The sequence below is a fragment of the Neovison vison genome, chromosome 12, assembly GCF_020171115.1.
Source record: "Neovison vison isolate M4711 chromosome 12, ASM_NN_V1, whole genome shotgun sequence".
Taxonomy (NCBI): domain Eukaryota; kingdom Metazoa; phylum Chordata; class Mammalia; order Carnivora; family Mustelidae; genus Neogale; species Neogale vison.
Window position 1 is genome coordinate 47,439,885 of NC_058102.1, and position 144,179 is coordinate 47,584,063.

The 144,179-nt window shown below is 42.5% G+C and overlaps 2 protein-coding genes across 3 annotated transcripts; both read right to left on the reverse strand.

The window, feature by feature from the left end:
• Nucleotides 1–15,905: 15,905 nt before the first annotated feature.
• On the reverse strand, nucleotides 15,906–90,292 carry MYRFL (myelin regulatory factor like). Of its 2 annotated transcripts, none has more exons than XM_044227684.1 (21): nucleotides 89,805–90,292; nucleotides 83,275–83,425; nucleotides 79,871–80,066; nucleotides 77,349–77,425; nucleotides 75,519–75,629; nucleotides 73,880–73,970; nucleotides 64,488–64,688; nucleotides 56,791–56,899; nucleotides 55,924–56,033; nucleotides 39,026–39,189; nucleotides 38,134–38,197; nucleotides 32,912–32,997; nucleotides 30,471–30,512; nucleotides 30,335–30,387; nucleotides 30,026–30,205; nucleotides 22,960–23,022; nucleotides 22,223–22,310; nucleotides 20,187–20,261; nucleotides 16,775–16,895; nucleotides 16,378–16,452; nucleotides 15,906–16,184 (listed from the first exon to the last, which is right to left on the reverse strand). In XM_044227684.1, coding segments are annotated over exons 1-21 (2,145 nt in total). In that variant the 5' UTR covers nucleotides 89,806–90,292; the 3' UTR covers nucleotides 15,906–16,097. The 2 variants fall into 2 exon arrangements, with proteins under 2 accessions (XP_044083619.1, XP_044083618.1); XM_044227683.1 differs by having other exon boundaries at nucleotides 30,471–30,545.
• Nucleotides 90,293–90,633: 341 nt separating this feature from the next.
• LOC122890886 (myelin regulatory factor-like protein) lies at nucleotides 90,634–107,865 on the reverse strand (the record flags this gene model as incomplete). The annotated part of the gene is made up of 3 exons (XM_044226336.1): nucleotides 90,634–91,032; nucleotides 91,127–91,194; nucleotides 107,768–107,865. Coding segments are annotated over 3 exons (435 nt in total), but the record flags the coding sequence as incomplete, so codon positions are not given.
• Nucleotides 107,866–144,179: the final 36,314 nt, after the last annotated feature.

Genomic DNA, 144,179 nt, shown 5'->3' on the forward strand with positions numbered 1-144,179 from the left:
TGAGACAAACATTTGCAATCATTTTTGGGAAAATACACCCCTTACATTGCCATTGATGAGCATAAATTTGCATTCTGAATGAAGAGGGGAACAAAGTAGTGAAATGTTAGGCACGTCTTGGTCTGTAAAGATGGGGACCAGCCCCGTGGGAGTTTGCACAATTCCTCTTGTGAAGTTATCTGTACTACTTCATTGTTTATTTGCACATATCTGGCTTCACCCAAGTAAGGAAAGGTTTTTATTTCTTCTGCTTATCCCTCAGTTAGACACCAGACGCCATTCCTGAAACTTGAAGACTGGGGCGAGGCTGCTCCAAACAAAAGTACCAAAGCTCAGAGCCAGAGAGTTCTCTGGACTCAGAGGCTTTGCAGTAGAGAACTGTGTGATGGAGCAGGAGAGTCAGCTGCAGACGGACGTCCCCGGCCCACAGCCCAGGCTAACCAGATTATTACCATCCTCGGTCATGGACCTGCGGACAGCACTCACTTCAGCCAGGTAAATGCTGGTTCTAAAGCCAACAGTCTCCGGTCTCCGGGTGGGGTTGGAAACGTGTGCCTGGGGAGAGCCATCCCACCCCAGGGACCGTGAGAGCACCCCTGACCTGCACGCCCGGGACCCCCGCCAGCCAGTTCTGAGGCACCTGCAGCTCAGCTCAAGAATTCCTTGCCTTCAGGCCACACGCTGGGGCCCTCCAGGCCAAGAAGACAAATGGAGGAAGAAAACAGTTTGGGGATTACTGCTGCCCCACCCACCCGTGGAACTGTTCCAGAATATCAAAAACCTGTTGAAAGACCTGAGTGGCAGAGAGTGTGTGTGGTGAGTAACATAGTAGGAGAGAAATCAGCGGATCTTTGTCCATCGACTAGTTCATGTCTGCTGCAGAGCCAAAGCTTCATCCTAGTTTGTTAATGAATGTTGAAATCACTGAAGACTTTTGGGCCTCTGTGGCTCTATATTAAAAATAAGGAGGTTGATATGTTGCATAATCATGAGGCTAACTGACATCTATTGAGCACTTACTACATGCCGGGCACAGTGGTGAGTTAAATATTTTAGTTGTCACAAAAGCCATAATCCCTCCTTTTAAGATACAAGAAAATCAAAGCACAGAGAGGTTGAGTAACTTACTCATTTGGTAGGAGGCAGAACGTGGATTCGAAACTCCAGGTCCTTGTGTTTCCCCGTCATGCTTTCACCAACTTCTCGTGTGTACTCTTGTTCTTGGTGTGTTGTTTCATCAAGAGGAAGATGCGCGCGCGCTCATTCCAATGCCATGTATCTGACATAGGTCAGTCCTCTGTGCACCCACCCATACTTGACCTCCAAGCATCACTGAAAAGCCTCGATTTATAATTCAGGTAGGAGAAGCCAGGAATTTTGTACCTACCTTGGCTAAAGCATGAAGTGGAGAGGGATAGTACGTCGGATGAAGAATCATCGGCCAGAACATACTAGCAAGCCTCATCAGGAGCAAATGGAACAAGATTCAAGGACGAAGAACACACAGCCATGTGCTGCAGTACCAGCTCTCTGAAAGGGAAAAGTCCTGGTACGTCCTTTCGTGACCCACGTCCTGGGTGGAGGGCTGGGGTGTGCAGGGGGGCCACAGTCACATGGGCAGAAACACAGGACTCGGATTCAGATGACTGGGAATCAGTCTTCCTGGTTGCACAGATAAGCCAAACAGGCAGATAAGCCCGTTTTCCTCATGGAACCTGCCTCTGCTTCTGGAAAATGGGAATGTGCCAAGCCCCTCATAGGTCTGTCCTAAGAAGTGAATGGGATGCAGAAAGGATGAATACTGACCATTTATACTGATGTGGTTGGAACTGGAGGGGATTATGCTATAAGTGAAATAAGTCAGTCGGAGAAAGCCAATTACCATATGGTTTCACTCATACTTGGGACATAAGCAATAGCACAGAGGATCATAGGGGAAGGGAGAGAAAGTTGAATGGGAAGAAATCAGAGAGGGAAACAAACCATGAGGGACTCTGGACTCCAGGAAACAAACTGAAGGTTTCAGAGGGAAGGGGGATGGGGAATGGGATAACTGGGGGTTGGGCATTAAGGAGGGCACATGTTGTGATGAGCACTGAGTGTTATATGCAACTAATGAATCATTGAACACCACATCAAAAACTGAGGTACTGGGGCACCTGGGTGCCTCAGTGGGTTAAAGCCTCTGCCTTCAGCTCGGGTTGTGGTCCCAGGGTCCTGGGATCAAGCCCCGCATCGGGCTCTCTGCTCAGTGGGGAACCTGCTTCCCCCTCTCTCTCTGCCTGCCTCTCTGCCTACTTATGATCTCTCTCTGTCAAATAAATAAACAAATAAAATTTTTTAAAAAACTGAGGTGCTATATGTTAGCTAATTTAAATTAAAAAAATAAAATTGAATGGGATGACACAGGAAAACACTTGGCAAACTGAAGACCTGCTCTTCGGAGAGCGTGTGCGGACCAACAGCATCAGCATCACGTAGGAGTTCATAGAAAGCCAAGTTCTCCGGCCCCACCCCAGACCTCCTGAATCGGAACCTGCAGTTCAGTGGGGGCCAGATCCCGAGGGCAGTGGTAGGCATGTGAAAGTCAGAGAAGTCCTGCTTTAGGGCACTAAAAACAGGTGCAGACTGGGGTTTGAGCTCTGTTTTCCTTCCATATCCTGCCAGGGACAGAGCACATGGCCAAATGCACAGGACTGGGCCTGTTTCTTAAAGTTTCTCCCTCTCCTTCCCTGGTGCTGCTGGACTGAGCAGGGCTGACAGGGGTTACTGCGGGCGAGCGGTTAGTTCTCTCTGCTCGGGAACCGACCACTGGAGAGAGGCTCTGCCTTATATAATCCTGGGCTATTTTTGAGGTGGGAGAACGGATAAAATGCAAACCCACATACACAAGACTGTCTCAGTCCTGGGAAAGTTTGTTAAATATGAGACTGAATGTAAGTAGCAGCCAAAGTGGGGTTGAAGTGGATCTTGATCCCTCCTGTTCCGAGTCCTTGAGAGTAACAGCTAAAGGAAGCAACTCAGAGCGGGCGGCCGCCTTTGAATGAATTTGTCTTTTTTAGATCCCTGTTGGGTGTGAGAGACACATTATAGGTACTTCACAAATCCTGTTAAATTGGGTTGAATACTCTACCAGCTTCCTGTTAAAGGCTCATAAATACAGTTTCGAACCTGCTCAGACACCATGGGTTAGACAGACAGAATATAAAGACCCCTTGATGTGTGGCTGGTGTGGGAGTTCAGGACATGTTACCCAAAATATGGAATCATGAATATTTTATTTTTTCCTCTTCTATTTTTCTTGAGGTGTAGTTTTTTTAATTTAAAAGATTTTATTTATTTATTAGAGAGAGAGAGAGCACTAGTGGGGGTGGGGAGGCAGAGGGAGAAGCAGACTCCCCACTGAGAGGGGAACCCAAATTGGGACTCGATCCCAGGACCCCAAGATCATGACCTGAGCTGAAGGCAGACACTTAACCAACTTAGCCACCCAAGGCGCCCCTTTACTGAGGTATAATTGACATATGTTATATTAGTAGCGGCTGTACAACATGATGACACAATGTTCATATATACTGAGCTATGCTCATCACAATAAATCTAGTGAACATCTGTCACCATATATAGTTACAGAATTTTTTTTCTTGCTATGAGATCTTTTAAGATCTACTCTCTTAGCCACTTCCAAATATGCAACACAGTATAATTAATCCATTCACCATGTGGTACGTTACATCTCTATGACTTATTTATTTCATACCTGGAAGTTTGTGTCTTTTGACTCCACCCATTTCACCGAACCTCCCCACCCCACCCCCGACTCTTGCAACCTCCATCTCCATGCTTTAGAAGAAACAGACACCTTTCCTAGGCTTGAAAGAGTGGCCACCCTAGGGGATATAGGCCTTATCACTCAAACTTGCCCTAGCTATTAGCGGTCTATAAACCTTTTGTGATTGCCCAAGCAGCCAATTTTATTTTATTTTATTTTTTTAAAGATTTTGTTTGTTTGTCAGAGAGAGAGATAGAGAGCACAAGCAGTGGGAGGGGTAGGCAGAGGGAAAAGCAGGCTCCCGGCTGAGCAGGGAGCCCCATGCAGGGTTCCATCCCAGGACCCTGGGATCATGACCTGAGCTAAAAGCAGACGCTTAACCGACCGAGCCACCCAGGTGTCCCAACCAATTTTATTTATTTATTTATTTATTTGACAGACAGAGATCACAAGTAGGCAGAGAGGCAGGCAGAGAGAGAGGAGGAAGCAGGCTCCCCGCTGAGCAGAGAGCCCGACGTGGGGCTCGATCCCAGAACCTTGGGATCATGACCTGAGCCAAAAGCAGAGGCTTTAACCCACCAAGCCACCCAGGTGCTCCCCAATTTTATTTTTATTAACTCCTGGGAGTGGAGGCTGTGCCAGGGCCAGTCAGTGTCACAAGGGAGAGAATCTCAACCAGCACCTTAGATTCAGGCTGATTGGAAGTCAGACCCTTTGGGCTCTTAAAGAATGCAAATATACACCTTCTGTGAGTGTCACCCTTGCTGGCCCTCAGAGCCGGGAGATCTGGAGGTGTCTGGTGTCCCCTTGGCAGCCGTCACAGAAACCCGGGCTCCAGACGTGCGTAAGCTCGTTTCTGAGATCTTCGTGGGCGGTAGCCCAGTGGAGGGAGAGCACAAAGATGATGTCCCTCTGCCTACCTTCCCTGAGAGCAGCTCTGGAGCCTCTGAACGTGTGCCGAACCTGAAACTTCCGAAAACTAAAGCTCCGGGACCAGCAAGTCGGTCTCTCCCAGAAAGGCTCAGTTCATTCATCAGCAAATAGGCCTCTTTGCAAAATGATGGAGCGCCTTGGTCGGCGGTGTCTTGCTGTGCCTCGGGGGCACGAGCTATGGCAAACTCTTTCTCTGTTGGCTACTGTCCGGTGCTGCCTGCAATTATAAGCCAACTGGCCACCAGAGCTGGCAACACGGAGATCGGGGTCCCCTGGCATCAGCCACCAAAATCACGGACCAGAGAAGGGTAGCAGCTCTTTTCTGCAACATACAGGGAGAGCTGGGGCAAGGCAGAGGGACAGCGCAAAGATTCTGCTCACCAGCCTCTGTTCCCCAAGAGCCTCTTTAATGCCTGTAAGTGTGCCAAACCAGAATCCTGCTCTTCAGGCCAAAGCTCCCAGAAAAGCAAGTATGCCTCTTTCTCAGACAGACAGGGGTGTGTTTTAGCCCGCTGTCTGCCTAGTGCACTAGGTGTGGGAGTCTGCCGAGAACTGTCTCTCCAATTGTTACAGTCCGTCGGGGCCCAGGGACACAAGGCCCCACCCCCACCTCCACCTCCAGATCCAGGCAATCAAAGGACGTCTCCTAAGTGGCAGCCACAAAAACCGGGTCACCAGACATAAAAACCAAGGCACCAGACCTGCACAGAAGCCCCCCTCTGTGAGACACTGGCACCTGAGTGTGGCAGGGGAGAGCATAAAGATGGCATCGACCGGTGGGAGTGAGGCAGAGAGGAAGTACAAAGATAGCAATCACTGAAAAAAAAAGGTTTTAAAAAAGGGGGAAAAAAAGGAAAATGTAAAGGGTGAAATTTTAAAGAAAAATGGTGATTGCCAGTGCTAGCAAGGAAGAGGGAGAGAACATGGAAGGCGGACCCCACTGGGAGGAGTATTGCAATGGCACCCAAGGGAAAGGTAAAAAGGAGGGCACCTGTTGGCTTTAACCAGGTGGAGGGAAAACAGGAAGATGGCATCCAGTAGTTTTTCTCCCTGGAGGGTATCCCTGCAGGCCCCTGCCTCCTTAGCCCAACGCTTCACAATTAGGAAATGAACTTCTTTCTCATAAAGTTTGGGACCTTTTCAGAGGGCTGTTTGCACTGGCCCTGGATTGGGTAAGTTGATACACAGTCCCTTTAAGAGACTCAGTCTGCCAGAGCCCCATGGCCTAATGGATAGGTGCCCTGATGGTCTTCGAAGCCAGATATTTTGGGGCTCGTCTCTCAGGTGCTGGTGCAAATGTGGGGTATGAACCCTTTGCTCCTTGGGGAGAAGCCCAGGTTTTGAGTTCCCATCCAATGGCGGGTTGCCGTCTTGAACCAGAATCCCTTACTGATGAAGCTGGAGGAGTTGGAGAAACAGCAAAAACGACCTCTTCCCTTCGCTCTTCTCTTCTGAAACAGGTCATAAAACCCCCATTTGAGAGACATCCTCCCTGTACCCGGAGGAAAGGGGTGTTGTTATCTCTGAAGAAAAAGTGACACCACCAAGAAGAACCTGAACAAACAGGCGGCCCTCGGTTCCCCCCAGTTTACTGCACTTCCCTCATACTTGTTGACCTGTCGTATTTTACATGACTGTCCACTTCCCAGCAAGTGTAGCATAAAAATGCTCAGGTTTATCTGTTTCTTCAGGTCTTCATTTCCTTATGAAGGGTCCCATGTCCTGTAGAATTTACACCGAATAAATTTGTGTGCTTCGTTCCTATTAATCTGCCTTTGTCAGTTTAATTTTGAGACCCAGCCAGTAGGCTGAGGAAAACATTTTACTACAGTCCTCTAGCTTGACTCCAGTTTATGTGCATAGACACACACACACACACACACACACCCCATTGTTCTGTCTTTTTACCACTCATATCATTTTCTCCATCTTCCAGTCCTCTGGTCAAAAATTAATCACACGAACACATAATTTTAATGACCTGTCAAACATCAGAATGGAAATGGAATGGTGTCATTTGTAAATCACTATTCTCAAAAAAAAAAAAAAAAATATTTGCATTTCAAAAGTGATTTAGATAGATGCCCTAAATTTGGTTTGTCTAAAAAACAGTCTGTTCCAGAAAGTCTGTGACTAAGACATGAATAAAAAAAAAAACCTAAAACACATGAAAGAAGTATTAGTATACAGACGTGAATAATTGGGCATTGTTCTGAAACTGTGAAGGTCAGAGATCTTTGAGGCAGGGGAGAGGAGATGTCTCAGCTGGGTTTATGTGCTTCTCAGGAGCAGTGCCATTCTCCATTTTTTGTTTCTTTGGTTTTGCTCTTGCCACAAAAGAAAGACAGAAGCCAGCGTCCTAGACAGAAGCCAGCCTACTGGAAGGGCCAGGAGACCCCCTCCCTGAGAAGTTAGCTGCCAAGCCCCACTTCTCCGGCATAAGGCGCACAGAGTTGCCTGAGAGGACTTTGTCGTTGAGATGGAGCTGAGGTGGAGCTCTGTGCGTCCTGGGATATATTTGTATCTCTAAAAAGGCTCGCTAGGAGTTGGTTGACTCTGCCTGGGGGGTAGGGTTGTACCAAACACTGTTGGAGATCAGTAGGAAGTCTGTCTGGAAAGTGCTCCTACATTCGCATGTATATATTCACATTTTTTTCTAAAATCTACCCACACTTAGGATTCAAGCCCGTCTGGTTATGGGCTGAGTCTCCAGGGTCTTTTAAATGACAGACCAAGGGAAGCAAGGATAGAGGTCCACATCTTAGAGGAAGCAAGCAGAGGTCCTCAAGTTTTAGGTTCTAGGACAACAGCCTCCTGGTGGCGGGGTGTGGGGAGCGGATATTTTTAGTATAGTAAAGTCCAACTTTCAGATCTTCCCCTGATCCGAGTGGCATGAATTCAATCAAGGCTGACTTCTCGGAAGAGGAGGCTGCCAAACAGAGCTGCCTTAGCACAGAGTCCATGGAGGACAAACGCTGGCATGCATCACTGGGCCCGGCACCTCCAGCGGCAGGGGTGGCAGGCAGTAGCCACAGCATCTTTCACAGCCACCTGTGGCATCTTTGGTCCTCATCAGTGGGCAAGCCACTAAATTTGGCAGTGGCAGTGACCAGAAACAACTCCCCAAAGAGCCACAAAAGAGCAAAGAGAATGGCACTTGTCCCATCACAACGGAGGACCAGGACTGCTGCTAGGCATGAATGACATTCCCTCAAGGACACTGAGGACTTGAGCAGGGGGGTGGTGGGGCAGGAGAGGTGAGTCCTGTGGGGCAGGTCACATCAGGGACAAAGAAGCACAATTTTGTGATTGTACTGATGAGCCTCCCACCCCCCCCACCCTGCCCCGTTGCCCCAAGACTGGGGGGGGGGCGGGGGGGGGGGCTGTGGGAAACGAAGGCCAGAACAGAAGAGTCAAAGGTGGTGGAAGCGTGAGCTATAAATCTGAGATTCAGCCGCCCGTGAGTAGCCACCAGAGGGGCGCTTCATAACAAGACACTGCTGCTGGGTTCATGGCACTCACTACTCAAACTTATAAATGAAGAATGAAATTCTCAGCTGCCTCTGCTTTTGCCTGAACCCCACAGGCACCCCAGGCACAGACCCCACCATTCTCTAGCTGCTGCCGCTCCTTCTGGAATGTTCCCTCACTTGTTCAGCACGGATGGCAGTGCATGGCCCGAGAGCTGTGGTTCAGCTTCTCTCCCTTGACCTGCTCTTTCTGGATCACCACTCATTGTTTCTTTAAGACATGGACATGGTGCTATTAAACCCTTGACCATGAAAACCAGATATAATTGTGATGCTCAAGAAAGGGAGAGCCGCTCACCCCACGGCGGACAGAAGTGTGCTGAGGAAGCGAGTTGGATCTGGAATGGGTCTCAGACGCCACGTGTGTCACCTACTTGCAGGGTCTCGGACTTAACCCTAAGTCCGCCATGAAATGGAAATAGGAATCGTGTCTGCGTCTCAGAAAAAGAGGGATCCAGGGAGATGAAGCAAGTATCCTGAAGATGCTTCCCTTCCCTTCCTCGTTGCCTGCTGACAGACGCTATCCACCCCCGCGCCTAGTCTGAGGGGGCTGCCCTGCACAGGCTCACACCTGGCCACAGCTGTCACAGCCCAGTGGGCCGCGGAGCAGGGCTTGACCAGTCAGGAATGTGTCTTTCTCGTGTCTCAGCTCCGTTCCCAGGCAACTGATCCGCCATGATGGTCGGTGGCCCCAGCTGCCGCGGGCTTCCTCCTGCCAGTGTAATGACTCCCTCAGGGACCACCTCTTTGCTTCTGGTTCCAGTCAAACGCCCAGGGATGGTTCTGATGAGCCCGAACCGGGTCATCGGGTTACCCCGAAACCAAGTGTTGTTGCCAAAGCAATGCAGCATTTTCTTCCCGTTGTGTCTCCCTGGCCTGAGGGAGGGCGTCGGCCTCTCCTGCTTCACAGAGATGGAGAACTGCAGCAGGAGGGTTGGCCAAGAGACAACCAGCGGCTACTGTTGCCAAAAGAAAGGGCAAGTCATGCGGGGAGGGAGGTGGGGAGGACTTTTAAGAGCCACTCCCAGCTCTTCCCACCACGAGCACCTGAGGTATAAAAATGAGAAGTACGTTTTCTTTAGGAAGGAAAAATCCTTTACTTTAAAATGGGCAGAGTGACCAAAAGCCTTGGAGGCAGATGCCACAGAAGCCGGCCCTGGCCCGCGGCCCAAATATGGATGACGCCCCGGCCACGGAGAGCCGGTACCTGTGGATGAGTCAGTCACCCTCCTGAGGCGCGGCCTCCCCACCCACAGCCCCGCAGCCAGTTCCCTGAGTCATCCCAGCCCCACCCAACGTGCTGTGCTTTTCCCACAGTTCCCTTGAGCCTCCTGGGACAGAGGCTGGCTCTCGGAGCTGAGGGAAAGAAGGGCTGTCTTTCAGAAACGGGAGTGCCTCTCCCGGGAGCAAAGCTAGCAGAAGGGCCCGCTCCGGCGGGTGGGGGCGGGAGGTATTCTCTTGGCAGCTCCTGGCGCACTCAAAATCAGATTCTTTCTTATCAGGAATTAATTCATATGCAACCTGCACCTCTTTTTACATTTCTGTTTGAAACAGAAGCAACAGCCTGAACCAAAAACCACGTCCCCTTCTTTCAGAGCCAGAGAGCTCACATGTCTCCTCCTGCTTGAAGCCGCCTCCTTTCTTCCAAGGTCTTCTCTCTCCAGGCCCGAGAGGCCAGAGTCTGGCACATGGAAGGTCCTCCCCAAATGTCTCAGTGAAAGAGGGAAAATGAGCCAACTGGTTGCAGCGCTCGGGGCCGAATGTGGAGAAGATAATCTACAGGCGGAGCGTCTTCTTCTCAGAGGTCAAGTGACCCCTCGTGCAGTTATGAAGCCTTTTGCTTCTTAACATAACCTCTACTGCAGGTAATTCAGGGACTGCCCTTGAGAGCCCGGAGTATCGGCACTGAAAGGAGAGGTTTTTCGGTAATCGTATAGGATGATAAGTCTGAGGTTTTAGGACTCACTTCAGGGGAAAACCACAGCAGCCTAATTGTGGTCGTAATGCTCCATGTTTGGTTCTAATATGAAACATTCGCTAAGGGCTTTATAATTAATATGCAATTAATTCCGATTCTTCTGCAGTTGTGCTTTATGAAAAACATTCAGCAGTATAAATATAGATGCTGAATAATGGGCGGTAGCTGACGATCAGGGTCTGAAATCCTCTAACACACCACAGGCTGTGTCATTTCCTCATTTCTATTAGAAGGCATTTACCCTTCCAATAGGCGTATAAGGTGCCATACACCCTGGAAAATATGAGGAAATTTTTTATTTACCCACCTTCGCTTCATAAATGTTAATTGAGCATCTACTGTGTGCTAGGCCACATGGTTTCTGCATGAAGAAGATGGAGAATGGAAAGGTTAAGTCTCTTCGCCTAAGCATCGTGGACTGAAGCTCATTAGAAGAAGTGAGGACTTCCAGCATCTTATTTACTTGTTCAAAATAATGTCTTCTCAAAGACCCTTCTTAAGGTGTCCTTCTGTGTTCATACAGCACCTCCCGCCTCACCAGACGTCTCACATCAATTTTGCATTCACCGTTCATAATGACTCTATGTGGCAGCATGATCCTGGGGCTGATTTTGTACCCGGGAGAGCGAAGTACCTGAGATGACACCACGGACCAGTTATGGAGCCACATCCCACACCAAGTTTCCTGGCTCTGACTCCGGTTCTTTTTCCAGTTCCTCCACAGTTAAATAGGAGGTCAGACTGGTACAGCTAAACAGGGCTTGAGAACTCAGCTCTGGCAAAGACGTGTTATCGTGTTCTGGGGAGTCTTTCTCAAATGTGATCTCATTTATTTATGTTCGGGCGGGGCCATAGGGACACTGAAGGATTGAGCCGGTGATCTCTGGCCCCCGCCCTTTCCTCCGGTTAAGACTTCCCCCATTCACGGAACCCAGCCAAGGAAAGATGGGGCTGGATGCGAGCACTGAGGGTAAATCGGGGGTCCCTGAAGCTGCAAGCTTCCGGCAACCACCGTGAAAAACGCACTAGATTCTGAATCCCTGGACGCTGCTTAAGAGCTCATCCGGTTCTTCAGAATCAGACAAAAATCAATGACACACGTCCTTGAAGAAATGAAAGCCAAAACGCATTTAGCTTTGCGGAGTGAAGGGTTTTCTGAAGTGTTCTTCGGCCTGTATTTAGCCTTCCCAAGTGAGCCCCTCAGCCCCAGCGCAATACCAACGGATGGACCTGAGCGGCCACCAGGGAAGCCCCTCCTCTCTGTCCCTCTGCCCTCTCTTGATTCTGGGGTCGGAAATCAGTGGCCTCAAATAAGTCCTCTCAGTTTGCAGACCTGGTGAGTGTAAACATCACTTACCAGAGCCATTGTCCTATTAATGCCATTTGGGTGGATCCATACCGGAGATGGTGATCTCTGGCAAACTCCAACAAGTTGTAGAGAAAGGAAAACATTTCGTGAGGGTGAGTGATGTAACGCTACCGACTGGGTCCTCCCCCTTTGAAATACCAATGTGGAAGCCCTAGTCTCCAGGTCTGTGGAGATGGGGACTTTGGGAGGTAATTAGGTTTAGATGAGGTCATGAGGAGAGAACCCTCGTGGTGGGATTAGTGCCCTTCAAAAAAGAAACACAGAAGAGCTTGATTCCTCTCTCTCATCCCCACCCTCTCCCTCACCACCTGCCTGCACAGAGACACAGCCGGAAGGCAACTGTATGGAACACAAAGATGGCGCCCTCTCCAGCCCCTGAACCTGCTGGATGTCCAGTCTCCAGCTCTGTGAGAAATATATCCCCAGTATAGGGGCCACCCAGGCTTCAGTCTTGTGTGGTGTCCGCACTGAAAAAGGTGGGTCATATAGGGGAGAGGGGTGAAATGTAGCACCAGAAAACCTGGCTCATCTCTTGTCCTTGCTTAACTTCTTTGTGCCTCAGTTTCTTAATCTGCAGAATGAGGGAATAAAAGTCCCCTCACTGCCAGCATCGCGAGGTCATTGTGAGAATCCAGCCAAAGGGAGTTTGGGAAGGGCTTTTAAATTGCCAATAGAATGGCTTTCCTGCTCTTCTGTTGGAGATCTTTAATAATGTGTTGCCAGGAATCTGCCACTACACTTGAAATCCCAAAACTGTTTCAGCAAAAGAAGTAAAATAAAAATGGGAAAAGAGATAGGTTAAGAGCTCTACTTTTTTTTTTCTTTCAAATGCTGCAGGGTTGAACTCATGCATGCAATTTTTTAAGTGAATTTTTATGATTTGGTTATCTAAAAATCTGATAAAACTTTCAAAATTTTGTTGAGTTTCCTTATTAGAACTCATAAAATTATCATAATTCTGCTTGTTTAGATTATGTGATTCCTTTATATTTTCTAGCGTTTATATTTTATATAGCATTTTCTATGATGTTAGGAGGCAGCTAACTAAATTGATAACGCAGAATCTGACAAATACTTGGCAAAGTAGTTACTGTATTTCAGATACTGTAACTAAGATATAAATGACCTGAGGTTAAATTGTACCTGTTTTTCAGGACTGTACTTATCCTATAATATTTTATCGCAAATGGCAGCTGGGGGCAGCATGTGATATTCAGCCCGGCTCCTAGGGACTTCTTTTCTGACTTTTAAAAAATATATGTTTTTTTAATTTTAGAGCAGATTTTGACTTATAGAAAAATTGTGTAGCTCATGCACGAATTCCCATAAACTCCACACCTCGTTCCCCAATCATTAACATCTGTCACAATACATAGCCAACACTGGTATATTTGTATTAATGACACTCCATACTTTATTGGAATGTCCTTGGTTTTTATCTGCTGCCCCTTTCTGGTACCAGGCTCCCATTCAGGCTACTGTGGTGCCTTCAGTTGCCATATCTCTTTAAGCTTCTCATGGCTTTGACAATTTCCCAGACTTTCCTTGTTTTTGATAACCTTGAGGATTTTAAGGAGTATTGGTCAGGTATTTTGTAGATGGTCACTCTGGATTTGTCTGATATGTTGCCCATGATTAGACTGCGAGTATGAGCTTTGGGGAGAAAGATTTATAGACATTACTTAAATTTGGGAATATTTCCATAGAGAGAATTCTCTGGTAAAAGGAAAAAAATGTTTTGACCTGAAGCAACATGGTCCACAACGGACATCTCACAACTGGAGGAGTCCTTCAAATAGGAGAATCTTCCAGCAAGTTTATTCTCCTAGTAGGTTTAACTTACCCCAAAATGCCACAGATTGCCACAGGTCTGTTTACTGTGTTAAATCCTTTGTTTCTGAAGACTTGCAGCAAAATCTCCCATGGCACACCCTTTTATTTTGTTTTGTTTGTTTTGTTGTGGTGGGAAAAAGACTTCCAGTTTTGTAATAGAATTTAATTTGAAAACAGGGTTTGTTTGAAAGAAATCCTCTTTGGGCAATGTTACTGAGCCTACATGAGGTGTCTGAAACCCCCATGCTTTTCGGAACATAAGCACGTGAAGGACAACATGGGGTCTGCAGGCTGGAAAGAACTCTGTAATCCCGCAGCTGACCAGCTTTCTTTCCTAGAGGAAGAGTCAGATTAATGGAGTCCCTCCCACACCAAGCACCTGGGATGCTATTGAAAAATGAAATGGAAAAATGAAGTCTCTAGACACAGGTCATGCTAGGACAGACTGATATGACAACTGAGGACAAGCAAGTCTGAATGTGAATCCAGGCAATCACAGAAATCCTGAAATCCTCCTCCCAAGAATTAACTACCTTATTTAATTTCCCACAAAGCCTATGCTGTTAGTGAAAGGGAAAACAATTTTCCAAATATAGAAAAAAATAGAAACATTATGTAACACACATGTATGCCCTATCTGCTGTTTGGTTTTGACAGATGACAAACATGCCTTGATGTACTGTGAGTGTTCAGTGACTCAGTCCCTTTATAATCCCATTGTAATCTTTGTAATGATTCTGTTACAGGCAGTGATAACAATAGTTTAGATTTACTTACAGCCTATCTGTGCTGGACGTTATTTTATCTCATTTAATCGTGTCTACTCACTCTCCTTTTCCTTAAAAGAGGAACTTGAGGCTTTGAGAAGTTAAGTATCCTGCCCAAGGGTACATAGATAAAATCCAAGTTCACAGATGAACTCAAAGCCTGGGTTGTTTGGATCCAAAGTCTCAGGTCTACAGGGTTAAACTACCTCTGTATCATTGAGTTCATTTCACAATGCCTTCTGGGAGAGCAAGGACCCCATCTCTTCTTTTCTTAATAGATGGGGTCTCACAATTAATTTCTATTCATGTGGCACAGGTTTAGTAATATTTGAAAATAAGGAAGAGGAGGATGTATTATTACTACTGGTCATCACTGTCAAAGTAAAAAAAAAAAAAAAAAAAAAATCAAATACTCTCATTTCCTAATTGACTCCCAAGGCCAACAGTAAGATAAGAGAAGGCCAGCTACTCAGCAGCCTTGTCACCAGGGACTAGAGCTAGAGGAGTTTGAACTTCCATGACATAAGATATAGTGTATTAATAGAAAATTTGAGGTATGAGATGGCCAATGATTGCCATTGAAAAGATAATTTGTTTCAGTTCCCAAGAGAAGGGGATATGCCACATTCGGGGGGAGGGGGGCACACGCTAGGAAGCACCAGCGTCAGTTGGGAGGCAGAGGAAAGGGGAAGAGGTATGGGCAAGGGCCTTTATTGTGGTTTCTATGGGCGGGAACAGGTGAGGCAGGGTGAGCAGGCTCTGGGATACAGGGGCTGTGCCCAGCTGGCCCGTACCAGGCCCTGATGTGGTTAGGGCAGGTGGAGTATGAGAGCTGATGCGGGAGGTGGGCTGCAGTATGGACTCAGGATTGGTTGGTTTGTATTTGAAAAGCACTCATGGGTCGGTGGCTTACTATCTCTAGGAACTGACTAACCCTAGGAGGTAGAGTCCCACTAAGGTCAGCCAGATGCCCAAAGGTCAAAACATCAGAATACCGAAAATAAAAGACATGGTTGATAGTCTCCAGCTAGAGGATTTCTGGCCATTCTAAGTTGGGGAAGGCATACAAATGTACCCATAAGCCAGTGAGAAGCTAATTTAGCTGTAAACAACGGAGAGGGGCACTATGGCCCTGTAAGAGATGCCCTCATATGTGGAGGGAAAACAAAACAAAATCCGAAAACCATTGACAACCGGGATTAAATGCAACTGTCTGGGCCTTGATTATCTGGGTTATCTTAAAAACTTGTCACAAGTTAATGCTTCACAAGAGAGCACAGAAAACTCAATGTCCGTCAAGCATTATAGGGTATAATAGCAACAGTTTCTCCTAAATCCAATTCATTAGCCAGCGCTGTTCTCTAGTCCAGTGTATGTAGTCCTCTCTCGCTCTCTCCCACCGTCCCTCCTCCCTACTCCTCCTCTCCCACAAACACATGGCAATAGTCTGCATAAATGTGAGCTCCGCTATCAGACACCACCCATCTGTCCCCCAATACACACCGTACCATACACTCTCAATGCACCGGGTCCACGCTGACATGGATGAAATGGGCCTTTTTATTTTTCTCCAAGCTATAGTAAGAAACACATCAGACGAACTGAAGTTAGACCTGCTTCTTGACCTCATAGATTCCTTAATGCCAGAAGCAGTATTTTCAAGCCCAACCACGCGGTTTCCTTCAAGAAATGTCTTCATAGTAAAATCAAAGACCACATTATCTCAAGTTGCAGCAAACCCTTTATTCTCCTCATTAATGGCTCAAAACTGTTCAAGCCAAAGCCTGAACAAGTCCTGTGGCAATAAATGTGAATGTTTTACAAAGAGAAGAAAGAAATTGCAGAGGCTCTGTTTCCGTTGACCGTACTTCTGAGCACTTTTCCTTGGCAAAGTCCTCAACCAAACTCGAATAAATTAGACGCAGTGCCGATAGAAGTAAAAGAAGTAATCTGTGAAGAATATCCCAGCAAAATAAGGATCCGTTGAACAGTCCGCTAAATCCTGTCAGAACAGAAGAAAAAAGGAATGATTAATGTAAGCGTTAGTTAAAGTTATTGACTGATGGATTGATTGATTTAATGGTCTGTTTCTTTCTCCCTCCCCGGAAAGAAAAAGGCAAAAATAAATAAATAAATAAGAGAGAGAGAGAGAGAAGAAAAGGAAAGAAAAAGAAAAGAAAAGTAAGCAAGCTTACCGGCGCAGCTACACGGAAATGGTACGTGCTGTCAAAGAACGGGGCTACAGGGAGGGTCCAAATGTGCTGATAGCCCTAAATAATGAATGAAAGAGATCTATTTCATAACCACATTCACCACTGGAAAGACTATCGCCTGAGAAAGCATTTCTTTGACTCCTCTAGGAAAGTTATCTGTGGCAACAGCTTTTGAGAGGAGTCACTGAAACACTCTGTAGGCTCTGAAGGACACAGGAAGACACAGCCGAACCTGGTGATGGGGGTCAGCCGGCAAGGAGAAACCCTGGCGGGCGGCCCATGGCATCCCACTCTCCGTCGGGAGCAGAGGCTCTGCCACAATTCTAGACACACTTCTTCGGGAACAGGGATAGAAGGCCCAGGGGCTGGAAAGCATTACCTGTGTCATCTCTTGGGAGACTTCTTGGCGGCTCTGTGTCCTCTTGGCTCCCCTTGTACCATGGAAACATATATTTCCAAGGGTGAACTTGCACTGGAAGACTATCAATGGCTCTGTTGTGCTTCGAGAGACAAAAGAGAGAAAGGGCAAAGGGAAAGCAGTTACTAGCTCCACTGGACTACACCTTGGTAAAAAAGAGGTATGAATGGGAACATAACTTGGACACCCACTCAGTTTCAGGTAGGCATTTTAGTACATTAAGCTTGTCAATGCCGATATGCCCGTTCACATCTCCTTATTACAGAAAGAAACTCAATCCCACATGATTACTGTGATAGACTTAATGTTCAGGTTCCCCTCCCCCAATGTTCAGGTTCCCCTCCCCCTTCATAGGCCTAAATCCCAGTCTCCATTGTGATGTGTTAGGAGGCAGAGCCTATGGGAAGTGATCAGGTCTCAAGTGTGGAGCCCTCATGAGTGGGATTACTGGTCTTCTAAAAGGTCCTCAGAGCGCTCTCTTGTTCCTTTGCCAGGTAGACACAGTGAGAAGATGGCCTTCTGTGAACCCTCCCCAGACACCAAGTCTGCCAGTGCCTCCGTATGGGACGTCCCAACCTTCACCATTCCACCAGAACGGTGGAAGGCAAATGTTTGTTAAGGCTCCCAGGCCATAGCGTATCTGTTATGTCAGTCTGAACCGATCAAAACCACCTGAGGGGGGCGCCTGGGTGGCTCAGTGGGTTAAGCCGCTACCTTCAGCTCAGGTCATGATCTCAGGGTCCTGGGATCGAGTCCCACATTGGGCTCTCTGCTCAGCAGGGAGCCTGCTTCCCTCTCTCTCTCTCTCTCTGCCTGCCTCTCCATCTACTTGTGATTTCTCTCTGTCAAAATAAATAAATAAAAAATCTTTAAAAAAAAAAAAAAACCACCTGAGGTAGCCTCTGACAGCTCTAAAACGTAATCTAGTGGTTGAAATCATTCCAGCAGCAGCAGTTCTTATCACTATAGATCTTAAAGTCATTTGGGGGGCACCTGGGTGGTTCAGTCAGTTAAGTGTCCAACTCTTGGTTTCGGCTCAGGTCATGTCTCAGGATGGTGAGATCAAGCCCCTCATTGGGCTCCACACTCAGCAAGGAGACTGCTTGAGATTCTCCCTCTCCCTTGGCCCCTCACCCTGCTAGTGCTCTCTCTAAATAAATAAATAATATCTTTTAAAATAAATAATTAACTAAATAAATCCATTTTGGAGCTATCCCTTCTCTTTTCACTGGCAGCTGAATTTGTGTCTACCTGAAGTTTCCAGGATTTCAGATTCTACAAACCCCTGATCTGAGTACATACTGTTTGCAGCAGCAAGGTAAACAAGCAGAAAGGGATGTGGGGCTGAGCCCCGTTAGAATGTACCTACTCTCATAGCTGTCAGAGTGGAAGGCCTGCCAGAAAGAATGATTCTCCTCTGGAGGTTAGCCCATTAATTACCATCAAGAGGATGAGCTCTGTCTGTCTTTGGAAATGATCTTTTTGCACAAGTGGGACAACCTACAATCTCAGTTGAGTCTGTGTGTTATTTTTAAATCATCCATATTAGAAAAATGGCTCTTAAACTAAAAAGTCTGACTTAGCGTCTCAAGATGGTCTTCTGCCACTTCAGGGGATACACCATGTCAGCTTATTTCCCTCTATTTCCCTAGGAATGAATGAGGAAAGGCTATTCCAGGCTACTCAGGGAGTGCTAGAAGACAGTACATTTAGCTCTTGCTCTGCATGAAATGTTGTGAGTTCTGAGTCACAAAATACTTGCTACTTGAAACAAACCTTTCCAATGCAAGCACTTGGGTCGAGTGTCATCAACTCATTGTAGAAGTGAAGTTGATGAGAGAAGGAGTATGAAGCCTGCATGAAACAGAGGAAGGGATAGAGCAGTGGGAAATGGATGGGGGAGGAAGGAGAGAGCTAGGGAAGCAGAGGGGGAGAGCAGAGGACAGAGGAAAGGGAAGGAGAGGGAGAAACGAAAGGGAGGAAGAGAGAAAATGTAGAGGGGGCAGAAAAGGAGAGACACAGAATAAAAACCATCTATCTTCCCGGTGAGGAGCTCACTGCGTAATTTGAGTGAAGTGGGTCTAAGTCTTAAAGTACTGTAATTATTTTAAATATTTGGGGGGAGTAGATAAATTAGAGCTTTGTGATTTTGAAGGAAAGGTAGTCATAATAAAAGCTACCATTTATGAAGCACCTACTATAAGCCAGGAAGGGGCAATGTTCTTACATCTCTCATTTCATCAGAAAAGTGATGGTTTAAAGGATGGGCTGTTTGAAACCCAGCTCCATGGCTCAAGTGTGTTCAACTCTCTCCAGACCTAAACATTCCCATCTGAAAATAAAAACTAGAAAAGAAAAACCCAACTCGGATGGTTATTGTGAGGATTATATGACCCACTACTAAAGTGGAGAGTGTGTGGTATATGCTCTGTGCTCAGCAAATAGTAGTTATTAATTTCACTATTTTTTAAAAGATTTAATTTATTTAAGGGCACCTGGGTGGCTCAATGGGTTAAAGCTTCTGCCTTCAGCTCAGGTCATGATCTCAGGGTCTTGGGATCAACTCCACATCAGGCTCTCTGCTCAGCAGGGAGCCTGCCCGCCCCTGCCCCCCGCCTGCCTCTCTGCCTACTTGTGATCTCTGTCTGTCAAATAAATAAATAGAATCTTTAAAAAAAAAAAAAACTTTTTAAAATTTATCTGACAGAGAGAGAGAGAGCACAAGTAGACAGAGCGGCTGGTAGAGGGAGAGGGATCATGACCCGAGCCAAAGGCCACTTAACCAACTGAGCCACCCAGGTGCCCCTAATTTCACTATTATTAACAGTGATTCCCAAAACAGCTCTATGTCTTATGGTATTATCTCAAACTGATTTTATAGATAAAAACAGCTCAGAGAGGATAAGTGGTTTCTCCAAAAGGTTATAGAATTAGTAAGTGGCAGAGACAAAATTTGAACCCTGGTCTGCCCAACTCCAAACTCTGACTCCTTGAACCCCCCTGGGGAGGGAGTGGGGTCTGCATTGGCGTTGCTACCAGGAGCTCCCCACCCAGGCGGTGTGCTATTCCCCTTGCTCCCACCCCAATTCAAAGGGGCACAGGGGTAGTCTGCAGCTTGTAAACACCAAATCCAAGATCACTCCCATTTTACAGTTGGGAGTGTGAAGCCTAGAGTCTTTCCATTCCACTGAGGGAGGCTGCTCCTTGAAGACTCCTCCTCCAAGCCGGCCCACCTCTCCACCCAACCAGCCTCTGTGGACACAGACTGCTAACGTCCCACCCTCCAATTTACTGATCAAATTGTGAAGGAACTTCAGACTTGCTATTCAAATAGTGACAGAAGCAGAATTGTTCTCTACAGTTACTCACTTACTTGATTTCCAGAGAGAATTTGACATTGGTAGGTGTGTGCTTATTAACAGGAATATTGTAATTGTAATTTCCAGCGCTGATTATGAAAAAAAATAAATAAAACCACAAATCAGAATACATAGGAAAGTCTTCAAAAGGCTTTCGTTACTCATTATATACTACATAAGTGGTGAAATAGTCTTTAACAGACCCAAAAAATCAAAGTTAGCATGGTAGAGCTTTATGTTTTTCAGAGACGCACTTGCCAAATTTCAGAGTGATCTCTTTCAGGTCTTCATATACAAACCATACCACAAAGATTGATGGTTTGTTAGAACACACAGACGAAGTGATGGAAAGCCAAATCCCAGGCTAAATATGTATAATTGAGTGCACAGGAAACGACTCTGGTCCCCGTTAAGGAGACACAGATTTCAGGAGACAAATGGGGCAAAGGCCTCAAACCAACCATCCCTCTGGGAAGGAGGACTGAAAATAATGAATACCAGCTTCCCTACTCTGAATCACTCCCTTTTAGGCAATATGAGTAGGAAATACCACATACTTTCAGAACGTGAATCAACTAACATGACAGTAGTCCTAATCGCAGTTCTGTGACTGAGAAAACTATGATATCCACAGACACTCCTGCCCTGCAGCCCCTGGAAGGGAGCTACTTGGGGCAAACGGGGGCTTCCTGGGATTCCTCCTATAATAAAAACTCTAGCAGAAAAGCATAGCATATCCAACACAAATTCTTATAATCTTCAAGGCCATACCTTATATGGAAAGACAACTTAAAACCAGATGCATTGGAAGAAGAGCTCATCATTTTAGATTCTCTTTAATAATCCTAAAGGAAGTTGTTAAAAATGAGAACGCAGAAATAAAAGGAATTGATCTGAATTGGGATCAGGAGAGCCTGCTTCTATGGGGAAAAAGCAGAGATAAATGGAATTCACTTCCTACCATGTGGCCCCGACGTCTGCCTACTTCGTGGCCACCCAACTCAGTAGCCTCACCTCCCAGAGGAGAAACGGACAATCAGGGGGGATAAACACCTTGTCGAAGTTCTGGAATTTGAAACCCAGTGATCCCACACTTCTTCATTATGTCACCCTAGCACAATAATTAATGTCTGTCTCTGACTTCTTTAAGCTCACTGAAGCTCAGGTTCCTTAATGGCAGAATGGGATCAACTAAACCAACCTCAGAGGGATTTGGGGAAGAATTCCACATCATAATGAATGTCAAAGCCATAAACAAGTCATAAAGCACCATACAGTTTATTTTTAAAGCTCAGGGTTATCAACTTGAAGTCTAAGTTACATCAGGTTGAAAAGAAATCAGGCTGAGAATCCCAAGGATTTGTGACACCAGTTCAAAGTACAGGGTCTTGTCTCTCACCTAGCAATCACGCCGTAAAAATTTATCAGAGAAGGAAAAATAAGTCCCCATTCTTAATGCCTTCAGCTTGCCTATCAGGTTAGCTTGAAGCTACTTGTGGTCTGTGCTTAGACTCTAAATGCATCATTACCTGACCACACACAATAGACACAGAGGTCAATGAGAACTTTTGTAATATCTGGATTTTTTTTTCACTCCTAACTGAAAAAGCCAAAATAAGCTTTATATTTAGCAATTAAAATAATGATATTCCTTGTTATTAAAATGTATAAACATCAGCTCATTCATTACTTGGAGCCATGAGTAACAATGTCTTTCCTGTTGATACAATTAACCGGCAGTCCTGTACAGCCTACTGTATGTGTCCTCAGAGAGTCGGCCACAGAGCTTCCCCCTAAGCTTTTTGCTTTGGACTCACCCATTAACATGGGAGGGTGGAATCATTGGAGCCGTGGTTTATTGACATTTGCTAATAGCAACCATTTTATGATGCCTTCATCTACCATGTAACAAATGTGTTTTCACTTAAGGAGCAACGTAAGCACACATTGATTTTTACCATGTAGTTTGGGCTCTCATTCCAGCCTCAGAAACCCAGAGCCCTGAGTAAGTTCCAGAAACAATCGGGGTACAATGGGGAGGCTTACCCACCTACACTGGAGGCCTCGGCCACAATACCGATGATCTATTACTTGCTGGATTTCCATGATCTGAATAGAACTGATGGTTGTATCAATCCCTGTATTGAGAAGAAACAGAAAGTAAACTCTTCTGCAGAGGAAAACTATCCTGCTTCTGCAATGTCTCCAAATTACCCAAAGTGAAAGAAGAGTTTCCTAGATTAAATGGGTTCCATTTGCATTCAAATGGAAAAAGAAGGGGAGGGAAGGGAAAGGGGAGAAGTCTTTTTGTTGTTGTTACAGTAAATTTTAAGAAAACTCATAAAAACCCACATTCTAATAGGTAGCCCCATAACATCCAAAAGAATTTCTGGACCCTGGAAATCCAACTAAATTGACATTTTTTGAAAATGGAGGGTGCAGTGTGAAATGAAATCTGGCCAAGAAAGAAAGCTTTAAAAAAAAAAAAAAAACTTAGAAAACAAATGAAAAGTTCAGTCAGAATTGAAGAAGAATGTAGGAGGTTCAAATAAATTATCAAAATCCATGGAGGTAACCTCCTCTACTCTAGCAGTGAACGCTAAGCTACTACTCTAAGCCTCCTTAGTGGTTAGATGCATTGATTATAAAAACCTAACCCTAACCCCCATGAGCGTTAGCGGCAGGGTGCAGCCTTTGTCCTCACTCCTGTATTGCTTTCACTGCCTGTTGCCACTCCCAGGGCCTCTACCCTGAAGCCAAAGGAAAGTCGCTCAGATGTAAACTTACAGTCACTCCCCCAGTCAGGGCTGGTTAGCGCATCTCTTGCCAGGAAGGACAAGCTTCTGTCTTCTGAAGAGGAAAAAAGTCTGTCAAACTTGAAGGCTTGGCCAGGATGAGAGGAAACCCAGTATGTGTGTCCCTTTTGTCAGTTGAATGTTTCTCTACCCGTTCTCACTCCTGCCTTTCCACCCATCCAATGCTACCTCATTTCTTATGGATCTAATATGTTCTCATCTTCCCCAAGAAGCCAACTGTTTTGGGCTGATCTGTGTTCCCCAAACTCTTGCATTGAAGCCCCAACCCCTCAGAACATGCCTCTGTTTGGAGATAGGGCCTCTCAAGAGGCAATCAAGTTAGAACGAAGCCGTTGTGCTGGGCTCTAATCCAATCTTGCTGGTGTCCCGTCCCCCCCCCCCATAAGAAGAGATTCGGACACTCAAGACACCAGGGTCAGGCAGAGAGGAAACCCTGCAAGGACACACAGCAAAGGTGGCCATCTGTGAGTCCAGGAGGGAGGTCTCAGAAGAAACCAGACCTGTTAACACCCTGATTTTGGACTTCTGGTCTTCAGAACTGTGAGAAAGTAAATTCTGTAGTTGGGAGTTGCCCAGTCTGTGGTCCTTTGTGATGGCAGCCATAGCAGGTCGGATCACTGTGGCTCAAGGCTCCTCCGCTCTGACGCCACTGCCTTACTACAGAACCACCCATGTGGTGATCAGTTAGTGGTCTGTTATCACATCAAAAGTATGTCATCACTGTTTTATTACTTGTAGGTACTTTTGCCCTTTCTTGAAAACCCCAGAATAGGGAACCTCTATTAAAATTCTCTGATTTCTCTCTAACTCCTAGCATAATGTGATCCACACAGGAAAAAAAGAGAGTTTAAAGCCCCAGGTGGGGACCATGGTGCCAAAGCAGCAAATCAGTGGTGTGGGGGGCTTGGAGCTGGCTTGTAGGGAAGGAAGGAAGTGGGGGAGTGGTTTTGCCCTGTCACAGCTGAAAAGGTACTTTACAAGCAGTTTGGGAAAGGTAACTATTCAGAGGATCGTTGTGAAGGCTTTGGGGGAAAAATATCTTAAAGTGAATGGTGAAAGCAATTATTTAGTGAGTTACTAAACAAGTCTTTAAATAGAATTTTGAAGGTTTTGCAGTCTTTTTTTTTTTAATTTGCTGATTTTTTTCTCAAGGCTATGTACTGTTCATTGTATTGCTTCCTTTGCATTAAATAATGTTTATATTTTCAACATAGTTTGGGGTAAAACACAAAAACAGTACCCTCATTTAACAAGAGACAGAAGTTAATATAAGGTGTGTTGCTTTTATAAGAAAGAGATGCAAGATCTAAAACAAGTTTCTATTCATGTTTCTGTGTGGAATTTCAGGATGGAAAGCAAATGCTAGAGCACACATTACTTGGGTGCCATCACTCCTAAGTAAATCTGCCATGGTTAGGACTTCCTAAACTAAGCACACAGGCTTGTTTACCTGTCCACAAAAATGACTGTGAGCTTCTAGAAGCCTACACTCATCTTATGCACCTGCCATTGCCCCAGGTAAGGTAATCGTGGGCTCTCTGCAGGTGCTCAGCAAAGTGGGAGGATGGAAAGAAGAGGGGAAGGGAAAGAAGAAGCAGAGTCCATCATATACCCTCTAGAAAAATGTTTCCTCTTACACACTCAAAGGGGAAATTGCCAGCAGATGAGTGCAGAGGGATGCTGGGAATGGACATGGGAACCTGAGCTCCTTCACCCTTTTGGCAAAGGGGAGGGAGAGAGAATTTGAAAGAGAGGCAGGTTTCCGGAGCATTTGCCTAATATGATCCTTTCCATTTTTTTTTTTAACATTTTATTTATTTATTTGACAGAAATCACAAGTAGGCAGAGAGGCAGGCAGGGTGGGGGGAAAAGCAGGCTCCCCACTGAGCATGAACCCGATGCAGGCCTTGATCCCAGGACTCTAGGATCATGACCTGATCATTAAAAAGAAATGGATCTTGGGTGCCTGGGTGGCTCAGTGGGTTAAAGCCTCTGCCTTCGGCTCAGGTCATGATCTCAGGGTCCTGGGATTGAGCCCCGCATCAGGCTCTCTGCTCAGTGGGGAGCCTGCTTCCTCCTCTCTCTCTGCCTGCCTCTCTGCCTACTTGTGATCTCTGTCAGGTAAATAAATTTTTAAATTCTTAAAAAAAAAAAATGGATCTTGACCCCTGAGAATTTTCTAGAAAATTGAATATATATTTCCCTTTGGGTATAAATATATGTGCTGTCCAAAAGGTCTCTAGATTTCTTGGATTCCAGCTGTTCTAATCTTTGTCAAGCATACGTCCTCTGCTATGAGTTTTGCTTATGATTGCTTCCATAGAAGGATGTGAATTTATATGGCAATTGAAACATAAAAAGAAGAGGAAACCAGAACTTCTCCATCCTGTCTGTTTCCATCCCTTACCTCTTTTTCTACTTTCCCACTGAATTTGCAGGAACAGGACTCATTATAAATTTTGGCAACAGAATTACAGAGTTGCCTCACTTCCAGAGAAGCACGTTTTCATGTTCCTGGAGGCACAGAATCCTGTGACAGGATTTAGTATCTGATGGATAACAATATTTTTAAAAACAGTAATAAAAAGGTAAAGTTAAGGAGAGATAATATTGCAGATTAGAATTATGAAAATAGCTTTTCAAATGCAGGATTGGAAATAAATTTTAAATCTCCTATAAAACATTTCCAGTTTGTCACTTCTCTGAGGCAAGACTATTCAATTCTGAAAGGCTGGTTATTAGAAAACCATAAATTCTCCTGTAGTCAAACAGGGGTGGTTCTCATTTTATAAATGTCTTCCAGTAATATTCACTATAAACTTAATATACACTTCCAGCAGTTTTCATTGTGAAGCTGGAGACAGATTTTGTAATCAGCGGAAAAGATCTCCTAATAAACTAAATTAGAAACTTCTGGAGAAGAAAGATTTAAGATGGTCTCCAACCAAAGCATATCCTGTTGTGGTAGAGTGTGTATATAGCATTACTTATAAAATTGTGCTGCATGGCTGAGTTCCAAAACAGCGTCTTGGATACCTTTTTCTTTCCTGATTGAACCAGACTCATGCCAAGAAAAAGTCAATGAGCCCAACCGATTGATGACTGTGTCCTTTAACACAGGGAGTCAGTTTCTTTCTGCCATTTGTTCTTCCCAGAGTTCTGGTCTCCAAAACAAAATAAGCATGAATTCCCATGCCTTTTAGTTTCATGAGATTTTTTTTTTTTAAGTCCTCACCAAAATTCTTAACATCTGTAGAATTCCATAGATTTTTCTCCTCATAAGCTCTTCACTTTTTCCTATCTAACTCTGGCTATTTAGGTCTTTATTGTTTCCATAGATTAAAATCTAATCCATCGCACTCAGTTGGCTCCTCAGAGTAGAAACTCAGTATTCCAAAATACCCACTCTCCACCTCTTGGTTAGTCTAACCCAAATCTTCTATACTAAGGGGGGAGGGGGGATAACCTTTCTGAGAGACATTTTATATAATCAGCGTGGGCCCAAAAGAAGAAAAATGGCTTGCACTCAGCCTATCATAAAAATGCTAATTTCCCTTCCCTTATTTTACTAGAGGTCTTACCCCTTAGAAAAGAAGCTCATAAGTGTTTTCTGGGGCTTGGTAAACTGCTAGATATTACTCTTCATCCTAAAGAGTTATTCCAACATGTTTGTTTGGTTTTTTCCTTAACCATTGAATTTATTTTTAAAATTTTTGTCCTTTAATTTTTTTTTATTAAAGATTCTATTCATCTGTCAGAGAGAGAGAGAGAAAGTGAGCACAAGTAGGGGGAATGGCAGGCAGAGGGAGAAGCTGGCTTCCCACTGAGCAGGGCCTCATGTGGGACTCGATCCCAGAACCCTGGGATCATGACCCAAACTGAAGGCAGATGCTCAACCAACTCAGCCACCCAGGAGTCCTTATTCTTCCATTTTTAGTTAGTTGTCAATGTCTCAGAAACATCTGAGTTTCTGATGTTTGAAAGGTTGATGGTTGAAAGAGTTTGCCTGGCTTTCCCCACTTTCAGATTTAGGAACCCTAGTGTCACATAGTACCCAGGACAAAGGGGAAGGATGGACCCACAGCAGCAGAGAAGACACTTTCTTTATACCACCAGAAACACCCCACCTCAGGGACCTCTTCTAGGCAGCCCTGGAGGAGGGGCATGCCAAAGGGGCTTTCTAGAACCACAAAAGGAATACTCTTGGCTTTCCTCTGGAGTTGATCCCTGGTACATGTGCACACGGTGCCCAAATAAAGGAGAGATCATGGTAGATGGGCAGGAACCCAGGGCACGGACACAGGGGACTCAGGTTCCTGTGGCAACTGTGCTAGTCACTTACTGCAGAACCTTAAGCAAGGTCCTGGGCCTCCATTTCATCAGCTGGCCAGTGGGTGAGCTGGTATCAATCAGAGGTGTTCCTGACCTGGGGACCTTGGAACCCCAGGTGATTGCACAAAGCGGTCAGTGGCGTCTGCACCCTTGAAAAGTAACAACTCTCCCACGGGCTTGTACTATTCTTCAAATGTTGCTGCAGGGTTAACAAAAATAATTTGACTAAAAGCTTAACAGTTTACAGTAACATTCTCCCTCTATGTATTTTCTCAGTCAAATAATTATAAAAGAAGAATCAATTAATAGTAGAGTCTATGGGTTAAAAAGTTAGGTATCACTGGTTCACTGCTCTCACATTCTACAAGACTCTAAATCGCCAAAAGTTTGCAGGTTTCTAGAAGGTGACAGTGAAAAGAACATGTAAATCCTTTCTATCTCTCTCCAGCTGGAAGAGGGAAGAGGAGACTACTCTCCCCATGTACCAGGGAGCCTGGCAGAGTAAGACTCACATTTCATTTTTACCCAGAGAAGCTGATGACAGCATCTAGGAGGACACAGCCAGGCACTGTGGAGCAGCCCTTCTTTCTCTAGGAGTCTCTTCGGAGTCTCCCCTACATGGGCAATGGAAGACATGGAGGCACCCAGTGTCCCAGAGAGGAGAGGAATAAGCCTTCATCCGGTTTGATAAGACTGCTCTGCCCATGAAGGGCTGGTGGCTATGGGAATGTGTTTGCTCAAGGGTCAAGAACATTTTTGAAAATGAAGATTGGCTCAGCCCATGACCTCTTCCCGCACAGGACCCATGGTTGCACATCTCTCATAGGTGAGATGGTCTCTTCTGAGGACAACTCTCAGACGAGGCCACCTAGTATATCCAACATGGGCTCCCGAGGTAGGAAAAGGATTGACCAGTCACAAGGATCCATGTGCTTTCATGAGGGATGAAGGCTTTAAGGGATTTTCTTTTAACAGTACTAGACTTTTCTGTATTTGACACTCCTGAGAATATGATGACTGAAACACATTCCTTTCTTCACATGGAAGCTTTACCTTTGCCTTAGAGTGGTGCATCTCATCCCAAGTTCAATCAAAAGTTGCTTTCATGAGAAAAACAGTGCAAGCATGGTCTACTACAGATATAGGGAAAAACTCTCCACACCTCACCCCTTATCGGAAAAAAATTGAGATAATAGTGCCTATCTTTCAGGCTTGTGGGGATGGAATGGTTTATTCATGTAGACAACTTATGGCAGTGTTTTTGTGTACAGCAATATCTCATTCCATCATGATGGTGATGGCGGTGGCAATGGTGAGGAGGAGGAGGGGGATTTGTTGAAGTTATTCAACTCTAGGATATGCAGTAATATCAAAAGGGAAAAAATCATACCACTGCCTCCAAACTTCAATCAGTGACCACACTGTACATGTCAGTCATTGGGACGGCCCAAAAAATTCTGGTTCATCTTCTTCTAGGCATACATTAGGTCTTCACTTTATCAACTGTTTTTTATTTTTTTTAAGATTTTATTTATTTATTAGACAGAGAGAGATCACAGAGAGAGAGGCAGGCAGAGAGAGAGGAGAAAGCAGGCTCCCTGCTGAGCAGAGAGCCCGATGCGGGGCTCGATTCCAAGACCCTAGGATCATGACATGAGCCGAAGGCAGAGGCTTTAACCCACTGAGCCACCCAGGCACCCCTATCAACTGTTTTTTAGATGAGACATGACCAATGTCACTTGCTTTGGCCAAAGAAATGTAAGCAGAAGTGACACATACTACATGTAGGCGGGAGCTTTAAGAGCCATGCTCTCTTACCACTGCTACAGAGATTGCAGAATATGGATTGAAGTGGAGTCTCCATTAGTTAGGTTCTAAAGGAGATGATGAGCGAGAGCCCTCTTTTGATCCACATTTGACAAAGAGAGAGAGTCAGAAATCAATTTCTACTACATTAAACCACTGTAATTCAGGAGCTGTTGCTGCCACAGCATCCTGATGGATAAGTCATGCTAATATGTATGTACTGCTGTGACTGTCATCATTATTCCATACCCTTGTTGTGGATGTGCAGAAAGTTCCCCAAAACAATAATGAATTAGTATCCATTTGGATGTATTACACATGGATTTACAGAGATAATTATACTTTTAGCCCTTAATCAAGTCTCCATAATTTTTTTAACATGAAAAATCTGCTTCTTAAAAAATTCTGTGTGTGTGTGTGTGTCTGTGTGTGTGTGTGTGTCCCTAGGAGGAAGAGACAGATATTCGGACAGGGGTTGTGATTTTCACTGACTTGCAGCTTACCCTGAACTCATTAGACTTCCAAAGCCTTTTACATTTTGCCCTGCTTGGCTTGGGCAGAAAGCCCAGATAGGACATCATTTTGTAAGTTCTAAGTGAGCCGGAAAATCTACCCAGCCACCCAAGATTACTTTACATGTTCTACTATTACTATCTTTGTTGGCAATGGACAAATGAAACCTTTTCACTTACTCAGCTATAATTTCATCACTGGGCAGGGAACTCAATATTATAGAGGACTGCAAGTTTCTGTACTTGTGTTTTTAAAGAGACTGCCACACCAAAGAGAAAAGTAGAACCATTGTCTGGGACCATTAACAGATTAGGCAAGTGAATATTTGCAAAGTAAAACACCTCAGGTTTCAGAGCCCTAGATGCTTCACTTTGGACATTCTTTACCTGCCCATGGCCTCTGATGGGTTTGCTCCTCCTGAGACAGCCTTCGCACAGGACCGGAGGGGACTCCTCTCTTTCCCCAGATGGGGCAGCAGTAAGTCTCCTGACAGGGCAGGATCTCACAGAAAGTGATTTCTGGTACTTGGAAGGAGGACTGTGTGGTTGCCAGGGATGTATTCGGTGCTGCAAAGCATCAGGCAGAGGGGAGGGAAGCGACAAGGTTAACCTGAAAAGCTGGTTCTTTTGTTGACAAGTCACAGGAAACAGGGGGCCGGGTTTGAGAGTGAGGAATGTGAAAATCTTCAGTCTTACCTGAGGGGGAGGTTGTGGGCGGCAGGGCGGGCTCCTGAGAGCTGGTGATATTGCTGGAGGAAGAAAACTAAGTGATTAATGAAGGAGGCCCTCAAGGATTCTTCTCCCCAAAGGAAAGCAAGGCCAAAACTCTCACCTCAGAGGAAGATTTGGGGCCCGCTGGTTTTGATCTTTTAAGCTAAGTATGTAAAGAGAGACTATCGTCAAGGCACTGTTTAAAAAAAGAAAAAAATAAGAAGGGAACATTATGTGACAGATTTGAGTTCATCTGTATCTCACACAACCAGCTGGCCAGAGATACACTCTCACAGGCCACACAGATGGGGGGGGGGGGGATGCGGCCAGGGCTGACAGAAGCACCATGGAAACCAGCACCGTTCTGCTTCTCTGCCCTGGTAAGAGAAAGCCCTCCCCCTCCTAGAGCAAAGAGGCTCTGGGGTGCTCCGCACTGATGGATTTTTCCAGAGAGCAGCCCCCTGGCCCTGGCAAGCTGCCTCAGAAGCGTCTGTCACCAGTGGAAGATTACAAGAGGAAGCTGTAAATCGCTGGAGGCAACCCTCTGCTCCCTGCAGGAAAAAGTCAGAGCGGAGTTCACATCCCCCTGGTGGAGGGTGTCCGCCCCGTGGCCCGGGGAGAGGAAAGGCTGCACGGGTTTAGTCAGGCGTAGACGCCAAACCCTTTGGCTGCTTCTCTGACATCTTCTGTCTGCCTGTCTTTTCAGAGCACAATCCACCTTCACACCTGGCTCCCTAGACTCGACTCCTTGTTACACTCTTCCCCTTCAAAGGTGGTGGATTTACTATTATTAAATATACACAAGGAAATATGCCACACGTTTGAATTCCACTCATAAAGAAGAAGTTTCCAGAGTGTTCTCAGCAGCAGCAGGTTACTGCCCAGCAGACACAGCCCTGTCTGGGGAAAGTGGTGCCGAGCCCCAGAGATGCCGGCAGACAGAATCCGTTGTGTCACCCTGGCAACTGCTTGCTGTGACCCAGTCTCCCTCACTTTGTTCTCCCAGATCCCCCTCCGTCTCCCTACAAGTCATCCTGAAGTGCTCTTTCTAATTTGTCTCTGGCATCTACTTCAATGCATGACCCAGAGAACCTCCAGAATTATAGAATGAAATGGACATCTGCTCCTTTCTTTGGGGGCGAATTCTGGTTTTGACCCTTCTTGCTACCACAGGCCAAAAACAAATTTAACAAGCCCCATAACCACCCACTTAGGATCCTAGTGTTCACGATACTGGAATTCATAAGAAAATTCTGATACGCCTGTTCAAAAAGCAGTCTCTGTACATCAGAATTAGACTTCTTATAGCCATGCTGCTGGGCTTTCACAGGACACTGTATCTCTAGAGAGTTCTGCTGGGTACATCTGCTAAAGTAGATGCTCACACCGCCCTGAGCCGGGAATCCCAGCGGAGGACAGCTTGCTTAGGAGAGTGAGAAAAAGACTGCGGCTTCCAGGGGGGATTCTGTGTCGTGGCGTCTGTCAGCTACCTGGGGTGCTTCACCAGGTGGGCAGTAGCCAGTGAAAAGCTGAAATGCTGAGGGGAGAGAAGGGCACGGAGAGCGACTCCCACTACCTTCTGTAACTACCCGCACCTTGGCACTACCCCTTCCTTTGCCTCTCAGAACAACCGTGCCCCTTGAGACAAAGCCCAAAAGGCAGTCCTTTCCCACGCTCATAAAGCATTTTTTTAGAGATAAATACCCCCGTGACCATGCAAATAGACCAAAACCAACAAGGTCCAGAGGACAGAGGCAAGATGACCAAGGCCTGGAGCCTGAGGGGCGATCCCGGAGGAAGAGCCCTGCTGAGGACGGAGGGCGGTCAAGTCCCCTCCTGCTCGCAGCTAATCCTTTGTCCTTACTGCGTTTGCTGGCTTCAGCTGCTGGGTACATTTGGCTGCAGTTTCAATATGTTATGTATCTTGGGGTTATCTCAAAGGCCCTTTTGGTGTGGGGTCTTCACTAAAGAGTCTAGAAGAATCCTAACAAATAGGAGTGTCTGGGGGAGAACAGATTGTACCTGATTGCCCTCTCGGACTTCCCCCAAGTAGACAGGAAAAAGAACTAGCAATTTCAGACAATTATTTGTAAGACTGAAACATCACACACACACACACACACACACACAGCATAATGAGCTACTAAAAATTATCAGTTGATTGAAAAAAAAATTATCTTTCATCTCACATTTAAGTACAGAAAGCCCATGCTTTTTTCTCCAAAATATGAGCTTAAAAAGGGCCCCTTCAGGGCACCTGGGTGGCTCAGTCAGTTAAGTGTCTGCCTCCCCCTCAGGTCATGATCTCAGGGTCCTGGGATCAAGTCCCACATGGGGCTCCCTGCTCAGCAAAGAGCCTGCTTCTCCCTCTGCCTGCCACTCCCCCTGCTTGTCCTCTCCCTGTCTCTCTGTCTCCCAAGTAAATAAATAAAATCTTTTTTTTTTTTTTAAGGGCTCTCTGTCTTCAAAGTACGTAAGTCAGTCCCTAGTTCATAGGTGAGAAAGGGAATATGGGAAGAAAAAAAAGAGCTTGGCAGAGCATAACACTGAAGTTTTTCTTACCAAAATGCCATCACGGCAATGAGTGTTATAACCAAGGTCTGGAAAACCCAGTTAGGACACAGCTGTTTTTTTCCTGAAAAATAAACCTGTAAAAAAGGTTCGGTCAGAAGCAGTGATAAACCAGCAATGCTAATTGTGAGAAGGACCCCTGAAGACTCTCTCCCAGCAGGGAATTTTGCTGCTCCCAGTGGGCCAGCAAGTGTGCTCTCTTCAGCCCACATCTCCCCCGTCGGTCCCTGAAAATGAATTTCTTCCAGAGCCTAGCTCAAGCCTCTCCCTTTCCTTGACATTCCAGCTCACAGTCACCTGTCTCTTCCCTGGCATCCCACAGGACCCGTGTCTGTGCCATTCATTTCATGCTTATTCTCGAAGTTTTATGGGAGCAGAGGACCTATCAGACAAGATACTGTCAGGACCCAGATGTTCATTTCCTTTACTACAACATCCCTGAAAATCAGAAGGTCTTCAAGACGTGATGGAATAAATTCCGGTGGAAGAATTTCAGGCATCATGACACATCATGGAAAAGACTTTTACGATCCATGATAAGAAGTACTCTTTAAATCGTCCACATTGGTATTCAATTCTGCTGCCTATTTTTAAGGACCGTTCTGAGCCTGTGTCTTACTGATTCTTATATCCACTCAACAAATATTCTTTCAGCACTATTATGTATAACGCTATAAGGACTCTAATAATGAGTAAGTTACAGTCTCTAGGAAGCCACTGAGGCAAACCTCTAAGACCGATACATATTGGCATAAAAACTTGCATATGAGGAATGGGCCAAGAACTACAGAGTAGACAGCTGTGTAACTGGTGGTGAATCTGGCTGAAAAGATAGGATGAGTTTTCTGTCCACTCTAATAAGGTGCCCCTGAAATAGGAGCTTCCCTACTAATGCAGTAGGGAGTGTTCTCTTTGTTTCTGCCTGCAGAATACAGGCTAGAACTATGCTTTTTGTTGGAAGAGAATGGGTGGATGGTGGTAGTTAAGAAATAGTTTAAAATTGGTCTTTATTTTAATTTCTTGGGCAGGTTATCTGACTAACTAAAATGCTCCTCAATGTTATATTGGGGCTTGGGGTGGGGTTAATCATATAAGTTTTTATCCTATATGTAAACCCGTAGGGCTCTTATAACTGAGTCACCCATAAGGGCAGCTAGAAGCCATTCTGAATAGCAAGAAGGGGATAGTTGATACCATTCTTGTATCTCACTGGAACTGTGCAGAGAAGGGTCTGATAATGTGCTGGGCAGAGAAGGGACTCAGTGAAATTGCTGAACCAGTTGTAATTAAATAGCATTAGTCTCAGGATAAGAGCTGCCCCTCTAACCCCCTCCCCACAGCTGCTGGGTTGTTCTAAATCTCCATGCATTTGCTTCAAACCCTTTGACCTAGTGTAGGGAAATGACCTAAGACCTGGAGTTAGGCTTGGAGCCAGGTGCTGAACAAGTCATCTAAACGTCCTTGATCCTCATTTCCCTCATCAATAAAATAGGAATGATAATACCTGCCAACATTTCAGTTATTGGGTGGATCCAACCAATCATGAAATGGTTCTCCATTCAGGTCTGCATGAGAATTACTTTGGAATTTATTAAAAACCAAAGTGCCCTAGAAAATTCCGTGCAAAGGCCTGAAGGTCTTCCTACCTCATCCCAACTACCAACACACAGCGGGGATCACCCATCTATCTCTTGGAAGAAGAGAAAGAAAGGAAGAGGAACATTAGATTGGATGAAAGCTACACAGGAGACCTCAATCCTCCTCCAGAAAAAGTATTACCGTTGGCAGCTGTGTGGAAGTTGAGGCGAGGCCCAGCCGGATTTCTTACCATCTGGTAAGGCCCACCAGTTGCTCCCAGCCAGCCCCCAGCACTTTGCTCATTGACATACCCACCCAACCCAAGAGTAGCACACTCCACCCACACACAATGTTTCAATGACCTAAGGATCACAGAGGCTCTGAGGAACAGAGGATACCTAGGGGTTGGTGTCATGGAAGGGAAAGTGACCTATGGGAATTAGCCAAGACCTCCTGCAAAGACACCACGGGGCGGGGGTGGGGGCACCTGGGTGGCTCAGTGGGTTAAAGCCTCTGCCTTCGGCTCAGGTCATGATGTCAGGGTCCTGGGATGGAGCCCTGGGGAAGCAAAACATCCCCATTCCTTCTACTTTCTCCAGCTCCCTGCAACACTCTGATAACATGCCAAAGTATGAGAACCACTCAAATAGTGGGTTTGAAAATGCTAATAAGAGTGAACACTTAGGGTGCTTAGGTGGCTCAGTCAGTTAAGCACCCGACTCTTGATCTCAGCTCAGGTCTCAGTCTCAAGGTCATGAGTTCAAACCTTGCATTAGGCTTCACACTGGACATGGAACCTATGAAAGAAAGAAAGAAAGAAAGAAAGAAAGAAAGAAAGAAAGAAAGAAAGAAAGAAAGAAAGAGAAAGAAAAGAGTGAAGGCTTATACAGCACTTATTATGTGCCATATTCTGAGTGCTTTATATATAAAAATTTATTTAGCCCTCATGATAATTCTTAACAACACTATGAGCAGGGCGCCTGGGTGGCTAGTGGGTTAAGCCTCTGCCTTCAGCTCAGGTCATGATCCCAGGGTCCTGGGATATAGCCCCGCATAGGGATCTCTGCTCAGCAGGGAGCCTGCTTCCCCCTCCCTCTCTGCCTGCCTCTATGCCTACTTGTGATCTCTCTGTCAAATAAATAAACAAAATCTTAAAAAAACAGCAACAACAACAACAAATCTATGAGCCAGGTGCCCCAATTTATGAAGAAGGGGAAAAAAATGAAGGTTCAGTTCCTCATCCAAGATCACACTGCTAGTAAGTCACAGAGCCAGGATTTAAACCAAAAGACATTTGGCTCCAGAATCTCTGTTCCTAACCACTGGGCTAGGCTGCCTCAATTTTTCTGTCCGTAAAGCAAGAGAACACTCTACAACTTAGATATTATTGTTATCATTCAGAAGGTTTTCACGGCATACCAAGTGAACTCCTTAATAGGCGGTCCAGGATATCTGAGCCCTCCCTATATTTTCAGGCTTGTCGTCCACTCTCCTCCATAACCAGCTCTCACCTAATCCTTCAATGAAGCCAGTGCCAGCCCCTAGACCTTGGCTTATACCATTCCCTCTGGAACCTCTCCTGTAACCAGCCAGAGCTTTCTCCTCTTGGAAGGCCCCGTCCCCAAATGCTCCTGCAGCACTCTGAGCCTTTGCAATATTCCCCACATCCATATAAAACTGTTCTTTGTATTTTCCTCTGATCTTCCCTGGCTACCTAGAAATGCCTTAGAAGGGGTCATGTGTTACTCACCTTTGCCTCCCACCAGCTTACGACAGGGACTGCAAGAGGTCTCTGAGTTGAATGAGTCCTTTAATACCTACATAAATCCTGTACTGGTCTACAACCCAACCCCCTCCCCCACCACAACATATCCAAGACACTGAACCATTTAATGTTTTTAATCTTCAGGGAGATTATCAGACTGGGCTTTCTGTATTTCTTTTTCTTTCTTTCTTTCTTTTTTTTTTTAAAGATTTCATTTATTTATTTGACAGACAGAGATCACAAGCAGGCAGAGAGACAGGCAGAGAGAGAGAGGAGAAGCAGGCTCCCCGCCAAGCAGAGAGCCTGATAAAGGACTCAATCTCAGGACCCCGAGATCACGACCTGAGCCGATTGCAAAAACCCACTGAGCCACCCAGGCACCCCTCCATATTTCTTGAGTAGCTACTATATGCCAGTCCTTGGGGATGCAGAATGTGGAAGACACACATAGGGCCTGTTCTCATAAATGATACATTATAGTTAATATTCTGAGATAACTGCAAAATAAAGAGATTCCCTGGGTGCAAAGTGAGAGCTAGAGGTTGCATGTGACCCTACGTCATCGATCGGGGCCTCCAGGGATGTAGGTACCTCTCCCTCCATCCCACTGCAAACTGTTAGTGCAAAGGGCACCTTTCTTACACAATATTTTTAATAGTCTGTGTTTATCGAGCAAACTGCTCTGTGCTGGGCACTGTGGCTAAGGGCTTCCCCTTATTTAACCCCATGACTAATGTTTGCAAGGTATATATTATTATTATCTTTATTTCTCAGTGCAATTAAGTAACTTGGCCAAGGACACTTCTACATACATATTTATCCATGTGTTTATGGTTTTTGGTATACCAAGTAGCTTGTCAGCAACAGAACATTTTAGCGGTTTTTAGTAGAATATTAAACTCTTCCTGAATCCTTTTAGAATAGGTCAGTGTGGTATAACATGAGTAGAGATAAAAGGGGCCAATGGCCCACAGACCAGGTCAGCCCTTAACAGGATATAGATGAAGGTCATGACTCTGCTCCTGGGAAGGGCCAGCTGCGCAGCACGGGTGGGTCAGAGGGAGCAAGCGGAGTCTCCCAGCTCTCTGTGAACTGCAGCTAGGACGGGAATACTGCAGCTTCTCCCCCACTCACACTTCTCTGCTCCGGAGAGGGCATACTTCAAATTATTACATGATTAACTTCCAGCTTTTACTGTACACTTACTGTCAATGTTAACCTGTTTGAGAAAAGTTCTCTTTATTCATTAATAAAACCATAACAATTTACTCTTATAAGAAAGTGAACAGCTATTTTACCCATTTGCAGGAACAGTACTAAATATCAAAGAGAAAAGAGGGATTTGGGGAAGTAACGGAAGCCTCTCCGGGACTTCTGAAGCCATAGATAAGGAATTAGGTCAAGTTAAGGCATTCACACAGAACTTGCAGCCAAGAGCCAAGTGCATGTTGAGGCTGATGAATTTCACTTGGGGGGTGGGGAGGACAGTATAAACAAAAGCTGGCAGAACAGTATTTCTGAAATGAGCATGTTCTACACTCCTTTTTCTAAACATCTTTTTGAAAAAACACCTAGTATCTATTAACGGGGTAGTACAAGGGTGTCTGCCTTCAGCTCAGGTCATGATCTCAGGATCCTGGGATTGAGCCCTGCCCAACCCCTCTCCCTCTATGCACTGCTCATGCTCTGTCTCTCTTTCTCTCAAATAAATAAAATCTTAAAAAAAAAAAAAAAAAAACCTAAAGTGCATAAGGATGCAAAGTAGGGTGTCTATCAGCAAATAAATAAAGAAAAGCATTTTTCTCTAAAGTCTTTAGGGGGGTATAGAAAAAACATCATCATTATTCATTACAAATTTAAGTCTATTTACCTTGTTGGTTTTTTTGGGAATGGCCCTTCTTGGAGTAGACGCACTAAAAGCTCTGCTAAATTTGCTTTAAAAAAAGAGAGAGAGAGAATGTTAATTACTATTCAAATGCCTCTCTGGGAGTTATAAGACAAAAGCCCAGGCTGCTACTAACACAGCAGTATGACTTTCTTTCTTTTTTTCTTTCTTTTTTTTTTTTTTGTAATACAGTGCTAATTTTAAAAAGGAAAAGTCAAAGCAATTGAGAGATCCTTTTATGAAAAAGAACCTTAGTAAGCATAAATGAATGCATTAAACCTTATATTTCTTTTTTCTCATAATTAGACCCCAGGAAATGTGCATTTACCTCCTTAAGTAATGAGGAAAAAGAAAAAAAGACTAGAAGTTTTTTCCCTGAGAAACATGATTTTCTAAATTTAGAAAAGGCCCCTTCTCCTTCTTAAAGGAGAAGTTGTCCCTTTGCTAAAATGTAACATTTCATATAACACTTTGCTCTTAAACAGCTAGTTTTCTTTTTAAAGCAGCAACAGAAAAAATAAGAAAATTACCACATAAGGCAGTTGTGTTCCAAAACATTTTTAAAAGAGGGGAGGGGTAGTGCCTGCAGTCAGTTAAGCTGCTGCCTTCAGCTCAGGTCACGAGTCCTGCATGGGGCTGCCTGCTCAGCAGGGAGCCTGCTTCTCTCTTTCCCTCTGCCCGCTGCTCTGCCTACTTGTGCTCTCTCTCCCTCTGTCAAATAATGAAAAAAATCTTAAAAAGAAAGAGAAGAGGGATGGCAGCATCAGAAAGTGATGGTTGCTGCTGGATCAGAAAGACCATTTCATTGGACTAGTTACGGAGAGGCCCTATTCTCTCCTTCCTTCCAACTCCTGTGCCTGTGGTACTTGGGATGTACCTGATGGAGCTTGCTTCGCTGGCTGAGGACTTGCAACTACTGAGCCGCTTCAGCCGGGCCAGCTTTCTGTTCCATATTTCTAACTCCTCTATCCTTTCTTCAAGATTGTGCGTTAGTTTGCAGAGCTGCTTCACTGCACCCACATTTTCCATAAAGATCTGGTCCTAGAAATGAAAACAGCACAGAGGGTATAAATCCACAGCGTGAGACCACCATGGAACTGGCCACGGTCCATTCGAAGACAGGTGAAATGTACCACATGAAAATGATTATACACACACAAACCTCAAGTTCATTCAAGATAAAACCAGAGAGGGTTGCAACTTAAAATGATCTTGCTAAACTGCTGGCTGTGTAGTAAAGCTGCTTATGTTCAATTTGCAATAAAACAGAAATATGTCCTTGTGATCCAAAAAGAGAATGGAGCTGAAGGACATTGTCAAGTTTGGAATCTGAAGATTTATTTCGTACGGCCATTATACTATATTTAAAACTCATCAAGAGAAAGTCAGAACAGGCTTTGGAATGTTGATTTGTGTGTGCATCACTAAATCCTCATAAGAAACGATTCTAGTTCTTTCTGGTAACATGTGTATCGAATTGCTCTGGTGAAGGAGAAAGGCATGAAGACCTGGGCTTTTCTCTGAGTTCTTCCAGTTACTAGATGTGAGACCCCATGCTGAGCAGAACCAGCTCTCTGAGCTTCATTATCTTCATCCATGAACAAGAAGATAATTCTTGATGTGTTAATTTCTGCTTTAACATCCCATGAGCAACCATGTACAATTTCTATTTTAGCCTAACTCCCAAACAAAATTGAAAACAACAACACTTAATTCTATCTGCTCAGAGAAGGCCACCAACACACCAGAAAGAACAAGAAAGGGAAACCAACCACAGCCAGAGTGTGCCAGCCATCCCTTCTCCCACCCACACACTTCAGTTGTCATGGAAACATGTGTGTCTCTCTCAGCCATAACAAAAACACTGGAAAGCTCTCATCAACTCGCATCCTGAGCCTGTGACCTTCCCTCCTCTCCCCCTTTCTGTTTACAAGTTCTGAATGCCACAGAATTCTTTGGGGCTCATAGAGGCTGGTCCACTGTTGTAAAATGATGAGCTCAAGGCCAAAAGAAAAAGATCGTTTCGTAGTTGGAGGATCAAAGTCGGGGCTTTGCGTCTTTGAGATTCTCATGATGCACACTGAAGCTTTAAGGGTTTCACACACTGTATAGCAACCACTCAGAAAGGACTCAGAAGCTGAACATTATGAACTTAAGTCTTAATTCATGGAGTTTAAAGACCTGCACACTGGTATAAAACACACCAGTAAAGCTAAATACACAGTCAATTTCAGGACATTCTGCTACCCTAATATGATGCTTTATAAATCACTTAACTCAATTAGAAAAGTTAAAGAACAGAAGTACTAAAAATAACTATAACTGCAATAATTGGTTAATAGTACACACATACAGAAAGGTGTATTATGACATCAAAAACATAAAACATGGAGATGTAAGTAAGAGGGTAGAGTTTTTGTATATGATCAAAATTCAGTTGTTATCAGCCTAAAATAAGCAATAAGATATTTTACATAAGCTTCACATAACCACAAAACAAAAACCTACAAAAGATAAAGAGAAGGGAGTCAGAGCATATCACTACAGAAAATCAGTTCACAAAGGAATATAGCAAAAGAGGAAGAAGGGAATAAGGAAAGAGCCAAAAAACAATAAGATGGCATTAATAAGTCCTCACCGATTAATAATTACTTTAAATATAAATGGATTAAGTTCTCTAGTAAAAATTCATAGAGGTTGTGAATGAATTAAAAAAAAAATGCTGCTATATGCTGCTCCCTACTACCGATTCACACCAGCTTTAAGGACATACACATCTAGGGCGCCTGGGTGGCTCAGTGGGTTAAAGCCTCTGCCTTCAGCTCAGGTCATGATCCCAGGGTCCTAGGATAGAGTCCCACATCGGGCTCTCTGCTCAGCAGGGTGCCCACTTTCCTCTCTCTCTCTCTCTGCCTGCCTCTCTGTCTACTTGTGATCTCTCTCTGTCAAATAAATAAATAAAATCTTTAAAAAAAAAAAAAAAGGACATACACATCTAAAGAAATGGAAAAAGATACTCCATGCAAATGGAAACCAAAAGAGAGCAGGGGTAGCTATACTTATGTCAGATAAAATAAAATTTAAGTCAAAAACAGTACCAAGAGACAAAGAAGGTTATATGCTGATAAAGGGGCCAATTCAACCTAGTAAGGGGGATATGCATCAGACTATAACACTTATAAATCTATATGTCTGTACTCTATATCTGTATTTCTATCTCTAGTGAGAGAGAGAGAGAGAGATCCAACATCGGAGAACCTATTATTATGCAAATACTAACAGACCTGAAGGAAAAAATAGAAGAATATAATAATAGTAGGGGACTTTAGTATTCTACTTTCAACGACAGATAGTTTATCCAGTCAGGAAATCAGTAAGGAAACAGTGAACTATAACTATGCCTTAGACCAAATAACCTAAAAGACATATCAGAAATCCCACCCAACAGAGCAGAATACACAGTCTTCTCAAATGCATACAGAACATTCTCAAGGCTAGATTATACGTTAGGTCACAAAACAAACCTTGCAAATTTAATAAGATTAAAATAGCACCAAGTATCTTTTCTGGCCACAATGGTAATGAAACTAGAAATTCGTAACAGGAGGAAAACTTGAAAATTCATGGGTAGTGGAAATTAAACAATACATGCTTGCAAAACTAATGAGTTAAAGAGGAGACCAAAAGGAAATAAAAAATATCTTGAAACAAATAAAAATGGAAATGCAATATAATAAAACTTATGGGATATAGCAAAAGTAGTTGTGTTTTTTTCTTTAAAGATTTTATTTATTTTTCAGAGAGGAGAAAAAGAGGGAGAGAGAAAGAGAGAGAGAGGCAGAGGCAGAAGCAGGCAGAGAGCGGAGCAGACTCCCCAATGAGCAAGGAGCCCAATGTGGGACTTGATCCCAGGACCCTGGGATCATGACCTGAGTAGAAGGCAGCTGTTTAATCTACTGAGCCACCCAGGCGTCCCAGCAAAAGTAGTTCTAAGGAATTTTATAGCACTAAACACCCACATTAAGAAGAAAAAAGAAATATCTCAAATAAACAACCTAACTTTACACCTCAAGGAACTATAAAAAGTAGAAACTCAGATGAAAGGCAGTAGAAGGAAAGAAATAACAAAGATCAGAGCAGAAATAAATGAAATAGACCCAGAAATACTATGGAAAAGTCACCAAAACTAAGAGCTAATTTTTTGAAAAGATAAACAAAATCAACAAAACTTTAGCTAGATTAAGGAACAAAAAGAAAGAAGACTCAAATAAATAAAATCAGAAAAGAGAGGTGACATTACAACTGATACCACAAAAATACTAAGGATCCTAAGAAACTACTATGAACAGTTACGGATATTCCTAGAAACATAAAACCAACTAAGACTGAATTATGAAAAAATAGAAAATCTAAAAAGGCAATTAAAAAAAAAGATTGAATAAATAATCAAAAACATCCCAACAAACTAAAGTCCAGAACCAGACGGCTTCACTGGGGAATTCTACCAAATGCTTAAAGAAGAGTCTATACAAATCTCTTCAAACTCTCCCCAAAAAACTGAAGAGTAGGGAACACTTCCAAACTCATTTTAAAAGGCCAACATTACCCTGATACCAAATAAGGTCAGATAAATATACTACAAAAAAAGATAATTGCAGGCAATTATCTCTAATAAATATGGATACTCAATAATACATTAAAAGGGTCATACATGATGATTAAGTGAGATTTATTACTGGGATACAAAAATGGTTCAACATATGCAAATCAATCAATGTGTTACACCACATTAATAAAATCATTTGATCATCTCAACAGATGTAGAAAAGCATTAGACAAAATTCAGCATATTTTCATGAAAAAGACCTCTCAACAAACTATAGATGGACTATACCTCAACATGATAAAAGCCCTATATGATAAGTCCATACCTAACATTATACTCAAAGAGGAAAAGCAGAAAGTTTTTCTTCTAAGGTCAGGAATAAAACAAGGAAGCTCACTGCCCACCATTTCTATGTAACATAATACTGGCAGTCCTAGACAAAGAAATCAGATAAGAAAAAGAAATAAAAGTTATCCAAATTGGAAAGGAAAAAGCAAACTATCTGTTGCAGATGATATGATCTTATATACAGAAAGTCCTTAAGAGTCAACCAAAAAAAGTTAGAATTAATAAATTAAGTGAAGTTGTAGGATACAAAATTAATATGCAAAAATTAGTTGCATTTCTATACACTAACAATAAATTATTTGAAAAAGAAAGGAAGAATCCAATTTACAATAGCATAAAAACTGATAAATACTTAGGAATAAATTTATCCAGGGGGTGAAAGATCTGCACATTATGAGACATTGATGGAAGAAACAAGAGGACACAAATACATGGAAAGATATCCTATGTTCTTGGATCAGAACAATTAATATTGTTAAAATGTCCATACTACTCAAAGCCATCTATAGATCCAATGTAATCTCTATCAAAATTCTAATGGCATCTTTCATAGAAACAGAAAAAAAAATCCTAAAATTTGTATGGAACCACAAAAGACCCCTAATATCCAAAGCAACCCTGTGAAAGAATATAGCTGGAGGCATCATACCTCCTGATTTCAATAAAGCTATAGTAATCAGAAGAGTATTAGCATAAGAATAGACATAGAAACAGATGAAATAGATTTGAAAGCCCAGAAATAAACCCATGCATATACGGCCAACTAAAATGTGACAAGGGAGCCAAGAGTACTTGGTGAGGAAAAGATGGTTTCTTTAACAGAGCTGGGAAAACTAGTCACATGCAAAAGTATGAAATGGACTTCTACTTTACACCACCCACAAAAATTAACTCTAAATAGATTAAAGGCTTAAATGTGGACCTAAGACCATAAAACTCTTAAAAGAAAACATAGGGAAAAAATTTCTTGACATCGGTCTGAGAACCATTTTTTTGGTTACAACACCAAAAACACAAGCAACAAAAGCAAACATAAACAAGTGGGACTACATCAAACTCAAGAGTTTTCATACAGCAAAAGAAACAAGCAACAAAATTAAAAGGCCACCTAAAGATTGGAAGACAATATTTACAAACCATATATCTGATAAGGGATTAATATTCAAAATATATAAGGAACTCACACAACTCAATAGCAAAACACAAATAATCTAATAAAAATGATCAGAGGACATGAATAAACATTTTTCCAAAGAAGACATACAGATGGCCAAAAGGTACATGAAAGGATGCTCAATACCACTAATCATCAGAGAAATGCAAATCAAAACTACAGTGAGATATCATCACATTCATGTTAGGATGGCTACTTCTACAAAGGCAGGAAAAAGAGAACAAGTGTTGGCAAGGGTATGGGGAAAAGGGAACACTTGTACACTGTTGGTAGAAGTATCAATTGGTATAGGCATTATGAAAAACAGTATGGAGATCCCCCCAAAATGTCTGGGTGTATGTCTGAAGGACACGAAATCACCATCTCTAAGAGGTACCCTCAGCCCTATGCTCATTGCAGCATAATTCACAATAGCCAAGATAGGGAAACAATCTAAGTACCCATTGATAGATGAATGGATAAAGACAATGGGACACACACACACACACACACACACAAATGGACTATTATTCGGCTATAATAAAGAAGGAAATCCTGCCATTTGTGACAGCTTGGATGGAATTGAGGGCAATATGCCAAGTGAAATAAGTGAGACATGGAAAGACTGTGCTATCACTTATATGTGGAAACTAAAAAAGCCAAACTTTTTTAGAGAAAAAAAGAGAGTAGAAAGAAACAGAGAGTAGAATGGTGGTTGCCAGAGACTGAGAGATGGGGGTGGGGGGAGTGGAATGAGGAGATGTTTATCAAAAGATACAAACTCAGTTTGAAATGGATAAGTCCTGAGGATCTGATGTACTGCCTGATGACTATAGTTAACAATATTACATTAATGCTTGTAAGTCCCTAAGAGAGTTGATTTCAAATGTTCTCACCACACACACACAAAAGGTAATTATGTGGCTGATGGTTGTGTTAACTAACCTCACTGTAGTAATCATTTTGAAATATGTATGTGTATCAAATCGTCATGTCATATACCTTAAACTTGTATCTCAATAAAGCAAAAAAAAAAAATGCAGTTGGTAAGGAAGGATAGTTGGTGGGGGATTTGAATAAAGTAAGATAGGACACAAATTGAAAATTGTCAAATCTGGGTGAAGGATACACATGAGTTTCACTATTATTCTAATTTATGTATATTTGAAATTCCTTATTAAAATGTTAATAAATAAATAAGAAAAAATAAAACACCAATCTCCTGACAAAAGCTCTTTAAAATTTTCTAATTCTCGTACAAATGTTCCCTTACTTCTAAATTTGTTTTAATAAAAATAAAGCAGAAATCATGAAGACAAGAATAACATTCTATGGTTCTAAATCACAGTAAGCACATATACTAAATCACAGTAAAGGTCATACCACCTTTTGCTTTGTTTACGTTGTAGAAAGCCTTATACTATAATTATAACTGGCTGTCATGTCCAAGCAGCGGTCCCCAACAGATTCCCAGCCATCACCTGACCCCTCCCCCTTGCCTTCCCCGTGGGCCATCCGCTGTGCCCTGCCACCTGTTCAGTCTCCCAAATCTCCTGAATCACCCACATTTCCCGATCCTCACTGGTGCTACCATACCTAAAATTCTTTTTTATTTTTCTTGGCTTCTTCTTTTTTTAATGCTTGCCTGATAACATGAATTTGTGATTTATCCCAAACAAGAGCAGACCATGGAGAATGATACTTAAGTCCCTTCTAAAGCAGGGTTAAGTTCATTCTGTAATATCTACCCCACAGGACTTTTAATGCTGCCTCATGAGATATGAGCAATTGGCAGTGGTTGTCCAGTTACTTGTAAATAATGATAAGCCAGCTCTGATTTCTTCAACTCAGATTTGTTGGCACCATATATCTTCCAGGTAGATCCAATGGCAAGAAGATAATTCATGTGTTTTCCTATTTAAGAGGAAATAAAGGTAGCGAGGAAATTTACTACTGCCTTCCCAGTTATAATCATGGCCTTGACTTTATGGATCCAATGGAAAATGACCACAAAATAAATTCCTAGGACATTACATTATAGAGATCAACTCTGACTAAAATACTTCTGACTTCTGTCCTCTCACAGCATATTGAAGCCAGTATAAATATGCTCAAAAACATAATCCAGAACTTTCTGAAAGCGTTCCTTTCTATGCAAGTGATAAGGTCTCAGTGAGTTCACTTGAACCGTGAACATGCAACCGGATACCAGGGAAACTTTGTTCAGATAGGCTCATCCAAGTCCCATGTAAAGGTCTGTATGCCTTAGAACTCAGATGGGCGTAAGCTGGGACATTTTGAAAAACTTCCCCATCTAATACCCACTGTTGTTTAATAACTATTTTATAATTGAACTTAATTCAATTATTCAAACCTGTCCAGTTATTATTAACTAGGCGAAGTGGGACCAACAATCTCAGCTGAAATGTAGCTTTATGATTGTGATGCAAAAATTATCAGACCTCTTGCCACCAAAAACTGCTCATGAGACTTGGGGGGGCAGGAGGGGTAGAAAATAGAGACTGCTTCAGATCACACAAGAATCTTGCGCCCGTTTACTTGCTTTGGGGTGAAGGTACAAACGGACAGTGTGACATCTTTTCTGAAGGACGCGTGGAGCACTTCAGCAAGTATCCACGCACGTGGAAACAATAGGAAGCATCATGAAATCAGGGCCACTATGAGCTTAGAGCGCGTGCCTTACCTAAGCCTTATCCTTCACCGTAGGCGCTACGTTCTAATCTCATCGAACCATTTGCCCTTTGCCAAACATCTCAAGCTTTCTCTGGTTTCTGGAGCTAGCACGGACAGGCTGCTGCCTCTACCTGAACCACCTGTCTCCCCCACCTCCCACTTTCCTTCCGCTCTGTGTCGTACCTACCCGTGTGATGGACACCCAGAGACACATCTTGTCTACGGGCAGTTTGCCAGCACAGAGCAGGAACGCAGTGTGTGTTACGTGAAGGAACATTCCTGTTGGGACAGTTCCTGTCATGAGGTATCAGGAGGCCACAGCACTGTTCTTTAGTGAAATGAAGACAGTGGCCAGACTTCTAGTGTGTTCTTTTATCTGAGGCCGCTCTCAGAAAAGCAAAAAGACCGAGGTCCAAATTCCATTTCCATATTAGGAAATGTCCCTGGAAATTTGGGTGAATTAAACAAAGCAATACTAGTGTTTCCCACCCTCAGGGCAGCTGGGTATGGGGAGCTGGTTTGACTGTACCCAGCAAACTGGTTTCCACTCTGATCAGGTCCTTTGCAACTCTGGGAGGGTTTGGCTCAGGAGATGGATAGAAGTTCCTTCAGGGCCTCCTCACGTCTCAGACAAGCCCTGCAGAAAACAGACCACAAGCTCCAACCTCCCTTGCAGTTCTGGTCCTAAAGCAGCCTGCGGTGGAAGCAGCCAGACAGCCGAGCTGACCTCTCGTCTGTCTGGGAACTGTGACTTGTCCTCTGTCTAGCAACACTAAATAAGGTGAACCCAGCCTGATCGCGAAGAAAGCCTGGAGAAGTTGAATCAGGCTCTTATTTCTTCCCCAGTGAGAGTCTCCTGGTGGCATCTGGTGTTGCGTGGACTAATGTTTTATAATAAAATCAGGGAGGGCGCCTGGGTGGCTCAGTTGGTTAAGCATCTGCCTTGGGCTCCAGTCATGGTCCCGGAGATCCCTGGGATCCCAGGGGTCCTGGGATTGTGCCCCATGTCTGCCTTCCTGCTCAGTGGGGAGTCTGCTTCTCCCTTCTCCCTCGCCCTCTGTGCCTCCCTCTCCTCTCTCTCTCTTTCTCTCTCTCTCAAATAAATAAATAAATAAAATCTTCTTTTAAAAAAAGTCTTCCCCTATAATAGAATCATGGGAATATAACAACCTGAAATCAAGCCTCACAAGGATGACTGCCAAGGGAGAAAAACCATCTTTAGCCAATGGAGGTGCCTGGCAATTATTTGGGCTTTGAATAAACCCGGCTTTAGAACTTTGTCCAGGCCTTGATATGGATTTAAAAAAAATAGAGTCCCTAAGCCAGAAAAGCAGATTGCTGAGTTACACTTTGGTAAATAAAGCATAAACTTCTAGGTGTTCAATCAGGGGCTTGAATAAATGGGTCTACCTGATCTTCAAAGGATTGTCACCACCTGCTGCCGTAGGATTTAAATTGCAGTGTAAGGAGTCTGGAACAATGCCTGCTTTTCCCAACACTTTATTACAGAAATTTCCAAGCATATAGAAAAGTTTTTAAAATTGTACAGTAAATGCCCATATACCTATCACTTAAATGCCACAATGAGCTCCATCCATCCATCCTTCCATCTTGTTTAAATGCGTGTGTTAAAATTTAAAACAAATGGAGACCAGCCCTGAGAATTCCCTAAGCAGACAAGACCATTTTAGTCATACAAACAAAGCTTAATCCAACTCATTTTGCACAACTGACTTGACCTACATCATCTCTTGCTTATGCCTCTGGAAACCATAAGCAAGACCTGAACTGTTTCCCAACCACTGACCAGTTCCCTATCACTGAAGAAAATTCTAATATTATAACCAATCACAGCAAAGAATAAATAGGCACTGCTTTCTCTCTCTACAAGCTGCTTCCTAAATGGCCTTATTCCGTGTTTTGGTTTCAGTTGGCAAACTGTCTTTTTTGTGTCCACAATAACTAGTTACCACCCTACTAGTAACACAATTACTAGTTACCACCCTAGTAATCCATTGCTTTTACCTGTGTTACTTCTGAACTTTTAACATATAGCAAAAAATAATAATAATAATAACTTTTTAAAAGAAGACATAACTACAATAAGAAATTTTCCAAGAAAACAATAAATTACCATATTTCTCTCTAAAATGTTTACCAAAAAAAAAAGGATTTTCTCCCTGCCTCCAGTATGAGGAGCCCCTAGGAAAGAAGAAGATGGCTTACGAACAGGTGATCAGTTGTTCATACAGCCAAGGTTGGTTTAAGAACATATTAGCTCTAAAAGGAATCATCGAGCTTGGAGTCAAATCAATCATGTGAGCCCAACAGAGAAAGCTTTCCCCTTACAGGAAACTTACCACCACAAGCAATAAGTGAGTTCTGCTACCTCCCTTGATGAAAAAAGACTGGACTTTTTTTTTTTTTAAGATTTTATTTATTTATTTGTCAGAAAGAGAGAGCATAAGCAGGGGGAGCAGTAGGCAGAGGGAGAAGGAGGCACCCCGCTGACCAAGGAACCCGATGTGGGACTCAATCTGGGACCCTTCGACCTGAGCCGAAGGCACACACTTAACTGACTGAGCCACCCAGACATCCCAAGACTGGACTTCTAAACCAACTGATGAGCAGGATGTTTAAAAGCCCCCATTTTGAATGAAGGGGAGTGGGAGATGTAAGCTTTCAGTTATGAAATAAAGAAGTCACAGGGATAAAAGGCACAGCATGAGGAATAGCATCGGTGGTATGGCAATAGTGTTGTACGGTGTCAGATGGGAGCTATACTTGTGGTGAGTGTGGCATGACGTAGAAACGTGTTGGATCCCTATATTGTACCCCTGAAACTAATGTAACATTCTTTGTCAACTATATTCAAATTTTGAAAATTCAAAAATAAATAAATAAATAAATACATCCATTTAGTTTCTGGGCTAGCCATATGAACTCAAACATATAAATCCTCTACCACTCCATTTTCTGAAAAAACAAAACAGGGTATGTGTCATTCTACTAAAAAAAAACACAAATCATTTCAGAGGCACCTGAGACATTAGCATCTCTGAGTGACATCTGGAAAAAGATTCACTAACAGTTAATTTATTGGGTTTTACTGTATTATAAAATTTATATACATTTATTGGGTTTTACTGTATTATAGACCTAAAAGCCATGGTTTTAAGAAAATTTTTGTTAACCAAAATCATTTATAAAAGCAATTGCTTCAGTGGGGGGAAAAGTAATGAAGGTAGAATTTCAACTTGCCATACTGAAGTTATCTTTATTGAGAACTGTAAAGAGTAAAATAATTTGAAAGTGACCTCATTATCCCCAAAACTTGCTGAGCCAAGCTTTGGACAAAGTCTTATCTGACTTTTAACCGCTTTGCCATGTACTATTAGTGATTCTCCAATTGCTAAAATCATATTTTATTAACATTCATTTTCTTCCATCTCAACCCTTTCTTCCCCATGCCCGCATCCATCCTCTCTGCTCACTTGAATTTCTGACACTGTGCTTACTCCATATTCCATTTTAGCCCAACCTTCTCAGCCTGCCCAGATCTACTCCTGGTCCTAACTGGAAGAAACCTGCTGCTTTTAGTCTACTTGCTTCTCACTCCGTCAGAACTGAAATCCTCCAGGTCAGGCAGGTAACAGGAAGCGGAGATGGAAGGACCCCTGAAGCCCTTGCCAGGAAGCTACTCCTCAGCCTCATGTGACCAGATCTGATGGCTCTGGGGAGCCAGAAACCCAGAATTTGTTTGAGGAGCCCCTCATTTTTAAAAATCGGCAACAGGGGCGCCTGGGTGGCTCAGTGGGTTAAAGCCTCTGTCTTCGGCTCAAGTCATGGTCCCAGGGTCCTGGGATCGAGCCCCACATGGGGCTCTCTGCTCAGCGGGGAGCCTGCTTCTCCCTCTCTCTCTGCCTGTTTCTCTGCCTACTTGTGATCTCTCTCTATGGCAAATAAATAAATAAAATCTTTAAAAAAATTTTTTAAAAAATCGGCAACAAATTTGAAAAATTTTAAAACACCATGAGGAAAAAAAAAGTCTTCAGGCCAGACTTGGCTACAGGCTTCTGATCTGTGACCTCCATCCATAACCTTTCCCTCATCAATGAATATCTTCACCCATGGCTGCAGCATGCCTTGGGCCCTAGCTCCCTCCCAACTTCCACACTCCCAGTCACCTCTGGACATTTTCATCTGAATACTCAGCTCACACCTCAAACACAAAATTGAACTCATTTTCCCACTAGAAAGCCACTTTTCTGTCAGACTTCCTTATTTGAATGGAACCACTTCTCTTCCTTTCAGGGAGATCCAGAAACTCCGCCATTAACTCAAACACATGCTTACTGAGAGCTCACAATGTACCAGATGCCACGCTGAACAATGCAGGACTGACAAGGCACATTCTTTGACCTTGAGAAGCTCACTGTCTGGTGGGAGAGATACGGAATAGGAAGAGAATGACAACATAATGTATAAATACTCTAGAAAGATGTATATGGGGAGGCCTGAGCCAGAACAGAGACAAGATCGATCAAGGCATCACAGAATCCTTACTTAATTCATTCAGCCAGTATTTGTGGACTAGTACTCTAAGCCTGGGGGTTGAAACGACAAAGAAACTATTGGAGATACAGCTTTGAAAAATAAAGATTTTGGGGGTCACACAACGAACCGGGGAAGTAAGAATAAGTAGACAAGTGAGACCATTCCAGCGGGGACAGAACTCTCCAGGCCATCACCTAGAAGTCTACAGTTTGCCCCCTGCACAGCCATCCAGCTGAGGGTAAGGGTGGGCTCTGCCCCAGAAACAGGGGGCTGCTCTCTCTAATTACAGCGAAAGCACTACACACCCTGTCGGTGGCCCTGAATCTTACAAAAAAGTGAAAGCGAGAGATATGGAGACTTTTTTAGATGAGGTGGTCGGAAAAGTTCTTGACCCTGAGATCCAAATGACAAGCTCATTTAAAGGGAGAGTCTGCAGGGCTGAGAACACTCCGTGGAACAGCTCTGAGGCAGAAACAAACTTGGTGAGCATGAGGACAGAGAACGAGGTTGGTGGCAGAAGGGCCGGCAAAGCAAAGGTGTCAGTGCGTGCAGAGACCTCGCATTCTGAAGGTGTGTGGGGGCTGGCAAGATGGGTGTGAGGGTTAGGAAATGAGTTAGAGAGAGACGGGTCCATCCAGATGGTGGAGGGGTGATAATAAGCCAACGAAGAGGCAAAGGGGGAAGGGGGATTGTACCATCAGAGATGTTTCCTTTTCTTTCTGTTTTAGGGAGAAAACTGGGAAGGATAAAGAGAATACAGAGGGAAGATAATAGACAAGAGAGGTGGCCAAACTCTGGACAGCAGCACTGGGCGTCTAATGGGACAGTATGCGGGAGAGAAAAGAAAAATGGAGCAACCGCGTGCAATGCTCCTCTCTCAGTCACCCCAGGTCGGCCTCTGTCTTCTTTCCCTTGCCTCTCAGTCCCCGCTCCCTTTCCATCGGCGAGCCCCTGCCTGGTGTCCACAGACAGGAGCGCACCCGTCACGCTGTCACTCAGAGCTCTGTTCTTGAGTCCCGTCTCACCACAAGCCTCGGACTGTCAGCTGCTTGAAGACAGGAGCCCTGTCGTACTCATCTTTGCATGACTTGAACAGAAAATTCCTTCCAGTTGCAGGAAAAAGAGAATCAATGAGGAAAAGCAGCCACATACTAAGGTGTAGTAGGGTGGCTCATAACATCATTTCGTAAAACACACACAGACACACACACGTTATTCAAACTGAACTTCATTTTCATACAGACAGAGCTGTAAATATGTTTAAGGCCATGCTGACATTTATTGGGTACATTTTTCTTACACCAAGCCCACCGAATAATAATGCTCAAGAAATATAAAAGCCTGCTCCCAAATAATCACAGAAATAAATAAAGTTGCCAAGTAAAGAGACAGATGAGCAAGCTGAAGGGCAAAGCCCTAGGGGTCTCATGCAGGGTTAGACTGTGGCGTTTACCCCCCTGAGTCCCCTGGCTCTCAGGATCAGCCTGGAGCCCTCTCACACCACCTCCCATGGCTGAGCTTTCACCGGGGCACACAGATCACGAGGAGTTTATGAGAAGAAGCAAATTACCCCAGACAAGGGAAGTTTATCTCACACAGTCATCTCTTCTGAAAGAAACCTGATTTATACTAACTTCTGCCAACATCGCTCATCTCCAGCTACGGCGGGTTACGTGGGCCATCTGTAAAGATCCAGCCATTCTGTTTCTTATTTGGGCCCGAAGTTGCAAAGTCCATGTGGAAAAGATATAGCAATCATGAAGTGCAACATTTCAATGTTTTCATGTGCATTTCTAGTTTGTGCTTTAGCTTCAATAAAAAGTTGTTTATACAAAAGGGGAGTTGGGTGGAAATAGAGCACAGAGGGAGGCACTGTAACTGAACCTGATCTCCACCCATTGCTACAGCATGTGTGGTCAGAAGGTCCTAGAGACATTCCTTAAAACAAGCAGTCCTGGGGCAACTGGGTAGGTCAGGTCATGATCCCAGGGTCCTGGCATCAAGCCCCGCATCGGGCTTTCTGCTCAGCAGGGAGTCCGTTTCTCCCTCTCCCTCTGCCATGCTCTCTTTCTCTCTCTCTCTCAAATAAATAAATGAAGTCTTTGGGGAAAAAACAGAGGAAGGACAAGCGGTCCTGAATGGGGCACTCAAGGCCCACGTGGTGCCCACACAAATGGGTGGGAGACCGGAAAGCAAGAGGCTCTCTGTGTATCTTGCTTACTGTACAGTTAACAGAGAGCACGAGACAGCAGGAGTCACATAACCTATGTTCTTAGTAAGAGAGAGTAAAGGAGCTATTCTGTGAAGTATTTATAATGTAGTGGAGGGATATCCCACAATGTTAAGGATTAAACCAGCAACTGAAGTCTCTCCTTGTCTCCCTAGAAGTGAACCAAAGTGGAAAGCCGGGCCTCAGAGCGTGGAGGTGTTCACCCCTCATAGTGTTACAGATTCAGTCAGTGAGTGTGGCCTTGGTGATGGCTCCATAGACTGAATCACCACACGATGCTGTTGTTAAGAGAATCACAACTTGTCCCTTCCAGACAGTTGTATCTGCTTATAACCTGAATGCTGCCTGGGCGGGGACGGCTCCTCAGAGGACAAATGAACCTGGCTGCCTAGACTGGGAAAGACCACCCCTTATTTTCCCAGGGCTCTGGCTTGGCCTTCTTAGGAATAAATTTGGGTTGTTAGTCTCTCAGGAGGTAAAGGTGGTGGGTAGCCCTCAGAACCACTGCTGCTAATGACCCTGACCTCATTCAACTTAACTGGGAGTGGGAAGATCCTGGGCCAGGGCAGAACTAAGTATTTTCCCACAGAGTCATCATCGTAAGGCCCTGGGCAGATGTCACCTACACAGAAACGTGTTCTACGGGGAGGGTCATGGTCTGAAGTGACATGGCCGCCACCAAATGAGTAACGCCAAGAGCCCCACGTTGGCAGCCTAATGGTCTGCACTCAAGGCTGAGCCCTAAGCCAGAGAGCTATACCTCCAGATTCTTCTCTCACCCAGGAAGCTTCTAAAAATGCCAGGAAGTGACAGTGACCTTACCCCATGAATACCTCAGAGAATCTCTTATCTTCTATTTTAAGGAAATATATTTATTTTATTTATTTTAAAATATATTTTAAGGAAAACTTCACTATTTTATTGTTAAAAATAGATGTCTCATGCTACATCTCTCAAGGGAAGTGATAGCCCAGGTCTGAGACCAAAGAGCTGCTTCTACTCAAGAAGGATATGGGAAGCAGGAGGAGGAAACTCGACTTCTGCCACCGTAGCCCCGCAGCCCAGGGCAGAGCAGGCCATCCTCACTCCATCAGCTAAGGATTTGTTGCCCAAGAGCCCGGAGGAAGAAGACTGAGGAAGGGCCCAATATGGAAAGGGACCCTCCACCTTGCAGCCCCAAGTGTGACTGCGTGCCAGTAAGATCGGCAAAATTGGCATCACCTCAACACTAGTTAAAAATGCAAGCTCTTGGGACTTACCCTGTTCCTGCTGAATCAGAGCCTGCCTGGATTTTAGCAAGTTCCTCCCCTGATTCATGTGCACTTTGAAGTCAGAGAAGCACTGCCCCCATGAGCTGACAAATTACAAAATTAGTCTCCACTCAGACGTGTCTCCCTACAACTGTAATAAGCCTCCGTCAATCAGTTTTCCCGCCAGCATCAAATGCAGCAGTGCAATGTACAGATCGGCCGCGGAGTGAGTCTGCAAACCTTGCCACGGACCCAGGACTTCACGGAATTAATAAACACGATCTCAGAGACCGGCTCAAGTCACCCACACAAAGCGAGTAAGGGAAGGGCAGCCTGAGACCCCTGAGAAAGGGAGCTCGGCTACAAGGACGGGGACATTCCTTCAAAAGAGAATGATTTGAATATCAAAGAATGAAGACAGGCCCTTGGGAAAAATGAGGAGGCTCGTGACTATCTTTGCCAAAGTGACCCACTTTACGATTGTCCTCTGAAAGCGGAACATACAATTCTGTTGAGAAACCGTGCTCGCAAAGAAAAATCGCCCCTTCTTTCCATCTTCAGTCATTCTCCAAATCACATCATTCTATTTTCATGATCACCTAAATTGTATTCGGTGAGATAAATTGCCCTTTCCGAAGTTCTAGATCCATTTTTTAAGATAAACCTGGTCACAGCTTGTTGTCACTCGTCCACAGGACGCCAGGCACTGCTGGTATGTGGGCTTCGCCCAGGTCACCGCTGCGTATTCCTTCCTCTTTCTCCCTTAGGGGGCTTCTTTCCGGTGCCTTATGCCCCGGTGGCCCGGCTGATAGGAATTACCACACAGCTTGGCGAAGCTTTCTTGTTTCCTAGTGACGGTTTCGGGTTATTGTGAGGCCACAGAAAGGGGGGATCCCCTTGGGGTTCTCGCTCCAGAGGCAGAGCGATTCCTAGTTACCTTATCGACCATGAGGAAGTTCCGCAGCGTCTCTCCATTTTCACAGGTGACATCACCAACCTCTCTGACGGCCCGAGGCAGGATTTCTCGGACCTCCTGAGCAATCATCCCTAGACACAAACAAATACTCCAACACGTTTAGTCAGGAAAAGAACTTTCTGGAGAAAAATCCTCCCAGGTCTACATCAAAATGGACCGCTGACAGCCCCCCAGGACATCTTTGCAAGTAGATGCTTATTATCCCTTTTCAGCTTTTGCTTTGATCTATGATACATTTGAAGCAAAGGAGAAATTTTGAGCCCATAACCACTAAAGGATTAAAAGGAGGGGTGTTATTTTCTTCACTTTTCCTTGAGCCTCTGGGCCAAATGTTGGGAGGAGTGGGTATATACCTTAAAATCCCTGTATAGAGACGTAAGAGTGGGGCATTAGCTTGACTTCCTCTTTTCCCGCAGGAGGATTTGCCCACCTAAATGGTCCCGGTTTCTTTAGGATTCCTGAGCTGGAGTACTTTGCCCCTTCTCTGACCTAGACCTGCCTACTCGGCCACCTCTCCCTCTCCAGGTCTGCCCAACACTGCCCCTCTTACAGTTGGAGTTGCCATCGCCCCCGAGCCCTCATCCTAGGAGCAAGACGGCTCCAGTGAAAGACAACGTATTCAAAATATTCCACCTGTACGGTGGGTGCAGAACTAGGGGTGGGAATGTCGAGTACAGGTGACACAGACATTTCTCTCACCTTTCCCATTCTGGTGAGTGTGGATCTCACAGAGGAAATCAGTGCACAGCACACAACCACCAGATAAAGAGGGAATTAAGCTTTCAAGAGTCGACAGCACAAAATTAAAAAGGGACTTTGCGCACCTACCTGTTTGATGGGCGGCGTTTATCCCCATGGAAGACGCGAATTCAGGTCTGTAGTCGTATTCCACGACCCTCATTTGGGCTATTCGTCGTAGCTGTTCATTTGTGTCAACCTAATTTAATTCAGGAAGAGCAGATTTCAGCCACTGAGATAGTTCCTGTTTAGATAGGAAATTTGAATTCTCCTTCCGAGAACGGAGACGGATGATGTTGGAGAGAAGCAGTCGCTATTCACAAGTGCGAGGGATCATTTCCCAATGACATACAGTACGAACACCAAATAAACACAGGCCAACCTTGTATTTACAAATCAAAAAGGCTCAGTGAAAGCAAAAAACAAACAAATAAACAAAAACAAAGCAAAACAAAAAAAACCTTTAGGAATGGATATATCCTGTATCATTGAATTCCTTTTGGACACCCTGCTGGAGAAAAATTCCTCAGGTCCCTGTAATGCCCACCCAGGAGGCCTTCTGAGATCCAGACTTTCCTTTCCTGGGCTTCTCCCCCAGACCACTCTGGGCACTCTGCTCCTCTGAGATCACTGCTTTTGTAGGTTACTAAAGGTATTCCCAACTCTCACTGCAAATTCCTCAAAACAATGTCACCTGGTCCCAGCAATATGACAATAGACAATAGGGTGAATTTTTCCTAAAGCCAAATGTGTTTGATTCAAAGGATTCTCTTTTGAGTTTGGTTTTTGTTTTTTTGTTTTTTGTTTTTTGTTTTTTTTAATGAATTCTTGGTACTAACAGAACCTATTTTTTCTTTTTTTTAATGACCTTATTCTCTAAGTAAAATGCTGGCAGTCCTTTTTCTTTCAGGAAATAATTTTCTTTTAGGATATAACAATTACAAAACCGGTAGTCTCTTGGCAATTAAAATTATACTGTCTGGACATTCATCTATGTGTTAGAGTAACCAAAATGCTTTGTTTCTCTTGTTATATGAAAACCCTTGATATGGCCCTCAACTCCTCCCTTGACCCACTCTGTTGGATGAGTGGGATAGCTCTTCCAATATCATTAAACGCTCCCTGTTCCTCATTAGTTTGACTGATTATAAAAGGTGGTGGCTTGACACTTAACTGACTAAATGGGAAAAATTCACTTTACGTTCTTCTTGGGAAGTATAATTTTGAATGTGTTGTTATTTTGATACCTGCTATAATCTAAAGCTTGGTTCAATTCATTCACTCATTATTTTATTCAACTAACATTTACTAATCACCTTCAACATACCATGCACTACACTAAGTGTTGGCATTTTTAAAAAGTGATTGCCTTTTAAAAGTTTGTGCTCTTCTAATTCTGAGACTTGAAACCATAAAGCTCCTAAAAAAGAGCAAAGGTAGTAATTTTTCTGACATCAGCCACAGCAACATTTTTCTAGATATGTCTCCTAAGGCAAGGGAAACAGAAGGAAAAATAAACTCTTAGGACTATATCAAAATAAAAAGCTTTAGAACAGCAAAGGAAATCATCAACAAAACAAAAAGGCAAGATATTTGAAGATGTTTGAAAATGATATATATCTAATAAGGGATTAATATCCAAAATATTAAAGAAGTCATACAAATGAACACCAAAATACAAATAATCTGATTAAGAATGGGCAGAGGACCTAAAAAGACATTTTCCCAAAGAACACATATGGATAGCCAACAGACACATGAAAAGATGCTCAATGTCACTAATCAATAGGGAAATGGAAATCAAAACCACAGTGGGATATCACCTTCCTAAATGGCTAGAATCAAGAAGACAAGATATAGCAAGTGTTGGAGAAAATTTGCAGTGTTGGTGGGACTCTAAAATGGTACAACCATTGTGAAAAACAGTATGAAGTTTCCTCAAGATGTTAAAAATAGAAATTCCATATGACCCAATAATTCCACTACTGAGTACCCGAAGAAAATGAAAACACCAGTTCACAAAGATATATGCACCTTATATTTATTGTAGCATTATTTACAAAAGCCAAGATAAAGAAGCAACTCAAGTGTTCAAGCATAGATGAATGGATAAAGAAGATGTAGTATATTCATATAATGTAATATTACTCAGCCATTAAAAATGTTGCTAAAAAGGCAGAGTCAAACCTATAAATACAGAGAACAAAGTGATGGCTGCCAGAGGGGAGGTGGGGAGGGGATGGGCAAATGGGTGAAGGGAAGTGGGAGATACAGGCTTCCAGTTATGGAATGAAGAAGCCATGGGAAGAAAATGTAGCACAGGAAATACAGTCAATGGAGCTGTAACAGCACTGGATGGTGCTTCTACTTGTGCTGGACTTAGCGTATAGAGTTGTTGAATCACTATGTTGCACACGTGAAACTAATGTCACATTATGTGTTGATTGTAATCAAAAAAGGCAAAAATAAGCAAAATAAAAATTAAGAAAATTTTAAAATAAAGTAAAAATAAATAAATGGGTTTTCTGATTGTCTTGACCTTGTATCATACTCTTTCTATGGGATTCCACATTCCAAGTTTCCTAAAATTTACACTTATTAAATGAACATTAAAAATATGTTTGTTGTCTAGACAGGAAGGCAGACTCATCATATATGATTATACTACAACGTGAGAAATGCAGAGTGATAGTGGAATTATGAATAGAGAATTATGGCAGCTCCAAAGAGGTCCCTAAAATATTCCTAGGGGAGCGTAAAGGAAGGCTTCCTAGAAATGGTGAAGCCCCACCGAGATCTTGCCTTATTTTGGTTCTCAAACAAATTCTGCTCCTTTCACTTCTGGCCCGTGGCTTGGGGCATTTTCCCTGCCTCAAAATCTCTTCCTTTCCACTCCTACCTTCTCCCCCAACATAAACATCCCTTCACCAAGGAAGCACTTCTTGATTTCCAATACTAGAAAGGGTCCCTTTGCCTTCTGTGCTAACAGGAGCTGCTATTTTCCTGCATAGCACTGATTAAAGTTATCGCCAGGCTACTGGCTGTGTCACATTTATTACCTGTCTTCCCTATAGGATATATACCCCATGAGGGACAAGACATATTTAGGACCATGGTTTTCTGTTCATCACCATATTACCAGTTTCTCTTATTTCTCTTTTTCTTTTTCTTTCTTCCTTCCTTCCTTCCTTCCTTCCTTCCTTCCTTCCTTCCTTTCTTTCATTCTTTCCTTCTTTTTCTTTCTTCCTTCCTTTCTTTCTTTTTTAAGATTTTATTTATTTGACAGAGAGACAGAGAAAGAGAGACTACAAGCAGGGGGAGAGGGAGAGGGAGAAGCAGGCTTCCCACTGAGCAAAGAGTCCAACACGGGGCTCGATTCCAGGACCCCAGGATCATGACCTGACCCAAAGGCAGATGCTTGAAGACTGAGACACCCAGGCGCCGCATATTACCAGTTTCCAGTACAATCTGTTGCATGTAGTTGATGTTCAACAAACATTTGATAAATAAATTATTTGATAAATAAGTCTAATAAAAAGGAATTTAAGATAGGAGTTAGGGAAAGAGGCAAGGCAGGGAGAAGGGATGGAAAGGGTTAGACCAAGACAGGGATGCCAAGCAGAAAGAACTCCATGAGTGGAGTCCCAAGGGCAAAGTCCCCAGAATGATGCCTGCACATCAAGGGCAGAGGTGGGCATTACTACACCATAAGGATTAAGGCCAGAGCAGGGAAGCCCTTGCCACCATGCTGGGAAGGAGCTCTCACGCCGCTAACACTGTGAGCTCCTTCATTCATTCAAAAGATATTTACTTTTTAAAGAGATTTTTAAAATTTATTATTTATTTATTTATTTATTTAAGAGAGAGAGAGTGCAAGGTTGGTGGCGGGGGTGGGGTAGAGCAGAGGGGGAGGGAGAGGGACAGGTCATTCAGCCAATATTTAAGGAACAGCTACTGTGTGCCTGATGTGTTATCCCAGGCACTGGAGATTCAACGAGTATTTCCTACTTGGAGTTTAAATTTTAAAAAGTTTTTAAGAAGTTCTATTTTCGAGGATAAAGCCCACAGCTCCTTCATCTCAGGACCTCTGCAGGACCTAGCAGTGTGTCTGGTGTGTAGCTGCACCCAAACCCTTCAAGGAAAGAGGGAAAGCCCAGCAGGGGCTGTGCCTTCTGGGAATCCTGCTCCAGGAACCAAATGCTGATCCGCACTGCACAGCACACCTTGCTCATCAACGTGTGGTGAGTAAGAAGCTAGAAGCTGAGTTCCGGGGTCTGATTCGATCTTGAGCGTGGCAGTTTGGGAACGTTTTGACCCTAAATGCAAATGGCCGTCATTGTCTTGGGGCATCACATCACACCCGCGTCACACCCAAGGCTTCTCTGACGTTCCCTCAAGAACTGCATCACAGAAAAGGCATTCTTGTCTCTGGGACTCCAGTCTGTTCAGGGAGGGAGATCTCATTATCTGTCATCTGGCCACAGCCCAGGCTCCCATCGGGAGCAGCTGGAGTACACCGTCTCACCTGAAGCTGCGGAACTCCTGCATCTGGCTCACGGCCTCAAGGGGAGACTTCGCATGGCTGACTTTCTCCAGCTCGACGCTTTGGTCTCTACCACACGGCTGATGCATTTGGGGAAAACGTTCTCAGAGCATTTCATCTTAACTGATTTCTTTCCTGGCTTTTATTTTTGAATCGTTCGCAGCCTTGTTTTCAGCAGTCATCACAGAATTTGACTGACACATTCAACTTTCAACTTCCTCACTTTTTTTCAGGCATTGACCTTGACGTTTTTCAGGTTCCTTTGTTGTTCAGCATATTGGCTCCATCCTGATTTCGCGGTTTCTGTTGTAAGAGCTGCATTTCCTTCTACAGTCCATAGTCCCATGAGGAAACACAATGTCTGGGTAAGTGAGGCTGCTCCCCACTGAGGCCGACCTCATTTTCCCAGTCCTTCCACGTCACAGGTTTCCATCACATCTGCTCTATCGTCTCTCTCCTGGCTGTGTGTCCAGATGAGCACAGAGATCTCCACCAGGGCTCTCTATGCAGGGTGCTCTGTGCTTAATCCCCATAAAACAACCTCGGGTGCCCTGAGCGAGGAGGCACAGAGCCAGGGCAAGGCAGCAACTTCTGTTCATTTTCCCCGATTGCTGCCCTGGACAACGTGTGTGGCCACTGAGTTTTGCAACAGCTCATCCAGAAGCCAGCTCTGGTGATCATGTACCCTTAAAGGATGAGAAATTGCCTCCAGTCCTGGGCTTGTAATCAGATCAACCCAGGGTCCCACTTCTCAGAATGGAATGGCTATTTTTAAAAGTTGGAAAAACTGAGTCAGGGGAAGTGAGGATGAAGTTCACCTATCTGTCAGCCCCATTGTCATTACCATCATCTCTCTTGCCTGGAATGGTGAATAGGATTGATAAGGGTGGTGTCTCTCCCGATTGGACGGGAGCCCCCAAATGTAGGGCAACCCAACTGAGTGGAAGCTAGCGGCATGGACAGCGAAAGGATTCATCCGAAGCAGAAAAAGGTGGTAGAAATTTACCAAACACACCACAAGGGAGTTGCAGGCAAGACAGGGAGGGACAGGCTGTCTGCCACCAGGCAGTGGGTGGGGGCCATATTTAAAGGGGGAAGGTGAAGAGGTCTGGCGATGTATGGGGTCTTCCCTTTTCTGGTGACTGCACCTGGTTGTAAGCAGCCCATTGGTCAGTGAGGGGCTATGGATATTTTGAGTATTTTGAGGAAGGTCCCCTGATGGGTCTGTCCATATTCAGCCACAGGGCACTTCAGGCCCTCTCTGCATTCCATTGCTCAAAACTGTGTGGCTAAAAGTGGCCTCTAGGGCAAGATTTCTAGAAAGCTACGTTTCATAAATGTGGATAGACCTATTAAGAACAAATATATTAATAGGAAATAATTTAATAAATGACTTACATATCATTTGCATCTTATGCAAGTAAATAATGGTAATATCTATCTGTACAGCTAAAGAATGCTTCATGTGTGTGAGCTAAGATGTGCTTTAACACAAGTGAGTTGAATACGAGTTTTCCCTGTTCACAGGAGAATCAACAGAGGCATAGAACATGTCTGTGCCAAGGTTCCTGGGCCAGTGGTTGCCAGAATCAGGACTAAAACCCTGGCCTTCCTCCAGAGGGTGGGCTTCTCTTCATCGCACCACGTGGCCACAAAGCAGGATGGGAATACAGGAATTCCACATTTACAGCCCGGACTGGGGTGACATTTGATTTATGCCAGAAGGCTGCCTAGAAGAAGTCTGAGAAGTCCTAGGGAAGCTGGTCATGTTAAAACAGCATGTTTTCTTCAAACCAAGATGTTTGGTAAGTGAATTCTGGGTGGTGGCCTGGTAGTAGCAGGAGGGGTTGTGGGGTCCTCCCCACTTGTCGTCTTCCATTTGCATTTAGATAAGACCTGGCAGGGAACTGTACAGCCCGTTGCAAAATTAAGTTTGAGTTGGTGTGATCGGAAACGCAGACAGTTTATCTGTGTCTAAAAGTCAAAAGCACAATATCTAGGACTGGGATCGGGAAATGTATGTGAGAACTTTCTAGCCCTAAGAGTTCCCATCCGGCAGTAGGTCACAGCTCTTCTAACATGAACCACAGCTTTGCAATCAGAATAAAAGTCTACAATTACAACCATTCTTTGGAATCCACTCAGCAAAGGAGGACATTCCTTGGCTGGTTTAGAAAAACCAGTGCACATTTGCACTGGGAAAGGAATGCAGTCTGGAAGACTGGCCAATGATTTACAGATTCTGTCTCCTACTAACTAAAAAAAGACTAAGGAAAGGAGGTTCAAAACATAATTCTGCCACAGCCTCAAACATGCTTACCGGAGAAGCAGGGTGTGTGAGACAGTGGGGACGTGGTAGAAGCAGTGAAGGAGAAACAGAATTCAGTGGCGGACGAGCTAGAACTGAGTGTTGTCTGGCTAAGGGATAAGCATCTTAATCCTAATCTCTTGGGTTTTCACAGCAGTTGTGGCTTTCCAAGATGATCCTTATCTCAATGCATTAAAAACTATAAAAGACTTGGTAGGATCCAGCCGAGCGGCTCCGTTTCCACCTTCTAGATGAAGGCAGTGGGTTTGGGCAGAGTTGTCTTGTAGGGCCATGTTGCTGGGATGAGCCCAAAGTCGAGAAGCACCTCCCGATTTTCAGGCCTGATTTCTGATTTCCATGAGGCGACTCCCTCTCCACAGATAGGAGAAGGTCTGGTGATGGGATTGACCTAGTTGGAGGGAAGAAGGGGAGGAGGAGTTCCTCTACCGGCAACTCAGAGAAAGACGCGAGTAGGGAAGACAACGGCTGCCAGGGACTCTGGGAGGAAGAGGCTGGGAGACTCAGGAGAAATCTGGGCAGGAACTGGACTGAGACAGTGTCTGGAGGATGGACAGGGAGATGGACACCAGGAGATGGCAAAGGAAAAGGCAAGCTCCAGCAGCTGACATGCATGGTAGGAAGGGCAGTGGCCCATGGCCAGTAACTCCGAGACGTCCTGCTTGTGAAGCCCCTCCAGGCTGTCACTGCCCACCGCTCCTGTCAGGTGGGCTCCATTCTCCTGGGTAGGAAGCACGTTCCAGTCCCAGCAGAAATGCCTGTCAGCTCCCACACTCACAACTATTAAGCCCTGTGTTCGTCTCACACTAACGGGAGACATGTAAAGATGCCCTTTGCAAGGCGTGTCAGCGTCCAGGAGCTCCCAGCTCACTTGCCTCAGGTGTCTGAGGAGGTGCCCGAGGCCAGCCCCGTGCTCACCTCCTGGATGTTCTGCTTCGCGCGGCTGTCAGAGGGATGCATAATCGTCCCCATCACCTTCATGTTGCCGCAGACGACCAGGGCTTCATCTGGGGCGTCCGTATTTATTCCCACTCGACTATGACAAATGACAGATTCTGGAACTTGTCCTCGCTGCCATAATACATCACTGTCATTTTCGAACTGCCCTGGGTTAGAGGCCTGGAAAAAATACATAAATATGTTACAATTAAAGTTAGAGTAGCGGGAATAGATGATTGCTTTATTCCTCCAAGCAAAGAAGACAGAATGTCATCTAAGTCTTTCACCTGAGAACCCTATGTTGGGTGGGATCCTGACATAGCCAAACAACTGTGGCCCCAGGAGAGCCAGGAGGCCCCACCTAACTTCTCTGCTCCCCACGAGCAGGAGCTCAGAATGCCATGGTTTGGGACGTCCAGGCTCTATTGCAACTATCTGGAAATGAGAATGTGTCAGTTACAGTGGGTAGATGATAAGGAAGAAGGGAACCCAAAATGACCTTCTTTTCAGGGATAATAAGAATAATGATTTAAAACCAGAACCTTACATCAGAAGACATTCTAAGCTTAGGAAAGTCCAGATACATAAAAATAGTTTGCATTTAGCTAACCCTTTTATAGCTTCAAAAAACTTTAATATTTATGATTTCATACTCAATTGACAAGCAAACAACAGTAAAAGTATATTTAATACACCTCAACTATTCCCTAAACACAGATGACACAGAAGGAAGAATGACAACAGCTACATTTGTTTGAGCTAGTCCACACCCCCATTCTATGAGATCTGTACCATCAGCCTCATTTTGCAGTTATCCAGAAGTCTCAGAAAAGAGCAACAAATTGCCTGAGTCCACAAAGCTCGTAAATTCTGGAGCTGGACTTATAGTTCCTTTAATCATTAAAGAATGAGTCTAACTTTTCCTCTTAGAAGTAACCCTGGCGGGGGGCACCTGGGTGGCTCAGTTGGTTAAGCATCTGCCTTCAGCTCAGATCATGATCCCAGGGTCCTGGGATTGAGCCCGGCGTCTGGCTCCTTGCTCAGCAGGGTGTCTGCTTCTCTCTCTCTCTCCCTCTCCCTCTGCTTGCTCTCTCTTAAATAAATAAACTAAAATAAAATGTAACCCTGAGCAAATGCAGTCTTCAAAGAGAATCCAAGTGAAACTATGAAAACCAGACAAAGTTCTGGAGATTTTACTCTTTTTTTTTTTTTTTAAGATTTTATTTATTTATTTGACAGATGGAAATCACAAGTAGGCAGAGAGGCAGGCAGAGAGAGAGAGGAAGGGAACCACGCTCCCCACTGAGCAGATAGCCCGATGCGGGGCTCGATCCCAGGACCCCGGGATCATGACCTGAGCCAAAGGCAGAGGCCTTAACCCACTGAGCCACCCAGGCGCCCCTGGAGATTTTACTCTTAACTAAAATTCTCTGCTGAAGAATTTTTCACTCTACTGGCTTCCTTCATCTCCACCTCCTGTGGCTACTGAATATATTTCCAAATATCTTTAAGTAAGGTTCTCTGAATCCTCCAAATCCTCACAAAAAAATTAGTTTTTAAAATTATGACCTATTGTTCTAAATCTGATTTTTCTGTGTTTGAGGTAAGCTGTCACAAATGCAGACAAACACTATAGACCGTGATCATCTAAAAGGTTACCACTCTTGCAATGTCTTCACGCTGCCTTTCTGGGTAGTGCAGGAGACATTGTGAACTCAGGACCTGAATATGCATAGACTAACTCTGGAGAATACTCAAGACACCAATAGCAATGGTTTCTTCAAGAACAGGAATTGGGAGACGTAGAAATTGGGCTGGGAAGCAGATTCACTACTTAACATATACACTCTTTGTATTGTTGGAATGTTTTTACATAAGCATGTGCTACCCATTTCAAAATAATAATTTAAAAATACCCACAAAGTTTATTTCTTAGCTTAGGTTCAGTGGAAGAACTTTTAGGTGTCTTCAACTTTTTCACTCTTGCCTATTTGAACCCGGAACTGCTTAGAAGACTCAACCATTGACATTTGATAGACAAAAGCCGTAAAAGAATAGAAAGTAACGACTTTGAACATTGTTTTGTGTGAATTCACTTAAACAAAGTGCTTTGATACAAGGTCCCCAGAGCCCCCTCAGTAGTGAATGGCAAATTGGCTTTGACTCAAATCCTTTTATTGCAAGCAATCAACTAAATCCAAAGGTATACCATATAAATGCTGATGCATTTTGCTCTACTCTGAACATAATGAGCCACTTCAAGGAAACAAAACAGACAGTGATGGATTTTTTTTTTCTTAATGAGCTTTGGGATAATTATTATCATAAACTTCATATCACATTAAACAGCAGATGTAACTAGACTTACTTTTTTGGAACAATTATAACAATCTCACATAGCTTTCATCAGACGAAAACTCAGATCTCTAAGATACATTTAAGTCATCTTGGAAAGGGCCACAGATCTGTAATTTTTTAAAATGTATAGACTTATGGAGGGGTCTGTCTCATCAGTAATGGGAAATGTTATAAAGTCTCTGAACTTTTTTCCCTTCTTTGGTATCCACAATCTTAATGGGTCAAAGCAAACTGTAATGTACTACCTCTTTCTGGAATTATGAAGTGGTGTTCCCATGTGGTCCAAGAGTGGTTCACTGATATCAAACCTCAAAATGAATTAAAATCTCTAAAATACTTTCATTATTTATCCCACAGCCCTATATACTTAGGGAAGACCTGAACAGTTTAATCTGTTATGACACAAACTGGCTGTGTGATCTTGGGGCAGTCACTTAACATTTCTGTACCCGCTTTTCTTTTTTGAAGCTTAAAAATAATAATGACTTCTTGACTATCTCATAGTGTTATGGGAACTTACTGAAACCATGTATATATGAATACTTCTTAAAAATGAGGATGATAGTCTCAAACTGTCCTTAACACACTGCTGTGCATAGCAACTACTGTCCAATGGACATATCTCCTTTTATTGAGCTTTACTTTACTATACTTCCCAAATAGTACTTTTTTTTTTTAAACAAATTGCAGGTTTGTAGCAAGACTTCATCAAGCAAGTCTGTCTGTGTCACCAACTACTGATGCCACAGCATCTGCTCATCTCACATCTCTGCCACAAATTTGGTAATTCTCACAGTATTTCAGACTTTTTCACTATTACATTTGTTGTGTAATCTGTGATCAGTGATCTTTGATGTTATCATCATAATTTGCAGAGCCACAAACCATGCCCATATAAGATAGCAGAACTTCATCGATAAATGGTCTGCGTATTAGTCTAACTGTTCCACCAATGAGCCATTTCCCCACCTCTCTCTCTCCTGGGGCCTCACTATTCTTTGAGACCATCAACATTAAAATTAAGCCAATTAGCAACCTTATAATGGCATCTCAGTACTGAAGTGAGAGGAAGAGACACATGTCTCTCACTTTAAATTTTTTTTTTTAATTTTTTTTTTTTAAGATTTTATTTTATTTATTTGAGAGAGAGAGACAGTGAGAGAGAGCATGAGCGAGGAGAAGGTCAGAGGGAGAAGCAGACTCCCCATGGAGCTGGGAGCCTGATGTGGGACTCGATCCCGGGACTCCAGGATCACGCCCTGAGCCGGAGGCAGTCGTTTAACCAACTGCGCCACCCAGGCGTCCCTCACTTTAAATCAAAGGCTGGAAAGAATGAGGCTTAGTGAGAAAGGCACGTTGAGATAGGTCAAAAGCAGGGCCTCTTGTGCCAGACAGCCAAGTTGTGAAGGCCAAGGACATTAAAAGTGCTTCTCCAGAGAACACACAAATGGTAGGAAAGTGACCCAGACTTACTGCTAACATGGAGAAAGTTCGAATGGTATGGACAAAAGACCAAACCAACCACCACATTGCCTTTAGCCAGAGCCTTCTCCAGAGGAGGGCCCTCCCTCTCTTCAACTCCATGAAGCCTGAGAGGTAAGGGAACTGCAGAAGAAAAGTCTGAAACTAGCAGGGTTCATGAGGTTTAAGGAAAGATGCCATATGTATAACATGAAAGGGCAAGGTGAAGCAGCAAGGGCTGCTGTAGAAGCTTCTGGAGTTATCCAGAAGCTTCTGGATAACTCCAGAAGCTCTAGATCAACCATGAAGGTGGCTACACTAAACAACAGATTTTTTTTTAATTATTTATTTATTTATCTATTTGAGAGAGCACAAGAGAGAGACCTGAGCTAAAATCAAGAGTTGGATGCTTAACTGACTGAGTCACTCAGGCACCCTAAACAACAGATTTTTTAATGTAGATGAAACAGGGTTCTACTGGAAGAGGAAGCCATCTAGAACTTTCATACCTAGAGAGAAGTCAATGCCTGGCTTCAAAGCTTCCAAGGACAGGCTGACTCTAAGTTGAAGTCAGTGTTCACAGACCATTCTGAAAAGCTTCAGGCCCTTAAGAATTTATGCTAAATCTACTCTGCCTGGGGTCTGTAAATGGAACAAAACCTAGATGATAGCATATCTGTTTATAACATGGTTTATTCAGTATTTTAAGCCCTCTGTTAAGACTTACAACTCAGGAAAGATTTCTTTCCAAATATGACTGTTCAGAGCACCTGGGCAGCTCAGTCAGCTAAGCATCCAACTCCTGATTTCAGCTCAAGACATGAGCTCAGGGTCTGGAGATTGATCTCCACACTCAGCAGGGAATCTGCTTGAGATTCTATCTGTCCCTTTCCCTCTACCCCTCCTTCCCCCTGCACTCTCTTTCTTTCTCTCAAATAAATATATATATTTTTAAACTACAGATTTATTTATTTGTCAGAGAGAGAGAGAGAGGGAGCAACAGAGAGAAAGAGAGAGCACGAACAGGAGTGGCCAGTAGAGGCAGAAGTAGGTTCTCCACTGAGCAAGGAGCCCAATGAGGGACTTGAACCCAGGACCCTGGGATCATGACTTGAGCTGAAGTCAGACGCTTAACCAACTAAGCCACCCAGGTGTCCCTCAAATAAATCTTTAAAATAAAAAAGTCTCCTGCATCTTAAAAAAAATTTATACTCACACACACACATATATAAAACTGCTCATTGATAACACACCCGGTCACCCAAGAGCTCTGATGGAGATGTACAATGAGATTAATGTTGCTTTCATGCCTGTTCACACAACATCTGTTCTACAGCCTGTGGATCAAGGAGTTATTTTGACTTTTAAGTCTTATTATTTAAGAAATACGTTTCATAAGGCTATAGCTGCCATCGACAGTGATTTCTCTGATGGATCTGGGCAAATAAAGCTGAAAACCGTATAGGATTTAGCATTCTAGATGTCATTAAGGACATTCCTGATTCATTCATGGGAAAAGGTGGGAAAATCCACACTAATAGGAGTTTGGAAGAAGTTGATTCCAACCCTCATAGAGGACTTGGAGAGGTTCAAGGTTTTAGCAGAGGGAGGAAACTGCAGATGTAGTGGACATAGGAAAAGAACTACCATCAGAAGTGGAGCCTGAAGATGGGACTGAATCGCTACCATCTTGGTAAAACTTTCATGGATGAGGACTTGTTTCTTAGGGATGGGCACAGAAAGTGGTTTCTTGAGATAGAATCTACTCCTGTTAAAAGATTCCGTGAAGACTGTTGCAGTGAGAGCAAAGGATTTAAAATAGGACTTCAACTTAGTTAATGAAATAAATGAAGTTCGACTTGCTTTATTGTGGTGGTCTGGAACCCAACCTGCAGTGTCTCCCAAATGGGCCTGTAATCATTTAAGCCGCTCTCCTCACCAGCACACCTAGAGAGATGCACGAATTCTGTGAGGGACGCTGCATTCGCTGAGTAAAGTGTAAATGGCGCCCTCTGCAGGTGCTTGGAAACGGAAACAGCAATGAATAGTAGTAACTCGAGGCCGTTCTAAGTTTGGAATGGAAAGCTGGAATTTCTTTGCTTCACCGTTGTTGGGCTTCTAAAGCAGCAAAGAGCATACTAGGAAAGCTTGAGTTGAGGAAGACAATTCATAGCAAATAAAGTTTTGTTCCTGTTGAAAGGGATGTGGAAAATGGGACTAGAAATTCTCCCTATCAGTGCTACTCCACGTGTGGTCTTGAAGGTCAGCAGCCTCTCCTGGAAACTTGTTAGAAATGTATATCTAAACTATTGAATCAGAAGCTGGGGAGGGAGGACCCAGGAATCTCTGTTTTACTCACCGGGGGATTTTTTGGTACCATATATTCCTGGTCAAGTTACTCCTTTCAGAGTTAACAAAAGTTGAATCCAAACCATGGGGTGAAATGGACATTGCTCCACATACTGATTGCTTTGGGTAAATAAAAATTCATCTGAACTCCAGAAGACAGATGTGTGTGGCGCGGGGGGGATGGGGGGGATGGGGGGGAGGGGAGGTTTGTGGAAAAGGGCAAGCTGGGCCCTGGGATGGCTCTGCTCTATGCGCATCCCTCCCCATCCTTGCAGCTGTATCCTTTCTTTTGCTTTCTCTGTCCTTGTGTGTTGGTGTCTCATTAAGACAGTGCAGTTTGCAGGGCAATAAGGGGGCATTTCTTGGGGACACGCACGTTTTTATTCTTCTGGAAAAGAAACTGGAATAATGTATTCATTTTCAAAACTAGGAAACCCTGGCGCGTCTTTGAAAGGCAGACAAAAGTAATCATCCCTTTTGCATACAACACAGCACTCCAAACCAGGTTTAATTATGTGTTTTAGAAGGAAAAGTGGAGCTGAATGAAAACCTAGTCATTAACAAGGAGAATCAGAAGGAACTCCATGGCAGAATGCTCCCCAAAACAAAAGACCTGGGAAATAAATTTGTCTTTGTAGTAAACCTTAATTTCCATGAAATTGATCAGTCTGCACGACAGGACCATAATATATCTCTAAAGCTGTTTTGATTGACAACCCAGATGAACCACTCCTGGGTCTTGCCCATCATACCCTCCCTAAGGAGAATTCTGACAAGCTTGGTCTCTGAAGCCTTTCTGGAAGCTGGAAACTCATCTAGTCCACGCCTCCTACATTTGCCCTTACATTAATCTCAGCTCTTGGGAGGAATGATTCTTAGGCCTCAAAATTAACCTGCATTTGCTCAGTGCAATTTGCCATTCTCTGTATAATGCAGTCTGCTCTTATAACATTGTTCAGTTGTCAAATTTTTCTCCCTTTATTCTGGAGCTCAAACTAACAGACCCAGGCTATGGCCTAAGAGGACACATCTGGCTTTTTGGGAGAATGTGAGCTGGTCTGCCCTCTGTCTGACCATAGATATACGTCCAAGACATATACCTACAGAATCTTAGGGGCAGGAAATGTGTCATGTGAATGTTTCAAAAACTCCCTGATTCAAACAACATCACCATATCTGAAGCTCGTTTTTTTTTCTCTTGGTTGGTTTAAACGTTAATTAAATAGATTCAAAACTGCATTCATTTTCACTTCTGCATTGGGGTTAGAACGAAATAGAATCAAAGAGGTATTTCTAGTTTGGGGGAGGGGTAGAATGGTTTACTGCATTACCATTCTCCCTCTTCTCATTGTTGCTAGAGTGACCCCTGTATGACCAGCATACTTCTAGAATAGGGCATTCTCTTTAACCAAAACTTATGGCTAGAAGACTGCAATCAAATCTGGAATGCAGTCATTTCTTTAAAGTAAAAATTTAGTGAATAACATGACACCCAATCTATACTAAGTATAATATAATATTTTTTAGTATTCATTCCGAATATGAATTGTAGGAACACTCAACTTTTCAAAGTGATCTCGAGTTAAATGATCATGACATTTTGGATAGGAGGAGGCACCAGTGAATAGAGTTCTGGTAACAGAATACTAGACAGTAGTGCTCTCTCGTGTTGCTGCCTTGTGGGCTTCACCGCAGCCAGAGAACAGAGCTGGCAGCAGGAAATGGAGAAAACAGACACCTTGTACATTATTCAAGGTACACGGGTGACTAGCAGGCTGCCTGACTCGGGCATGAGTTTCCTAGCTCAAAGCTGCACTTTCGTAATATCTAACCTATGCTAACTCTGAAAAGAATGGTTTTTCCTGTGAAAAACCAGAAGCAATAAGTGACCCAGACTTCCAGACTCTACTTTTAAATCATGTTTGTTAGGGCAACACACAATCCCAGAGGTCATTAGGCGAGATGTCCAAGATTGCCCTGCAGCCCGCTGTGGGTGGAGAACCGCTGCCCTTGGCCCATGACCCAGGAAGAGCGCCCCACCTGCCTTCGCTTGAATGGCACTCTGTTTGCCACAGATTGGATCAGGTCCCACAAAAATGGCAGGGACAAAGCCTAGCCCTGGGACATCTGAACACAAGTGTTTTACCTCGTTTCCATCGTTACGTCACCTCCACTGAAACTCGTTTAAGGATTTCCACTTACAAGTGGCTTCCTATTTTTAATTGATTAAAAGAATTACACAGAGAGCCCTGTGTTTCAGAATGGCTCAACCCAAGAAAGGAAAGACTCCTCTCGCCAAAGAGGCAGATCTGGTCCACAGGCCAAAGAGTAACAGCCACAGAAGTTGCTGTACTCAATGATTTTTCCTGTTGGGCTTTACATGTCCTCCCCGTGGCACGACACAGCCCTTCCTCGGCTGCCAGGCCTGTGGTGACCCGTTACCTTAAGCCCCCGGTATTCTCAGCGGTGGCCAGCCAGGCCTCACACAGCTGCAGCTCCAGCTGCCAACAGCTTTCTGTTTCTGTGGCTGCCAAGAGTCCTGTCCACAGCTGCGACCAATCATTCACTCAGCAAGACGTGCTGAACCGTTACCATGTGGTAGGCAGAGGCCCAGATGTTCCCTGGGTCACCAGTCACACTGGGGTATGAAATGCCTTCTTTCTACTTTTGGGATCAGAGTAAGCCCCGTCATTCACAAACCCAGTGATCACCAGGAGTTTCCTGGCCTCTTGCGCCCCAGCCCCTCTGCATGCAAAGAAGCTAACGTAAACGTGACGCAGTATACCATGGTGTCACATGTAAATTAGTCAGCCCAGGGCCAGGGCCAGTTTCTCAACTGCAGCACTACTGACATTTTGGAAGGGGGATCTCGTTCATTGTAAGGCCCTGAGCAGCACCCCCAGCCTGGACCCACTATAGGCCAGTAGCACCTCTAACTGTGACAACCAAAAAATGCTGGCACACATTGCCATATGACCTTTGAGGGACAAAAGTTCTGGCTGAGAACCATTACACGGAAATGAAAATAATAAAACCTGCCTTTACTATGAGCCATTGAGAAACAGCTCACTTCGAGCATACCACTGAAGAGTAAATTCAAAAAAAAATTTTTTTTTAATTTTAAAAAAAGAAAAGAAAATGCAAATTCTCCTTGAGAGGAGAAAAGCAGGTGGGCTCAGAAACGTTAAGGAACTGAAGCTTACCCTTACAATGATCCGTTCAGAGATGTGGGCAGACAGTAGGTAGAACTGGTCTTGGTGCACAGCATACAGCCCAACCACCAGCATGAAGTATCTACCTCAGAAACAGCAGATAACATGTCAGGAAAGAGAAACAGAATTTGTGCCATCAAACACCCCCGACGCCTGATAGTGAATTTACCTAGATAGCTTTGCATGTTTAAAGGCTTTCTATTCTGTTCTAAGTTGCCCTTCCTGTGAAATCAAAGAGCAGTTGATTCACTCAATATTGTTGTAGGCCCTCCCTCTGCCCACTCTGGGGTATCTGTGAGCTGTTCCAGAAGCCCACAGCATACACTGCTCACAGGCAGACACACAACAGACGGCCACCTAAGAGGTCCCTCTGCCCAGAGCCGCCCAAGCTATGCACCCATTCCCAGCAGGGCCCTTCCTTCCCACACCTTCTGCTCTTGGTCAGGCCCCCTGTCTACCTCCCATTCAAGACCTTACTCAAAGACCTCAACCCTCCCCTCCAGTTGCTCCCAGTGCAATTTTCATCAATGTTACTTCTGTTATTTCTTCCTGTGTAATACTGATGTGGCATTTTTAAGATCAGATCATTTCTTGAAAGTCAAAATAAAACTATCCCTCTGAGAGAAGCTTTGGCTTTAAGAACTGGATGCAAAAACCTTGCCTCCTTCTTCTGTAACTCCACAGATGTCTGATCCTCAGAGAATAATAGTTTTCCCCCATATTGAAAAAAACACTAATAGTAAAATAATTGTTATTTTCATTATAATCATTAGCCATCATCTGAGTCCTCAAAATGTGCAATATGCTTGGTTAAGCAATTTATCTACAGTATCTCACTTAGAACCCTAAGAACAACCTGACTGGAGCAGGATATAAACATTGTCCCCATTTTACAGGATGGATGAAGGGACATGCTCGAGGTCACCCAGCTAGTATATGGCAGTATCAAATTCAAACTCAAGTCTTTCCAACTCCAATACTTATGTACTAAAACCAGTATTCCCAAATTTGAATATGCATCTAGGTCACCTGGAGGATTTGTTAAAATACAAATTATTGGGCCCCACCCCAGAGTTTTTGATTCAGTAGGTCTTTGGTGAGGCCTGAGAAATTGTACCTCTAAAATGTGTCCAGGGGACACCATCTCTGCTACTCTGGGACCACACTAGGAGATCCAGAGACTTAAATCATTAATGCAAGTTCATTTTTTTTTTTTATCCAAAAAAAGCGATCGCAGAGCTCCAGGACTCCAGGCTTTATACTGGTGACAAGAACACAGTTTAGAGCAGGGCGGTCTGACGGTCCTCAGCCTTTGGGCAACAGTGAGGCATAAACGTGTGGTCACTCCAGAGAATCAGGGATGGAATTAAGGCAGATTTGGGGCTGGACAGGGGAGCAGGCACTGTAGGCGCTGAGGAAGGACAAGGAAGATGACTGAGAGTAAATGAGATGTGGCAATAAATGAGAAGAGTCCAAGATGAGAGAAAGGGGCCACAGACACCGGAGACTGGAGACCGGAGATCTGCATGTAGGCTGGTCTGGCCAAGCGTATCAGAGGGGCCTCTTGAGGGCACCAGCTAGTCAGGTGGAGTCCCTGGCCATGGAGGGGCATACACACGAATGCCAGTACCTCTGGTCAGGATTTGGTTTTCCCTTCTTCCTCATGTTATTTGCTGTCGTCTCACTAAAGTGTAACCGACCCAGTGTAACTTTGGTGACCTGGTCGGCCGGCAGGTCGATTCTAAAACAAACAGCAGAAATACCAAGACACTGTGAGAAAATATGGACTCTAGATCACCTCTACCTTGTTCTGAGATCCTCAGGTATGTCCAGTACCCCCCATCCCCATCACTCTGAGGAGAACAGTTTACTCCAGGCACCGATTTTTAATAAACTCTCCACAACACGGTCAGAAATGGCTGCCAGGGAATAACCAGGAAAGGTGAGATATGCTCATTTAGCAGAAGCTCAAACCCAGAGTTTCTGACTCATAAGAGCATGTGCTCCTCATACCATGTATGCGTTCTTTTAACTCCACAATGGGAAGAGAAGACTTTTGATTTGAGCCTCTGTCATTGTTGCTAGAGCACTTGCGTCCTGACAAGCAATGCCTGTAATTTCCTCATGAATTCCTTGGCATCCCCTTCACATATTTGCCTCCTCCTGGCTTGGCTCCCAAGGAAGACCCCAGACAGCCCGCCCTGGTGAGGGAGAACCAGATGCACCAGGCCTCTTGGTGGTGTGTTGGCACATGTGGCACATGTGGCTCCCACTTGAGCATCAGGCTGAGCTCCTGCCTGATCTCTCCAGGCAGTGGGATCACCTTCTTTCCAGCCCAGATGGGACTGACTCAGGTTCCAAACACTGAGATGTGGCAACTACATCCCAGCCAAACTGTCAAAAAGCAAATCCCACTCCAAGTCATTCCACAGGGTGAACGCTCACTTTGGACTGCCATATTGCTTTGGGTAATGCCAGTCATCTATTTTGGAACCCCTTGGGCAGTCAATCCACATAGCTTTAAAAAATAAGAAAAAATGAGTTTTAAGTACAGCATGAAATTAAAAGAAAGGTCTAACCATAATCTATATCAAGGAAACCAGGTAGTTAGCAAGAGGGTTAAAAATGGTTATAAAAAGAGGGTTATAAAAATGGTTAAGTGGCTGCCTTCGGCTCAGGTCATGATTCCAGGGTCCTGGGATCAAGCCCCACATCGGGATCCCTGCTCAGCAGAGAGTCTGCTTCTCTCTCTTCTTTTGCCAGCCACTCTGCTTACTTGTGCTCTCTCTCTATCTCTCTGTCAATTAAATAAATAAAATCTTAAATAATAATGATGATAATAACGATGATGACTTAAAATGGAGCTTTCTATAAGAATTTGTTTACAAGAAGTGATTCAATAATTGTTCTTATTAATAAGCTTGTATTTATAATATTAACATATTACTAAGGTAGTATCCACAATGGGATTCCTTTTATTTTTTTTTTATTTACTTTTTTACTGAAGTATAGTTGACGTAAAATGTTACAATAGTTTCAGGCGCATGACATAGTGATTCAACAACTCTATACTTAGGCTATGCTCACCACAAGTGCAGCTCCCATCTGTCACCACACAACACCATTACAATACCACTGACTTTATTTCCTGTGCTGTACCTTTCATCCCCATGCCTTACTCATTCTATAACTAGAAGTCTCTACCTCCCACTCCCCTCTACCCATTTTACCAGTGCCTCAACTCCTCCTCTCTGGCAACCATCAGTTTGTTCTCTATATTAATAGGACTATTTCTGCTTTTTTTTGGTGTGTGTATTTATTTATCTGTTTCTTTTGTTTTTTAGATTCCACCTGTAGGTGACATCATATGGTTGGTGGGATTCATTTTTGCTAAAATAAATTAGGCAACAGATATTTCTCCCAGTACATTCACAAAGGAATTCAGAAAAGAAATTCTTACTTAACGGGATTGAAAATCTTTTTGCTTCTATCTGCTTGGGATTGTTCAATAGCGATTATTTGATTGGTGGCTTCTACCTGTGGGGAACAACAAAAAGGAAATTAGTTGCCAAATACATGAACCAATTTATTAACAAAAACATTCACTAGTAAGTAATGTTCAAGGACTTTAAAAGTTTTCCAAAGCAGGGCACCTGGATGGCTCAGCAGGTTAAAGCCTCTGCCTTCCGCTCAGGTCATGATCTCAGGGTCCTAGGATTGAGCCCCACATTAGGCTCTCTGCTCAGCAGGGAGCCTGCTTCCTCTTCTCTCTCTGCCTGCCTCTCTGCCTACTTGTGATCTCTGTCTGTCAAATGAATAAATAAAATCTTTAAAAAAAAAAAAAAGTTTTCCAAAGCATCAGGCTTTGGGCAGGAGGACAGGCACTGGGCAGGAGGAACCAGTCACTGAAAAAGTGTATAAGGCAATGACCTCAACCTTAAGGAGCACGCTACTGGTGAGAAAAGAAACAAATACATGTGAAACTAAACAACGAAAACACAAGACAACAGAAAACTGCAGGTGAGCAGTGACTGTGGTGTGAGCTCACAGATAATTAAAACATCAGGAGCAAAACACAGGAGCAAGGCAGCTGTAAGGGAACATGCATCCATCCATTCATTTATTCATTCATTCTGTAGATGCTTGCTGAGCACCTGCTCTGCACCAGGCATTGCTTGGAGTGAGAGAGATGAGCAGTGGACAAAATTAACAGAAACCCCAGCCCATGCACAACTAACATTCTAATAAAAAGAAATAACAAGAGGTGCCTGGGTGGCTCAGTGGGTTAAGCCGCTGCCTTCGGCTCAGGTCATGATCTCAGGGTCCTGGGATCGAGCCCCACATGGGGCTCTCTGCTCAGCAGGGAGCCTGTTTCCTCCTCTCTCTCTGCCTGCCTCTCTGCCTACCTGTGATCTGTCTGTCAAATAAATAAATAAAATCTTTTAAAAAAAAGAAATAACAATAAATAATGAAAACAAATAAAATACAGAAAACGGTATTTTTTCAGTACTTGCTGCAAAACTCTTCTTTCTCTGAATGAATAGTGGCAAAGGTGTGGTGAGAGCTGTCCTGTCCTAAATGGCTTGTGGGTAATAGCATAATAACGTCTTTTCTGAAAAGCAGGTAGGCAACATACACCAAGAGTTTTAATAATGTTTATGCCCTTGATATATAAATTCTTCTGGAATGTATCCTCATGCAAAGACAGGTATACATGGATGTTTACTAAGATTGAAAATTAGCAAAACTTACAATAATGTGGGAATATGGTACACGTATACAATAGAAATTGTGTCATCTTTGTAAATAATATCTTATAGGGTCTTTAATAATATCATGTTATTTTCATAATATACTATTAACAATATGAGATTAATTTTAATAACAGAAAAAATAAGACTACCAAATGGTGGATCCCCAAATAGGAATGCATTTTTTCTCTTCTTTACAGTTCTCTATTGTATTCCAAAATTTTCACAATGGATTCATATTATTTCCATAATCAGAAAAATATGCTTTGTTGTTGTTTGTTTATTATCTTTGTTTGCTTTTGTTTTGTTTTTTGGTTTGGTTTGGTTTAAGAGCTCAGTTTGGAGCAAGAGCAGCTGATGTGCCAATGTGTCAAGCCCTATTTGGGGAGACTCACTGCCTAAGCTCAGGCTAATAATCAGAATAATATATGCAGATAATGGATGCTCCTTCCCCTAAATGCTGGATCTGAGGTCTTGTTGGCCACCCAGAAGTCATCCTATCTGCATTCTTAACTCAGCTCTCTCATTTACTTATCTTAGGTGAATTGTCTAACTTTATTGTGATCAGTCTCCTCTCGGTAATCTGAAAAAGACGGAACATTGGCAAGATTAATGGCTCCTTGGCTTTTTAAAGTCAGAGACCTATTGAGAATTTGGCAAAAACTAGGAATCTACTGCCTATGAAAATGCACCAGGATCAAAAATAATAAAATATTACAGTTAGTAAGGAAGTGCAAGATTTTGATCATGAAAACTATCAAAATGTAGTTTGAAGTGATGCTGTACCAGTTTCTGAGCCTGTTTCAGCCTTCAGAAATTGGTAGCTCCCATTTCCTACGTCTTGGAACATTTATTCTTAGAAAGTATCCACCATGCTGTGAGGAAGCACAACCTATCCCACAGAAAGGTCCGCATGAAGGAGAGTCAAGGTCTCGCAGCCACAGTCTTATTTGAGCTCCTGGCCAGTGGTCAGCCCAGATGTGACAGACAGATAAAGGAGCCATCTTGGAAACTGGATCCAGGCCCAGCTGAGTTGCCGCAGCGGATGGCTCCTGAAGAGACGTGAACTGTGAGAGCCAAGCCCTAACCAACCTGCACATTTGTGACCCAAAGAGATGATTGTCATTATTATAAGTTGCTAAGTTTGGAGGGTAGTTGGTTATGCAACAACAGATACCTGGAACACTTAGTACTACTGGCTTCATTAAATTGAGCTCGATAAAAGACTTACCTTAACCCCAAAAGCTTTCAAGTAAAACATTTCTATTGGCTTTAGGCCCATTTGAGTTTTGACAAATTTTGGACTTCCCCAAACTTGGATGTGGATGGTTATCTGAAAATGGTTCTTCTTTTGGCAAACAAAAGCTTCATCTGCTGGTGAAAAATTAAATCCTTTGTCTGTGACAACTCGATAGCCTATATCAGGTCTACGAAAAGAAGAATCAAGAAACAAATTTAACAAACATTTTCTACACATTTTCTTCCATCACCAAGATTAATAATATAAACATTTCAAGATACACTGTGGAAAGTGACTTTTGTTATATTTAATCAATTTTGTGGATTTTTGCTGAGGAAGTTTCAAAACACAGATGGCTCTCTCACAGCATTTTATCTTCTCACAAGGAAGAAGCACAATTCTTGCCAAATGGAAGCATTGTCTCCTCAGCCTCTCTTTCCCTTTGTGCTTTCTAGAATTCTAATTTGACTCCACCATACATCAGAAAGATGTAGTCTAGAAGTTGAGAAGCCACTGCATTACTCAGACCTGTGAAATATCTGGGATAAAATTCATCTTTTTCTTCCTTCAAAAAAAATGCTCTAAATGTCATCAGCAACACCTCACTCAAACAGTCCCTCTCCTGAGTGAATATTCAGCCTACATGTGGTTAGAAGAAAAAAGCAGGTTGGCCAAAATTACCAGGAATAGCTTTAAACCAGATTAACCAGAGCCAGTCAGAATACTGACTGAAAACCCATTTTCGCCAGAGTTTGGTCATCTCCTTTTTATCCTCCTCATCTGGTATCAGCACTGAAAACCACTGGTTGCTTCTGCTGGGAACAGAAGTGGTGAGGTGGCTAGTCAGATCCTTGCTTTATTTATCCTACCAAATTATTTTCAATATCAAGGCTTTGTGTATCTCATGTTTAATTAAAGACCTTTAAATGTTAAATAAAACTAAAACACCCCACATGTGTAATATTACTGAGCAGAGAAAAGAATATAGGTGAAACTTTTTTGGTGAGCTTTTCCCATACATGTTGAAGATTTGGAACATGATTTTCAATTCATCAAGATTCCTAAATGTGGACTTATCCTCAGGAAAGAAGCTCCTCCTCAGGACAGGAAGCAGAGGAGGGCAGGACTTACTGCTGTGCTAGCTCTCTACTGCTGTGTGGCGCTGTGCTTCCTGGGATCTCAATTTGGATGGCTGCCATTATAATGAACAACACTGAGTTTCTAAGTTTCTCTCTAATTCCAGAGACAGAAAATATGAATATGAATGAGTCTTTTGGTGAAAAGAGTGTACATGTTCTTTGCAATTTAAGCACCTTCCCAGTGGATCAAGTCACTGGGTCATTGATTACTCCCAAGCAGCTGACTGGTCAAAGCCTCTACAAATGAAGGATTTGATAAAGACCACATGTCTTATGCCATGTGGAAACTTCATATTGACTTGTTTTTCTAGAAAAAATTTTCTAATTTACTCATCTAAAGGCTAGATGAATGGAATTGTACAGATTCTACTGCTGAGGATAATAAGAACTGTCTTAATTGAGAAAAAGGGAAATAACTTTAATTGATCATCCATGTTTCACTATCAAAAACCTTGAAGGAAGGAGGTAAGGTTTACAACTCAGATATGAACATTAGCCTGAAATTTAAAGACAGCTAGAAGTAGAAACTGAATCAACAAACAGCAATCATGCAGTTGAAGATTATTCTGAATCTTAAACACCAATTTTGGTTATAGAACTCTGTTTACCTAAAAATAGCAATTTGGTTTTTGATATCCAATGTTATAAATAAAGCCAACTAAACTGGCTTTTTAAAAGCTCTTTTAACACAAGTTTTATGTATCACTCAGAAAAGAAGTTTTCAATTCCCTAACTTTATTGCTTTTAGGTAATTTAAGGAAACAACATTTTTGTGACAAATTAGACATAATAATCTGACACAAGTGATTTTCTGTCTCAATGATAGGAATAATGAAATCAAAACAACCTAAGGTCTAATGTAGATTAATATTGTCTTTTTCTTGCACTTAGGAAGAGCGAATTATGTCTAAACATTCAAAATAAATCTGCCTCTCTATCTTTAAGCTGACACCATCGTGTTCTCCTTTTTTTCCAGCTCAGTGGAGCTTAGATTGGCTGTTCAAATAAATTTTTAAAAATCTACTCAAGTAAGAAGGAGAAGTTGCCTCAAAAACTTGAAGAGTTTCATACCTGGGTACTCATATTTAAGAGAGGATATGGAATACTCCCCAAAAGATAACCAAATAAAGGCTACGACTTAAAACCAAGACCTGGGGACCCTCCCTTTCTTTTTCTAATTGTACACATTGGCAAACGCACAAAGTTGTGACATTTCAATGAGGCAACTAGTAATTTGCATCATTCTGCTTCCCATTCAACACACCAACTCCCAGTTTGCTTAAGTCTTTAGAATTTGTTTCAAGGAAAAGATTTCTTCCTTCTAGTTCATTCAACATGTAAGTGCTAGTGATAAGTTTTGCCCTTAAAGAAGCTCTATTTGAATTTGGAAAATACCATAGAAGACCCTCAAGTTTGTGGATCAACATTTCTCATTTCATATTATATTTATTACTTTAAAGTCCTATACTTTAACCATTAACATTTTTCAGATTTTTTCAAGGGGCCCTTTATAATCTTGAAAATTCTAGAAGAATTTTCAATCTACATAGATTTTATTTTTTAATAATAGTTTTATTAACATTTAACCTATGTAGATAAATTACACGCTAAGGAATAAAGAGAAGGCTCTGAAGATGTTTAAGAGCAATAATATGTAAGTCCACATTTATTTCTTAAAATTATGTCATAAGATTAAGACGAAAATTTTCCAGTTTAAAGATATTTTGTATGGTTTCATTTCAATCTTTAAACACAGAGTCACCACCAATACCAACAGGATTGTTGCAGTATATGTTGACAATGCGCTTGACAATACGGATTCACAGCAGAGATATTAGGGGAGGAGGGATGTCACCAGCTAGCAATTTAATGTGGTCCCCAAAATGGTATTCTGTGGAATTTTAAATTAACTGCAGGATTAAATGTTACTGATTTGGGAAATCCCCATTTTCCAGCTTGAAGTCTGAACTGGGTCTATGGTCTGAGAAAGACTCACTCTCCCTCCACCATTTAGTGAGTAAGTTGTAATGAGTTAAAATTACAGTCTGGATTCCAAAAGGCCAGAAGCCCATGTCCCAGCTCTGCATTAGTCAGAATGCGAAACCTAAGGAGTAAGACGCATTTCCTCATGGACCCATCTTATTTGATCAGGGGTGGCTTCAAAGCCCAAATCCTTGGATTTAGTCTTGAGAGTTAGCATCGCCTTTCCTCCCTCCCTCCCTCAGTACACCACCAGGGCGCCCGGGGGCCACTTACAGTTTCTCATAATGACCAGTGAATAAACTGTGCCAAGGCACACTCTGGTATGGCTGCCACTTCAGAGAAGGAGAACCCTGGTCCACAGGTGTCATGTTCTGTCCCTCACCGTCGTAGAACAGCACTTCACTGCTGGAACTCCTACTTGTCACTGCAAAGAAATCGGTGTGTTAGATCCTTCCTCCAAGGCTGTTCTTCCTAGACTCACAGACAGCTGCATGGAGCTAATGAACCGGCCATGTATGAGGAAGAGTGACCATGTGGGAAGTGACAAGTGGTGGGAGGCAGAAGGCATGTGAGTAGCCTTATTGGGAATTGTGCCCTCAGTGTCCCTCTACCCTCTCTCCTGCATAGTGTCTCCCCACAGGCAGTCAATGTGGCTCCAGTGAAGTTCACTCCCAGCCAGAGGAGGGCAGGGGGACCCAGGCTGGTTCCTTTGAAGCCCAGCATTCACTTCTTGCCTCAATAATTTGCACCTGGTTGACTCATGGCCCAAGCCAACCCAAGCAGAGTGAATCTCAGCACTTCAGGGGACACAGGATCAAAGATGCTGCCTCTTTCAAACCCGGGAGATTTAAACCTGGGAGACACCATCCCGAAGAGCTGCTGGCACCATTTGGAGACATGAAAGAAAAGCCTGTCTGGGAATAAAGCCCGCACAGCAGAAGGCAGAGTTGAGGATGAAGGTCACCCAGTTCTGATGGCGTGATTTGAGTTCTGGGATCCAATCCTAAACTCTTGGGCGACAGGAGGCGATAAATCCTCCGGTTTTGTTTTTTTGTTTGCTTGTTTTTTGCTTAAGGCAGCTTGATGTTTTGGGGTTTGGGGGTTTTGTCCTTTGTTTCTTTGTTTTAGTTCATTGCAACCAATACATTCTAATCTCTAACAGGTCCCCCAGGGCACTAGCTTTCTGAACTCAGAAGAGCTATTTATTCGCTTAGTGTCTTACTTTCCTCAACAGCAAAATAGAAATTAAAACAGATGTCTTGCCCATCTTGTAACATTGTACAAGCGGAGAGAATATCATAGTACAAGTGGAAGCACTTTCAGAAGCTAATGCCAAGATAAAGTAGCAGAAAATGTCCTTAAGTATGTAATATTGACTATAGGAAATTGCTACTTTTCTATGTTAAAATAACAGCAATTTCACATGCGCAAGCTACTATTTTTGCATAATCCTTGCAAATTGTCTTAATTTGAGTATGCCTCCAAACCGTGTGATTCAACCTCAGAAAATTTTTATGTAAATGATATTGGTACATTTTCTGTTTCTCTTGACTCCCTCAAGATGACTCCTACCTGGCATCAGGAGTGAAATGTACATGGTGGGTGTTCCCAAGATCAGGTGCAAGCCAAGAGCAACAACACAGAGATAGGAGGGGAGCTCCTGGAGAGCGTGCACTTAGCCCCCAGCTTGGAAACTGCAGGGTTTTCTTCAGTTGTCTAACTTCCTTTCGCTATACTTTTACTGAGGGCTTCCTCAAATGAATAAATAGCAGAGCTGCTCCGGGTTGTCTCTGATCTCAAATGTCAAAGGAAATGTGTTTATTTTGGGGTATCCCTATTACACGTCAACTAAGCAAAACAACGATTTTTTTTCAGTTTTTGTAAACAACCATTTTTAAAAGATTTCTCAAAATCATGAAAAACTGTTTCCTGGCTTAGAATACAGGAGGTGAGCAATGTAAGGAGCTCTTCATGCTGTCGCTCCTCCAAAAGATACCAGACCTAGAATCTTCTCCAAAACAAACAAACATCTTCCACGGTTCTCCTGCTTATACCCAAATTCAGAGAAAGGAAGAAACCAGTTCTCCCGTCTTCCCTTCCTCTGTCCTCCTGTGGAGGGAGGATAAAGGAAGTTCCAGAGCTTGAGGTTTGGAATCCATGGGCCGGGGCTTGAGGCCCAGCTCTACACTTACTAGCTCTACAATCTAGGGAAACAGTTTCTGGTCTCAGGCCTTCAGTTTCTTCATCTATGAAATGGGAGTAACAGTAGGAAACCTCCCAGGGTTGGTGAAGGGATTCTATGAGTGAGAAGTGCCTAGCACATTAAGAGTTTAAACAATGGTGCATTTCGTTAATATCGGTGGCACGGTTTTATCCAAGAAACCTTGGCAAATACTTCTGTGCTTGGCCTCCATGGTACCTCTCTCTGATGTGAAATAACTAACACCAAGTGCCTAAGTGGTTATCTGCTAACCTGGGTCCATTCCCACTCATGCATGGTGGCAAGGATAACAGCATTTCCTGCTTTTTTTTCTTCCTGCTTTTTCCCATGTTAGCTGCAAAGGGATGGAACAGCTCCTCCAACAGGACTGACATAGCCATGGCTTCCCTGGGAGCTGGATATCAGCTGATGAGACCCAGAGACCACAGGTCCAGGCTGAAATTTGAGGCACAAGCCTGAACCCCATACTGGGACCTATTACTAGTCACACTAATAATAATATCTACTACTCCTGGGTACTTTATTTTTTTTTTTTAAGATTTAATTTATTTATTTGAGAGTGAGAGAAAAGGAGAAACAGACTCCATACTGAGCAGAGAGCCTGATACGGGACTCAATCCCAGGACCCTGAGGTCATAACTGGAGCCAAAGGCAGATGCTTAACAAACTAAGTCACCCAGGTGCCCTCCTGTGTACTTTCTGAGACACAGGCACTGTCCCCAAGTATATCAAGACACTTGACATAATTTCTCATCAACTCTTCAAGGTAAGGGTGCCTTTTTTCAATAAACTTTCTTTTCTGAAGTATAATATACATAAAGAAAAATGTACAGAGCACTAGTACACAATTTGATATTTTTAAATAAAATGAATTCTACTGGGTAACTCTCACTGGGCCAAGAAATAGGGCATGTCCAGCACTCTAGAAGTTACGCTCATGCCCTCTTCCAGCCACTACTTTCTTCTGCCCAAGACAAATCACTATTCTGAAATCTAAAACCATAGAGGAGTGTAAAGAAGTGGAATTATATGATCTGTAGTCTTATGTGTTGGCTTCTTTTGCCCAACATTATGTTTATGAGATTCACTCATTATAATTGCAAATGGGAGTCATTTGTTTATTTCCATTACTGTAAGAATATAACACAATTCGTCCTGCCTTGGACGGTCATTTGGGTTATTTTCAGTTTGTGGTTATTAAAAGTAAAACTGCTATGGAAATTTTTGTGTGTGTCTTTTAGTGGGTGTATTTGCCCACTTCTGCTAGGCCTATTACCAGCGGTGGGACCACTGAGTCATAGGATGTGCTTTAATCCATGCAACCAAACTGATTACAGAGAGGTTATGAGATCAGGATTCCTAATGTCATTTAACAAATGCGGAAATTGGGGTCTGACCACCTGAAATAACTTGCTCAGTGTCATAGCTGTTAAGTGGGAGAGACAGGGTTCAAACCCTCCTCTTCCTTCCGTGCTACACTGAGGATGTCTTGAGAACATGTAGCAGAAGAGGAATACAAGTGTGAAAGCAGCAAACTGACCAAGTTCCCACCTTTCAGAAAAACTTAGAGCTTGCATTTTAACGCCTTTCAAAATATTCTTTTATACATTACTTCTAAAAAATCTTAGATGGGGCGCCTGAGTGACTCAGTGGTTTAAAACCTCTGCCTTGGGCTCAGGTCATGATCTCAGAGTCCTGGGATCAAACCCCATATGGGGCTCTCTGCTCAGCGGGGAGCCTGCTTCCCCCACCCTCCCTCTCTGCCTGCCTCTCTACTTGTGATCGCTCTCTCTCTGCCAAATAAATAAATAGAATCTTTTTAAATAAATAAATACATAAAAACTCTTAGAAATGGGTGAAGTAGAAGTTATGATTCTTATTTGATAATCGAGAGAAGTCACTCTCAGGGTGCCTGGGTGACAGTCAGTTAAGCGTCTAACTCTTGGTTTCAGCTCAGGTGGTGACCTCAGAGTCCTGAGATTCAGGCACTCGGCGTGGTGTCTTCTTGTCCCTCTCCCTCCCTTTCTGCCCTCCCCCACCTGCCCCACCTCCCTGTGCTCGCTCTCTCACTCTCAATTTTTCTGAAATAAATAAATAAATCTTAAAAACAAAACAAAACATTCTCAGAAAGTACCTACTTGCTGAGATGAGACCGACCGTTTTTCTGACTTGACAGTGTGAACTCAGCCAGGGCACCTCTCCTGCGGGCCCAAGACCACCACTCTGGGGCTGAAAAAACCCTTTCATATTTGAGGTTCAAACCATATGAATCCATGAACCATCTTATATTGGGATTCAGGTGAAATGGAAGCGGGGATCCTCTCGTACACGGGGTCTAGACCATGTGGGGCTGGAAACCGCTAGCAGGAGCTTGCCCACCAGCTATTTTCTCTCTTAGCAAGATTTTACATCTGTCCCCAGCAACCCAGTGATTCTACGTCATAAGCCTATGAATGGGAATCTTAGAACCCTCGGACAAAGTGAACTGCTTGGGAGAAGGTCACAGAAGAGCCTTCCTGATTGACTTAGAACATGTCCTCCTATCAAAATCCCTGCCCAGTAAGACTACCAGCTTAGGCTCCTCCTTCTTCCTCCCATGTGCCATTTCCCCAGGACCTTTGTAAAAACCCTTGGCCTCTGCCACATCAAATATGAATTCTCTACTAGAAAACTTCTGCTGAAAATATAAACTGTAATGAAAACATAGCATTTGGATTTTTGCCTCACCACCCCCAGCCCGGCCCTGGGAAAATGTTCATTTACATTCTGGAACGATTGTCCGGAGTCAATTATCTTTAGTCAGCTTTTCAGTGACCTTCATTCGAATAGGACTTAAACAAGGGATTCAAGATTTCCTATCTGCTGGACATGTCAGTTACTCTTTCATGATTTTCTCTGGAAATGGTTGAAAAATCAATGTCCTCTCCAGAGACGGGCAGGAGAAAATCACCACAGGATAGAGCTTAACCCCGAAATGGCCAGGAGGGTTTGAACAGCAATCTGGTCTGACGAGGAAACGCTTGGAAGGTTTGGGTGGCTTGCCCAGTTCTCCCAGTGGGCCGGTGCATCTGTGGGAGAGCAAACAGATGGTCCCCTCGTCTGGCTAGAAATTTACTCAGCCTTTTGTGTTTGAGAATCACATAGAAGCTGCAGGCTAGATGTAAGGATTCTTGAAGAAATCAGAGTACACTCGCATAAGGAAGCTGGGTGGTGAGCTCTATATTATACAGAAAGGAGACTTTAGTTAACATTTTCTGTTTCAAAGGTTGAATAAGAGAATCCAAGCAACCGTTGGCCAGGGTGGGTCCATGTGAAAGAAAAGGAGGCAGTGAGAGGTTTGGTTCATGCGAGAGCTGCATGCCCAATATGGTTCTGCCACCCCACGGCCAACAGGCAGCCACGTGTGGGCCTTGGCTGGAGGACCCTCCAGCCATGCTGAAGCTGAGGCCAGACATCTCTGAAAGGACCAGCTGGCTTCACAGGCAAGCAGACGACCAGTTCTAATCACATGGCCAGGAAAGAAAAAGGCAGCAACTCAAGCAGGTGAGGAAGCCAACTGCATCACCTTCCAGGGCAGTGGAAAGCCCTGGAGTTTGGGGACAATAGTGGGAAGGGGAACCCCCAAACAGAAATCTTGAACATCCGGCCAAGCTGACTCAGGGTAGTAAGAGTGATGTACCCTGAGTCTAGGCTGCTAATCATACTGCCCACGTCTCATTATGTACAGCAGCTAATAGAGGAGGCTTGGAGTCTCATCCTTTTGCCTATTAAGTGCCATAGCATTTATTCTGGAAGTTCCAGGCTGCAGACTCTAAAACTCCAATTTGTTCACAACTTGAAGAGGTCTCTAAGCTCAAAATATGATGTGTCACCTGTGACATAACAATAAAAATAAGGTAGTCTGGCCACTTGGGCATCGTAGGATGCTGAAAGACTTCTGAAATGACCTCACAAAATCTCAAAGATCTACCGGAAACCCACTAACTTGAAGCGAGCGCTAGTAGAGTACATCAACTCTCTACCTTTCTGCTCCCCTGGAGAAATCCTCCAAAGTCTGCTTCCCATTAGCCCTGGGAGCTTGTTAGGGGTGCAGACCCTCGGGCCCCATCTCAGGCGTACTCAATCAGATCCTGCATTTTACCCAGGCCCCTATTTTATCTGTGTGCGCACTGAAGTCGAGAAGGACTACAAAGGCCTGAACAATAACACAGCAGTCGGTTCTTGAACGTGCTGTCACGTTGCAAGCTCCCACCGGCCTGGAGCATATGTCCTCTGAGACATATTGCCCCTAAAATCAAAAGGACATTTGCATTTCCTCTCCACCAGCTAGAGAGAGAAAGAGAGAGAGAGAGAGAGAGAGAGAGAGAAAATGGCGTCTCTCCCTAGGAGCACCTGCATGACCCCACCTAAGAGTGCATGAAACTTGTGTCAAGAGGAAAAAAAGAAACTCCCAGGGCTGACCCTTACCCTTCTGTGAAAGAGACAATAATTTTGCAGGGTTACTACAAGGCCGGTTAAAAAAAAATAAAATAAAATCCCTGACTTAATGGTGAAAGCAGTGACCAGCCCCGGGTTGGCTCACTTGGTCTGGAGTGGTGGGCCCACACGTGACAGTCCCCGGAGTCCTCCAGCGCCTGTGTGCACTTTCTCTTCTTGGTTGGTGGCAATGAGGCTCTAGAATCAAGAACCCAGGATGAAAGTTAGGAGTTTTTGCTCTCCATGTTACATGAAATCAGATTCCGTTTCCCAGGTGTCTGCTCTAGGCATTCTTAAGACTAGCTGTAATTGGTTAAGACTCCTTGAGGCCCACTGGTCCCCAGGACCACTAGGTTGTACGTGAGTGCACCGGACAAGCTCCTATCCTATGAGCCCTACTAGTCCGAAACATCGCTTTCCAATAGCCAGTAGATCTGAGATTCGCCAGCTTGAAAAATAAACTGACTATATATTTCCAAAGGTAGAGGACTCATTGAGACAAAGACAGGAACTTAAACTATAGAATATACATATATAAAATAGAAGTATATAAAATATGTATACATTTTACACCTGAAATTTTTTTCACATGGAATTTTGCCACAATTTTTGAGGACCTTTACTCTTTCTGCCATTCTTTAGATTCAGAAGAAGTGGAAGAAAGAAGGAGAAGAAGAAGGAAAAGAGGGGGAAGAAAAAATATTAAGTTAATGCTTAATCAACAGGTATTTTTCTGAGAGCTCATCCACAAATCACTTGCGTATTCTAGCTGAGGCTGCAAATGCAAACAGTGCTTTTTCCCTTGCTCGGAATGCCCCCCTACATTTCTGACATTTTAACTTTCCATTGAATAAGGACTTCGGGTTTAGCGGGGTTTTAGTTAAAAGATGGTCTAAAGCCGAGGGGGCAGAGCCGGAGGGTGGTTTGTGGGGAGGAGAGCTTCCTGTGTCTGATATATGTCTCAACACCGCCATCTCCTGGAGAGAACTCTATGATTCATGCTTTACCGGCACTGCGTGGGGTGCTGGCTGCTCTGAGGTCTTTTATAACTAAATATGTTGCCCTTTACCCAGGGCTGGGGCACAGAGGCTGCTGATGGTAAGGACGGCTTATCTCCGGATGGGAGGACATGCATCGGTCCGGGGGGGTTGGAAGATGACTGGTGTTGGGGTAGCAGTGGCGAGAGCTGCCGAGGCTGTGGGCAGAGCTGCTCATTTCACTGGAGCTCTGCGGCAGGTGTGCAGGGAGCATCCCCGCAGCAGCTGCAGAGTGGAGAGAAGTAACTGGAGGCCTCCCGGCTGTGGCTTCGGGTCTCATGGCCGGGCAGCAAGCACCTGGGGGAACACATAGGTGAGAAGGGCCTCTCTTTCTGACAGCCCAGCATCCCCGAAGACATGGCAAGGTGTGCGGGCTGCAGAGTGCACTCACCTTGCATCTGTGGAGGAGAACAGGAGTCTGAGGCCGAATAGGGTGGAGTATCGGGGAGCTGCTGCTGCCTGAGGATTAGAGACATAGATTGCTTTTCGTTGTGACCTGTTCTGTCATTATAGCTCTGTCACAAATGGGAGAGAGCCCTGAGGACTATGCGCACAGTACCCTGTGGGGCCCAGAGCCCACCAGATCATGCCTAGTGTAGCATGTTAAGTAAATGGGTTTTGAGGAAGACCAAACTGGGTGTGGGTCCCAGCTTTAACACTGCCTAGCTGTGTATCCACGACCAAGATCTTAGTCTCTCCAGGCTTCTGTTTACTCACCTGCAATATGGGAATAACCATCATGCCTTCCTCCTAGCATCCTTGTGAGAATTAAATGAGATACTGTGTATAAAATCCATAACATAACATCCCCAGAGTTCATGCTCAGTTATAGTTTATATATATATATATACAGTTTATTTATTATAGTTTAATTAACAGTATTGTTGTTTCTAAACATTTCAAACACTTACACCAGAGAGATGATTGTGCACCCTGTTTGGGCTAACGGCCTATAGAATGTCATCACCAAAGCAATGATTTTCCGTCTCTACATGGGGAAATCCCAAAGCTCTTGGAATGAGCTCAGTGGTTTTACAAAAGAAAAAACGTAAATGTCCGGGGGAAAAAAAATTCATAACTTTTCCTGTTTTATATATTGAGGTGCAAGTATAATCTCTTCAAGAAAAAAATGAGTACCACCACTAAAAAGAGTGTGAAATTTTCTGCCCCAAAAAACCTGCAAGTTCCTTATGGCTCAGAAACTCCATGTAGAATAAGGCATTCATAAGTACCACCACTGTCCACTTGATTCTCCTGCTAGAGAGTAAACTATCATGTTTTTCTTGGTTGATTTAAGATTTTAATCTCATACAATGAAAAGTCTATTTTTATTTTTTACTAGAAAAGTAAGGTTTTCTCCTCAAACTGATCCTTTATAATTTATTCACTCTTTCTGAATAAAGGAAGAGAAAACCTTCCTCCAGCAATGCCACCTTCCTACAAAAACAACACCAAAAATGAAACTAAAGGAATAAAGAGGAGTAAACTCAAAAGGACATAGAGTACATGTGCAGAGAGCACAACAGACTGTATTTTAATAACACTGTGGCAGACAGAAGTAGGATAGATGGTAACTGAATTAACAGAACAGAAAAAGCAAAAACAAGACTGCCTGGAGATGGCAGAAGGGACACAGTCCACAAGATTATCCAATTTTATTATTTTTTATTTTTTTAAAGATTTCATTTATTCATTCAACAGACAAAAATCACAAGTAGGCAGAGAGGCAGGCAGAGAGAGGTGGAAGCAGGTACAGATGCAGGGCTCGATCCCAGGACCCTGGGAGCATGACCCGGGCTGAAAGCAGAGGCTTTAACTCACTGAGCCACCCAGGCACTCCAAGAGATTATCCAATTTTAAAATAGCTCCAGAAAAGCCCAAGACATTGGAGTCACTAGAAATCTCTGAATTCAGGAGGAAGTTGGAGCTGAAAACAAAAAGTTGAAAGTTTGCTTAAGGAACAGCTGGACCCTTAGATTAGCTTCCCCAACCTGTACAGCTCAACAACTACCTTCCTCAGCCCAAGGGAAGTTGAAAGGGTTTACTCTCTGGAGAAACAGATTCCAGGGTGACTGTAAAGCTGCTGAGCTAAAAATGGAAGGATTCAATGAAAGTCTAAATGCTGAACCCTGAGACCCTTCCTCAACTTAACTTTGCAGGCATCCAAGCAGATTTCCTGCAGTAAGAAATTGGAAGATCGTTCCCCAGAAAAATTGAACGTCCTCAAGGGAAAAAATAAGATTTTGAAGTTACTGCTCAAAATGGCCAATCCCAGCTTACTCACTCTACAGCCTTTGAGAATAATGGTTTGCATGCAGAACATCTTAAACAGGAACAAAAGATGAAGGATCAGACATTTCCAGAAACCTTTAAGGTTAAAGACAAAGAACAAGCAGCTAGATATAGAAGGGATGCAAATAAAACAAAAACAAATCCACAAAGAGCTCTTCTGCTTCTGATATCACTAGTAAGCTCCTACCAGTTTGACCTTTTCATACTATGAACTCTGGAAAATTTAAAAAAACATCTGCCTAAAAATACTGGAAGGTGGACAATAGCAAGAGGATTCTGGGGGGGACACTGAAACTTAGCTGAAGGTAATAGCATAAGGAGAGTTACCTGTTTATAGCTTTTAGCCTCAGGCCAGTTGAAGGCAAAACCACAGACCAGCTAAAACTCCAATAGAAACACACTAATTTTCTGATCTAAAGAACCAGAGAACAGAGTTTGGGACAAACAGCCTCTTAAAGTAAAAGGGGAATCTTGGGAAAAAGAGATGCAGAGAGGGGAACCCTATAGATTCTGTGTAAAAACTCTGGCCAGGAGTCTGTCTGACTCCTGAGCCATCAATGTATGGGGCTGACTGCACATAGTCCAACCAAAAAAAAAAAAAAAATCAAAAGGGCAAAATGAACAAACAAACAAAACTGAACTAAAATTTAAGTTACTTCCCAAGAGACAGAGTTTATCATTTGAGTTTAAGGAAAGTAACTGCCTGGTAAAACAGAAGTGTATATATACTTTACAGAGGAAATAATAATAAAAAAAAATCCAGACATTCAAAATGTCTACAATACAGTTAAGATTACTCAACAAATGGAGAAGCAGGAAAATGTAGCCTAGCCTTGAGGAAAAGAACAGTTAGTGGACACTAACCCAGAAATGATCCAGATATTGGATTAGTAGATAAATCCATATTTTAGCAGCAGCTATTATAAAAAGAGCTGTTGTAACTAAGCCTAATAAAGTAGAGGACAATGTGTTTATAAAGAATAAAAAATACAAAATCTCAGCAAAAAATAGAAACTAAAAAAGAACTAAATGGAAATTTTAGAACTGAATAAAACTAGAAATGAAAATAAAAACAGAAAATTTAAAAATCACTCAGTGGTGTAACAGAAGAACTTGAAGACAAATCAGTAGGTATAATCCAGTCTAAAGAATAGAGAAGGAAAAATGAATCTTAAAAGAAGGAGAGAAAGAGAGATTTGTGAACCATGAGAGGATATAACAGAAAAATAATTAAAGATATAATGACAAAACCTTCCCAAATTTAGTAAAAGACAAATTTATAGGTTCCAGAACTCAGCAAATCCTAAGATAAATATAGAGAAAACCACACATAGGCCATCAGAGTCAAATCAGTAAAAAAAAAAAAAAAAAAAGAGAGAGAGAGAGAGAGAGAGAGAAAGAGAGAAATTTTCAACAGTACCCAAAGAAAAACAACATATTATATGTAGGGTAATAGTGGTTCAAATGACAAATGATTATCAAAATATCCAGAAGTAGGAAGACAGTGCAACAATATCTTTAAAGTGCTAGTGAAAATAAAAACTGACAATCTAGAACTTCATATCTGATGAAGATATCTTCCAAGAATAAAAGCAAAATAAAGATACTATCAGATTAAAAAAAAATTTTAAGTGAAACCATAAACAGACATGTACAATAAGAAATGTTAAAGACATTATTTAGGCTAGAGGAAATTATATCAGATGGAAACTTGAAACTTTAGGAAGAAATGTAAAGAGTAAAGAATTGTATGTATCTGATGCAACTTCATTATTTTTCTTAATTCATTTAAAATACAGAGGACTGTTTAAAGCAAAAATTGTGGTATTATCTTGTAGCACTTATAATGTATGAAGGTGTAATACTTATGACAACTACAGCCCAGAGGAAGGCAGTGGGGGATAAAATAAAATTACATAGTTGAAGGTTTCTACATTTTACATAGTGATACAATATTAATTCATTAACTCCAAGTAGACTGTGAAAAGTTAAATGATGCAAAGAGGTATAGCTAAGGTCAATAAGTAAAATGGATCTAAAATTATTCAAATAATACAAAATAAAGTAAAAAGGAGTTACAAAGAAGAAATAGGAAGGATAAAAAGATGACAAATACTAAAATGGCACAATTAAATACATTAACAGTGATTACATTAAGTGTTAATGAACTAAAACTCCAATAAAAGGCAGAGATTGTAAATACGGATTTTTTTTTTTTTAAAAGCAAGACCAACTGTATGTTATCTGCAAGAAACACTCTAAATTTTAAGACTCAGATAAGTTGAAAACAAATGGGAAGAAAAGGTATGAGAAGGCAGAAGTGATTTCATGAATAAGTAAAATAGACTTCAAAATAAAGATTATTACTAAAAATAAAGAGACTCATTCCATAATAATAAAATAATAACAGTCCTTTCATTAAGAAGAAATAGCAATTATGATTGTTTACATATCCAGTAACAGAACTTCAAAATACATGAATCAGAATTGACAGAATTAAAAGGAGAAATAAATAATTGTACAATCATAATTGGATATTTTCACATCCCTCTCTCATCAATTGGTAGAACAAAATAGGTAGTACAAATTGATAGAACAAAAAAGTCAATAATGACAAAGATAATCTGAGAAATTTCTTTAAGAAGAAAAGTAACTGAGGTATTTGAATGCTAAAAGATATTTTGCAGTTCCCTTCAGAGAATTTGTGGGAAGAATTAATATAATCATAATAAATGATATGTGAAGACATAGTGATAATAATGTAAGCCCTGGATATTGGCCCAATCAAAAATTTTTATAGAACTTTATGATATTGGGAGGTTGGTGCTAGAAATGGGTGTCATATGTGGTATACAAAGTTAAATCTCCCCTGAAGATGATATTAAGTTCTTGAAATATATAAAGTAAGAAGAGCAATATAAAACAGCATTTAGATACAAAGTGGTAGAAATATCTAAAAGCATTGGAAAGTATCTGCCTCTGGGAGAGGCAAACTGATGATCATGGAGAAGAAGAGAATTGCTGGTTTTTATTATAAGCCATACACACACAGTACCATTTGACTTCTTAAATTCTACACGTGTCACTTCTGTAGAGCTACAAATTAGATTTTGTGATTGACTCTGTGATATCGCAATTCCACATTCAAGATTCTAGGCAGCTGTTTACATTTACATTAGTGGCACCACTGGAATTCAGTAATAATAAAATCTAAAAATCACAAGTAATTTATCAACTCACTCAAGAAATATGGCATGGCCTATTGTATACAGGAATGTATGCATGGAAAATCAAAGGTCCCTTAGTTGAGTGACAGCAACATGTGGTATGGTTTCAAAGTGATGATTTTGAAAATTTTTTTAAAGACTTATTTATTTTAGAGAGGAGAGAGAGAGAGAGAGAGAGAGAGAGAGTGTGTGTGTGTGTGTGTGTGCATGCATGCGTGCGAGTGGGGAAGGGGCAGAGGAAGAGGGAGAGAAATCCTCAAGCAGACTTCCTGCTAAGCACAGAACCCAATGAGGAGCTTGATTCCAGGACCCTGAGATCATGACCTGAGCCAAAAATCAAGAGTCAGATGCTTAAACTGACTGAACCACCCAAGCACCCCAAGATCTTGAAATTTTTAATGCTTTCCTTGCAGTTTACTATTCGTTCCAAAAAAAAAAAACTCACCACAGCTACTCCTTTATTTCATTGAATTCCATGCTCAATGCATTTTACAGTTTTGAAAGAAATTCTGCAGTTCTTTTCAGGGAATTTGAAGGAAGAATTAATGATAGCTACCTTTGAAACTGAGCAAATTGTTAAAAATAAAGGCAATTAACTTTATGGAAGACACTCTTATTTGGGACTATTTATGAACAGGTAATCTCCTCATTACTCACAATTACATCAGGAATCCCAGTCATGCATATTAGATTGTTTTTGGTCTTCGTGCTCTGAATTTGTCTATTATGCCAAAGGGATTTCCGTGAAGTGGACCTGGAAAGTAAGAGAACCGTGGGTCACTCCTTGAGTGGCCATCTCTGTCTCTCCCTTCCATAGGAAATAGTTGTAATAATCAAGAGATTCTTAGCTATGGATAAAAAATGAATAGTTTGCCTTCTAACCTCTCTCTCAGATATAGAACTTGTTACTGTGTTTGGGAGGATAAATGGATAAATATGGTCTCCTAGGGTTGAATGCCATGCAACCAAAAGAGGGAATGCCATATAGACTCTTGTTCCCAGCTGGTTAAGATATATGTATATCCATGACAGCTGCTTGCTCTGCCCAAAGCAGCCAGTATTTCTTTCAGATATCACTCAGACTTGACCAAGTTGTCGTTGAGTGCCTACCATATGCTCATGACTATACTAGGAACTATGTAGGACATAACAGTATTAAGACATGGGCTTCATGTGAATACCCAGCTGGGACTATTCACAATTCAACAGTCCAATCCTGAGTTTTCTTTGATGACTCCCCCGGTGCCTTCACACACCAACTGCACCTTCTCCAAAGTTCTATTGCACAGTGAGCTCAACTCAACACAGTGCTTGGTATAGAGTTGGTACTTCATAAATACGAATTACTGCTTTGTTACTACTACAAATGGCCATTAAATATGTTACATATATAAATTCATATATTAAAAAATGGCTTTCCTGACCATCTAATCTAAAATAATAGTCTTCCCCCACCCCTCTTCCTACCCCCTTACCTTATGTTTATTTTTTTTCATCTTACTGAATGACTTTATACTATATGCCATTGTCTTTCTCTTCCCACTAGAGCAGCATGACAGCAGTGGAGAACCAAGAGTAGAGGGATGGGAGCGTCTCACCCCAGCAGAAGGCAATAAGGAAATGCATTGTCTGTTGGGAATTTAAAAACAATACTTACACCTACAAAATGTCAGTGTGCTTTTATTCTTGCCATGCACCACCAACTTAGAAAAAAATGCCTGGGTGCTCTGCCAGGGCAGGGTGCTTCCTACCACACTGCCCTTGGTAAACTATTAGCAGGGATTTCATCTGTTTTGTTCACAGAATACTCCATCACGCAACTGTAGAAATAGTTGTTATTGAAAATAATTTCTCCAATTTCTCATGTATATGATTTATCCTCCCATGTGAACATTTGCATTAAGAACATATCTTAATACTGTGTGTGCGTGCACGTGTGTATGTCCTGCACAGTGTCTCAGTGGTGAGCATGTTGTAGGCACACAATAAACACTTGATCAAGCTTGGTTAGGGTTTGTACCCACCACCTGAAAATTAAGATGAGAAAGGGCCTTGGCAGAAATGTTGTCAGTGGATAACATAGCCCAAGAAAATAATTTCATGACAGGACAGAGGAAGCAAGATGCCACCCCACACTTCCAGTCCTTTATTGGCAAACTGCAAGGACCCTGAGCATCCCACAGGAGGAAGACAGGAGCCAGCCACTCTTGTCTGTTGCTTTAGAAATAGATAAACTTTTATGGAGAACCGACTCTGGTCCAAGCACCAAGCTCACCCTTTGCATGTGTTCTCTCATGTAATCTCAACTACCACTGTGGGGAAAGGTACTACTATTGTCCCTCTTCCATAAGCAATGGAACTAAGGCTTCATGAGGTTTCATAACTTAACCAAGATTATTCATCTGGCAACTAGTCAAGCTGGAATTAAATGGTCTCCTACCAGAATTAATGCTCTAAAAAACATAGTAATTTAAACAGACTCTCCTAATCAAATTAATTACTATAGGTAATTTTCCACAAATATCTTTAGAACCAAGATGTCACCAGTAATGTCTCAGCCCAGGGTTCTGCTTAGCCTTCCTCCTACAGCATCAGTTTGAACCCCGGAGTCAAACTGGTCAATGAACTCACACAGCCTTTAACAAGCTCTTCTCACAGAACTACGCGTGTTACCTCATCCCTTTCGCAACACCACAGTGAAGAGCTTATCAGCTCCGCTCCACTGGTGACAGAACAAAAGCGTGCAGCTGGTCATTGACTCCTAGTTCATTTTGCTGTCCAACCCCAATAAGCCAAGTCTTAAGTAAAACCCAGAATAAGCTCAACCAGTAGAATAAATAAAATAAAACTTGCAGTGGATGCCTCACTGACCTAATGTGTCTTTAAGTTCCATCTCCTGTGAAGTCACCCATTCAAACCTGTGAATCAGTGTCACCCTAGTGTCCTCAGCTGGTTAGTTCCCTCTTACTCCACAGGTAGGATCCCAAGGCCATCCTAAAGCTCAGTACGACATGACCTCCACTGAGCACACTTACTCAAACTAAACCAACTTATTTGGTTTGGAGCATAGGAGCTGATGGGGAAGGAGGCATGTTTGTGTGACCTAAAGCAGGGCTTCTCAAACTATAATGCGCATGCACATTCTGTGGGGGCGCTTGTTAAAATGCAGAGTCTGATTCAGCTTTTCTGAGGGAAGGTCTGAGATGTTACATTTCTAGCTTCCAGGTCAGGCTAGTGCTGCTCCCTGACACACACTTCGAGTAAAGAAAGGAAGCCGGTGAACCTCTGGGCATTTTTGAGGGAAATAAAATTCACTGTTTTAAAATTCACTAGTCTCTTTTCTGGAGTCTTCCTTCTCTAGACACATACGCACACGCACACACACACATACACACATACACACACACTTCTTGTCCTTTTCCCCTGCAACCTCCAGGGTTCTATGCTATCCGCTAAATATCTAAATCCACCTTCCTTCAAGAATGGCTCTCCATATTTAGACATTTCCCAGTAGGTCCACCAGGGATTACCTGTTTACCCAGTAGGTAACTGGCTGGCTAACCTAGGGAAATCAGAGGACTTCAGCCTGCTGCTCCTGGGCAGACAGCTGCCCTGGACTCTGCTACACAAGGAAACAAAGAGTTAAGGGCAATATTCAGAACCTTTCACATGCTGACAGGACTTCCCCTTAGGTCAATACACTGATTAGAGTCACACAGAAAGACACAGAAAGTCTGAGGGGTGTATCCCAATGCTCATGCATGGATACCTCCCTCCCAAAGGAGGTCCAAGGCCAAATAAATTTGAGAAAAACTGTATACCATTTCTCTTCTCCAGTTGTATATTAGCATAACAAAGTCTCTGAAAAGACCTGCAGTAAAATTCATTTAGCTTTGTTTAAGCCAGTTACTCATAAGCTAATTCACTCACCATGGAACTTTTGGTTTCCCCCCAAACAGCAACTCATGGGACCAATTTTCCATAGCGCATCTAGGGGCATCTGTTTTACAGCGCCAACAATTCCATTTTTTAATATATTTGAGATGTGAAAATCTCCCTCTGAGATTCAAACTGAGTCTCATCAATTTTGCAGCCTCGTGGTCTCTTAGATCATTTCAGCAAGGAGTCATCACTGATATTTTTTTAAAAGCACAATTCACAGGCAATACAGTAGAGGGGAAGTGACTGAAGACTGGTCATAAACTTAGGTGTGAATCCTAGCCCTGTTGCTGATTAGCTGTGAGCTGACGCAAGAAAACCTACATCTCAGGGCTGCTAGGAGGAATGCAACTAACCTGAAAAAAAGAGCCAGGTGTTTAGAAATAGTCAACACTTAGAGTATTTGAATGGGTTGTACAGATGTAACGATCACCGAGCCAGCTGAAGAGCCCCATGGGCGTGGATGGACCGGAGCTGTTTCCGCTCATTTTTGCTCAGAGTGCTATCACAGCCTCACTTAATTGCATGCACCTGAGTGGTTTTTATCAAGCAATGTCAGATTATCTGATTACCAGACTTTTCTTGAATGGGCATGTACTCTGACCATCTTTGCAAACTGGCTTAGACCCAGGGTCACATCCTTTGTCAGATCATTTTAGATACATTGAATGTATTTCCCTGAGGTTCACATTCCTCCCAAATACCACCTAATTAATCTAAAAGCTGCATAGAGAGGAAAGTTCATATGTAGAGCCAGGCACATTTGGATCCCAGCTGTGCCGCTTACTGACCTGTGGAAAGTTACTTTACTCTCTTTGCACCTCCCTATTTATAAAACATAGATGATACTGTGTTTGGCAAATTTGTTCAGAGAATGAAATGTGTAAAATCAGATATGTAATTATATAAATGAATGTGTAAAAACTGTGAAGAACATTGCCCAACACTTGATAAATGATCAACAATATTAACTCCCTCGTCTACCTCACTTATACCCAACCACCCTGAAGGTAGAGAATGAATTTGGTTGGGCAAATCCGTAGTGATAGCCTCTAAGGAGATAATTCTGGTCCTATAGGAAAGACCATGATTATCATGGAAACTACAACTGTATGGCAGATTTCAGCCTTCCCAGATAAGAAGACAAATTCTTCAAATGAGACTTTTGTTCACGTCTCCCCACCAAACAGCTAAAAATTCTTTCTGTGACTTGTAAAAGTGATCCAGATGATTAAACAGAACCTTGGTACAATCAGCTATACCTTCTCTTAAGGAGCAGTTACATGGAAGAGAGATTAGACAACTTCTGGCAGATTGTTTTCAGGCCAGAGATGGTAAGTATACATACTGCCCACCCTTTCCACAGGAATTCACACCAGTGGTTTGGATGGAGCGAAAGGGAATGTGAGGGAAGGTACAGGGGCAATTAGTGTCTGAGTTCAGCCCACACAGTGCCTACAGCAGAAGAGTCAACTCAGAGCGTGGGCTCATACATCAGGCTACCCACTAGCTGTGTGTGTGTTTGTGTTTAACTAGCTTTCAAAATGCTGAGCTTCCCTTCATCCTGTGGTCATTCGACAAGGATGTTCTTGTCATCAAAGAGTGGCAAGAGCTAGGTACCAGAAATATCCACAAATGGGCTTCCTCATTGCTGAGATTCAGGTCTGGTTTCACTCTTTCATGGGGGCATGTACACATATACCAAAATAGGCTCAATAACAAAATGGAGATGACAGAGAAAGGTCAGTGAACTTGAAGACAGATATTTATCCAGTTGGAATTTATCCAGTTGGAATACCAGAGAGAAAATGATTGAAAATAAATCAACTAAGACTCAGGAAACTATGCACAGTATCAAAGGTCTAGCATTTGTGTCACTGGAGTCTTAAAAAAAGATAAGAAAGACATTGGTACAGAAAAATAAATGTGAAGAAATAATAGCTGAAAACTTTCCATATGTACTAAAAATTATAAATTTACAAACTCAAAAACAATATAATCCCAAACAATATAATCTCAAAGAAAACTATGCCTAGCAGTGCCTGGGTGGCTCAGTTAATCCAGTGTCTGACTCGTAATTTTGGCTCAGGTCATGATCTCGGGGTCATGGCGTTAAGCCCAAAGTCAGGCTCCATGCTCAGTGCAGAGTCTTCTTGTCCCTCTCCCACCCCTCTCTGACCCTCCCCTTGCTCGTGCATGTGTGCAACCACACTCTCCTTCTCAAATAAAAAAATAAAATCTTAAAAAAAAATAAAAGCATAGAGTTTGGGGCATACAACAGTCCCAATTTGCAGGTGACATCACTGTAAACACAGAAAATCCCCAAAAATCTATTTAAAAAGCTTTTAAAACTAATAAATGACTTCATTAAGATTTCAGGACCCAAGTTTAATTTATAAATATCATACTTTTTTATATATTGGCAGTAAATAATTGGAACCTAAAATTTGCAGGGGGGGAATTATTATTTGCAATAGCTCAAAAAGAAACATGAAATATTTAGATAAATGTCTAACAAAATATGTGTAACATTTACATGCTGCACTCTATATTACACTGATGAAAGATATCAAAGAAGGACTAAACAAATGGAGAGATATACCATGTCGATGGACTGGAAGATTCAATTTTGCTAAGATATCAGTTCTCTGCATATAGATCTCTGGACTTAACACAATCCTAATCAAAATCTTAGCATGATTGCACAGATATCAATAAGCTAATCATAATATTGGGAAATCAAAGGAACAAATAACCAAAACAGTTTTGAAAAAAGACAAATTTGGAGCATTTACACTATCTGATTTTAAGACTTCTAATAAAAGTACAATAGTCAAGATAATGTAGTATTGGCAAAATGACAAGCACATAGATCAATGGAACAGTAGAGAGTCTAGATATAGATCTGTACAAATATGGTCAACTGGTTTTTTACTACAGTGTAAAATTAATTTAATTTAATAACTTTTCTAAGTTATTCAACAAATAAATCTGGATAATTGGACATCCATACACAAAGAAGTTAGTCTCAACCTATACCTCAAACTTCATACAAAAATTAATTCAAAAAAAAAATTGGGTTAAAGCCTCTGCCTTCAGCTCAGGTCATGATCTCAGGGTCCTGGGATTGAGCCCTGCATCGGGCTCTCTGTTCAGCAGGGAGCCTGCTTCCCTTCCTCTCTCTGCCTGCCTCTCTGCCCACTTGTGATCTCTGTCTGTCAAATAAATAAATAAAATCTTTAAAAAAAATTAATTCAAAGTGGATCATAGGCCTAAATGTAAAGTGTAAGACTTCAAAACTTTTAGAAGAAAACAGAAGAAAATTGGGGGAAGCTTAGATTAGGCAATATCTATATTTCTTAGATATAAAGCATAAACTATGTTGGAAAAGATAAGTTGCACATTATCAAAATTATGAACTTTTGTTCTGGCAAAAATGCTGTTAAAAATGAAAATTTAAGTTACAGACTGGGAGAAAATACTCGCATATCACATACCTAGCAAAGTTCTTATATCCAGAATATTAAACAATTCTCTAAACTCAAAGGTAAGAAAACTCTAAAGGGCAAAAAATTTGAACAGAAATTATACCAAAGAAAATGAAAAAATAGCAAACAAGCACACAAAATGATATTCAACATCATTAGTCATTAGGAAAACACAAGTTAAAACACAATGAGATACCACTACAGAATGGTTTTTTGTTGTAGAATGGATATAATAAAATTTTCTAAACTGATAAAACCAAAACTGGCAATGAAGAGAAGAAACCAGATGTCATATACACTGCTAGTGGTAATGGAAAATGGTATGGCTGCTCTAGAAAATTTGGCAATTTCTATAAAGTTAAGCTTATACTTAAAATATCACCCATCTGACTTCATTCCAAATATTACCCTCAGATTCTCATGAGGAAAAACAGAGATTTTCCTCCATGGTCAGGAAGAAGACAGGAATGTCCACTCTCACCATTACTATTTAACATAGTATTAGAAGTCTTAGCCTCAGCAATCAGACAACAAAAAGAAATAAAAGACATCCAAATTGGCAAGGAAGAAATCAAACTGTCAATATTTGCAGATGACATGATACTCTCTGCAGGAAAACCTGAACAAAAAGTTGCTAGAACTGACACAGGAATTCCCTAAAACTGTAGGATAGAAAATCAACAGAGAGAAATCTGTTGTATTTTTATACATGAATAATAAAGCAACAGAAAAAGAAATGAAGGAATCAATCCCATTTACAATCTCACCAGAAACAGTAAGATACCTAGGAGTACACCTAACCAAACAAGCGAAAGATCTATACTCTGAAAACTATAGACCACTTATGAAAGAAATTGAAGAGGACACAAAGAAATGGAAAAACATTCCATGCTCATGGATTAGAAAAACAAACATTGTTAAAATGTCTATACTACCCAAAATGATCTACACATTTAGTGCAAACCCTATCAAAATAACACCAGCATTTTTCACATAGCTAGATGTTCACAATCCTAAAATTTGTATGGAACCACAAAAGACCCTGAATAGCCAAAGCAATCCTGAAAAAGAAAAACAAAGCTGGAGATATCATGATTCCCGATTTCCAGCTATATTATAAAGCTGTAGTCATCAAGACAGTATGGTACTGGTACAAAAAGACATATAGATCCATTAAACAGAACAGAAAAACCCAGAAATGAACCCATAATTATATGGTCAATGAATCGTCAACAAAACAGAAAGAATACACAATGGGAAAAAGAGAATCTCTTCAACAAATGGTGTTGGGAAAACAGGACAGCAACATGCAGAAGAATGAAACCAGAACACTTGGTTACACCATACACAAAAAAAATTCAAAATGGATGAAAGACCTAAATGTGAGACAAGAAAACATCAAACTCCTATAAGAGAACATTGACCTCGGCTGTAGCAACTTCTTACTAGACACGTCTCAGGAAATAAGGGAAACAAAAGCAAAAATGAACCACTGAGTCTTCATCAAGATAAAAAAAAAAAAAAACAACTTCTGCACAGTGAAGGAAACAATCAACAAAACTAAGAGGATCCTATGGAATAGGCAAAGATATTTACAAATCATATTATTTGATAAAGAGTGGGTATCCAAAATCTATGAAGAACTTATCAAACAAAGCACCCCAAAATAAATAATCCAGTTAAAAAATGGGTAGAAAAAGGGTGTCTGGGTGGTTCAGTCAGTTGAGCTTCTGGCTGTTGATTTCAGCTCAGAGATCATGAATTGAGCCCTGCACTGGGCTCTGCACTCAGTGGGGAGTCTGCTTAAAGATTCTGTCCCTCTGCCCCTCCCCCAACTCATGCATATGTGCTCTCTCTCTCTCTCTTTCAAATAAATAAGTATTTTAAAAAGAATGAAGGGGAAGGAAGAAGGGAAAGAAGGAAGGGAGAGAAGGAGAGGAGGGAGGGAAGGAAGAAGGAAAGAAGAAATGGGCAAAAGACACAAATAGACATTTTTCCAAAGAAGACACCAGATGGCTAACAGACACATGAAAAGATGCTCAACATCACTCATCAGGGAAATACAAATCAAAACCACAATGAGATACCATTTCACACCAGTCAGAATAGCTAAAATTAATAGCACAGGAAACAACAGATGTCGGTGAGGATGCAGAGGAAAGAGAACCTTCTTACACTGTTGGTGGGAATGCAAACTGCAGCAGCCACTCTGGAAAACAGCATGGAGCTTCCTCAAAAAGTTAAAAGTAGAAGAATCCTATGACCCAATAATTGCACTATGGGGTATTTATCCAAAGGATACAGAAATACACATTTGAAGGGACATATGCATGCCGATGTTTATAGCAGCATGATCAACAATAGCCAAAATGTGGTGTGTGTGTGTGTGTGTGTGTACATGCAATGGAACATTAACCAGCCATGAAAAAATGAAATCTTGCCATTTGCACTGATATGGATGGAGCTAGAGTATATTATCCTAGTTAAAGAAGTCAGTCAGAGAAAGACAAATACTATATGATTTCACTCATATGTGGAATTTAGGAAACAAAGCAGATGAACATATGGGAAGGAGAAAAAAGAGAGAGAGGGAAGCAAACCATAAGAGACTTTTCTAAAAGATAGAAAACAAGCTGAAGGTTGATGGAGGGAGGCGGGTGGGGGATGGGCTAAATGGGTGATGGGTATTAAGGACGGCACTTTATGATGAACACTTCTTATGATGTAAGTGATGAAGCACTAAATTCTACTCCTGAAACCAATACACACTATATGTTAACCAACTAGAATTTAAATAAAAATTTTGAATAAGTAAATTAATAAATATTACTCTCAGAAATTAAAACTCTTGATCACATTAAAAACCTGGGCATTAATATTTATAGAAGCTATTCATAATGGCCCAAAACTGGAAATAATCTGAATGTCCTTGAATGGGTAACTGAATAAACAAACTGAATTATAAACATTCAACAGGGTCTTTCCCAGGAATAAAAAGGAATGAACTATTGATCAAAGACTTTAGGCTTAGTGAAAGAAACCGGACTAAAAATGGTTTATCCCATAGATTTCATTTATGTGACATTCAAGAAAAGCAAAACTATAGGGACAGAGAACTGATCAACAGTCACTAGGAGGTGGGGTTGATCACTAAGGGGAAGCATAAGGGAAGTGTCTCAGGTGAGGGAACTATTGTTTGTGCTAGTCCTGGTAGTAGTTCTACAAGCCTATGAACTTGTCAAAACTTGCAGAACTATATACAGGATAAAAATTGAATGTTACTGTATGTAAATTAAAAATTAAAGCTGGAGTAATTATGTTAATATCAGAATATAAGAGCAGAAATCAACAAAACACAAAACAGAAAAACAACTAGGAATATACATTTAATCAAAATCTGGATCTTCAAAAGGTTAGGAAAACTGATAAACCTCTCGCCAGAGGGATCAAGAAGAAAAAGACACAAATTATGGGGATGCCTGGGTGGCTCAGTAGGTTAAAGCCTCTGCCTTCAACTCAGGTCATGATCCCAAGGTTCTGGGATCAAGCCCTGCATGGGGCTGTCTGCTCAGCAGGGAGCCTGCTTCCCTTCCTCTCTCTCTGCCTGCCTCTCTGCCTACTTGTGATCTCTGTCAAATAAATAAGTAAAATCTTTAAAAAAAAAAAAAAAGACACAAATTACTGATATTAAGAACAAAATGATTATCACTATAGATTCTACAGATATTAAAAGTAAAATAAGAGAATATGATGAGCAACTTTATGTTAGTGATTTTGACAACTTAGATGAAATCAATAAATTCACCGGAAGACATAAACTGCCCAAGCTGATAAGTACCGACAGATAACCCGAATAACCCCGTATCTATTAAAGATACTGAATTGGAAGGGGAGGACCTTCGTATAAAGAAAATTCCAGGGACAGCAGACTTCACTCAGAAAAACTGCCAGTGATTTACAGAAAAACAATACCGACTCCATCCATGTCCTTTTGGAAAATAGAATAGGAGGAAACAATTTCTAGTTCATTTAATTATTTTATAACTTTTAAAACATCAAATAGAGAGCAGTGCTTTCATTACTTACAAGATCCCCAGATCAAAATCATTGCCCAAGAATTCCTCCAGCAGACTTGTATCCAGCACTGGGTTCTCCAGAGTGTCACTGGGCCCCTGAGCTGCAAAGACAAATTAAAAATGTTCAGATTCATGAAGAAGTCTCTTTAGAGTCTTCTTCATGTAATGAGCACCGAGTGTTATAGAAGGCTGATGAATCATTGCCCTCTACCTCTGAAACTAATAATATATTATATGTTAATTAATTGAATTTAAATTATTTAAAAAAGGAACTCTCTTTAGATATTACTCTCCTCCAGCAACCTTCCCTAAGTCTGGTTTAGGTGCCCTTTTTTATGTGCTTCCACTAATAGCCTGTGCTTTGTTTTATGCACTATTATAATTGCTTGCCTTTGTGTTTGTTTCTCCACTTAAAGTCTTTAAGAGCAGGGACTATGTCCTTCTTACAGTAACCATAAGAATCTCTGGTATAAAAAAGGCAGCAATAAACATTTGTGGATGGATGGATGGTTCATTGGATGGATAGTTGGATGGAAGGAAGGATGGATGGTTAGTGAGTTGGTTTGTTGGTTGGACAGATTATTTCCAGTTAAGTTCATCAAGAAGTATCTTGCTTCACACTTTTGTTAAACTTCCCAAAATGTAACACAATATTTTTGTCCTTTTTCTTGGTTTGAAAAAAATAAAAATAAACTTGCTGGTTTTTTTCTGATCATAATAAAGAAATTAGAATTTAAAAAGAATAAAAAGTATAAAACATAGGAATATATAATAATGAGGACAAAACAATATTTGTTTGTAGATAACATGACCCTATACCTAGCATACTCAGGAGAAATAATTGGCAACAATTAGAAATGATCAGAAAATTCAACAGAGTAGCTGATCAAAACTAAATATAAAAAAATATTTCTTGGGGCGCCTGGGTGGCTCAGTGGGTTAAAGCCTCTGCCTTCGGCTCGGGTCATGATCCCAGGGTCCTGGGATCAAGCCCCGCATCGGGCTCTCTGCTCAGCGGGGAGCCTACTTCCTCCTCTCTCTCTGTCTGCCTCTGCCTACCTGTGGTCTCTGTCTGTCAAATAAATAAATAAAATCTTAAAAAAATATATTTCTTTATATATAAAAATAACCAACAATTACAATAAATATAACGAAGAGGATTCTATTCAAAATGACAAAAAAGTATAAAATACCTAAATACATATTTAGGGTAAGATTTTTTTTTTTTAAAGCTAAAAAAACTTCTCTGAGGGGTCATAAGAAGAGATTTAAATAAATGGAAAACATTGATCTTAGACTAAAAGACTAAAATGTCATAAAACTTTTACTAGATATTGTTTAGAATATCTGCCAAACCCACATATTCATTATCTGAGAACTTTCCCCTTGTGAAAATGGTCTCCAGCAGCCATATCTGTAACACAACCTCTACAGGCACCCAAATCAGGGAGACCCGATCCACTGGTTGAGCAGGGACCAATCCAATCGTTTCTCCTAAGAATCTCAACTGGACTTTAGAGTTGGTTGTTAAAATGAAGTCATGTAATAACAAGGTGAGCTAGAGTGATAGTTTAAATATTTCCAACACATTAACTCAGGTCCTTCTTGATTTTTTTTATCCTACTGAAGCCTGGTTGTTCAATTTTCATTTCAATTACATGACACACCTTTTGAATTGGTGTGTGTGTGTTATCTGTAATTAAATAATACCCAAGTGAAAGTGTTCTGAAATTCTTCTGGAAAAATAAATAGCCAAAAATCACCAGAAAATTATGGAGGAGGAGGTAAATACTGAGAAATATACACAAGGACACATCAAAGGATGTAAGATATATCTGGGGTATATCAAGAAATATCACATATACATGTAATGTATAAGGGGTTTTAGTACACGCTAAACAAATCCTTTGATGCCAGTGAGAAAAGGTTTATTTAATAAAATAATGGGGAAAATTGGCTAGACAAATGAGGGAAAAAATCTGGATTATTTTCCTACTTCCACACCAAAATTCCAGAAAGAGCAAGATTTCAACATAAATAAATAAAACCATAGAAAGAAAATGTGAGTTAATATTTTTATGATCTTGGGATAAAGGTTTTTCCCAAGCATGGCACAAAAGCCAAAAACTATAAAGCAAAATATTGATAAATTTCACTTTCTACATTTTTTTGAGGAGAAAAGAATTTTTAACATTTTATTTTGAAATAATTTCAAACCTAAAGAGAAGCTACAGGAATTTAAAGGAACCTACTTTTGCCCTGCACTCATATTCACCAATTATTAACTTTGTGGGTTTTTTCCCAGGCATGATCTAAATATATAACACTTCAACTCTCTACCCCTCACACAAATATCCCTCATGTAATCCAATGCTTTGTGTTCTTCCTAGGGGCAAGGTACCTTCACATTCAGATCATGGCACTAGTTACAGGAGAGCCATTTTACATTTAACTTTTGGCTTTATATCACATTCATTAAAATAAATTTTAAAAAATCTTGAGCCCCTCCCAAAAGGGAAAAACTGATGGATGCCAGAGATAGACAGATGAGAGGGAGGAAGAAAGAGAAGAGGACAGAAAGAGCAGAGAGATCACCAACTCTTTTCAGTTACATAAACTAAGAGGGAAATGGATGGAAGAAACTCTTAAATGTTGTGACGGTCAGAATTAACCTCAGAGTGGAGTTTAGTCTCGAGCAAGACTCCTAAGAAAGGATAGGATGGAGATGAGCTGGATAAGACCCCTTCATTCTTTCATTGATTCAACAAGTATTTATTAAGCACGTACCAAGTACACGCCAAACACTGTACAAGGTTCTGGGGACACAACAGAGAGGGGAAAAAAAAAAGGAAAATTCCCTCAGGGGGACTGAATTCTAAGGGAGGGAAGGAGGCACCAGTGGGGATGGGGGAGGACAGAGGTGACATACGAGAAACAATAAATAAACAGGATTTTTTTTTTCACATGAAAATGAAACAGTGGTATAAGAGGCTGCAGGGAGAAAGAGCTCCTTTTGATTGGGGAGGCTTCTTCAGAAAAGAGCCAGCCATGCAGAGATAGGGCAACCCATGCCAGGCTGTGGGAAACAGTAGGGGCAAGAGAACAGGGGCTGTTTGAGAAACAAACAATTTCAGGGTGGCTAAGGCATTGGGAGGAAGTAGGAGAGGCTGGTCAGAGCAATGGGAAGCCTTTGGAAAGTGACATAATATGTTTTACATTTTTAAAAGTTTTGTTCTGTATAGCCACTTTGACAAACAGTATGGAGGTTCCTCAAAAAATTAAAAATGTGAAAAAAAATTAAAAATGCAAATACCACATGATCCAGCAATTCCACTACTGGTTATTTACTTAAACAATATAAAAACATTAATTTGAAAAGACATATCCATCCCTGTGTTTATTGCAGCATTATTTACAATATCCAAGATATGGAAGCAACCTAAGTGTCCATCAGTAGATGAATGGATAAAGAAGATGTGGTATATAGTTACAACGGAATATTACACAGCCATAAAAAAGGATGGGATTGTGCCACTGGTGACAACATGGATGGACCCAGAGGGCATGATGCTAAGTAAAATAAGTCACAGTGAGAAGGACAAACACCACATGGTTTTACCATGTGTGGAACCTAAAAAAAAAAAAAAAAAAAAAAAAAAAAAAAAAAAACCAAATGAATAAACAAAAAGAAAAAATGAAAAAGTTTATTCTGGTTGCTTAATGGAAAAGGACTATAAAGGGATAACAGAAGGGAGATGAATTCGAATGCCAGCCCTATGCAGAGGGTGTTTGGATTTCTTACTCTGAGCTAAGCCAAACGAGAGGAGCTTTACCTGACTCATTAATCCTCATGACAGCCCTAGGAGGTAGACACTAGTATCCCGTTTAGAGAAAGCAAAGTGATTACACAGGTTAACTTGCCTGCCCAGGGCCTCACAGCTAGTAAGTGATATGCAAGGAAACCAAGCAGGCTGCCCTGATTCCTGAGCACGTGCTCACTCCCCTCCCCACCATCACTGCCCATCTCATGCTCCAGCAGCTGACAGGACTGACTACCTTCTACTTCTTCTTTGGGCTTTGGTCAAGCTGATTGCTAAGAGAAGCAGATGCAGGGAATAATCTGTTTATTATTCCACTGAAGCCCCTGCTAGTGTTCCATCTGCTTTATAGAAACATGCATGCATACACATGTACACATGCCCATGAGTGTGCATGTGTACACACACATGCGTGAGCACACATGCACACACACACACACACACACACACACACACTGCCGCAGACAAAAATCAGAGGTGGTCCACAGATGCTAAGACCTGACCAATGTATCACTTGCTTTACATCACCCAGCCTCCCCCACCACCATCCGCAGGCAGATAGATGGTCCACAGCTCCCAGGACCTGCCCCAAGTGGCATGTCCAAACACCTTCATGAACAAGGAGAGAGGCTCCCCGCAGTAACCAGATTTCTCTAGGACTCCAAAATCACATCTGTGCCTTCCAGACTCAAAGGAAATTTCTCAACAAGATAAATCCGTAGTGTCAGATAAAATTGTTTTCAGGAGGCTTTATACACACAGGGAAACTCTTAAACGACTGTTAAAATAAATCTCATGCTTTTAAAAATAATCACTTTGCTATAAATGTCCCAAACACTTATTTACTACACCCAAACGTGCAGAGATGGCATTGTTGGGCATCCCACCCCCGCTGTCAGCGAGGCTTGGTTTCAAGCTTTGATCCCACCCTGTTCTACACTTTTCTTTTGTGGCTGTCATCGTCTTGCTCAGAACAGGGGAAGCTGCCAGGCCTCCTGGGAGTGCGAGAGAACTACCCCCTTTTTCACTCTCAGAAAAACCTTCTTCATCTTGGTTCTCTCCTCCCCTTCTAGGATCAGGACAGCTGCCACATGGTTGGCCTTGGGCAGACAAGAAAATAGCACACAGAGGATCAATCCACCAGAGAGTACCACAGACACATCCAAGTCAAATCCACAGGACCTACTAATAGACATACATATACCTTTGGGGAAACAATGCTCCCCAAAGGTGTGTGTAGGGAACATACAGCAAGGCCCTTCCTTTCATTACTCTTGCTTCCTCCACCCACCTGCCCATCGACCACCTACCAGTCCTTTCTTGTTACCATCAGATAGGCTCTGTTCCTACATCATTTTCCTCAACCCAGATGCCCCCTGTTCCTTCCTTTATCAACTCTCACCTTTTGTCACACAGCATCACCGCCTAGAACATTCAGACAATGGCCAAGATGACAAAATCTGTCAGTAACAATAACTTTAGGATTTTAAAAGAGTCTAAAAAGCAACAGTAAGGATCCCCCAATGGCTGCCCTTTGGATTTAAACATAAAGATCGTTTCCCTCTGATACACCAGTGTTCATGAGAAATCCGAGCAGAAATGTTCATCAATATTCCAAAGAAGGAGGAGGAGGAGAAGAGAAGACAGAAGAGAGGAGGAGAAACCAAACACCTTTTCTCTCATATATTAAGATTATTTTGTATTGAAAAATAAGACTGGAATTTAAATCTAATGTTAGTGTTTAGAGCCACAGCCAATTCAGAGTTAGATGAGTAAAGATGACATTTCCAATCATTAATTCACTAAATGTTTCATTCATTCATTCAACATTTACTTAGTATCCACTATGTGTTCAGGAATAAAATAAGAGATGAGTTCACAACCCAGGGAGAGAGACAAGAACATCGGCTAGAGTAGTACACGGCGTTAAGCGTTGGGATGGTTGTAGATAGAAATACCATGTGGCCTGTTAGGCTGGCCAGAGTAGGGTGGTGGTGGCAAGGACTCCTTGCAGGTGATACACTTCAGAAGGAATTTTCAAGGATGAGTAGAGAGTTATCAAGAAAAGAATTCTAAGAACAGAAAAGAACATGTGCAAATGAACCTTAAAACTCAGCAGCAGGACTCCTGTGGAAATGTGCCACTAGTGTGGCAAGAGCCACGTGAAGAACGTGTCTGAGACTGAGAACAGTGCCTGTTGTGGCCTCCAGTGAGAGCTGGATGCACTTCTGTTTCAACCACAGTAGCAACTGTGGGATGTGTGTCTGTCTCTCTCTACTGAACTCCAAGCTTCTCTAGGGGAAAGACTGCCTCTTTTTGTATATAGCCTAGAACAAGGCCTAATTGTTAGGCCTAATTATTCAATAAATATTTCATCTGTTGGATAAGTATTAGAATTTGAATGGATAAATGGGATTATGAATAGTGCAAGGTGTTATCTAGAGAAATTAGCAGACACCAGATCACAAAGGTTCATAGGCACCAAGATAAGGAATTCATCTTGAAAGTTATGGAGACATTGGAATATTTTCATCACATGGATAACATGATGAGGTTTATAGTTGTGAAAGGCCATCCTGCTTGCTCTTGGGAGATTAGACTGAAGTTGAACAAGACTAGAGCAAAGAAACTAGTCAAGGATATGGCAACATGAGCCTTCCCTCATTACTCAACACACAAGCAAAAGGTCCCTGCTATAGACCAGGCAGAGTGCGAAGTGCTGACACACAAAGACAAAGAAGACTTAATAGTTAAAGGTCTTGGTTCTTCAACCAGGCCTGGGTTCAAATACGGCTCTAGATTTGTGCCACCAGCTGTGCAACCTGGGGCAAATTCTCTAGGCTCTCTGTGCCTCAATTTCCTTATCTATAGAGTATAATAAGAGCATCAACCTTACAGAGTTATTGTGAAGATGAAATGAGATAATGCATTTAAGATATTTAGTATAGTTCCTAGCTCAATAACTACCACCCTTTGTCATTCCTATCAGTCTCTGTGCTCAAGAAGTTCATAGACCAGTCAGAAAGCCTGACATAAACACATACCATTGCATTGTGATAGGACAACAAAGATGTACACGGGGCATTAAGGGTCACCTAAATGACCCAACAGGAGCAAAAGGGAACCAGGAAAGCTCCAGGAACAGAGGTCCATGAGGCCAGAATAGTCAAGGACAGATCCCTGGGTCATGAAGGCCATGAAACTCAGATACAGTGCAGGGGAGGTGGAGGCAAGAAGGTAGAAGAAAGCACAGTGATTTGGAACCAATTTGTATAAGCTTGTGCACATCTCTTCCCCACACCATATTTAGTGTTTTCATGTTAGAAACTTGAAACCAGCCATAGAGGGTGTATTTACACCATGGAAATTGGCAAACACTACAAATTGGGATTTTTTTCCCCCCAAGAATTGGTTGTTGAACATTCACCAGCACATCACTGAATGTGGGTGGTATTTGAGAGGCGATGCCTACTAGACTCTGTGATGGAATGGAAGGAATCTAGGCAAGTCACTAGTCCCTGTTTTAGCATGGTGATTGGTGGGAGGTTGTACTGGTGCCTTGAGATAAGAAAAATGAGAGAGTCGGGTGAGGAGCAAGAGAAGGAGCTTGAGGATTTTATCTGCTCTGGCTGGTATCATGTCCTCCCATTTTTGCACTCAGACAAAAAGGAGCACCGGGGCCCTGGTCCCAAGAGGAACTCCACCTAATGACCTGGAAGTCTGGGAATCTCCCCAGTTCTTCTTGTACAGGTAAGCCTACGTTAATCCAGGAAGAATCTAATCAGTTCTTTAAACCACAGTGAACATGATCCATTGTTGGAAATAGTGACCACACTAAAAGACTGTCTCTGGACTTTAACATGATATGAATCACCTGAAATTTATGTGCCTGATAATCAAAAGATAAAATGAAAATTAACCTTTATTCAACTTGAGTAAAGAAAGTTCAAGCACATTGTGTAACAGGAGGGCAACGCCCATGTAGGTTTTCCAGAACTGTCACAGGTGCAAAATTCTAGAAAGGATCATTAAAAACTTGGCTACTGGACTCTTAAGAACAGCAGAAGACATCGAAGAGACTGCCTGCACTTCATTTCCTGGCCTGTTCTGCTTTCCGACTACCAGATTCAGAGACTCTCTGTGGAAATGGGTCTCTTGATTTCAGTGAGACACTTGCTACAAAATTGTTGCAAATTTTGCTAACAAAATTGCTAATTAATTCATTCAACATTTAATTAATATTTGATGAAGTGTCTATGTGCTAGCCACCAGGATACAATAGTGAGCAACACTCGATCTTACCCTCAAGGTAGGGGAAGGGCACAGAAAAAGACCAGGCAGTGCCAATATAGTGTGATAAGTCAGACCCAAGGGGCGGGGCTTCCATCTGATTTGAGGAAGGCAGTCAAGGATGGTTATATTTGTCAATGAGATGGAGGAAGGCAGAGGAAATTGCATTAGGATTAGGAGAATTTATACCTGGGAAAACAATTATATCCCAAAATGCTAACCCGGACAAAATCCTAAAATTTAGTATGAAATGCCTCTGCTCTCCTCCTTGTCAATAATGTTATTTGTAATTTTTATTTTATTTTCAGTGTTCCAAGATTAATTGTTAATGCAACACACCAAGTGCTCCATGCAATACGGGCCTTTCTTAATACCCCAGGCTCACCCCAAACCCCAACCCCCTCCCCTCCAAAACCCTCAGTTTGTTTCTCAGAGTCCACATTCTCTCATGGTTCATCTCCCCCACCTCCAATTTCCCCCCACTCACTTCTCTTCTCCATCTCCCAATGTCCTCTGTGTTACTCCTTACACTCCACAAGTAAGCAAAACCATATAATATTTGACTCTCTATCTGCTTGACTTATTTCACTCAGCATTATTTCACTCCAGTCCTGTCCATGTTGATACAAAAGTTGGGTATTCATCCTTTCTGATGGAGGCATAATACTCCATTGTATATATGGACCAAATCTTCTTAATCCATTGGTCTGTTGAAGGGCATCTTGGCTCTTTCCACAGTTTGGCAACTGTGGCCACTGCTGCTATGAACATTGGGGAACAGATAATCCTTCTTTTCATAACTGTATCTTTGGGGTAAATACCCAGTAGTGCAATTGCAGAGTCATAGGGTAGCTCTATTTTTAATTTCTTAAGGAATCTCCACTGCTTTCTAAAGTGTCTGCAACAACTTGCATACCCACCAATGGTGTAAGAGGGTTCCCCTCTCTCCACATCCTCTCCAACACTTGTTGTTTACTGTCTTATTGATTTTGGCCATTCTAACTGGTATAAGGTGGTATCTCAATGTGGTTTTGATTTGAATCTCCCTGATGGCTAATGATGATGGACATTTTTTCATGTGTCTGTTAGCCATTTGTATGTCTTCTTTGGAGAAGTGTCTGTTCAGGTCTTCTGCCCATTTTTTGATGTGATTATCTGTTTGTTTGTTTGTTTGTTTGTTTGTTTTTTAGAAGAATAAGAAAGGCAAACTGGTCAAGTATACAGATGGCCTGAAGGATATAGGCAAGGAGTGATATGTTTTGAAAGAGTTGGGTCTAATCTCAGGCTGACTGGGTTGATGGCTAACTCTGCCAAGAGGACAGTTAGCACATTAAGTGTTTAGCTCTACATTAACTTTTTAAATTAACGTAAACAGGAGATGAGGAAACTTGGTTTATGAGTGAATAGGGATACAGACAATGGTCTTTTAGTTGGGCCATCATGAGGAAGTATCAGGAAGACAAAGAAACTAATGTAGAATTATACTAATAAAATCACTGAGTACAGAACTAGGATGGTGAGGCCCTCTTCCTCTATGCACATATCTGACCTTGATGACCTGGGCTCCACACCTTCAGAGGAATGTTGACAAATAGGGTGTCTAGGGGAGAACCAGCAGAGTGGGAAAGACTCACCAGTCAAGCCACACAAAAGATGGTCAATGGAGAAGAACAATAACAATACTTGGTAAGTCTGTTGAGCACTTTTTATGGACCAGTATTGTGCTAAGGATTTTACATTTCATTCTCATTTGACCTGCAAAATAATTTTATACTATCAGATAGGTGCTATTATTATCTCCATTTCTCAGAAAACCAAATGTCCTTAGCCTGCTTAAGTAACTTACTCAAGTTATAATAACACAATTGTTCTTACACGGGCTCCAGTGTTTTCTACTCTCCCATAATATATGTGTTCTTGAACAACCTTGCCTTCTGCAAAATCATGCAAAAGAATGAAGGAAAGTAGGGTTGGGGCAAACAACTCAAAAACTAATGAAAAACAATAACATTCATGGTAAAAATATAAAGGACACGTCAAAGCTATTATTAATATTGTTACGTGCTTCAGCAAATACAGAGATTTTCCCTTTATAGAAAAGAAGATGGAAGGCGTTGCAAAAAAGAGTTATAGCTGCTGAATTATGAAGACAAGGGGAGAAAGAGGAGGAACTTGATACTTGATTGTGATACCTGACTTAAATCAATTACATTAGAGCCTACCCTTCCTGAGCTCAGGACTCTCCTCCTTTCTCAGAATAGAAAAAGCTTTTGCCAGCAGAAAAGAAGGTGGCTGGACCACTACTGAGAAGGCAGCTAATGGTGTCTGCCATATACAACTTAAAAATGTAGTAGATCTATGACCTTTCAGCATTAACGTTATGACAGTTCCAGATGAATGTGTCCAATTTGCTTTTTCACAGACTCAGGAACCACTCAGTGTAAATAATAAATGATTGCTGATTGGTTCAGTACCTTTGGACCGCTGCCCTTATGGCAATTTGCATGGCTTCTCAGTGAATAATGTAAACTTTTGCATGGGATTTAAAGTAGGGGGGGAAATGGTCAGTCTATTGCCCCCATGTAACCTCGATTTTCATGTCATATTTCAATGTTTAATTAATTGGTTATCAAGTTCACACCTCTTCTCCTTTAAAATTAATGATCTGGAATATAAATTAAGCAAGATACTCTGGCTTTTCTGGGAATCTGGGAACCCAGTTTTCCAGGAGTTGTGGAAACTTACAGCCAAGCTTCCTCCCAGCCCTTCAACATGAGGATGAAACTTTTATGCTTTGTGCCCCTTCTCTTCACTAACATATACTAAGGTTAATATACACAGGGAAATTAATAAAACACAATCAACTGTATGTTAACCAATATTAATTTTTAACTGTGGAAGAAAAATTTGGCAAACAGAAGCTTACAACCTTTCTTTCAAGTGGTATAGGAACACATCAAGGAATCTCATTTATTTTATGTTCAAAATTGTTGAAGAATTATTGCTCTGGTTTGGTCTCTTAGCAGCTCTAATTTCGCCAAGGGCCAAAAAAGAGGAAGAAGAAGGAAGAAGGGAAAGTATGAAGAGGAAGACACCCCAGAGGATGGAGAGCTAAAGGGGGGCTATCTACCCATAAGCTTACCAGGTGGTTTGGATCCTCTGGAATGTATAAAGTTGAATATGAAATCAATGCCACCAGTGGGTGGACCCTGCATGGCACATATTCAGGGAAATGTGCCACAGAAGCTGCCCACCCTGTGGTTCTGAAGAGCACCCGTCCTGCCTCAGCAGTGCCTTCTTGTCCTGCCAAGCCAGGTAGATAGGGGTTTAGGGAGGGGAAGGCAGCCCAGCAGGACACTGACCGAGGACTGGGTCATCTGCGACTGTGGGATGAAGACTCAGATCTTCTTGGATGTGAGAAATAATGGAGGGAAATCCAACAGACTTGGAAGAAGACCTGGCTTGGGGTTTTTATTTATTGATTTGATAAATGGGTTGGAGTGATGACTATGCGTCAGCCCCTGGCCGCTTAGGCCAAAGGGATGAATGAGACATAGTTCCTTCCTTCCAGTTGTCTGTGGGAGGCAGACCCAGAAAAAGGCAATATATGCCTTTTCAAGGCATGTATTTCATGATGAAGTGGAAAGTACTAGGAATGTGCAGAAGTCCCAAGGGAATGATGCGAAAGCAGAGACCTCCATCGTCAACAGCAATTAGCCAGGTGAGCAGGGCCGAGAAGGGCGATCCAGAAGCAGGAGCCTCACATAACATGAAGGCAAGGAAAAGCATGAGATCTGGAGAACTGCCACCAGGCCAACTTGAGATAAATTCTAGTTCTGCTGAACTTCCCTGGGCCTGTTTCCTTATCTGGCAGAGGGGGCGGTTTACCACCTTAGCATTTGGCTCACAGACTAAATGTGATGTGTAATCCTGACAGGTTCCTGAACCTGCTGACAGGTTTACCCGAGATCAAACTCTACTCAGACCTCTCTGAACTTTCCAACAAGGCCTACTTTCATGTTTCTGTCCACACTGTCCAATTGTAGCAAGAATCCTGATGGTAAGTTTAACCAGAATCACCCATCCTCCAGATCTGATCCCCCTTGACATCTAATTAGGTTCCTCAACCCCACCTTGCCCCAGGAGACAGCGGGTCACCCTAGCCTGCTTCCAGCAAGAATTCTGTTAGGCTAGTCTAGCTAGAATCCCCCTCTTACCCTGCTCCTGGGCTAGACAGTCCCACTAGCCCACACAGAGTTGAGCCCAGTCTCTCTTCCCCACTGCAGATTTCCATCACAGTGGTCACTAGACCCATCTTGATAGTCCCTCCCTTGAATAAAGTCATCCTTACCAGGCTTTAACAAGTATCACCAATTTTTTCTTCAACACTACTAGTGCTCAGCACATAATAAATGTTCTTTCCCTTCTTAATCCTTCTCTGCTCCTGGTCCTCACACCCCAAACATAGGACTCAGAACAATAGATCAATCACTGCAGTCAAGGCAGATCAGATCATCAAAGCAGGGGGTTAAGTGAAGGCCCAAATGATAGGAACTTACTGGCCCTGTTCTGGAAAGTGGGTGCAGTGAGGTAGTCAGAGGCGAGTTTGTGGGAGATTAACATGGTGACTGGGGATAGGTAAGGGAGAGGAGGATAAAAGGGAGGAGATTTTCCAAAGGCTTGCTATGTTTACTGAAGTATTGTCTGACTTCTACCCTAGAATATGGAAGCCAATGAGCCAAGCCAAGTGTTACCTCTTTCTCCTTGAAGGGGTATGCAGAGGGAAAGATGCTTTGGTATGCTTTGGATTGGGATGAGAAGATAAAGGTTTTGTCACCACCACTGGCATTTATCAGGGTGGTTTTAGACATATCTTTCAACTTCTTTGAGGCTCCATTTGTTTCATCTGTAAAACGCCTTCCTCTCAGGATTGCAAGAAGGACCAATGAGTGACAGAAATGCGAGTTTGTGAAATGTCAAATGCCATCAACAAATATAATACAACTGGATGAGTGAGAGGAAAACTTTGAAGATGGGTAAGGAATGAACTGGCAAAATAAAACAATGTCAAAATTGGTGGCTAAGGGGCACCTGGGTGGCTTAGTTGGTTAAAGCCTCTGCCTTTGGCTCAGGTCATGATCCCAGGGTCCTGGGATCGAGCCCTCCATCGGGCTCTCTGCACGGCAGGGAGCCTGCTTCCTCCTCTCTCTCTGCCTGCCTCTCTGCCTACTTGTGATCTCTGTCTGTCAAATAAATAAATAAAATCTTTTTAAAAAAATTGGTGACTGAGTATATTTTTACTTTTTCCAACATTTCCATAAACAGCCAGCAAAGGGAGGACCAAGTCCTAAGCATGGTTTCCAGCCCTGACTATCATGAAAGGCTAACTCAGATTTTCACACAGGAGCCTCCTTCTTCCAGGAGCAGACTTCTGTCTTTCTGTCATCCCCATGCAGATACAAAGAAGAAATGAAAGTTCTCCAAATACTTCTTAAGGCACAACACTTCTTGAGATGCATGAATCACAGATTAAAAAAAAAAAAAAAAGATTTTATTTATTTTTTTGAAAGACAGAGATCATAAGTAGGCAGAGAGGCAGACAGAGAGAGAGGGGGAAGCAGAGAGCCCACTGCAGGCCTCGATCCCAGGACCCTGGGATCATGACCTGAGCCGAAGGCAGAGGCTTTAACCCACTGAGCCACCCAGGCACCCCAGGATAATAGATTTTAAAGTGCCCTTCTACTGATCAATTGGAATTAGCCTAGTCATTACTAGATCTTACTCTTCTATAGTCACACAGAAAAATCATCCCAAAGTACATTTACTTTTAGCAGAAGAGTCTTGGTTAGCTCCAACCTTGGAAAATTTGTAAGAAATAGTTTGTAGATGTCCTTTTGCCTCTTCCTGCATATAAAACTTCTTGTGTGACTTAACAGATTTGTTTCAAAGCAACACGCTTGCCTAACCAACAAGGGAAGGAAGAAAAGAGGACTGTTGCTTCCACCCTTTGCATCGGTGGAATCCACTGCATGTGCACAATGCATGTGGGACAAGGAGAGTAAAATTCCAGTTGAGATACTCTAATCTGTTCTATCCTATTTTAATACACACACATAGAAATAGCTATACAAATTTTAAAAACTGTTTCTATACATGTTTTATGAGCTGTTAAAAATATAAGTTGTACTGGGATCCTTTATAGACTATTAGATAGTAATATACTCTCTCAATTCTCTTTGGACTTTCAACATTTACCTCCTAATTATCCACAGGCAAAATAACAAAAAGTAATTAAAACCATTAGTACCTTTCAAAGAAGAAGAGAATTTAGTTCACTTAAGTGCCTCAAAGCCAGCTTCCCCAAACCCTGTCAAAGCCTGGTTGAATGACATGTTTGAGGTCATTAATTACCAAGATCAGCAGACAGCATTCTTCAAATGAATTTTATGTCATCCCAGTCTTTCTGGAAAGACAATGATGGATCAAAGAACTAGTTCTCCTACAGTGAGAGCATCCTCAGAATGTAGATTATATGAAGCAAGTTCTCCCCTTAAACTAAATTTGCAGTCTTCCATCTTCAGACCTTTTTAAAGATTTACTGTGAAATTAGCACAAAATGCTTTAGACTACTCAAGAACAGGACAATAATAACAATATATTGTTTTCAGCTTTGAACGTATCCCCAAGCAAGGAATGCTCAAAAAACCTTGGAAATACAGTATTTTCACGGTTCCGTCTTTTCCGAAAAATGTTGATTTCAAGACCAATATGGAAAAGCTGAACCTTTTGCAGTAAAAGGAAATACTCAGTACTTTGTCCTATGTTGCTTGGCAACTAAGGGCTATAAATGGATTTTATGATTATAAAGGCTCTGGAATTAATGTGAACATGTAAAAGTTGTAATAACTCCCTGGAGACAGGACTGTTTCTTTGAAAAAGAAGTGTGTATGTGTGTGTGTGGGGGGGGGTGTAGCTTGTACTCATTCTTGTTTCAAAAGCAAGCAAGCAAGCAACTTGGTTCCTTCACACTTGCAAATGTTATAATAAAATCAACAGCTATCATTTATTTCCTCATTCATCTCCATAACCCTAAGAAGCAGATGTTATTATCCCCATTTTACAGATGGAGAAAACCGAAATTTTAGGATGTTAAGTCATTAGCCCAAAGTCACACAACTAAGCAGCAGGGGGATCAGGATTCAAACCCAGGTCGGCCTGGTTCACCAAAGCCTATGCCACCACCCACAGCCATAAATTCACAGGAAGTGTATTTCTCAGCTCCTAATATTTGAGGCTATTGACCAGCTTTACTCTGGTAGAGTGACACTCCTTCCAGGTGTCAAGTCATCTCACGTTCTCCTTAGAACACATTATCTTACATTACTGTGCATGACAATTGCTTCTTATGTTGCTACCATCAGCGAATCAGATATCGGAGTATCCTCTCACTGGACTTTTTGTTCTGCCTCTGGTTACCAAAAAAGCCAAGTTGGAGAGTCAATATTTCCTAGTACACTTCTGAGGAACCCCGCTGCCCCAACCCCCTCTACAGATGTTTGATTTGCTCTGAGCAGTGCTCAGGCCAGGGCTGGTGTTCTTCTAGCTTTGCATTCTTACTGGGTAGCCTTGTCTTCCGGGTATCTGTAACCGCCTGCTCTATGAACATAAACTACTGCCTTTTTATCCCTAACTCCTCATCTCATAGCATTGGAGCTGGGTTTTGCAAAAAAGAAAAAGAAAAAGCCGGATGGCACTAATGTACCCATCACTCAGACTGCAGAATAATTTCATCTATGGAATGGAATTACATGCAAACTGGCGCACTGTCACACAAGCGCGCACGCACGCATGCAAGCACGCACATACTGACGCGCACGCGCGCGTCCCGGTTATTTGAACAGGAGCCAGAAGTTCGGCAGCTAAGTCTATAGATGGTCCTCTACAACCTGTTCAGAAAACACCGGGCGGAGTGACGAGGAACACAAGCCTCTGGAGTAAGACAGGCTTCTGCCTAGCTCCAAGCTCTCAGACATAATAGCCGTGTTCCTTTGGGCCAGATACAAACTCTGAATCTCTCTTTCCTCATCTATAAAGTGGTGATAACATTATCTCATTGTTCATTTTGTTGTGCAAATTAAGAATCAATACAGCTTAAGATTTGGTACAGCGTGTCACATCAAGTGTTCATTACAGGGTAGTAGTTTTCTGACTGATCACAGGCTGCTTCAGGGAGCTCCTTTAAAAGAATGAACATTTTCTTAATTATAGGTTACTGATAAAACTACTGCACTGGGCAGTAGTAGTGGGTCAGGCACCATGCAAAGCCCTTTGCCTAAGATCATCTTACTTCATTCTCATTCCTCTCCTATGAAACAGTATCTACTTCACTTGATAGCTGAGGACACAGGCTCAGAGAGACCCAGTCATTTGCCAAGGCTGCACCCTAAGTCCATGGTAGAGCTGAGATTTCCACCCAGGGCAATCTGGAAGCAAAGCCTGTGGTCTAACCACCATGTCACTCATCACCACACATGCAGATTGGAGTCAGGAGCTCAGGGTTAATGTGTGTGATTTGTAAAGGTGCCTAATTTCCAAAGGTCATGTGGGTGGACTATAAAACATGGGCAAGACCTGTAATCAGACAATCCCCAAGATCATTCCTGCAACCTCTATTACCTTGACTGTGTTCCCTGATGCTTGGACTTTTTTTTTTTTTTTAAGTGGGCTCCACACCAAGCATGGACCCCAGCATGGGGCTTGAACTCATGACCCTGAGGTTAAGACCTGAGCTGAGATCAAGAGTTAGACACTTAACTGACTAAGCCACCCAGGCGCCCCTGGACCTTAATTCTTCCTCAGGATTGCACCATCCACTCCTCTCTTAGACTCCGAAAGTCTCCTGATGGCTTCTAAGTATTGATTTTGATTCATAGCTAATGGCTCAGTTTGAGTCAGAGCCTGAACCTGTCATAAAGGGACTTGGGTTTTGAATCTCTCCATCCTCAGTTAGCATCTCTGCCTTGTTTTCTACTGAACATCACACCACCTTCATTCCCTTCCCGCTAATAGCTCCTTTTAAGAACAGTGGAAACCACCCTAGGTCACAGATCCAAGAGTAATCTACATAACAAACATCAGTGGGAGCTGTGACTTCCTCTCCAGAGTTGGTCTGGATATTTAATACCCAGAGAAAATGAGATATCCAGAGAAAAGTGAGAAAATGAGCACAAACTGAACAGCTACATATAAGGCAAAAGAAGGGCCCCTGTTTCTCCACCAGAAATTCTGATCAAGAATTTCACTCACTTAACACACATTCAACAAACATCTTTTCAGTAACAGCAACATGCAAGACAGAGAGCCTACAAAGATGAGAGAGACAAAGACAAATCCTTACAGGGAGATGCTTACACTGTCCTCTGTGGGAGACAGACATGCAAAACACAGAAACTGAACTTTAATGTGAAGGGTGCGCACCCAAGGGTGTAGACAAAGTGCAGGAGAAGCATGGAGAATTTTGCTTCTAACTTAGCTCAGGGAAGTCTGCTGGAGAAAGAAGTAGGAAAGTGCATTCTGGGGAGAGGGCACAGTCAAAGATCCAGTGTTATTGATGAGGGAGCAGGAGGCTGGCTGAGGGCAAAAGCTGGCACCTTGCACCCCCTCTCCACCTGCTCCCCTCCGTAATATGTGTAGCATTTCTCAGGCACCCCTGACTGCCATAAAATGATAAATAGTTAACTTGCAGAGATCACAATCCTGCATAACAGGAATCTCCCTTGCTCTACAGATGTCCTAGAGATCTACAAACAGGGAGGTTACCTTATCAATAGCACAATAGCACAAATTTCTCAGTTCCTGAAGCCCTAATGTCTCCCTCCCCACCATAAACTGCAGGAGGCTGAGGTAGACGGGAATGTAAATGATAGCAGGATCATAACACCCCACCAAGAATCTCCCAACTATCTTGATGTTAACGCTGACCTAAAGACGACATTGATCAAGCCACAAGGGCAAGGCCTGCCCACCCCCAGCCCCCCACCCCCGCACCTTGTAGGCCCTCTTTAACATGTGAAAACTCCCTTGAAACCTCCCTCCCCCTCACCTTCCCCCAACCGCAAGGTATATAACCTGCCATCCCTCACAACCTGGGGCAGCAGCTCTTCCTGCCCACGGGTCCTGTCCCCATGCTTTAATAAACCACTATTTTGCACCAAAAATGTCTCAAGAATTCTTTCTTGGTCATCGGCTCCAGACCTCAGCCCACCGAACCTCACCTAGGTTCTAGAACTTCATCATATGGCGCCCAACGTGGGGCTGTGAGTCTTTACATTTGGACTCTGAGCTTCGGTGCAAAATTGGTGAGTACTTTCTCTCCTTTTCCTTTACTCTGATTTCAGGGCTTTTCAAGGAGTATGGTCTTATTGGAACACTTGCATGTCAGTTGCTCAGGCTGTAATCCTTTAGCCCGTGGCTACTCTACGGGGAGGAGAGCGTCTGCCTTTTTGCTGTAAGTTAGTACCCTGGCGGGAATGACAGTAAGACCCAGAAACTTGATGGCCTCTCTTTATTCCTGTTCTTATAGAAAGTTGTCTCTCTTGGGCACGGGACAGCCACCTAAGTCACCAGGACGGCTGCCAATCTTAAGACTCCCGTGTGAGGTTTCCTCCTGATTGATCTAATGTGATCCCCTCCACATCCCTGGTCTAGCCACTTCTGGCCGAGAGACCTCCACTGGGAGCTGGCTGAAACCAGTACCCGATTGAATTAAAACGCAACCGGGGACCGTTTCCTAGGGAAGTTGGCTGTAAGGACCACATGTGCTGGAATGTTGCATAGACCATGATGGATTTCAGTCTTTACTGTTTCTTGTCAGTGTCTTCTACAAACTGCCTAAAGCTATAAAATTGGGTAATTTCCCCTTGCCAAATTTTTCTAGTATTTCCATGGGTTAATACAACAAAACAGTATGCAGTCTTCAGGACAGACAATGGTATGGCATGGCACAGTTTCCTAGTCCATTCACCAGGCACCCATCTATAGCCTAGGATGCGATAGGGAAGTGGAGGGACACCGACACCCTTTCAGGGCCTTTTATGGCAGAGATGCCTTCCCAGGGAAAGCAGGATGGTGATCAGTAGCGATATCTTGAGGGACGCCTCTGGTCGCTTTTGACACACGGGAACCTCTGACATATCCTGCGTAGGACACCACCCAGGAGTCAGGGGAGATTTGGTAATGGACCTTCTTTACTTTTCTGGAAGCATGGCCTCAGTAGGCTTCTTCAGTTCCCAAGGACTCTACCTTGGGGTGCCTTTAACCCACTGGAAATAATTTGGATTGCAAAATTTAGGAAAGGACTGAGCTCCTGTAACGCTGCATGGCCTCAGTGGGATCTATCAGTTAGATCTCCTCTGCAAGAAACAGGGCAAATGAACCTAGGGTGCCTGCATTGCTCATACCTAGGCCTTCATTGCTCCACACTAGGACCCCAAATAAAGGGCTTTTGTGGAATGTGTTTGCCCAAATGAGTCAGCTTGTAAACTTAATTTTGACATACTGGATGATAATTACAATAGTAGGACTTCAGATAAGCCCAGGTAGGTTGCTGGGCCATCCCTCGCAAAGGGGACTCTGACCTTATTTCTCTCTGTTTCTCCTAATAGATGTGGGGCTTCTCCCTCACTCACTTCCCGTGTTAATGGCTATAACTGGAGCCAACTGGGGTTAGTCTAACTCGAGACAGAGACCATAAGGAATATTCCCAAGCAGCTGACGAAACTCTCTTTGTTTCGGAGAAGTTTCCCTGTCTTCTCTGGCTTGACTTGGACTGCTTAACCCCTCCCCCCCTTGCTGGTGGGAAAGCATGGCGTCTGCTCCTCTGTTGCGGCTTATGAGCTCTAAAATCGGGAATCCTTTCTCTGCCTCCTGGCAGCACTTTGTTTCTTCTGTTTCCCCCTTCTCCTGTTTCTGCACCAACATGCGTGCAGCCTGCATGACTAGCCTCTAGATCATGCACCACAGCTCCTCTCTTCACTGTCAAGGAGCAAGAAAATCAGCCCCTGGACCTAACACCCCACACTCCAGATCTTCCCACGCATGTCTCAGGTAAACATTCAAAGTGGAGTGGGCCCAGGTGGAATGTAAATCACTATTGGAACTAAGTTAAGTTTGTTGGTTTAATTAAGATAGACATGTCTTACGTGTCTTTTAAGTTTATCAGCAGTAAATGTGAAACTTCAAAGTTTACTGAAGGTCAAATAAGCTCGTGTTATTTGTTAAAATTTGTTAGCAAAGAAATGACTAAACTGATGGTTAATTGTCTGTCTCAAAGTTTTAATGGGTAATTGCTGAAGTAACTTTCAAAGTATTTGGTAAACCTGAAAGTTTAAAGTTTTGGTTGGATGACAAATGGAATTAAATTGTGGACATCTAGGTCTTAACCAAACAGGATAAAATGCTAAGTCGTTAATTACTGGATGTAGGTTTGTGCTTTTGACTTCTTACTGCAAAGAAACTAAGAGTATTTAAATCTGTTGGTAAACTTGTTTTCCACTTAACTGATTCATGAAGTTCTAGGACTTAATCACTATGAAAGGGCAGGAAGCATTCAAGAAACCATGAGAAGTTGTGAGGCTGGGGTATAGGTAATAGTAAGAACAATATTGAAGATAATAATAGTAATAGCAAAAATATAGTAATCCAGGCACTATTCTGAGCCTCATGTAGACAGCATCATGTCACCTTCCCAAACCCTATTAGATAGTTACAAGGAATATTCTGGTTTTATAGGTACATAAATGAGACACAGAGATATGAAGTAGGAGGAAGATCACACAGCTAGCAAGGGGCAGAGTCAAGATTGGAACTCTGGCTTTGGAGCATGACCTTAACCACTTATATCAAACCACCTATAATAGATAGGAGTATGGAGGAGTCCCCTGTAATAGGACACCTGGAATGTTATCTTGGGACAATTACGCTAAGCTCAGGCAAAGGAGATTCAACAGAAATGTTTAAGCAATGGCATCCACATGAGTCAACAGCAAAGTGGAAATGGTCAACAGAAGGACAGAAGTTAAGAGATTCTTGCAAGAGATGAAATCTCTGAACAAAGTGGGGGGGGGGAGTTGCAGCTGAAAGACATTTCTGAGGTGGAAGCGACAATTTGATAAAAGATTAGCTATAGAGTGTAGAAGGAGTCATCAAGAGTGACACCCCAGTTTCCAGTTGGGGGGGTTGTTGAAGAGCGAAGGGAACATGGGAGGCAGTGAAGACTGAAATCAGAGAGAAGATTAATGAGTTCCACTTTGAATGTGTGGATTTGGGAAAACTGAGGGACACCCAGGCTCAAACACATGTACTTTAAAAGGCTATAAATGCAGGTATTGGCAATAGAACTTGGGATATGTTGATCCATGGAAATGCCCACTCGGGGTAAGCTTTGATGTTCCAATAAGAGAGTTTCCGAACCAGGACTCATGGGCAGACCAGGAGGGGGCAAACTACTCAAAGCACCTGAGAGGACACAGGCTGGAGGAGAACCAGAAAAGAAGGTGTCAGGGCATCAAATAGAAGAGCGTTTCCACGAGTGAACAATGGGTGATGGTGACGAATCCCAGAGTCACCACCAGGAGGATGGGGTCGAACGTTTTTAATGCCATCCAGCAGTTAGAAGAAATTCCAAATGAGCAATTCAGAGCAGAAGCCTGATTAAATTGGGTTGAAAAGCAAATAGGACGTGAAGAATAGAGCGGGTATTTTTCAGATGTATTTTCAGGGTATTTTGGTGATGAAAGAGAAGTGAATGTCTGGAAGGAGGGATAGAGTTGAGAGAAGAGATTTCAATCTCCTGGCTAACCCACTGATACCTGAATTTTGCTATTATTCACACAGCCCCAGCAGGTTTTATTATCCTTTCCATTCCCTAGTATTGACTTGATTAAATCAACTTTAAGGTAATGTAAAGTACACCCAGAATCTTTTTAGAAGCAGGTTAGGCTCAAATAACGAGCAAATGCTGATCCAGTGCCGAGAGTTTCCGCCTAGCAGACTGGGCCCCCAGAAGCCTCTCTTCAGGTGCTTCGGGAACACCCTTGGGGACTGAAGGAAGCCCAGTGCAGAGGAAATCATCACCTTTTTCTGGAGATTTTTTTATACCCACTAGTAAAACTGAGAGCAGACTTTGAAGAATTCATTCCCCTTTTGGTTACAGTATCCCTTTGGTATAAGCATTTTCTGATAAGGTGACAGCTCTGAATACAGAGATGAAACCATTAACTTTTTTTCATCACTGCTTTTAATCATGCCATCAGATCTCCCTTTCCCATCTCTTAACAACATTTTAAGTAGTAAGTTTCTAGACTTTATCAAACCATGCCCCAGTCTAGGATCTTCTCCCTAGTTTGAAGGGCGTCCTCTACATCATGGGGGCTCCAGGCTCGGGGTCCTCAGGAGGGGCAGGTGAGGGAGGCTGCCAACAGCCCGGGACCAGAGCAGGGGGTTCCTCTCTCTTCTGATTCACAGACCTCACTGGGCACCTGATGAAGAGTATGGAGACTTCCACTAACATATTAGCCTACACAAACACCTATTTCCACTCAGTATCACAGGCTTTGAATCCCCCTGAATCTTAACCCAGGTGAAGAACTCTGGACATAGAGTATCTTTTTTAAGTCAAAAAATGAAAATTAATATCAAACAGCAGTGATAGAGACAGTCTACAGATTGATTAAAAGGGGGAAAAAAAACTTCCTAGCAGGTAAGTTGTCTTAACTAATTAAAAAAAAAATTCTATATGCCAGTAACTCTATTTTGAGGAGATTCATACAAAGTAAATAACTAAGGGTTTGGGGGGAAAACTTGATCACATTATATGTAGAACAGGGAAAGATCTAGAGCAAGCCCAAATGTCCAGCCATAAGAACTGGTTAAATTACAGAACATCTCCAATAAAGGTTCTCCCACGTGTTCCTGGGGGCTAAAAGGGGGAGGTGTTCTCCTTACTCTTCTGCTGTTTTCAGATTAGCTTTCCTCCTCCCTTCTCCCAATGAACATATCAGATGACCAGGCCCCTCCTGGGAGCGCCATCGAGGAACCTCTCGCTCATTCACTATTGCTGTCTCACTGGATACCCAGCATGTGCTTCCCTCTCTTCCTCTCTGCAACACCACTTTCACCATCACTCCTCGGGGCTTCCACATCCACCCGATACTCTCTGAGCCTCTCGGGTTCTTAAACCCCTCATCTCCCACCTTTTCTCCACCTCACCTCAGACACCTTCCATCGTGGCGCCCTCCGAAACCCTGGCATCAAACCAGTAACTGCACCACCCTCTGAAGTCTCAGTTCCAAGTGTTGTCTTCTGACCAGCCCATCCTTTCCACTCATTGACACTGGTGCCTCTACTCTTATCATTTCACCCCCTGGGATCCCCCATTCATAAACCTTACCGCCACCTTTCCACACCTCTTCACCCCTTGCGACTCGCCCTTCGCTTCTTATCCAGCTGAGGAGTCAGGGCCCGTCACTCCAATTACTCCCTTGAAAAGGCTAGTCACTCTCTTCCCTTCTCTCACCTGGGACTCACCTGGGAAAACCTCAACTTTGTAAAAACCCAATTCTTCCCCTACCCTAAGCCTGCACTTAAGTGGCTGAATAGAAAATCATTCAAACATAATGACTGGCCTCACTTAAAGCAACAGAGCACAAGTCTCACACAGACGCAGCCCTGACCAGCAATCCTACCCCTGGTGGATGAGTTGCCGGAATGCCCCCTCCTCAGAAGCATTCCCGGTTACCTGAGCTTATGTCACCTACTCTCCCTGCCATCTTCGGTCTCTCTCTGCACAACTATCTGGTTTTATTCTCTTCATAATTATTGACTCTCTGAAGTGATTCTATTCCCTTGCTTGTCTTCTCTCTTCAGCCAGATGAGGAGCTGCTCCGAAGCAAGGACTCTGTTCACCACTCAATCCCTCCGCGGGAGGGCAACCCCTGGCTCACTTTGACTGGCTGTTTCAATTTTTAAAAAGGGACATGTGAGGAACTCGCATCCACATTCTACCGGGATGATCTTCAAGCAAGTTAACCTCCTCCAGCCTCCTGATTCTCATGGGAGGATAAAAAATCCCTCACAGGACTGTGCTGATGTCACACAGAGAAAGCGCTAGCAAGGTAACAACGGGAATAACAATAGCTAATATTAATTAAGCTCTCTGTGCCAAGCGTAGAGATACTACAACCAAAATTTGGGATAATGCTGTTATCCGCATTTTCTAAATAAGGAAACTAAGACCTGCAGTGGTTTGCTCCTCCATCATCCGAGAGGCAATAAATGGCAGAACCAGGATTCACATCGAAGACAGCTGACTCAGAATCCATGTTCCTAATTAAACTCTATACCCAGCACGTAATAAATGTTCAATAAAACCAGTCCTACAATGATAACTATAGGATGTTGCCAAGACACAACATCTAAAATTCCACCATTGAAGAACAACCAAACCTACGCTTAGAGATGCAACCTTTTTCGATTCATTTGGTCAAAACATCTTTGTGTCCACTGAAAGCACACAGGGGCAAGGCTCAATAGAGATGTGTGATGACATCTGATCATTTGCTGTTTGTACCTTCTGTGAACGCTCAGGTTTTACAGGCACAGAAAGAAGAGGGCAAAAGGGTGCTGGGAAGCTGAGAAAGTGGTGGTCCCAAAGTGAAAGAAAAACAAAGAATTGAGAGCCTGGCCTGAGGCCAACGACACTCTTCCCCCACAAAACAGCCTTGCCCAGGGCCAGCCTTGGGCACTGTAGCTTTGTCCTTCCGCACTGCTGATAGGTTTTCGGAGCTTCTGATGCCTCTCAGTTCAGGAAGTCAGACTCATCCACCAGTTAGAGCTGGTTTCACTTTTGGAGAAATAACATGCGAGGACCACTTAATACATTTACCATTCATCTGAGGCTTTCCATCACCGGGCGACACTTTTTCAGCTCTGCTTCCGTTTATTCTATTCACTAGAGCTTTCCGCTTCTTCCTGGGCAAGTTTTCCTTCTTCCTATATTTGAACTTGCTGGGTTCTCCAAACCCAAGTTCAATCACTCTTTGTTGACTAGAATAGTCTTTTGCATCGTTCTTTCATTCATTTATTCAATTAATATTACTGACTGTCTACTATATGCACATAGGCACATTTAAAAAAATAATTTATTCATAGTTTCCTTTCTTTTTTTTTTTAATTTATTCATTTGACAGACAGAGATCACAAGTAGGCAGAGAGGCTGGCAAAGAGAGAGGAGGAAGCAGGCTCCCCACGGAGGAGAGAGCCCGACGCAGGGCTCAGTCCCAAGATCCTGAGATCATGACCTGAGCCGAAGGCCGAGACCTCAACCCACTTGACCACCCAGGCACCCCTATAGGCACTTTTCTAAGTGACATCTCTTCTCCTCCTCAACAATTCTGCTCACCTTCCTTGGAAGCCTTTCTAGATCCATCCCATGGGGGCTGGGCACTTGAGTCACTACTCCAGAGTTCTGTATTTTCCCCATTTGCCTGAACACGTGGTCCTCCAGGGTATCCCTGTACAGTTCATGGGCAGCAGATGTTTTTGCCTATCCTGCATCCTTACAACTCTTGCTTAATAACAGCTACCTAACATTTTAAATATTTTTTTTAAGATTTTATTTATTTATTTGACAGACGGAGATCACAGAGAAGGCGGCAGAGAGAGAGTGGAGGAAGCAGGCTCCCTGCTGAGCAGAGAGCCCGATGTGGGGCTCGATCCCCGGACCGGCAGAGGCTTTAACCCACTGAGCCACCCAGGCACCCCTAACATTTTAAATCTTAAGCAGAGAGAGGGCAGCAGACTATTTGGAAGTTTGTTGACAGCTGCTTCCTGAATGGACTGTTCTTCCTCTTAGATCTCAGGAGCTGTCAGGTGGTTCCTGCCTGACCACAACTTCAGGTTCTAGAAGCCACCTGCTCCTCAAACTTCAAAGAATGTGCTGGAATTTCAGTGGACAGTGTCTTCCTTGTGTTTCTCCTTGTTATCTGTTCTTACTATGTGGTTTTTTCCCACTCCATGCAGTCAGGGTAGGAATCTCCTCTTTCCTTTCAAGAAAAGCCAGCAAGTGTTTCAGAATGTACTTCAGGACAAGACCAAGAAGAGCTAAATAAGTTTTCAATTCAGAAAACTTCCTCCTTAAAGATTAAACACAATGAACAATTAAATATTCTTCTCAAATCAGTTTTTTAAAAATTTTTAAAAGACTTTACTAATTGTCAGAGGGAGAGAGCACGCAAAAGCAGGGGGAGCTGCATGTAGAGGAAGAAGCAGTTTCCCCACTGAGCAAGGAGCCCCATGCAGATCCCTATCCCAGGATTCTGGGATCGTGAATTGAGGCAAAAGCAGGCGTTTAACCAAATGAGCCACCCAGGCATTCCTCAAATCAGTTTTTTTTTTTTTTTAAAAGATTTTATTTATTTATTTGACAGACAGAGATCACAAGTAGGCAGAGGCAGGTTAGGGGTAGGGAGTGGGGGGGAAGAAGGCCCCCTGCCAAGCAGGGAGCCAGGTAAGGAGCTGGATCCCAGGACACTGGGATCATGACCTGAGCCAAAGGCAGAGGCTTTAACCCACTGAGTCACCCAGGCACCCCTCAAATCAGTTTTTATAAAATCTTCTAAAAACCCTGGGAATAGGGACGCCTGGGTGGCGCAGTTGGTTGAACGACTGCCTCCGGCTCAGGGCGTGATCCTGGAGTCCCGGGATCGAGTCCCACATCAGGCTCCCAGCTCCATGGGGAGTCTGCTTCGCTCTCTGACCTTCTCCTCGCTCATTCTCTCTCTCACTGTCTCTCTCTCTCAAATAAATAAAATAAAATCTTTAAAAAAAAAAAAAAAAAACCCTGGGAATAAAAGATGAGTTCCTCTGATATCAAGGTAGTCCAAAGAAATACCCGTAAGGAAACAAATTAAAAATGTGAAATCACAGCTTTCAAAAAAGGAAAAAAAGAAGAAGAAGAAAACTGAAGAATGAGATTTACTGCATTTCATTTGCTTATTCCTTTTTACCCAGACAGCTGTTGTAAGAATTAAATGAAATAATGAACATAAAGTGAATAACATGGTACTGGGCATGTGGTAAATGTGTAATAAATGTTGTTATTAATCTGGTTCAAACTTAAGGTGAAATCGATAAAGTCCAAGTTAACCAACTTAAAACTTTTCAAGTATCAAAGGATATCTAATTTTAAAGATAAAATCATGACTGGGCCACCTGGGTGGTGCAATCCTTAAGTGTCTGCCTTGGGCTCAGGTCATGATCCCAGGGTCCTAGGATCCAGCCCCGCACCCAGCTTCCTGCTTGGTGGGAAGCCTGCTTCTCCCCCTCCCAATTCTTCCTGCTTGTGTTCCCTCTCTCGCTGTCTTTTTCTCTATATAAATAAATAAATAAAATCTTTAAAAAAAAAAAAAAGACAAAATCATGACTTTCATGCAATATAAGATGAATGCACATCAAAGAAATAAACTACCTAATTTTTAAAAAAAGATTTATTGATTTATTTGAGAGAGAGCACAAGCATGGGGAGGAGTTGAGGGAGAGGAGGAGAGAGAGAGGGAGAGAAGCAGATTCCCTGCTGTTCAAGGAGCCTCACCTGGGCTTGATGCCACGACCACAAGGTCACAACCTGATCTGAAATCAAGAGTCCGACCCTCGACTGACTGAGCCATTCAAGGAGAATCCAAACAGCAGATCTAGATCTAGATCTATAACACCTATATTTATCCATCTAGGCCATGGGATGGTTTTATTAGAAAATGCAAAATTGGTTTTTACCCACTTAACTCAAGCTCATTTGCATTATCTATAGACAAAATCATTTACATGGATATAGTTACCTGCAACATCTAGAGTTTTAAAATAGCTATAACACAATGAAAGGTATAAATCCCACAGAATTTGATACCCCTAGAACGATGTGATCTAGGCATGGTTTACTAGGGAGGAGGTCTGTAATCTTTTTCATCTGTATCAAAGTCTTTTGTAATTTTTTCTTTATACATGGATCTTAAACAGAAGAGTTTTGCTGAACTAAACTCATTCTCCTCTATTTAACATATCCTGATTACAACAATACATTTCAACTATTAAGTGCTTAAATAATAAAGTATAAAGAGGAAAATGAAAGTCCCCATGTTCTTATCACTAGGAGATAACAACTATTAATACTTGAAGTGTACTCATCCAGTCAGTTCCGTGTCTGTGTGTGAGCATGTATGTATAGATATTAACTGTTTTTGTCTTCTTTTCTTTTTTTTTTTGAGATTTTATTTATTTCTTTATTTGACAGAGAGCACAAGTAGGCAGAGCAGCAGGGAGAGGGAGAAGCAGGCTCTCCGCTGAGCAGGGAGCCAGACTCGGGACTTGATCCCAGGATGCTGGGATCAAGATCTGAGCAGAAGGCAGATGCTTAACTGACTGAGACACCCAGGCATCTCTATATTAACTGTTTACAAATCAGTTTTAATAAACTTTGTTCCGGGAAGTTACATATACATGTATATATGTATACACATATAGTCAATCATATATACCAATTTATAATCCCCCTTTCCCCTTTATATAATGAACAATTTCTAATCATCATTTTTATAGTTATAAATATTCCATTACATGGAAAAATCACAATTCATTTAATTAATCCAACACTATTAGGAATTTAGCTTGTAACCAAGTTTAGTTATTGTAAATAAAATAAGGTGCTTCTCTTCTGATAACCTTTCTCTTGCAGTGGTACCAGCTTTCTTGAAAAAGCCCAACATGTCACATGGTATCAGTGCCCAGAGGACGTTGGGATCCCTAGAATACCCGATCTTTCTCTGCTTTAGTTCACTGACCTACCTATTGCATCAGTGGCAGACTGGGAATTAGAATTAGAATTGCCAGCCACCTGAAATTGCCCTTTGTTCTTGTCATTTTCCTGACACACATCATAAAGATTTAGGCATAAAGTTTAAAACAAAAACTAAGATCATCATGAGCTTTGACATGTAAGACCATTTAACTGAAAATGATATTGTTAATCCAGATACTTTTTTATCCTATTATTTTTTAAAGATTTTACTTCTTTATTTGAGAGAGAGCGAGCAAGCGAGAGAGAGAACACAAGCAGGGAGGAGCAGAGGGAGAGGGAGGAGCAGACTCCCCACTGAGCAGGGAGGCTGACATGCATGGGGCTCCTTCCCAGGACTCTGGGATCATGACAGGAGCCGAAGGCAGGCGCTTAACCAACTGAGCTAACTGGGTGCTCCAATCCAGATACTTAAAAAAAAAAAATTTTTTTTTCTAAAGTAACCTCTATGCTCAAACTCACGACCCCAAAATCAAGAGTAGCATGCTCGGGGCACCTGGGTGGCTCAGTGGGTTAAGCCTCTGCCTTCAGCTCAGGTCATGATCTCAGGGTCCTGGGATCAAGCCCCATATCGGGCTCTCTGCTCTGCAGGGAGCCTGCTTCCCCCGCTCTCTCTGCCTACTTGTGATCTCTGTCAAATAAAAAAAAAAAGAGTAGCATGCTCTATCAACTGAGCCAGGCAGGCACCCCAATCCAACACGTTCCTGAGGAAAATGCATTTAAGGCTTAGTTTCTTAGACTGAAGGATCTGAGGAAACAGAAAAATAGCTTTCAGCTAGGTAACAAATTGCCACAATTTTTCTTGATTTTTCAGACTTCGTTTTGTTTTTGTTTTTTTAAATACAAGATCGCATTTAATTAGAACTGACAGGGGCACCCAGCTGTCTCAGTCAGTTAAATAGCCAACTCCTGATTTCAGCTCAGCTCATGATCTCAGGTGTGAGATGGAGCCCTGCGTCAGGCTCCATGCTCAGCAGGGAGCTGCTTAAGATGCTCTCTCTTTCACTCTCCCTCAGCCCCTTTCCTTCCTCTCCCTCTCAAGAAAAAATTTAAAAAAGAACTGATACATCAACAGGAGCATGAGCAACTGGCTCTCCACATGAGAATACCATATCTAGTTTTGCTGTCCTCATTCTAAGGAATATTTCAGAAAGGAATCGTTAAGATCTAAGGGAAAGACTACAAAGCCCTACAAACTACCATTGAAAAGAGGCGGTCGTTGGACTAGGCACAAGGTGGGTGCTCGGTATTTGCTCAAGAGTGGAGGTAATAAGAAATTGACAACTAGCTGTATGGTTTTCAGGCAGAAGGGAATCACTTAAGCTAGTGGCTCTATTTTTTTATTTCTAAAAGTGAGGAGAAATGACTGCTCCTTCATGAAAAGAAAGGCTTCAAATGGAGCAACACAGTTTGGTTTAAGCTAAGAAAAATACTATTAAAATAATAATCTGATATTTTAGCAAGGTACAGAGAAGACTCATGAAACTATCCTTAGAAACATCTGAAAATAAGACAGAGACAGTCTAGGAATCCTATTGGTGTAAAAGAAACCAGAAGGTAGACCAGATGAACTTTCTAGGTCTAGAAGGAATCAAGTAGACTTCATGATTTTATAAAATGAATTGGTGGTTTCCCTAAAATAAAGCATTAGTAGCTAGAGCTTGGAGATTGCTACACACTGCTAGAATTAAAGTTGCATAGAATATAAAATCATAGACTATAAAATAGAGCTATGTTAGTGTGCCTACTGTGTGCAAAGCCTGGCCCACAGGGACACACTGATCTGGCCACTATCAGAGACCAAGTATCCCGTGGGATGGATCCCAACTGAGATAATGTGATAATTCTCTTGGTCTTACATTTCATCTTGTTACTTCTGACAAAATCCAAGCCACAGAAACCACTATATTGTATTGATTCCTTCTGATGGTGACCTAGAATCTCACCAATTCTTTGGTATGATAACTCTGTATTTGGTACTTTTTGGTGTTGGGTCAATTCCATTCAACCTTTTAATATCTAGAATGTATTAGGCACTCTACAAATCATAAGAAAGGCCAAAAGCACTTCTCAATGTGCTGCAAACTGCCCTCCAGATTCTGTGAATAAACAGGTCTGCCCTCAATTCTCCTATTTCCTCCTGGGAAATACCTTTCAAATGTATAAAAGGTATGGTCACAGTTCCCTTCACATGGAAGTCTAAGCATGGCTGACGAAACACCAAAGCCACACTGAAGTCTCCAATGGCAATGACATTTTCAACAGACCCTCCATGAGAACACCAACCCCACTAAATATGAGAAGCTTTACCACCAGTTCAGATTTTTAGAGGGAAGAAAATCTGTGTAACCATGTCCTATAGTATGCCTCTCTCAGAGGAAAAAGTACTCATTCCTATTGTATGCCTGTCCCTTCAAAAACAAATCATTATTCAGTTGCACATTATTAAAATGTTGTGAGGGGCACCTGGGTGGCTCAGTCAGTTAAGCCATTGCCTTGGGTTCAGGTCCTGATCCCAGGATTAAGATCCCAGTCCTGGGATTGAGCCCTGAATCAGGCTCTCTGCTCAGCAGGAAGTCTGCTTCTCCCTCTGCCTCCCCCTACTTGTGCTCAGGTTCTCCCTTTTTCTCTCTCAAATAAATAAGCAAAATCTTAAGGAAAAACAAAATAAAGTGTTGTGAAAAACAAAAATGGGAAGGGGGAGGAGGTGTTCCTTTGCTGTTTTATATACTCAGAGAAAAACTATCTTAATAAAATCTTACATCTTTCCTGTGCTGCATTCAGTAATTTTAGAGACAAGACAAACCTGCAATTTTTGAAATGTAGGGATTTGAAGAAATACAATCTAGCATGGGACAGAGGCAAACACTGACAACACAGATATGCTGACCCCGTGATTCTTTCAACAGCCAAGCTAGAAGATGGAAATTCTGTGTTCTTTTAAATCACTACCATTGATTTTTGCTAGAAACACAGCAAATAAACCACCACTTCCAATTTTAGGCCAGTTAGTACGACAGCATTTCTTCCCAGGCCAAGTTTAAGTGAATTCCAAAAAGGTGAAACAGTGATTGCAAGCAGAGCCATTTCTCAGAAGCAGGAAGTGCATGTTGGAAACTGGCCTCTTACCTTCAAAGAACTGCTGCAGGGCCTCCTTTTCCCCTAACACATCCATGGTGCTGGAGTCCTGTGGAGTCCTGTGGAGATACTTCCTCCCAAAACAAGGGTTCTCGGAGCTCAGGAAGTAAGGGCTGTCCTCTCAACTTAAAGCCTACAAATGCTCTTGAAAAATCTTCATTTTCTTTTTACTGGAGCGAAACCTATCTTCTGCCAACAAATATGTCCGGAAACATGGTTAGTTTCTCAAAATGATTATAAAACCAGGATATGTGACCATACAGAAAAAAAAAAAAAAATCATGGTGAGGGAAGTGGTAACAAATCCATCTATCTTACTGAAGGGAACTGTTTCTACTCTGCCTTTCGTCTTTGTTTTAAGGACCTTTGTCCTTAGTGACACATGTAATTACATAAATGGGCAATAAATACATAGTCTTATCTCTTATTTGTCCTTTTACACCAATATATTTATCTCTCCCTATCAACCAGATCAATTTAGCCATAACCAGGCAAATATACAGAGTTTGTGTGTGTTTTTTACCTAGAGAAATTACATCAATGTAATTGCTTTTTTAGATACCTTGAATAGCAGATATTTTAAACAGGCTTGTGCTAATGAAAAGTTAGGATTTGTGAAGTATTTCCAAATTTAACCACAGTGGAAACTTACATTCCTTTGATACACACCTAGCCTATCTCCTCCAGATTTTATTTTCTTTGGAAGTATAACATATGAGAAGCCCCTCTAATGGGCAACAAAACAGCATTTGATTCAGTAATTCTCACAGTGGAGTACATATGGTTCACTATTATTAGCTGGTTTCACTCCTAAATATAAAAGTTCTGCTTTCCCACTCAGCTATTCATTTACTTAACAGTAGCCTAAGAATACAAGGGAAATTAAATTGTCTTTTAGTCCCTTCCTTTTCTCTTTTTCCCCAACTTGTTATCTTGAAAACATTTTTAATATATAGAAAAGCTGCAAGGATAGTACTATGAAATAAATACCCACTCATTCTTCATCCAGATTTACTAATTCCTAATATTTTTCCACTTCTGCTTTTTCTCTCTTGCTATATACACTTTTGGCTAGGCCATCTGAAAATAAGTTGCTGACATCTTGACATTTCATCAGAAATAATTCTGTATATTAACAAATAAGGACATTTCCCCACATAATCACAGTATCATTATGCCCAAGAAATGTAATAAATTTAATACTAATATCTCATAAGTATTAATCCCACTGTCCCCCAAATATCTTTATATTTCATCAAATATGACTTTTTGTTTTCTGATCAAGGACCTAATAAATGTTCACGCATTGCCTTTGGTTATGTCTTTTAAAGATAGAGATATAGAGATATTGTCATTTTTAGTTGTTTGGCTTTTTATGACATTGACACTTTTTTAACAATCCAAGCCCATTTGTCTTATGGAATGTCCCACATTCCGGATTTGTCTGATTGCTTCATTATTGCTAGAATTAGTATAGATGATGTGGTATGCTTCCTTATAAGTATTTTAAAACTTCACACATATAAACTGTTCCTCAAAAACAAGCAAGGGAATTCTATATTGGGGGGAATAGTGAGAGAGGCTTAAAATCTTATTTTGAAGGTTATATTGGACCCCAGAGCTTCAAGGACAAGTCATCAAGTTGCTTAAAGAAATGCATTTTCTACATTTGTTTGTTTGTTTGTTTTTTCTCAGTTCAACTTGTGTTGAACTCTCTGCTGGGTGCAGGAAGGAAAAAGATGAGTAAGTAATAGTACCATCCCTCCCCAGGTTTCAATGTGGAGCATGCGAGAAACACAAGTCACTCAACTCAAGGAGACGTTGATAAGTCCTGGGCAAAACATCGCATGAGAACAGAGGAAGTAGAGATTTATTTAATCTAGGGGGTGTCACTAAGAGCTGCAACTGGAGGAGACTCAAACAACGGCACATGTATACAGAAGAGATGGGGCAGCATGTGCTTCGTGGAGAGAAAAGGTGGCAAATAAGTTGAAGAAGGATTTGGGTAGATTTTGAACGCTGGGAGACATCGGATTCCGTACAAATATATACTCTCTGTCCATGATTTCTATTTAGGCAGTGGTCATGCATGATGTAATTGAAAGATGGCTGTGTTGGAAAGTGCTGGTTAGAGCAGTAACAAAGTTGGACCCGTATTAAAGCCCAAAGATGGTATCGAATCCAATATTGGCTATAGATGGGATATGCAGAGCAAGGAAGAGGCCAAATGATACTTTTAAGTAGATGCCTTTAGGTGCAATATGAATTAGGATGCTGAAGACCTGTAGGCAGGGCTAAATCTAGACTCCCAAGAGAAGCTCCCAGCCACGTTTTCTGGAGGCCGTTGGAAGTAAGTTGTCACGCTGTATTCACTGCCAAATGACGACAGAGGATCCAGCCAATGATTCACCCAGACACCTCAGTCTCAGCAGCAGACTAGTAAGTGAGCAGAAACAAAAAAGGGAAAGAAATCGGATTCCAGGTGATGGGCTGAGAAGCAAAGTTAGAATAGGATCCCAAGCTCAAATACTTACCGGGCCAGGCAGGTAAGTGAATACAATGGGTCCACATAAGCAAAAACCAACCACGTAAGCATATTCATAACTGACAAGTGACCCTTTAGTCTTGGAGTGAGGAAGACAGGGGTGGTGGGGCATAGGGCAAACAGAGGCTATAAGCCCTGCTAAAGGGTGGAGTCCCCCAACAGGTTGAACCCCTCAGCATCCTCCAAGAATGTGGACTCAGTGTGTCAGTGGCCAATTTTAAAAGCGAAGCTAGAAATGCAGATTTTAAATCTCATTTTTAAATGTTGCAGCTAATTTTAAATCTCATTTATAAATGATGCAACTCATTTGTTCAGAAACAAATCGAATGTAAAAATAAACCAAAATACCGTCAAGGACAAACAGCACATACGTGGAAACATGACTCTGCCTGCGATGTGGCGGTGTGCAACCTCCAAGTGAGAGGCTAACCGGTAACAACCAACATGGTTTGAGGAAGGTAACGAGAATGTAGAAGAAAGTTGTTGGGAAGGAAGGGCTGGAAAATATATCTGTATTAATTGATGAGCCCAGAACACACATCTGAAGGCACAATCCAGCTGGTGGCAATGGGGGTTTAAGGTTTCTCCCTCTCAGAGAATAACAAATACCACCCATATGTCCTTGATTATGGTCTTTACATCTCTAAGAACTCCTAATTCTATTCCATTTTGCACAGATTTGGTAGAGATTTATCTCTTGAGCCGCAATCTAATGTAGCTGTGGTTTAGATGTTTGGGTAATGACGTTTCCTAGAGAACTCCAAAAATAAATAGGTAAAAGCTGAGCTGCTGTTAGGGTTTTATTCTTCTCTATATTTCAGCAGCTTTGGTCACTTGTGGTATTGTAACTTTTTAAGTTTTAGTTTTTAAAAGATGCTGGCTTGGATGAGTGGTAGTAGTGGACATGGAGGGAAGTGGACAGATTCAAGGTATGTTTTGCAGAGTTGGTCTAACTTGCTGATGGACTGGATTGGAGATGGATTGGTGACAGAACCAAGAATAAGCCCTAGACTACTGTGTAAGCAACTGGGCTGTGTCAATGTTGGGTTTGAGATGCCCATTAGAAGTCTAAGTGGAGGGGCCAATGGGCAAATATATACAAGAGCCCGAAGCTAGGGAAGGGGTGTCAGGGTTGGAGATGGGAGAGTTAGATGCAAATGGTACTTGATTTTCAAAGCTAGGGGCCCAGATAAGATGATCTATAGAATATTTAGATAAGAATGGGACCCAGGGCAAAACTCTAGGAATTCCAGTATTTAAAAGCTGAGCTTAAGAAAGAGCCAGCTAGAGTTGTGATCAAAGCTGTCACAGAAAACCTCAAATTCCCCACAGCGGCTTACTAAGACCTATGTTGTCTGACCCTATGCCTCCCTCTCCAGTTTTCTCTTATCTACCTCCCTGACACCAACCATACACTTGGGCTTTTTGCTGTTTTTCAAATATGTCAAGTTCGCTTCTCCCTTAGGTGCTGTACGCCAGCGTTGGGTTCTCTCGCTGCTTGCTCCCTTCATAAGCCTGGGTCTGGTCAGAAGATCCCAGCTTTAAAATGTGACCTCCTGAGGTGGCCTTCCCCAACCTCCTGATCTGGAGTACTCCTCCATTCCCCTTCTAGCCCATTACCCCATTTTAAGTATCTCTAGAGCACTTACCTTTTAATATTAGTCTTCTTGTCCATTACTCACAGAACGGAGAGCTCCGCGAGAACGGACCTCACCTGTCTTGCTCAC

Excerpts from the sequence above, each read along its gene's own strand:
- MYRFL (XM_044227683.1), bottom strand. Across the intron at positions 73,971-75,518 it reads AAACCAAATCCTGACCAGAG|ATACTTCATGCTGGTGGTTG; the intron begins GTACTGGCATTC and ends TTTCTGAGGTAG. Across the intron at positions 16,896-20,186 it reads AAATTCTCTCTGGAAATCAA|CACAACAGAGCCATTGATAG; the intron begins GTAAGTGAGTAA and ends TGTCTCTCGAAG.